Here is a 124,266-nt window from a genome sequence, read left to right as displayed (position 1 = left end):
TCTTTATTCAAACTTAAGCGTAAAGTGTCGAATTTAAGCATGAATGACAGTTCAGAGGATTCTCTTTCAAGTGTAGTCTTAAAAGGCCTTTGAAGCAGGATGCAGGCAATCAAGTCATTGAGACAATGTCCTTTCTCGTTGAAATGGCAAGAAACTGTTTTTTCTTTGTGATCCTGTCTAATATCTGTTTGGTGGGCATTGGTCCTTTGGCAAAATGTCAGAGACGTTATGAAGGAGATTTAAGACTGCACTGGCTGGCAGAGGGAGGAGGGGTTGGGATTCCCAGAGCACGGGAATGGGTTCAATGGTCAGAAAGTCTTTGGATTATACAATCTGCACTTGAACTGGGCCCCATACTCTGCCCTGCTCTGTCTGCCCCTTTCTGTAACACAGAGTCCACTGTTCTGCTCTCTCCCGAGAAGGATTCCCCCAGGATAAGGCAGGAAGGAGATCCCAGCAGATATAGAGCTGGTCATCAGCTCTTCTGCTACCCCCTCCTTTTGCTTCCAACATAGCGGTGGAGCTCTGGCTACAACTGTGCTTCCCAGCTGGAGGCGGGTTGTGGTGCAGGCTGAATGCATTTAGAGCAGCCCCTACACTGTTCCACATTTTGCGGAGGCTAGTGCAGAAGCAGCCAGAATGTCAAACAGCTGTAAGTGGCTCACGCTCCCCCCAGACCCAACAGAGAATCTGGGCCTTTAGTACATGTGATGCAGCTGCCCTTCCTGCGGGGAGCATCATTCCCTGCATGACTCTGCACTCCCAAACCCTGCCTCCCCATTAGCAGCAGAGCATCTGGCTGCCTCCCCATTGCCACAGCCTTGCCTCGTGACAGCCAAAGGAACTGCCAAGCCCCTCCCCAGTGCTGGAACCTTGCCCGACTGGGGGGTCACTGCTGCTTATTCATTTTATTTGCTGACCGGTAGGTTCTGGGATTAGGAGAAGGACTAAATCATTTTCCTTATTTACTTTTCCCATCCCAATCATGGGTTTGAAGACCTCTGTCAAATCCCCACTCCTTAGTCATCTCTTTTCCAAGCTGAAACGTCCCAATCTTGTTGATCGCTCCTCATATGGCAGATGTTCCATACCCCTACTTCAGGGTGGCCAACCCATTCTGGGCAAACAGGCAAGATAGCAATGGATCCAGTGCGAAGAGCCAGGACAAAGGTGTCGAGCAAGGGAAAAAAAAAAAAAAAAAAAAAAAAAAAAGCAGCTCTGCCCCTTTAAGAAAACAAGTTTAAACGCGTTTTAAGGCTCTTTAGCCACATCAGGCTCTTGCCGGACGACACCATCTTTAATTCTACATCTTTCATGGCTGCAAGAGACGGCTCCCCTGCCCAGGTCAGCACAGGGAGCCGGGAGGAGAGGGCCGTTTTTGGGGGCGTGGGGATGGCTTACGAGCCATGGGGGGGAAGGGGGCTTCGGAAGCCGCATCTGGGGGGCGGGGAGCGTGGAAGAGCCGCATGCAGCTCACGAGTCTCGGGTTGTCCACAGCTGCCTTGCTCGTTTTTGTTGCCCTTTCCTGAACCTTTTCCCTTTTTTTTTTTAAGATAGGGTGACCACATCTGCACTCAGTTTTCAAGATGCAGGTATATCATGGATTTATCGAGAGGCAATATGATATTTACTGTCTTATGTTTCCCTTTCTTAATGATTCCCAACATTCAGTTTGCTTTTTTGACTACCACTACATAGTGAGTGGATGTTTTCAGAAACCTGTACATAATGACTCGGAGATCTCTCTCTTGAACAGTACGAGTTTTGAACTGTGAGGGGTATTAACTGTAAGAACAATTTTCCAAAGATGACTAGAGATTCTCCATCATGGGCAAGTTTTAGAAAAGAGTAGATTTTTTTTTTTAATCTGCACTTGTTCACATAGAATAGTGATAGAAATGTAGCCGTGTTAGTCTGGGGTAGCTGAAGCAAAATGCAGGACAATGTAGCACTTTAAAGACTAACAAGATGGTTTATTAGATGATGAGCTTTCGTGGGCCAGACCCACTTCCTCAGATCAAATAGTGGAAGAAAATAGTCACAACCATATATACCAAAGGATACAATTAAAAAAAAATGAACACATTTGAAAAGGACAAATCACATTTCAGAACAGGAGGGGGTTGTGGGGGGGGGGGGAGAGGAAGGAAGGTAGGAATTTTTCACACAGGAATTCATGAACTTCAGTGATTCTATAGGTCATCCTAGATCACAGTGGTTGCTTCTGGCCTTATAATGGGTGAAGTTGGACGCAATCTCCTGCAAGTGACTGCTTATTTCAGAGAGGGCCTTTACGAACACATGGCAGGGTGTCAAAGAGTGCTCTTGATCTCAGCTTCCTGAAGGGCAGCTCAGCTTTTGGGAATTTGGGCCATATCATTCTAGACAGAGGCCCCTTTCGTACCTGCCGGCCACGCGTGGGACCACATGAAAGCACTCACACCTGGTTATGGGATGAACGCAGGACGGGATTAACGTGTTAATTTTGTAACATGTTAATTGCAGGCGTTAATGCTGCACTGCCCCTTTGAAATGCTGCTCTGGCGCTTCCAAGGGGCAGCAGAAGCAGAGCCACGGATTAGCTAGAGTCCCCGGCTGATCCCCGGCAATGCCCCTTGCCAGCTCCAGAGCACCTAATGGGCTACCCCTTGGAAATGCCACCACGGCGCTTCCAAGAGGCAGCCCTGCATGGAGCCTGGGGTCAGCTGGGGACTCCAGCTGATCCCAGGCTCCTTGCAGCACTGTCCCATTGAAATGCCGCGGTGGCGTTTCAAAGGCGAGGCGCACGCAACTACATTTTTTAATCATTTGACAGCCCTAGCTTGGAGACAACAGATCCAATTCTTTGTCTTTCAAAGAAAGACAATTCTGTTCTTTCAATACAAGAACTAGGGGTCACCAGATGAAATGAATAGGCAGCAGGTTTAAAACAAACAGAAGAAAGTTTTTCTTCACTCAGCCCACAGTCAACCTGTGGAACTCCTTGCCAGAGGATATTGTGAAGACTAGGACTTTAATAGGGTTCAAAAAAGAGCTAGATGGATTCATGGAGGTTAGGTCCATCAATGGCTATTAGCCAGTGTCGAAGCAAAAACACGCTCCTCTGTGTTTAGGCAGCTAACAAGCAGCTTTATTAATTAATAAAGCACAGCATGAGCCAAACGTGGTCACAGCAGAGCCAGACCCAGTAAGGCTACTAATACAATCAATCCTAGTATCTTTATACCCTTAACCAAACAGTCTGACGTCAGGGCATCCAATTACAGAAATCCTCAATTAAATTTGGAAAAACAAAGCCTTATCAACAAGATGGCGGACAGGTGCGAGGGAGTACATCTCCTGTCCCAACCAGCCCAATTAACACATACCAATAGCCCATCCTGTAGGCCTCTTCTCACGGGGTGACAGAAAGTTCACTCTGGTCTACGTGCTTGAGAGAAAAGCTGAAATGGTTTCTGATATACAAGATGGCTTCTAGCTAAATATGAAAATGGTTTCTACAGCTTCTACACCAGGCTAGATAGCAATGGTGTCCCTAACCTCTGTCTGGAAATGGACGACAGGAGAGGAATCACATGAAGATTACCTGTTGTGTTTCCTCCCTCCGGGGCATCTGGTATTGGCCACTGTCGGCAGACAGGCTACTGGGCTAGATGGACCTTTGTTCTGACCCAGTCTGGCCGTTCTTATGTTCTTTTGCCTGTTTGCAGGGAGCTGCTCCTGCCCTGTTTGGCTTGTGGCTTGCAACATTAGCAGATTTTGAACACTGCAGAACAACAGAGCTTTGTGGGACACGCCTGCTTCCTAGAAAGAAGACATGTCTCTTGTGGGTGTCCACACGCCACATGTCCAATCCCCTTTGTTTTTGGCCCTCCACCCCCCTCTAGCTCCCTTTGTTTAAACAGGTCCTTGATGCTGCTTTTCATGGAGCCTTTCCAAAGCGGCTTAATCCATCAAAATCTTTCAGTGGCATCCACTGTTACATCTCAGTGAGGAGACCAGGACCAGTTTAGCAGCCTCTTGGGAATGCAGGAAAGCACGTTAAGTGCTCAAAAATTGCCGACGCGTGCAAAAAGAGAGAGGTACTTCCTGCATGAAAGCAGCTAATTGGAACCATTCAGTCTGGAGCCAAATCGGTCGGTGTGTCACGGTTGCTATTTACATAGGAATCTTGGACTTACCAGCCCAGGTCAGGTTGTCTAGCGGGTGCTCCTGCCTCTGGCAGCTTCCAGTATCGGTTTCAGAGGATTGCAAAACCAGCACCAACCCGCACTGCAGCCACAGCGTGTGGAAACAGCTTCCTGAGCCTCAGCTCCCGCCCTCCTAGCCAAATCCAAACGATAGCCAGTGGCCAAGGGGCTCTGCTGAGCCCTTGCTGGTGTAGCTTGCAGGGAATGCCTGGTCAGGGGTGCTTGCCCATCTCCTTGGCCCCATGGTTTGGTCCTAATGTTCCTGGCTCTGCTGTTTCCAAACAGAGCTTCAACCACAACTCTAACTACCAAATCGCAAGCCACAGATGCCAAGGAACGGCACGATAAAACAACAAGGCTATGTCTAGACTGCAAGCCTCTTTCGAAAGAGAGCGTCTAGACTGCACGTTGAACTTTCGAAAAAGCGGCTTGCTTTTTCGAAAGAAAGCATCCAGTGAGTCTGGATGCTCTCTTTCGAAGAAGCCCTATTTACATTGAAGAACGCCTTCTTTCGAAAGACGAACTTTCGAAAGAAGGCGTTTTTCCTCGTGAAATGAGGTTTACCGCCATCGAAAGAAAAGCCGCGTTCTTTCGATTTAATTTCGAAAGAATGCGGCTTGAGTCTGGACGCAGGTGAAGTTTTTTCGAAAAAACCCCTGAGTCTGGACACAGCCCAAATTACATCCAAGCCCTCGGACAATAATGGTATTGTCCATTAAAAGCCAAACGAGCTACACGGTAACAGAAGGCAAAAACTTTCACTCCACCCACGGGCACCTCACACGTCAGTTATTTACACTTGTCAAAGGACTAACTTCCTGTCAATCCGCTGCCACTTTAACGTATCAATAAGGAATCTAAGTGCCTCCTGAATTATGGACGGAGTTGCCCAAATGCAGTGTCTCCAGCTTCCCTTGCAGGGTCCCAGGAGAACAATTGGTCAGGTATCTGAGTAAACGGGGGCTAGCCAGTCAAAGGCAAAGTGCTTGAGTCTCAGCTACACTGGGGCCTTCAAGCCTGCCACTGTGACGCAAAGGGGCCTGGGTGTCAACGCAGAGCTTTAAATAGTCTCATGACAAAGCCAGTCTTCGCTCTGAGGTTTAATTGCATAGCAACTCGGCTGACACGCCAGAGTCTTGCCTACAAGGAACAGCTCATCAAAGTTCTACTGCAAATACAGACGCTCCCGCCAGCACTTCCTAGTCGTACCCGAGCCCCCATGAGGTGCTCCTGTGTGTCGAGAGGCCGTGCTGGTCCCTCGGCGGGCAGGAGAACAGAATGGATTGAGGATGCCAAGGCCGCTTGTAGGGAAGAGATGGGCTTTAGACCCAGAGGAGGCTTTAGCAACAGAAAGGATACAACTCGCCTTTCCCTTTTCCCCACGTTCCCAGGAGGCATTAGAGAGCTGGCCAGCCAGGTTATTGCTACTACCCGTTGCTTTGCTTAGCATGAACAAGGTCAGGTGCCGGTTCACTCAGATGCTCCAAGATCACTTCAAAACCAAAAAGGGCCAGACTGGGTCGGACCAAAGGTCCATCCAGCCCAGAGTCCTGTCTGCCGACAGCGGCCAATGCCAGGTACCCCAGAGGGAATGAACAGAACCCGGAATCAAGTGATCTCTTCCCTGTCTCCCTTTTCCAGCTTCTGACAAACAGGCTAGGAACACCCTCCCTGCCCCTCCTGGCTAATAGCCACTGATGGATTTGTCCTCAATGCATCTACCTAGCTCTTTTATGAACCCTCTTAAAGACCTGGTCTTCACCACATCCTCCGGCAAGAAGTTCCACAGGTTGATTGAGCGTTGCGTGACGAAAAACTTCCTTTTGTTATTTTTAAACCTGAGACCTATTAATTCCATTTGGTGACCCCTAGTTAGTGTATTATGGGAGCAAGAAAACATTTCACCGGCTCATTTTGCCACCTCACTGTTTACCTCTTTCTTCAGATAATTTATGAATATACTGAATAGGACTGGTCCCAGTACAGACCCCTTGGGATACCACTATTTATCTCTGCCCCTTCGGAAAACTGACCACTTATTCCTACCCTTTGTTTCCTATATTTTAACCCATTACTAACCCATGAAAGGACCTTCCCTCTCCACCCACGACAGCTTACATTGCTTCTGAGGAGGGACCTTATCAAAAGCTTTCTGGAAATCTAAGTATGCTATAGCCACTGGATCCCCCTTGTCCACATGCTTGACTACTCCCTCAAAGAATCTTCATAGAGCGAGGAGGCATGCTTTCCCTTTACAGAAACCATCTTGATTTTTCCCCCAGCAAATTATGTTCATATCCGGGTCTGACAATGCTGTTCTTAACTACAGTTTCAACCAATTTGCCCGGTACTGAAGACAGACTTATGGGCCTGTAATTGTCAGGATCACCCCTAGAGCCCTTTTTAAAAATAGGCATCACATTAGCTATCCTCCAGTCATTAGGTACAGAAGCTGATTTGACAGGTTACAAACTACAGAACTCTCAGGTGACTGTCAGCTGGCCCTTGGTAACTTGTTACGGTTAGTTTATCAATTTGTTTCCAAAACCTCCTCTAATCTCACCTCAGTCTGGGACAATTCCTCAGATTTGCTATCTAAACTGCTTCAGAGCAAACCTAATAAATTGCCAAGGGAGGTGGTGGAATCTCCCTCTCTGGAGATATTTAAGAACAGGTTAGATAGACATCTGTCAGGGATGGTGTAGACGGAGCGTGGTTCTGCCTTGAGGGCGGGGGGCTGGACTCGATGACCTCTTGAGGTCCCTTTTCCAGTCCTATTATTCTATGATTCTAATCCCAAGCTCGTCTGTGAGCTGGGGGCATGGAAAAGGGAGGCTGCCTGCAGGAGGAATCAGTTTAACAGGAACACTGGCAAGGAGAAAAGCACGTAGACCCGTGGGCTGCGTCTAGACTGGCATGATTTTCCGGAAATGCTTTTAACGGAAACGTTTTTTGTTAAAAGCATTTTTGGAACCGAGCGTCTAGACTGGCACAGACGCTTTTCCGCAAAAGCACTTTTTGCAGAAAAGCGTCCATGCCAATCTAGACACGCTTTTCCGCAAAAAAGCCCCGATCGCCATTTTTGCAATCGGGGCTTTTTTTCAGAAAACAAATCTGAGCTGTCTACGCTGGCCCTTCTTTTGCTTGACCGGGAGCAGCATAGTATTTCTGCAAGAAGCACTGATTTCAGACAGTAGGAAGTCAGTGCTTTTGCAGAAATTCAAGCGGCCAGTGTAGACAGCCGGCAAGTTTTTCTGGAAAAGTGGCTGATTTTCCGGAAAAACTGGCCAGTCTAGACACAGCCGTGGTGCCCAGCGTGGTAGCCACTAGCCATGTGTGGCTATTTGGCTGGGTGAGGGTGTTGTACTGCTTCGGAACTCATTGGACACCACAGCTAGACATAAGTATCAGGCGTTGTCACGTCTTCTTCCAATGAATTGCGGGGAACATTTTACCTCTGCCTCATACAAGTGCTCTGGTGCCCTGCAGGATATTCCTAGCCATCTCCCGTGACCAAAGCATGCTGGCAGTTGTGCAGAATGCTTGCATTCCAGGGATCGCCTAGTAACTTACAACAGAAATGCACAGGCAACCATGAGAGCTAACATGGCAATCCAGGAACAGACTAATAAAGAGCAGATTGATTTGATCAAGGGCAACCGTGAAGACCACATTTCTGTCTGGGTTTGTATTGCAAAACAGGGACCCCGGATTAGTGCTGCAGCTCAAGTATTTCCTGCTGCTAAGGTATTGAATTGTCATCCAGAGCCGCTGCTTTCTTGGGTGCACACAAGTCCCCATCCCACTGAGCAGAGCACTACAGCCGCTGGGAGGACCCCACCATGCTTTCAAGGGGCAGCACAAATTCATTCTCATTCAAGGGGACTGAATCAAGCGAGGGGAAGGGATTCCTCCAAAAGGCAGAGAGATGCCACATTAAGCCGTGTTGGGGGCAAGTGAAGCCGGAAACTCGTGTCCCCCACATGCTGCTGGCTCCCAGGGTATCCAGCGCAAAGACCTTTGCTTCAGGATTAGGCTGGGGGAAAGGAGAGCACGCTCCATACCCAGCGGTCCACATCAGGCCCAGGAGGGGGGGCAACACCCCTTCTCGACAACATTTGGCTTTGCTGTCAATGCCCCTCACAGTAGCCCAGGATCGTGCAGACTCAGACCTAGGTCTCCCCCACCCCGGCTGGCTGCACCTCGGAGACTATACGGAGGGAGAGCAACTCAGGCCAGATCCTCCCAGCTTGGCTTTGTTGACTGGGCATGGGAAGGGGGGAATCAGTCCAGACATGACGCGGTTTGATACCCAGCTAGCTGGGCCTTAGAAAAACAGCCTCTCCCCTCTCTCCCTGCAGTTGTGGGCCCCTAATCACTCCATGGCCCCTGCTGGGACACGGTGGCGTTTCTGTGGTATCCACCCACAGGAACCTGAGGCCACGGGCTTTTCTGTGCAAGTGGCACTTGGGAACTGGGGGTTTACGGAGCGGTCATCCGTGTCCAACAGGATTGGTGCAGGGAAGGCTGGAGACTTTCGGTGCCATCTCCATCCTCACTCCACCGGGCAAACCAGCAGCAGGGTGTCCCCAAGGGCTGGGATGAGCCAGGGGCTGGAGGACGGCTTCTGCATGCAGCCAGGAAGCCATTAGCAAAGGAGTGGACCGCAGCTGGCATCCGTCTATACAGCATCCTGAGGGGCTAACACTGAGGCTGGCGCTTTCCAGCTGCCAGAAAGCTGGGTGGGTGCCCACAGACGCCACCTGGATGACTCCCGGGAATCCCCCTCTGCTCAGCTCGCAGGTCTCAGCTAACCGGGTAGCTTTGCCCTACCTGCCTACTCAGTGTTTTGAGAACACACTGAAGCTGGCTGCATCCAGGCTGGCCCCTGGCTGGCAGGCAGCACTGGAGACTTGCCCTTGGACGGGGATGAGGAATGTCTACGGGAGTTTGCTGTACAGCAGCTCCGCGTACCCCAGCAGGGGACAACGCAAGGAGGGCTGGGACTGGAGATGGAAGAACAGGGCCTTGAAGGAGGCCTGCCAGCTGGGTCTGCTGCAACGGCATTTCCCTGCTTCCCGTCTCACCTATGCTCCCAGCTGCCTCTCCTCAGGGCTGATCACCCCGCCTCTGCTGCTTTCCCCCTAAGATCCCAAAGAAATGGGCTGTGCCCACGAAAGCTCATGATGCCAGCTACCTTTTCGGTTCATCTCTACGGAGCAGCAGGACTGTCCTTGGGCTTAAGTCTTTACGCCCCAATCGGTCTGCTAGGCTAAGTGGCCGCAGGACTCCTATCCTCCCCTGGGACAAAGAGGAGTTTCAGAGGTGGATTCATCTGCCCATCAGCCGAGCAGCTGGTCCGACTCAAAGCTTTGACCCTGCTGTCTCCCTCTGAGTGTTCCCAGTTTCTTTTCCAGCAGCTGTTCTCAGAGGGCAAGAGACCACCAGGAAAGCCCTTGGGAATGAAATAAAGCCCGTGAAGAGCAGCATCGCACCAGGAGGGTTACTTGTGGCCCCCAGGCCTGCTCCGGCACAGGGCTGCGTATGAAAACCCTCCTATGTGGGGTTCCAAAGCAGCCTGCAACTGGCTGCATTCAGAATCTGCGCACAGCTACAGAATCAGAGGCTGGGTCTTCACCCATCCTTGGCTGCCCACCAGCACCGCAGAGCAAGCGCGCCGCAGTCCGGAGGCGCAGACCCACTCCAGTTGCCATCTAGGCAGCCACAGTCACCCAGCCCATACCCACCTCTTGGGCAGGAACCATCCTGGGCCGTCAGGAGCCACGGACGTGCTCTGCCCTCAGGCGGCCCTGGCCCCGCTGCGGCTGGGCACTGTAGCAAGTGAAACATAGGAAGGTGCATGTTCTACCAACACGCTACGCGACCCGAGCGGGGACAAAGTGAGCCCACAGCAGCTGTGCGACTCGGCTGTAGGACTCCATGGATCTTGCGTGGCTGTGGGGAAGCCAGCAGGGAAGCAGCCTAATTCTTGATAAGCGCCCTCCAGGGAAAGCCTTACAGGTACATACCAGCCAATAGGAGAAGCTATTTCTTGTGCAGCCTTTATACCCACAGGAAGGGCAAACTCTGCTTTGCCCCGAGGGGGAAGAGAAACGCTGTGTCAGGGGAACGAATGGCAGCCAGACTTCTGGAACCCTGCAGGGTGGGGGTCGGCTGGAGGCTCCAGGCAGCCTACACTTCTCAGGACCCACTTCTGCAAAGCTGAAATGCCTGCCTGAGACCATGGGGGCTGTTAGCCCCGAACAGCATCTGAATACAATGAAATATTGGCAGCCCAAACCTCCAACACGGCATCTCAGAAATGCAACTCCCCCCACATACACATACCCCTCCCCCCACCCGACACCCTAAAATCCCTCATTTTTATCTCTTCTGCTCCAAACGTTACCCCCCTACCTCAAGGGACCCTCTGCTTCCCTCCACGCCAGCCCTTAATGGAGGCTTCTCTAGCGATTCCCTCAGCAGTCCAACCCCTCTTTCTTCTCCCCTTTGGGGTGCAGTTCAATGCCCTTCTCGCACCCCCCCAGCCAATTCCAATACAAAGGTGAAAAGTGTTCGTGCTACAGAGGACGTGGATTCAGCAGAAGAGCCGTTTAGTAAGGTAGCTACTCGCGCTGGTGCAGTTGGACAAGAAGTTGACATGCGGGGCATTTTCAAGTGAAGGGTTTCCAGTAGGACGGTGACGCAGCCCATTTATGAACCTCTTTCCTGGCAAGTTCACATGTTTGAATAGGCTCAAGCAAAAAGCCTGACCGTTTCTCATCTAATGCCCAGTTAAACATTCACAGAAGGGAGCCAGTGTACAAGTGTTGCAGATCGCTAGTTTACCTTAACACTACTATGGACAGGGAACTCACCCTTACTAACCAATTCTGTAAAGGCACCAGTACCCAATGGCTGATGACAAGGTACATGCTCAGAGGTACTGAACAATTGAAGCCGCTTTCAAATTTTAGCTACTGAATTATCAGGATGTCTTCCCAGCTATGCACAAAATTAGTTCTTGCATACTAAGGGATCCCAAGCAGAAGCAACATATGCTCAAGAAGACTCTCTGGGCTATTTGAAGGTCAGATGGAAGATCTGAGCCAACGATTGAGTTACTTCTCCAAATCTCTGCATCTCAACAGGGTAATCCATGCCATATCAAGCTGAAAGGAACAGGATTCTGGATCCCAGCCTGGTGCCACTGCCTTCACAGCTGATTAAAATGCTCTCTGGATGCTCTGCAAGAAGTTCCTAACACATCAAGAAGTAAATTGCTCTGGAAGTTATTTGGGACAGAGTGGTGGGTTCTCCACTTCCTTTTTGGAAGATGTGCTCCAGCCAAATACAAAACTTATGCATTTGTCAGAAATGTGGGCGAATTTTAGTGTCATGAGATACACAAGCAGGTCTAATGATCCCTTATGCCTGAAGGCTTAAGGAATCGAACTCCCTAAACAGCTTTGTCCGGAAGCGTGCAGACTCTGCTGCCTTCCATCAGGCTCTCGTCTGGACCTCTCTCCAAGGTGTCACCAGCTTTGCAGGTTAAATAAAGCAGCGATCACAAGTCTGAGGACAGTCAACTCTCCAGCCGAGTAGACTCGCAGCCAGATATTAATAAATAGAGATATACCTCTTTCAAAGAACTGGAAGGGACCTTGAAAGGTTATTGAGTCCAGTCTCTTACCCTCACAGCAGGACCAAATACCATCCCTGACAGATTTGCCCTAGATCCCTAAATGGCTCCCTCAAGGATTGAACTTGCAACCCTAGGTTTAACAGGTCAGTGTTCAAACCACTGAGCTATCCCTCCCCCACAAATTGAGAGGGATCGAGGATAGCTCAGTGGTTTGAGCATTGGCCTGCAGCTTGGGAGGGATTGGAGCAGTAGGGTGGCATGGGAGCTATAGCACGTCTGCGCTAAGCTCTCCTGTTTCGGGCCAGACCAATTGCTGCATCAATTTTCTGTCCCAACCTATGGAAGACCAGCAAATCCGCCTTTGGTTGGGACCATCACTAAGTCATGACCTCGTATCAGCACAGTGGTGCGCTCACACGAATCAAGCAGCTTTGAGGTGGGATGGAAGCTTGTTTTCTTCTGGTTCGTTAATTCCAGAGCGTTTGTATCAAGGGGCCCGGGCCTTCCAACTGCTACTCGGCTGGAGAGCTGGGAGGGGCGTGTCCAGAAGGGATCTTGACCCAGGACCAGACAGCTGCATTCTTACTTTTTCTCTGAAGTGCTAAGGTAGAGTATCTCGCCCCTGACAATTGAATTAGTGCTGGGGAGAAGCAACTGAAACAGCAGCTGAAGTTAGAGCCCTCCGAAGAAACCTGGCATTCTTCGTTTGTAACCCTCCGCCAACCTAGGTAAGATACCTGGCAATTCTATTTTTCTCTGTATCCAGGCCGTCTCACACTGCATTGCCCAGCTCAGTCAGTAAAAAGTGACACAGACAACAAATTTGGCCATTTTCCAAACATGCCACTGTCAGGAGCCATGACAGAGGAGATGAAATATACCGGCATCTAGACTATGACTGCAGTGGAGTACAAACACCACAGCCGCCCTCTGGAGAGCAATAGGCCGGCCACTGCATTTTCTAGGATTTGATGGAATTAGTGATCTCGTCTTGATTCTTCCACACTACTGTGAAGTCAAATGTTACTCAGGGTTTGTGGCAGAGACCAGCATAGCCAGGTGTCCTTGTGCAACAGCCTCTCGTGTGTTTCTCAGACAGTTGCCACGTCTCCCTAGACCCACATACCTGCACGAGACAAGGGCTTGAAAGGCTGTTTGTGCTGTTTCGGCTCATGCTGCTTTCCCGTCCTTGAAGGTATATTGGTTTTGAATCATCTCCAAGAATCGTCCCATTTTCCACCCCTGCAATGTACCATTTCAGTTACTGCTATCTGTTCCTTAAACCCTCGCTGTGCTAGGAAAACAACCCCCACTCCCTCAGATCTGTAGCAGGTGATGGATGTGTCACCCAACAGCTGTCCTGGTTAAACCCCAGCCCGCCTGCTCCTCTTCAGTAGGGAAAGCTCACTTCAGTACAATAGCAAAACGACGACACCAGCAATACTCAAGAGTTCCAGGACAGCCTAACATCAAAACAAAGCCGGCCAATGCCAGCCGACTTCAAATGCAGTTAGCTAACGGAGATTGTGCTGTGCTCTGTGTTAACTCCCTGCCCTCCTCCCCTTTCTCCTCTCCCCCCACAGTTCAGCATAAAAACAGAAGCATAAAATGGTAACAACTTCAACCCAAAGTGCTTATGCTACTTTGCAATCACTCCACCCCCAGCTGAAAGTGTGGTCAGTTACTGGGGAGGTCCCATTTAATGTAACAATTTAGGATAGGAAGTGAAACACTGCTGATCACTGAAACAGAATGGCCCACAATCACTAGGCACTATCCTGGACTGAATTTACTTTAACAGAGGAAGAGGCTGTTTTTAAAAAAAAAAAGCACTGATAGTTCACTTGATCTGAGGCTATTAGGAGCATGGTTTCTGCATCTCTTCCAATGAGACAACTACCAACCAGGTTGCAATCGTTCCAGGCACTGCCCAAAACAAACGGTGCTTGGTTCAGCAAACAAGCACCTAACCTTTAAGAACATTTCCGCATTTTGAGGGCTTGAATTCGATTTGTTTTTTCCCCCCGTCATGCTTCTCAAAGTCTACATTGGCTTCCCTATTGTTGGGCTGAAAACAAAGACCTGTGCATTCTGGGCTGCCAGTCGGGAAAGCTAGTGTGTTAAGTGGAAACAAGAGGCTCTATTATCTAGGCGGCTGCCGCCGAGAGTTCACGAGGCCCGTCAAGCAACATTGCCCACATAAAAGTAATTACTGCACTAAAAGAAAATCAAGAGTCCATGCTATATTCTTAAATATGGTTTAATACTCTTCTCCATTTCTGTACATCACAACACCAAGATATTACTGCTTGGGATCTCTCTGCAGAGGCTATATAGTATGCGAAGGCTAGGATTTCTCACCCACCTTGTAATGTGTTTGCATGTGTAAGTGTAATACATATCAGTATATATTGATATACACCATCAATATATAATGCAATATATATCACTGAAGAGAACACATTGATTAAAGAAATACAAAAAAATTTGGCATCATTTCCAAACTTAAATAGTAAAAATAAAAACTACAAAAAGGAGCTGCATACCCTAAATGTATCATGTGAAACAACAAGCAGTATATTCAAAAATGTAAATTTACATCCAATTTTTTCTGGTCTTGTCATGTCACATTAGACCCATTTACAATGGCAAAATCCAAACACACTGCTTCAAAGACCGCACACTCACTGGCGCTTGGGTTTCGTGCAAGTTTCCAGCAGACCCAACCGCACCACTTCCCTAGGAGACTCCGGCTTTGATGGGAACCTCCTTTGTAGACAATGGCCAACATTGACTGCTTGCTGAGGTCTAGAACTGCGGTACAGGTTATATTGCTCACATTGACAAAGTCATTTTGGACCTCTAGGAGTACAGCGTGAGAGTCAGAAGCTTTGTTTTAAGACAAGCACCCCCCCTCCATTCAAGTGAAACAGGATTATTGGAACGATATGCAAGTACGCCACTTGGGAGCAAGAAGCTGCTTCCAACCCGCACGCCATGAGTGCAGAGGAAGAATCAGAGAAGGACAGCAGTTAGGCACTAAAACGTCAGCGTACTCAGAAAACCCACCCTCCCGAGAGACCAGAAAGCTCAGCTGGGTGCTCCGTGTCACATGCCAATGCTGACTCTGGCTCTAGGGACATGGAACCATTTCTAGCGTTTCGAAATGCGGTCTCTGAACAGGCGTCACCAAGACACTGCTTGAGAGTCTGGGGAAAATCGGAAGTGTGAACCCACTTCTAAGGCTAGACTAGAGCTCCGTCTCAGATGTACAGGACCCCCTGCTAATCTATTCTCAAGCCCTTGGTGCTGGGGAGCTGGATTTTCCCAATGGGGCACATTAGTGTTCAACAGCAGCATCAAGTTGTCCAAATCCACCAGTGCCAAGGGTTTAAATCACAGTCACAGCTTGTTAGTTGCCCCTGTGAAATACCTGCTTCATGTAAAGCATTGATGGGTTCAACAATCAAATTGACATAATCAAGGAATTGCAGTCCTAAAGCAAAAACCCCTTCGGAACAGACCCCGACAGACAGAAGGGTCCCCCCCCTTCCCTTGCATCGTGTGTTCATTTCGGTCAAGACTGAAAACCGCACCACTCCATTCCCAAATGAAACCTGCTAAGACTGGCAGCATTACCACTGAAACCAATGATGGGTGCTCCCTAATTTGGGCAAGTCGTGTTTTTGCAAAATGGATCTAGGTAAGAGTTTGGCTTGTCAAAGCAGCTCCCCAAGCTATCTGAAAGTGCCAGCCACACCTTGCCGGCCGGCTGGCACAGAATGCCTCTTCTCTTACGCTTTGGGACCCAGCAGCCCCGATATCTTACTACACTTCTGCAGTCTAAGCTGAGAATGCCATGTAAATGGGTCATGTCACTGCAAAATGCAGCAATGGATTTTCTCCAATCAAAATAAAAGAAACAAACCAGGATGATCGTACTTCTATTAATTTTGGAAGGAAGGTTTACAGCAGTTAATGTATCATGACGGTTAAAAAAATCATTTTCATAAAATACAGAGCAACCAATTTCACCATCGAGTAAGAGTAAAAACTGGGATTCTTTTAAATTAGTCCAAAGTGGCATATAGGAACTTAGTAGTTTGCTGCTGTACTGACACTATGACAAAATCAAAGTGTAGGGTTTTGTTTTTTTAAATCCAATGCTTATGGATCAAGTTCTGGAAATGTTCCAATTCTAAGGCAGGGATCTGTTGTGTTTTCCACCATTTGCTCCTTGGGTTGGATGCTGGAGGGGTGAGGCACGTTTTGCCGGACCCAGGTCGACTACCTAGTAGTCATCAAGGTCAAAAAATTCATCGTCTCCTCCTTGGTATTCCATTCCCTGGAAATCCACTCGGTACCGCAAGATACCTAGTAAAAACAAGACACCTTTTAGCTTCACAGTTCAGCGTGTCAGCAAGGGCTTAGTACAAAACAGATCTTAGAATATACTGTGGACCTACTGCACGTGTGCCGAAGTCAGCGATTTCTACATCACCTTATTTCAAACCTCAACTCGCAGGATGGAGACCATGATTTTTTCCATCTGCCTGGAATGTCCCATGGAAGGTGGCTCTGCAGAATTAAAATGCTACAGACCACGGGTAGTCAACAGGCTGACCACAGATCAAATCTGGACTGCCAGGTGGTTTTGAAGGCAGTTGTGAAAGCTTTATTTACTGATTATTACTGCCATGTGAAAAATGTCTCTCTGGAGTCTGCCATGTGAAAAATGTCTCTCTGGCTCTGCTCCCCGTGTCCCTGGTCTGCTGGGGGGGGGGGGGGGGGGGGGGGAACGCAGCTAGTGTGCCCCCCCCAGCAGACCAGGTTTTTGTTTTGGACCCTGGGGCAGAGCAGCTGGGGCACTGCCGATTGGTCCTGCAGCGCCGCTCTGGGCACTACTGGACCAACCCGGCAGCACCCCAGCTGCTCTGCCCCAGGTCCTGATTCAGCCGCTGCTGGTCAGTTTCAGCAGTGGCTGAATCAGGACGCCTGGGGCAGAGCAGCTGGGGTGCTGCTGGGTTGGTCCAGTAGCGCCGAGGAGCGGTGCTACTGGAGCAACCCAGCAGCACCCCAGCTGCTCTGCCCCAGGCGTCCCCAAGTCAGCCGCTGCTGAAACTGACCAGCGCTGACTACAGGAAGCCAGAGGCAGAGTTGCTCTGCCCCAGGCTTCCTGGAATCAGCCGCTGATCAGTTTCAGCAGCAGCTGATTTGGGGATGCTTGGGGTTCTTAAGTTGATTCTGTATGTAAGTCAGAACTGGCGGTCAGTTTCAGCAGCGGCTGAATCTGGACGCCAGTTCCGACTTACATACAGATTCAACTTAAGAACAATCCTACAGTCCCTATCTTGTACGTAACCCGGGGACTGCCTGTACCTCCGTACTGGCATATGGGTCCAAGAGGCGGGATGCACAGGTGTAACTAGCAATGTCACCCTGACCGTTATCACAGTATGAAATCGGTTCGATTAGGCCTTCGCTGAGAGTCACCCATCGGCTCCGACTCCATTCCCGCCAGCGAGGGCCTAGCTAAAACAGCTGACGCCAGGGAACATGAGCAGAGTTCTATTCCACACTGAATAGTTCCCTCCCCTCAGGGCTCCGAAGGCCCTGGCCCCCAGCAATGCTGGCTTAAATGAACAATCATCGGGACATCCATCCTTCTAGGACCCTACCAAATTTATGACCACGAAAAACATGTCACGGCCCATGAAGTCTGGCCTGCCTCCGTGACATCTGGTCGTTTGCGCACTGTTACCCTGCACTATCCAGACCTCACAGGGAAGACGAGCTCCTCTCAAAGTGGGAGTTCTGAACGGAAAGGACATCAGATTAAAGATTTTAGAGGGGTAGCTGTACTGCCCCCCTTACAGCTGTGCTGCTATCAGAGCTGAGCAATCGCTGCTGGCTGCGTGACCAGCGCTGATGGCAGTGCCCTGCCAGCAGTGCAGCAGCATGCATCCTTGCAGGAGGTTTACAGGATCTGTCGAAAAAGGCTTTCTTTCTTTCTTTCTCGACAGATCCCCCTGCAGACTGCTGCTTTTTGCCGACAACGTGCCGAGTCGGCAAAACGTAATGGCCATTTTTATGCAAATTAGGCACGGGGTATTTAAATCCCTGCCTCATTTGCAATGTTGGCCTGCCTAATCTGAGACACACCCTGAGGGTCCAGCTCTGTAGCAACAGTGCAGACGTCAGGGGACGAGTCCCACAATACCCCCTCCGCCCCCAATAACCTCGCAACCGCCCAACCTGGTCAGGACCCCCAGAACACCGGGACATGTCCAATTCCAACGTGAATCATGAAACTTACAATTTTTTAATTCCTATACCATGACATTGGCGAAATGGACTCGATCCGGGAGGGCCCTAACTATGGGCACTGGAGCATGAGAGTCAGTGGACAATCGAGTCCCACCAGGGAGCTAAGTCTTTAGGCCCACCAGACTTTTAAGAGCGCCTGAACTTCAATGGCACTTCCCATGTACCGAGAGAGTTCGCACAGCAGTGGAGGACTGGGAAGATGGACAGGGAACAGATTTTCAAAGGATCAAGTGGCAGATACCCAAATGTAGGTGGGGCCTTGAAAAATCTCTCCATTGTCTCGGACACTTCCCTTTCCAGTCACAAGGGCATAACCTTCCCCCACAACACCAGCAGCTGCTAAGAATGGCAGGGCAGTCATGTATTTTTAGTGAGCTTACTGACACTTGGCAGCTGAATACAAGAGGAGCCAGCATCACGTGCCCACCCACCTCCCCACTGAACCAAAACGTGCTCTGTGGACCACCAGTTGTTCCAGGGCCATAGCTTGAGCACCACGACGATATACTGTAGCATACACAACACTGTTTTACCGAATGGGGGCCTTCGTACACAGTGAGCTGAAGACACATGACCCCATGGGAACATCTCTTCTGGTGGGAGAACCAAGTTCCAGAGGCTCAGTGGTTTTGCCTTAGACTACTTGTTCTCTTGCAATTTACCTCCAATTCCTCCAAATCCTTTCACAAATTGGGATCCTTCCTGTGACTTGTCTGTAACAATTTCCAACGTGGCTCCAAATTTCTTGTAGTTGTTAGCAAACCACTCCAGAAGGGGCATGCTTTCTATCAGCTCGTGCTCCTGGCCGGTCTGCAGACGAAGAGAGGAGAGAGGAAAAAAAAAAAAAGAGACGTCTGGTCTACACGGTGCTAAGTCAACAGCCAATGCTAGGTTCACACCCTCAAGCTGGGAAGAATCCTTCCGCCAACCTAACCGCCACCACGTGAGGAGGTGGAGTTCCTCCCGCGACAGAAAGCCCTATGGGCACGACCGTAGCTGTGCCACTGCAGCAGGCATGGCCCAAGGGACGTTTCTTTAGCTTCAGGCATCACATCATCAACGGGAGTCACCTCTTTGGCCATCCCCAGCACTGCTGGTGCTATCAGAGTCCTACCCGCCCCCACCCTCCGGTTTCTAGCTCTGCAGGTGCACCGCTGGCTACGCATGCGGCTCCAAGCCTGCTCAGGACACAGGGCCGGGGCCAAAGAGATGCTTGGTGCTGGGCACGTGAGGGAGAGCTCAGAAAGTTCTGGAAGGTCTTGTCTACGTTCAGTCTCCACACTCGGGGGCGAGTGCAGGGGAGGGAATCGGCAGCATCGGGATGAACGTGGCCATCTCCAGCCACGGCCTCTTGGACAATCAGACAGATCCCTTGAACCCTCTTCATTGGGTGTCCTAGGAGAGCACTGAGGCAGAGGGGCCGGGGCTTACAGGGAGGAAGGTGCAATTTGTCTGGCCTTGTGCCACCATTACCCTCAGGGCCCTCATGCTACACGGCAAGCTGACAGCAAAGCCAAGTGAGACTGACGTGGCTACACTAGCCGCACAGTCAAACCGCAGCAGGGCAGCATCTTTTCAGTGCTGCCTTTTCCACGGGGCCAGGGCCCCGCCTGCCTGTCCCAGCAAGCAGAGAGGGGAAAGTCGCAAGGGAGAGCACTGATGTTCCTCCAATTTGGGATGGACAGCCCCTCTATGCCCACACGATGGTGGATAATCGACCATCAACTCCCAGCATGTCTAGGAGCACAATCTCCATTGCCTTGCGCATGCAATCCCATCTGCTTCACGCCCCCACCCCCACCTCCGTTGCTGGGGTACTGCAGCACAGGGCAGTGAGGGATGGACCAAAAGAGGAAATGTTCAAGTAGAAGAGCTAGGTTCAGCTGTGCTCGCCTAGTCCCTTTTAATTCATCTTCCAAGCTCCTCTGCCCAGAGAGACCCCAAGCAAGGAACTCAATTAGGAAACGCCAACCAGGTCAGACCCTGGAGTCACGTTCAAGGCAAAAGGGAAAGACAGAGCCGCCCATCACATCGAGACTGTGTCAAGAAGCCCGAGAGCACAATTCAGTGAGAAATGTTGGCGCATTAGCGAGCTGTGTAGGAGTCCAAGTCCCTACAGCACAATCATCCCTGTGTACAAGGCCAGGCGTGGGAATACCTCTTTATCTGTGAAGTGGGATTTGTCTTTCTCTTGTTCTGGTGTCAAATAGAGAATCTTCTCCTCTGAGAGAGAGAAACAAGGTTAGACACTCGACAGAACTAGACAGTCTGCAGCAGACACCGCAACAGGCGGCTCAAAGGTTTCTGAATCCCGTCCTTTCCCGTTGGGCATGCACAGAGCACAAGGCTGCGCACGGAGGCACTGAGCACAACGCTGGCTGGGGCAGGCACGAAATGTTGCTTCTGGCCAAAAGAACCGAGGAATTTGAGTGGTGTTTTGGGGAGGGGCAGAATGGCCTAGTGGCTGCAGCCACGTCAATCTCACACTGTCTTATGGAAGTGTGAAGTCGCATGGCGAGGAGGAACACTTCTGCAAAGCTGCATCTTCAAGGTCTGTGTCGCCCCCTCCCAGCTCTGCACCCCACCTCCCGCTCTCTCCCAAGCTAGTAACTAGGGACGTGAAAGCCTAACCGATACCCGGTGCGAGGCTGGAGCAGCTCCCTGCCTGCTGTGGGCAGGGGGCTGGCTCTCAGCCAGAGCGGGGGGCTGGAAGCCAGCCCCAACATGGGGCTGGGAGTAGGAGTCCTGGGGGTGCTCCAGCTGGGCTGGATCTGTCCCCTCCCACCTGGATCCCACTGAATCAGGTTAACCCAACGTTTAACCAATTAACTGACTGACCAGGATGTTACATCCCCCCCGAGGATTTCTATAAAACCTCCCCTTATGGAGTCCTGCAAAGCAGACCGCAGAGATTTTCCAAGGAACACAGGCCAGCTAACCCCCTCCAGCCCGGACGCACAACGTACCTTCTGTGCCTTGGCAATGGAGAACGTATCTCATTATATCCAGATTTTCATAAACTATCAGTATCTCTACTGCTCCCATTTCCAAAGCTTTCAGCGTGTCCTCCACCCCAAAGCAGTACTTCCCCGTGTCCTGGCTGATCTCATCGAAGTATCGGCCTGCATGGGGAGACACCAGAGAACCCTCGTGAACGGAGACCATGTCCCGGGACGTTTCACTAAACCTAGCCAGCTCTGTCAGGAGCACGGCAAAGTGCGACAGAGGCTAACCTAGCGCCCAGCCATCAACCACAAGCAGGCCCTGAACTTGACTCCCCTTCCGTGCAAGGCAGCTGCTGTTCCGGCCCCAAACAGTGGGTCTTACCAAGCGTTGTCTGCTCACCAGCGTGAGGAGCAGATCATTTCTGGTAACAGTATTAAAAAAAGCAAAACTTAATCCCCATTTTCTTGGAGACAGTAGAGATCAGAGGCAGGGTTCCCCAGACTGCATGGGAGGCCTGAAACTCAAGCTGGCCTGCATGAAAGCATCAGGCATAGGGTGGAGAGAGGACAGCAGGAGCAGTCTGGCAGGAAAGGGGAAGTAGCCCCCACTATCAGCACAACCAATGCATTTCAACAGGCAATTAAGCATCTGGTCATTCCCTGGCCACACGGCAGGTCAGGCAGTGATACTGTTATCCAGGCAGGTAACAGCCAATGGGCTGTCTCATCTGTACCGATGAAACTCCTCAGACACAATGCCCGACACGTTGCAGTCAGACGGGACCTTTTTGCTGCTGAGGCCCACAGGCAGGGACTTGCCCCAAGTCATACAGCAAACTGGTAGCAGTGCTGGGAACTGAACTTAGATCACTCAAGTTGAAGTTCTGTGCCCCAACCACAAACCCAACAGTCCCCTCCAGGACACCATGGGGGTGACACACTTGGGGTCTTCAACGAAAGCAGCAACTGACGGCACTTCAGCATGTCTGGGTGGAACAGGCCAGAAGCGGGTGTAAGTGACCGATGCAAGGCCAGCAACTGCCAGGTCTCCATTGGCACCACCTGAATTCGAAGGTCAGCACACAGGGCACTTGTGGCCAGAGAAGCGGAAGGTTTATTCTACACTGAAGGCAGCATTTGACGTGCTTGGAGAAGGCAGGTCGCTGGCATCCCCTTCTGCCCAACTTTCACATTAGGACTGAGCTAGCGCACCGAAGCCACAGCCGCACTGGTGTGAGGAGCGAAGCAGGGCAAGGAGGGGACTAGCTATAGAGATGTATTCATACCTATTAGTTTCTTCTCTTGGATGAATTTCACGTTGGAGAGGACCTCAGTGGACAACTCAATTGCTTGATTGAATCCATTTTCTCCACCATACGAGATATCAACTAGTTTCAGCACTTTGGATTGCAACCGCTACACAAAAACAATGTTCATGTTAGCCAACCTGTTGAGCAGCACGGCTGGGCACTCACTTCAGAAACCCATTCAAATAAAAAAAAAAGCGCCTGAAAATTGCTACACTGGTCATCTGACTTCAGAATCTCTGCATGCGAGTTCTAAACATAATGGGCAACTGCAACTTTCAGAGAGCAGGACCAGAGAGATCCAGTTAAGAGGAGTTTAATTCTAGTGAAACTTCTGCTTTTCGCTTGGGAATAAAAGGAGAGAATATGAATTCCACTTTTAGCATCCCACCAGCTACTCGCCATTACTAAGCAAAACCCTAGCTCCCTGCAGGTCTCAGGGATACAAATGCCTCCCCACAGAACACAACCCTTCTGTTGTGCGCTCTCAGTTGGGTTTCTCCTGAAGAACACGTGCCAGCCATGAGCCACAGCAACCGCTAGCATCATGAGGACGTTGGTCAGTCCTTAAGCAGGCAGGCTGTCGGTTTCACTTCACACAGGAAGTCCACTCGCGCTTACCTGATCAAACATGTCCGACTGACTCAGTTCAGTTTTGAAGTCAGCGGATCCAGCTAAGACGAGACCAGCCACGTTCACCTTGTCCCCGGAGATGAAGAGCTGCACAGCCGTCTCCGCTACCTTTCTTACATAGTTGTGTCGCTTTTCCATCCTCAAACGAGCAAAACGCAAGGCAGACTGACCTCCTCTACCTATAAGAGAACGGACGGGATGTAGCCATCGTGAGGCCCACTTCCACAGAAACCCCAGCCAGGTCAATTAGAGCAAATGAACCCAAGAAAGGATGTAATTTTATCTGCTCTGAGTAGAGATAAGGGAATTCAATTAAAACAGCAGAGAACAACCAGGCAGGGCCCAATCATCAGGTGACTTCCTCCATGTGAGGACGTCACAATGAAGCTCGAAGAACAACCAACCGGTGAGTCTGCATGAAAGCAGTTTGCAGTAATGTATGTCAGATACTTCTCCATACACAAGCTCTCCCTGGAAATGTGAGGCTTACACCAATGCAGTTCACTATGGTAAAAATCACCAGACTATGCTGCACTAACTGAAGCCTCTATGCACTGGTATGGGACCTCTGGCCTAGAGTTCTCCACGGCTACGTCTACATTGGCCCCTATTCCGTAATAGGGATGCAAATGTAGCACTTTGGAATAGGCAAATCCGCGGGGGATTTAAATATCCCCCGCGGGATTTGCATTAACATGGCTGCCGCTTTTTTCCGGCTTGTAGATAAGCCGGAGAAAAGCGCCAGTCTGGACGTGATCCTCCGGAAAATAAGCTCTTCAAGTAGGAATAAGAGATCCTCCGGAAAAGAGCTTATTTTCCGGAGGATCGCGTCCAGACTGGCGCTCTTCTCCGGCTTATCTACAAGCCGGAAAAAAGCGGCAGCCATGTTAATGCAAATCCCGTGGGGGATATTTAAATCCCCCGCGGATTTGCCTATTCCAAAGTGCTACATTTGCATCCCTATTACGGAATAGGGGCCAACATAGACAGCCCACAAGTTTAGCTACACTGGGCAAACTTAGGTGAAAAAGACAGTTAACCAAGACTGGGCAACTGCTAGGTAAGTACTATCCCCTCCCACTTAAGATATCAGAGGAAGTTATTTAATAGCCTTGCTTGCACCACAAACGCCACATTGAACTGAACATTTCAAAGTCCACTGAACTCTGTGTCGTTAACCTGCTGGCACTTCTGTTTGCCCTCTGGTGCTGTCAAAGCCACAAGTTCCACTGAGATCTTCTTGCAAGAGGTCAGTGTCTGAGACGCACACACCCTCAAGGAAAGATTCAAAGGCGCTTTCCGGTGTAATTTAAGCATCTTTGTTTTACACAACCTATTTGTGAGCACCCAAGTTTGGGGTCAAATTCGACTGGAAAGTGTCCTTGTATATGGGTTAGCTGTAGAGATGTAAAATCCCCTGTAAATTGTTAAATGGCTAAACCATAGGGCTGGGCACCGGTTAACCAGTTACGCCAGTAAGGTAATGCTTACCAGTTAACCGGTTAAACCAGTACACCCCTAGCTAGCAGTGCATCATGCTGACTTGCTAAGAGTTTAAGACTAATAGAAGATGGCAGAGAAATGAATTGCAGGATTTGGATGTTACTGGTTTCATTCTTTCACATGTATCTGTGTCTCTTAATATTTCATTGTCTAAGTCAGCTAGATATTTCTCCAAGGTGTAGAATTACACACACACTGCATCGTTAACTGTACTTTCCACTCTTCTCTGCGCCTCCACGTTCCCTTTCCGTGGGAGGCATTTAAGGTTTGTTACATTGCATTACCATGCTTCTTTGGGAGATCCACAGTGAACTTGTGCAGGACTTCTCTTGTGTTTCCTTGAAGAGTTCCAAAGAGCGCGCCACTACCATCTATTACGATAAAACCAAACTTGCTATCATCAGACAGTAGTGCTGTCAGAGCCTGAAACGGGAACACAACACAATTAGCAATAAATGCCATCAGCCAACCAACCAGCTGATCGGTGTGATGACTAAGCAGAGCAGCAGTTCGTTAAGGGAGACCACCACGCACAACACAGATCATTACAACAATAGTTTGGCGGCCATGGACATTTTTGAGGCAGCCACGGTGAAATTGACACAAATACCCAAGAAAACGCTTGATTCTTGGTTACTGTCTTGTGCCCTGTACTACTGAGTGCTAGAGCAAGGTGCTGATGCTGTGTGTTAGATGCAAGTTCTCCCTTATTTGCAGTGGTCTTGGTCAGCACCTTGGGTAACCCTCAGAAAAAACTGGAGGGTTATCTCTGTGTACCCAAATTAGCTTTCCACGTTAAATTCCTATTCTGCTTAGCTGTGTGGAAAGGAAGCTGTACTCCTTTTCCTCATGTTCCTGTCTAGGGGCTTATGTTTCACTGGGTCCTCCAAGTCGGCTCTATCAGTGTAATGCTGCTGGGTTTTACTGTATCAGTCCCCAGAGCCTTAGCGCTGAAGCTACCAAGTAGAGTCAACATGATCACATCTGTCTACCAGACAGTCTCTCAATGTTGACAATCATGAAATCCAGGCCAACTATGATAAAACCACAGTGTTGCAGATTACAGGATCATTTGTAACAGGATTTGATGTATTAGCGATGGGTTGAAGGAGGACAGAGCCATGACATCTTCCTCCTGCAGTGAAGGTTTAGCAGGGGATTCCTCCGAGTTGGCTGCTCCCTTCGGAGCCAGCAAGTCTTATAATCATTGCTCACTGACTAGGACTTGTCAGTTGCCTCCTTCCAAAAACTGCTTCCGCTGTTTGTTCCTGGATCACAGGGAGGAACGTTTCAAGCAGCCAGGGAGCAAAGATTCACATTTGAAGTTCGACTATTTCTTGCCCTATTGCAGGAATTTCAGAATCTGTAACCGGTACCCGAAGTTTCATATTAATGTGACAGGTTCTCAGCAATCTGGAAGTGATGCTGTTCACTTGCTACCAAGTGGCTTCAACTCTCTGCACGTCCTCCAGAGAAATTATTAGAATGAACAGCTGGAACAAAACGCATCAGTTACCTTTATCCAAAAGAACAATCAAGCCTGTGGATTTTGAGTTAAGCACCAGGGAAATAAATGGTATTAATGGGAGGACCGTGGCAAACAAATATTTTTTTATTAATTTATGAGTAGTGGTAGTAGAAACGGCATGTTACACTGCAATCTATTTAACGGGGCAGTGCCAAGTGAGTTGGGAGATCAGGAGTAGCATTCCAGCCCAGGTATCAAAGAGTCATTGTAAATCCATTAGAGACAGATTTCAGAGTTCAAACTCCTCTTGGGAAGTGACTTCAATTTCTCAGGTGCAATAAAATAGCGGGAGTAAATCTTATCAGATCTCATGACTGCCAAAAGGCAAGGGACTAGAATCTGGGGACTAGAATTGTGTGTTCTTGATTTATTCTGGTTTAAAAATAAGTATCCAATAGTCAGTCATTTCCCTTTCATTGATGCTCTGCCATGCATTCTATTGCCTGCTTAGAGAGCCCAACGAAAGGGCGTGTTGCTCTTCTGTAAGGCTGTTCTTGCAGCCTGGGTTTCATCCCTTTTTAGCCATCATTTTAAAAAGGCTCTTGTTGCTCCATGATCGCCATCCACTCGTTTGCCAAGATAAAGGTTCCACCTCCTGTATCCCAGGAGCAAGGAAGGATTGCACCTTCCACTTTACGCATCAAAATGAACAGCAATTGTGGCATGTGGATCTCACTGGCCCGGCAGAACTGACTGCAGCCCTCTTTCCACATGCACCACTGTGCGACAAACCAAGCTAGGCAAACTGGAACTAAGCATCTACTCAGTGAGGACAGGGAAAGCAGACCGGCCAAGGAACAAGGCACCATGACTGTGTCAATGACTGCAGCTATTACAGTTTGAAAGCAAACGATGCAATGCCCGCTCCAGTTATTTGCTGGGCTGCAGCGACGGTTTTCAGAAGGGTTCAGCCCACTGACGCCGACGGTTCTACCCCTAATGCTGGTGACAGACTGCGGACTACTGTTCCCCTCTCAAGACTCAGGGTCCCCGCACTACTTGCTGGAGGAGTTGCTATGGCTCAGGCCTTTGTATCCCTGGTCTTTCCCACATCCCTAGGTTTGCTTTTTTTGGGATGTTTTCCCTCCCCTTTTTCCATACGGTCTCTTTCCCCAGCTGTGAGTTGGAGCTTTGAGCAGCCCTGTCTCTCCTGGACAGCAGGCTGGTGTCCCATCAACTCCTGGCAGGCTAAAGGCGTGTTTGGGAGCTCTCCCACCAGTATAACCCCAAAGGGAAGGTACATACAGACCGACAGACAGAGACAACGCCTACCCCAGAGCACTTACAATCCCTAGGAGGCTGGTAATGGACCTTTTCATTTGGATGGGACAATCCATGTGTGATCAGACTCCAGCCACAGGTATGTACATGGTCAGAATACGGACTTCCTGCTTCAGGCGCATGCTCTCATATTAGAGGCCAGCAAAGTATTTGCGGAATGAGGCAGTACAGTTCACAAGCGCATGGTGCAACCTGACAGACGGCCCGTGCAAAGTGAAGACTGAGCCTGCAGGCCACGTTCCTTCCTGCCTCACTGTTCTCCACCAGCTGCCATCTGCCTCCCAAGTCACTGGTATGACTCAGTGAGGCAGTGGCCTGGGAAGGAAGGGACTCTCTGCTGCTGGAGGACAGAATAGGGCTTGCTAGAAGTGCCATGCGCATGGATCACACAGAAAAGGCCTCTAGACAGGCCAGGGTAATACCCCTGCTAAGCTACCTGGCTTCAGCCTAGTCTTTGCTTGACTTGAGTGTTGCTTGCTTAATGCATCTTTATGGACAGGTTTACAGCAGCTTTCAGTGACATGCAGGATAAAGGTGAGGCTTGTACTAGGTGAAAGGCCAGAGGTAAGAGGAAGTTAATCAGCACAGAACACACAAAGACACCGACGAAACAGGAAAGTCCCTGCCTCGGTATGACCAGAGTAAGTAAACCAATTGGGATAGAGATGAAAATAGCCTGGACAATAAAGGCAGGGGAAGTGAGGTTTCCTCAAACATGCAGGATAGGTTATGTAAAACAACGTTGACTGGATGGCCAGAATACGGAAAGGGAGAAATATGCTGATCCGTTAAGGGACGGTGGCACCGGAAGGAGACTCCATCGTGACGTGCTTATGCCCCAGGAGAAGGTAACGGATCAATACCTTTTTCTAGTTATCGGTCATTCAAACAGATACACAGATATATTATTACTAGGCTTATAGTACCCATCAATGCAAAGCCATGCTCTTGGGTTTGAATGAATAAACGTAAGCGGCATGGGCCCATGCGTGGCAATCCTCATCCAACATGCTGCTCCACTCCCTTTGGCAAGAGCAAGGCAAGTTTGGCAGCAAGACCTACACGAGAACTAGTGACACAAAACCAGAGGCATCTCGACCTTTTACTAAGCCCGGCTTCCAGCACAGCTGTCAGGGATGCTAGACAAGGCCTGCCACCAACTCCCCAGAGAAGACTGTGCATTAGACACACTTGATACCCGCTCGGGCTATTAAGTTCATCTGCAGCAGAGCTCCCGAGGCACCGGGAACTTGGGACCTCACCACACAAAACCCCTCCCAGCACACAGCATGCATTTCTAGCCCACACCAAATACACAGAGCTGGTTTCCTCTTAAGGTCTGCTTCTCTGGGACGTCTGGCCACACGTACGATAGGAATTACTCAGCAAGCCCAGCACAGCTGTTTGAAATGCATCATGATGCTTTGGCTACGGCAAGACCCGTGAGCAGTCCAGGATCTCTCCTACCTCCGTATGGAATTTGTTGTCGCACAAATACAACGATGTATTGATTGGTTTGAAAGGCTCAAAGTCAATGTTCACTTTCTTTTCTTTTCCTTCTTCTGTCACAATTGTTCCACAGTAAACAACCAGGCCATTTGGAGGTACTGTAAAGGACACACAAAGCACCACAATTTAGATCACCGGCTGTTATATTTCTCCCTCCTCCCTGTAACACCCTGTTAGGTACTTGAAAACCACTATCATGTCCCCTCTCAGTCTTCTCCTTTCCAAACTAAACAAACCCAATTACTTCCGCCTCCCCTCATAGGTACTATTTTCCAGACCTTTTATCATTTGTGTTGCTTTTCTCTAGACTCTCTCCAAATTCTCCATATCTTTCTTGAAATGTGGTGCCCAGAACGGGACACAATACTCCAACTGAGGCCTAATCAGCGCAGAGTAGAATAGAAAAATTCTGTAATGCTCATGCTCCTGTTAACACACCCCAGAATCAGGTTTGCCTTTTTTGCAACAGCATCACACTGCTGACTCCTATTTAGCTTGCGACCCACTGTGCCCCCTAGATTCCTTTCTGCAGGACTCCTTCCTACACAGTCACTTCCCATTCTGTCTGAAACCAGCTAGAAGTAGGGATGTAAAACCCCATGTAATTGGTTAACTGACCCGGTTAACCAATTAAGGGGGCTGCAGCAGCCCCCTGCCCGCGATGTGCCCGGGCCCACGGTGGACAGGAGCAGCCCCTGTCCACAACAGATGGGACGTTGCTCCAGCCCTCACTGGTTAAGTGGAACTGGCAAGCAGTGGCCGTTAAGGGTGATGCTTACTGGTGAACCTTTCACATCCCCGCTAGAAAGCAAGTATTTACACAACGGAAGACCTGGGAGAGGGTTGAACGGTATCACCCATAAAGACTATCGATTCCTACATGGCAGCTCTCCAAATCCGGTCCGATCTCGCAGCCCTTGTGTGCACACAGTCCTACTGGAATCACACCACTTGCTTGAAGAGAGGCTGCACAAGCAGACCCTTTTCCAGGGTACACCTTGACGGCAGGCTTTACCTTCTCCCCTGTTCGCCCATTTGTCATTTCATACAGAGGGGGCCACAGATCAACCAGGGCCAGGTTAAGCAGGCAAGTACGGATTTCACACTGAAGAACCCACAAAGCTGTCAACAATCAGAACTGGGCCTCCCCACCCAAGTCCGACTTGCTTAAAACCCCTTGAGCAATTCAACGCATCGATGGCGAGAGGCAGCAACAGACAACGTGCTTGAAGAACTTAGGGTCTGCCTTGGCCAGCCTGCTGTAAAAGCCCAAGCAAATGGCTAAGGAAGGACAGTTTGCCTTGGGAAAACGTGCAGCCATGGGGCCACGTGTTACCTTTGTTATAGAGTTTAAGTCTTTGCTGTACAGATGTAATGGCTCCCAGCACTGAAAGGCGATTCACTCGAGACTTGATGTTTGATGCGGTACCAAACTCATCTGCTAACATTTTTGCCACTCGTGAAATCTGGTCTTTGGGGGGAATGATCAACGAAATCATGCTGGTGCCATTGCTGAGGAAGAAAAATAAAATGGGGTTAATCCCAGGAATTAAGACAGCACATTTTACTTAGAATACACGAATGTCATTGGTATGAACAATGCTTGGACAAAAAGGGTGTGTCACCTCCCCATTCACACACTGCTCATTCTCCTTGTTTGGCTCCCTTACTGGGACGCTGCTACCAGACTGGTGAGGTACACAAACCAGCATCTGGGTCAGCATCTTGCACCCTGGGCCTGTTGCAGCTAAGGGCGTGAACACTGCAAGGCAAACGAGAACCGTCCAACCCCTTCTTCCCGCACGGTGGTTTTTTTAATCAGTTCTGTTCTTCCAGGACAAAGAGCAAGATCCAAAGCTGGTTTCGGAGCCTCCTTCCATGTCAGTTTTTAGACAAGTCCAAAGGGAAAGGGACTCCGGAAAGAACAGTTCACAGAGTAACTAGAAGCCCTGCCCCATCTCACACAACCATGGAAGCCATTTGAAAGCAACAAGTTTGAAACACGCATGCAAGTGGGATGCAGCTACTAGACTGGGGTGGACGATAATTTTTCATGGGGGCCACTCCAAGATTTTGGAAAGAGGTCAAGGGCTGCACTCTCCCATGGAGGGGGCGCAGGGTCTGGGGCAGAGGTTGGGTGCAGAAGGGAGCTCAGGGTAGGAGACTGGGGTGCAGGAGAGAGTGGGGTCTGAGAGGAAGTTTGGGTGAAGGAGGCGATTGGGGTGAAGAGTCTGGGAGGGGTATGGATGCAGGAGAGGAGTGTAAGAGGGGAATGCATCATCTGGGAGTTGTACCTGGGGGAGGAGAGGTGGCCTGGGTGGTGACCTGGGGGACAAGGAAGGGGTGGGATGCCAGAGGCAGGCTCTGGCTGGGAGGTGCCTACTTAAGCAGCTCCTGGCCAGCACCCCTGCAGCAGGCTTCTCTGCCTGCCAGCAGCCCCAGACCGCTCAAAGCGGCCGGCTGCTCCCTGTGGCGCTCTGCTTCACACATGGCCCCCAGCCCCAGCACAGTTTCTTAGCTCCTACTGGTTGGAGACTATAGCTCTCCCTACAGCACATTATCAGTTAAAGACAACTGATTTGTGGCTTGCATTAAAAAAAAATATTCCTCCAACAGGGAGAAAGGCTTTTTGCCATGTTCAGGTCCATACACGGTGTGCACTCCTCTCACAGCGGAGTCCCGGAGATTTCACACAAGACTTGCTCCCCCTCCTCCACTGATGGGAAGAGATCCTAGGGAGGAAGGTGGCCTAGTGTAGAACAAAATGTGGCAAGAGCACTAAGGAAGAGCCATACATGTGCCTACTGGCCTGGTTGGTGCTCAGGTCTGAGAGCATCCATCACAGCTGCAGCTTCTTCAACCAATGAAGAGTAAGAATGTTAAAATGTGATTCATTTGCTAATCGAGTAGCCGATAAAAAAAAATCTATCGACTCCTTGATTAGTCGATAAGGGGAGATAGTTCTAGCACAGTCTGGCTCACACCGGTTCACACCATAATCTCTCCATCTGCGCTCTGCATTTTACAACACAGGGAAGCCGGCTCAGACGCTGGATTATTCCCTGCTCCGTGGGTCTTTAATAAAAGGGAATAACCCAGTGTTTGAGCCGGCTTCCCTGTGCCGTAAAATACAGAGCGGCAGGCGGGGAGGGATGCTACTAGTCGATAGGGCTAACCAGTAAGTTGCTGCGTGCCTGATTACCCATCCAAGTTCACACTAGCGTGACACCGTTTGGGCCACACCCCGTGGCTATGGTTCTAGAGGAAACTACAGTACTGTGTCCAATTACCGTGCCACCTATAAAACCCACTGAAGATCGCAGTAAGAAATCCCGGTGTGATGAACCACTCTCAGCCTCCTCCAAAACAGACAAACGTGCAAGTCGGCAGGGGTCTTCCCACCATCCCTGGCCAGCATCACACAACTAGATTTGCAGAGGCTTAGGGGCTGCTAGGCAGTCAGCAAAGGCACCCGAAGAGGCCAGGAAATGCACATCGTGCTGCTTGGCTCACGCTCACATTTGAGTCCCCTCAATGCTCTGCTTTATACCCAGCACGTCAGCGAATTCTGCTCCCCTATTCACAGGGAAGCACGTTACGTGCTTCCCGACTGGACGCGTTTCCCCACTAGCCGTGCCATGATGCCCTGTTCCTGCAGACACGGGGGAGGCAGCAAGCTCGCGGTTTGGCATCAGAAAGGCAGCGCTCTGCTTGAGCTGGAAGGGGACTCGGCAGGGCAGCCAGTTCAGTTCTTGAAGCGTCATTTGCCAGTTTCCTGAGCCACCTCCGCCAGACACTACAAGGACTAGGCCGGTCCTCTTAGTTTGTCGAGCCCTCTGCTACCATCTGCTGGGTAAGGGAGTAAAAGCAAGCCAATGATTTTCATAAAGACAGCCGGGGAGGGCAATAGCCAGCCCAAATGCACAAAGTCCTGACATTCTGGGGGCAGAGTGACTTGCTTTGCTCCGAAAGAGTTTCACTTACTCCAGCCGGGTTTCATGAATGCTTCTGAGCGCCAGAACCCTTAGTATTAAGTTACAGAAGCGAACAACGTAAAACGATGAGGAATCCAGTAAGACTCCAATTCAAAGGAACATGTACACAGCCAGCGTGGGGTGACTCTGGCCAGCTGTGGCTGTCAGTAGTAATAAGATTGTGAGACAGAACTCACCTGCATCAGCAAGAGCTTACCACAGGAAAGCAGATTACACAGCTGAGACTCATGCACCCGCACAGCCAGGCCATTCCTGTACATCCAAAGTCCTGCCTGTGAGAAGCGCTGAAACCCGTGTGAGAGATACAGGGCCTATCACTGCAGTGAGAACCACCACGTTTACTAGCGACCCTACTGTCACCGCCGGACTGCCCCAGCACCAGAAGACACTTCTGCGTATCCTGTGACTTGCTGGGCTCTGACTGCAGTACCAATTGTGTGCTCTAGACAGACTTGCTCTTGAAATGAGGAGCAGGAAAGCACGCCAATTGTGAATCCAGGTAGGAACGCTGTTTTAACAGGGGCACGAAGTCCAACTACTTACATTGCCTATGCAGCTGTAGTTGCTGCCTGGATGGCACGTGGCAAGGCGCGAACCCCTTACCACAGCCGGGAACAGCTGTGCTCTACCATGAAGTGTTTGCCACAATCAAGGTTTACAATACAGCTCCTCTAAGCAGCAACGCCTTGGCACAGGACAGGAAATCTGTTAGGATTTAGGGGGTGTTCAGACTGGTTGCTAAGTATGCACCACAGTATTAAAGCTCCAGCTAGAACCGCCTCCCCATTACCTTCCCCCGAGAGCTGCCCATGAAAGGATGGAACTGAAGAGAGATTCCCTCCTACTCAGATACACATGGGACTTCATTTAGCTGAAGACTGCAGTGATTTTAAGAGGTCCCCTCTGAATTTAGTGAGCCACAATAACAGCTATAGTAGACCTGCTAGAAGCATGGTACTAAGGCCCTTTGCACCAGACGAAGTAAGGACCACAGGACGTGCTCCTGCCAAGCGGTGGAGGGCACGACCAGCCAAACATACAGTGTGGACAGGAGCCCTCTTGTACCTCCCAGTCGGAGTTCCCCCTCGGTGCCTCATCTCCTCATGGGGACTGTTGTGGAATCCATGGGGGGCAGAAAAAACGCCTTCTGGGCTCTCGTATGAAGCAACCGTGGAACTTCCAGAGCAGCCATTTTAGACCACTTGGTCTGGCTATGCCGGGACGCAAAGCTGGGCTCTGGCGGGTCTTTTCCGGTCACAGCCACCATGCGAACCTTCACTGGCCAGCAGCGTGTCACACTGGATCGAGCTGCCCTTTGGACTTCGAGACTGATACTTTCACTACCATTATCATTCGGGTTGTCTCCCAGAGGCGGCCATCTTGCCGAGGCGGGATTTGGATTCACCAACAAGCCATACCACATCAGTGGCTGATGAAGGCTCAGAAAAGGCAGGATAATGCCTATATGTGATACTGGAAACTCGGACTGGACACTGCCCCTGCGCTCCTCACGCCGTGCTGCTACAGCTGCAAGGAGACCCCCGCCTCCCACTCAGGAGCTGCTGGCAGTCCTCAGACTCCTTTGCCCAGCCAAGGGCTAAAATAGCCTCAATTTGCCGACCCTCCTGGCCGAAAGCAGAGACGGTGCGAGCTAGGGCTGGTGTTAGTGGGAATGTACAATACATCCTGGCTGTGTGGCTGGGCATCACAGGATTGGAGGAAGAGAAGCTTGACTTGACCGCTACATCCCTATGCTCAGAGTGCTGGATGGAGCCAGAGGCTGCGGGTTCAAGCCCCCCAGGGGACAGCCACCACCCTCCAGGAACCAACCAACCCTGGCACCTCGGACGGGTGCTCTTCAACGGGAACTCGCACAAATAAACTGCAAAGTCGCAGAGTCTTGGTTTTCTTGCTAAACCTACTTACACACGCACACACACACACACACACACACACACACACACACCCCCCACACCCCCACACACACACACTACTGTCCTGCCTACAGTCACCCTCCACGAGGCAATGCCCCGATTCTAGTCAGCAACAGCGCTCTGCCGCCCACGCCGCACTCCGGAAGCCACGTTTTGCAGCACATGCAAGGAGGGCTAGCAGCAGAACTGCCACACACAAGGGGAGGCCGTCTCCAGCAGCCACTCCCCAACCCCATACAGGTCTGGCTAGGCCAGTGTCACTGGGAAACATACCCAAGAACAGACAGCCCCGGCTCAGCCTCAGTACAATCAGCTGCCAGAGAGTAACAACCCTCAAGGAGGGAAGTGCAAATATTCTGTATGGAACTGACCCTTCCTGAGGTGGTCTCAGCCAATGAGAAACAGGCAAAATGTCATGTGATCCACCCTCCACCCTGTAACTCACACTCAGCCTATGTGCCAGATGAGGCACGCCAAGGACCACTGGTATCGGCCAATCTAACCTTCCTGTGTCCCGCCGAGGATTGTTGTGGGGAACGTGAGGGGGAGATCTGGCAGGTAGTCACCAGACACACTGAGTGGCAAGATCCTCATCCAGGAGGGATCCGCTCCAGCCTAGGGGAGACCTCAGCCCCCCAGGGTGGCGACAGGAGGGCGCTGAATGAAGAAGCAGAGGGGAGGCTGTGCAGCACCTCACTGAGCACCAGGCAACGCTTCCCCTGGGCAGCTGCTGGCCTGCTGCCCGGCCTGGCTCCTGCACTCAGCACTCCCAGCTCCTCTCCGGGGGCAGGAGGCGGTGACAGAAGAACCAGGTCGTGTACCTCTCATACTTCCACGGGTAGGGGGCTGAGGAGGATGCAGTTCTGCCACTGCGCGGCCACCTTTCAGCAGAGGCTTTCAGAGCATCGACGTATGGGCACGTTCGAGGGGAACCTCATGGGCCTGGAGCGCCAGAGCTCCCCGGAGCAGCGAGGCAGAGGTCTGCGACTAACCCGCATGGACGCTGCCGACCCACAAGCAGACTGAGTTCTGCCACCGGTTACTGTACTTCCCGACTTGAAAAGATTTTAGCTGCACTACGATCCTGGGCCAGTCAGCTTGGTGCAAGACGTGTCCAGAATGACTGAAGCAAAACAAGGCCGTATTTGCATATTCAGATGTGTGAGCCTCGGGGACATGAAGAAAAGCGAAGGGATTGCAAAGCACTCACCAGCAAGACAGCAAGGTGCCCCAGCTCAGCTTGCCACTCCCACCTCCTGCTGGGAGCTTATCCTTCAGAGAAGTCAGTTCCAGGCCTGAGCTAGTCGCGAATGAGGTGCTGGGCAGGAACCATGCTGCTTGGGAGGGATTCATGCCATTGTGAAGGAAGATTATAGGCCACCCAGCCACCAAAGGTCACGCCGAAGGTTTCTCCCCTTGACATCACATGGCACAGCCTTCCCAAAGCTAGACGCATTACAGCTTGGCAATTAGACGCTCCTCAGAGTTCTTTACACTGACTGCCAACGCATCAGCTGTGAAAGCCAGGCACACACCTAGACTGTCTGTAGGTATCAGCAAGGGAAGGAAAAAGCTGCACACGCTCTCATGGACTTGACAGGCAAGGAAGGTACAGGTTGGACCCCCCTGGTCTGCAACCTTGGGACCTAACCAGTCCTGGATAAGGGATTTTGCCCGACCCAGGGAGGTTCTCTCTGGACCCTGCCACTGGCCCCCCCGACATTGGGTGTTGTCAGACCAGCGAATCCCGGTTAGGAGAGTTTCCAATCACTGGTGGGCAAATCGCCGGCTCCCTTTACAGTTATCAGTTCCTCCTGGATTACCCCGGCAGACTGGCTACAGCAGGGGTGTCGGACACCCTGCCCATGATTCACAATTGTGTAATTCCGGGACACTGCAGAAGGCAAGCTCCCATTTGCAAAAGTGTACACGGCTGCCTTAGCACCCGCTCCCACGGTGACCAGCAGCCACTAAGCCTAAGGACAACACAAGGGCCAGAGTCCAAGTAACTTATGTGCACAGCTAGGCAACAACACACATTACTAAATACATTGGAGTCACTGCTGATAGGAAAACATCTGCAGTAGCAGCCAAAAAAGCTAAGGATGTTGGGAATCATTAGGGAAAGGATAGACAAACAGGCAATACTGCTGCCCCTACAAATCCATGGAAGGCCCAACTCTGAATACTGTGCAGATGTGGTCACCTCATCTTAGAAAAAAATATACTGGAATTTGAAAAGGTTTGTACCTGCACAAGAGGAAAACAAAAGTAACCGGGGTATGGAACAGCTTCCCTGTGAAGAGAGATCAGAAGACTGGGACTTTTCAGCTTGGCAAAGAGACGAGCGGATAGGATAGAGATCTGTAAACTTATGACTCATGGAGAAAATGCCATTTACTCCTCAGAGCCTAAGAATTAGGAGCCACCCAATGAAATTAATAGGTAGCAGGTTTAACACAAATGGAAGCGTTTCGACAGTCAACATGGACAACTCTTTGCCAAGACTGTAACAGGGTTCAAAAAAAGAACCCGAGATATTCACGAAAGCGAGAACGTTCAATGGCTATTAGCCAGGGTGGGCAGGGATGCAAATCCATGTTCTAATCCAAGTTGAAGTTTGGCTGCTTCAAAAGCACCATACCCTGCACAGTCTTTCTGCTAATACCCCTCTCTTCCGAAGAGAGGGCCAACTCAGACAACATACATGGCCCTCTCTCCAGCCTCTGTTCAACAACCCATCAGAATTCAGAGCACACGAGTAACCAGAAGGTAAGGAAGTCTGTGGCCATTGGGGCCTCTAAGCTTGAAGCACTATGGGATCTATTAGCAGGCCCAGTGTATTAGGAACAAGGGAAACGGACATGAGGCACGCATGCGGCCTGGCAGTTTTAGTCCCCTGCCTTTTCTTCAAGAAGAAACTTTCTTGCTAACCTGCAACATCTCACTGGGAGGACAATTGCTAATAGCCTCTGCCGAGCTCAGAGCAGCAGGATCTCACACGCCACGGCAGAGATTTACAGACTCCAAAAAGCTGAGGGATGCGACAGCAATTAGGCGATGACGACAGGAAACTTAAGTTATGGAGTCTAAAGCTCCTTCAAGTCAATAATTATCACCACCCGTCGTGTAACCTTTCCATGCACTGTTCTCGTCTCTCAGAGCAGGAAATAGCCAGACAACTCCTTGGAAGCCAAGCAACATCTCAATTCAAGAGCAGACTTAGGTGAGCCGTCGGGAGAAACAGCAACCACGGAACGCTTCTCACATGCTGCAGACTTCCCTTGGACCCTCAGCCCAAGACAAGCGGCTTATTTCCCCTTCGGTCAGGCAAATCCCCTCAAGTATTCCTGGCGGATAAGTGCCTAATATTTGGGGTCTGGCCTTGTTCACCTCCACACACGCTCAGGCTGAATTGGGGCACTCCTCCAGTGAATAGCTCCCTACTCAGATGCAAGAACAGGCAAAAGGGGTTTAAAGGCGATCCCCCCGTTTTACGATCCCAGACTGCTCTGATCAGTGTGGGAGAGGCTGCAGCGAGTGAGAACCAGGCCTAAAGCTGAATGCTTGGAGCCCAGGCAGACGGGAGCACTCTTACCCCATTGCTACACACCAGGTAACACTCCGCAAGCCTGACCTAGCCTCAAGAGCACTGTGAGAGACATGCAAACCCCTAGCCCAGGGAGGGAGGAACTGCAGGGCTTCGAAAGTAGCCACAGTCAATGTGCATATGGCCCCACTCCTCTCCCAAAGTCCTGATGCCAACTTTCTATCTCATCTTTTTAAAACGCAGCTCGTCTCCGTTTGCTTTCCCTTCCTGCCTTCCCATACTGGCACACTCTTTGCCTCTGCTATTTCCAGTGTCCATCCTCTCCTCCCTCCCCATCACCTTAGACCCCTTTGTTCCCAACCATATGTTCCCATCTACACCCTCAGCCCCTGCATTTGTAATCCTTCTCTTCTAACTTAACTTCGCTAATCACTCGGCCTCTATCTCCCACTCAGACCCACCCTTCACACAAAGCGTGTGCAGTTTCTCACCTAATGTCCAAAGGGTTACAAAGGAATAAGGGGCCGCCTCAGCTTATCAGTTAACATTAATGGTTACATGCAGGCTCCTGGGAGCTGCCTAGCACCCCCCGTTGCTGCCTCTGATACAGAGGCAGTAGCAGGGGGGCAGTAGACGGAAGCCGACGGGTAACCACTGAAACATTCAGTGGTTGCATGGTTACTTAATGACATGCATTTTCACAGCTCTACTACAAGCATGCACCAAAAGGCTGTGTGTTGATTTGACTCCCTCCCTCCCGGCTCTGACAGTGTCATTACCCAGAATGGATTTCAATTAGTGCCGCACAGGACTGGAAAGCAACGTCCGCCTGAGGCTACTCGGGTAACTGGGCCATTCTGCACGGGTCAGTAAGTCGCCTGATGAGCCACAGGAAAATGCAAGACACAGCAGCAACTCCCTGCAACACATCCTAGGTACCACCTCTGTTAAATTATAAGTCACCTCGCTAGTGTTCAAGTAAAACCAGTTTTGAAACCGTCACTAAAAAGGGTGCTATTTCACAGGCGTTCCTGCATGCACCTTGGAGTTTCAAGCTCTTTCCCTCACCTTGGATTCACCCAGTGTACTTTCCTACACATAAGATACAAAGAGACCTGGGACCAGAAACATCTCCTTACAAGAGCTTCACGTAGATCACGTGGAATAAAAATAATTGAGGATCCCATATGAAGAGAGATTAAAAAGCCTGAGACTTTTCAGCTTAGAAAAAGAGGAGACTAAGGGGAGGATATGACAGAGGTCCGTAACATCATGACTGGAGGGGAGAAAATAAGGAAAAGTTATTTACTTGTTCCTATAACAAGAGCTAGGGGGTCACTAAATGAAATTAATAGGTAGCAAATTTAAAACAAACGAAAGGACGTTTTTCTTCACACAGCGCAGTGTCAACCTGTGGAACTCCTTGCCAGAGAATGTTGTGAAGACCAGGACTTTAACAGGGTTAAAAAAAAGCTAGATAGATTCATGGAGGTGAGGTACATTAATACTTGTTAGCCAGGATTTGTAGGAATGGTGTCCTTAGCCTGTTTGGCAGAGGCTGGAAATGGGTGACAGGGGAGGGATCACTTGATTCCCTGTTCTGTTCACTCCCTCTAGGGCATCTGGCATTTAGGGATGCCATAGTGAGGTTGACTCATGTTAACCGATAAGCACCCACTTATTGGTTAATAATTTATCGACCACACACAAACACCTCCCGTCTGCTCTGCAAGTCAATTTTTTAGCAGGCTGGCTCAGTCCTGGCACGAACCCCCATGCCGGCTCTCAGTGCTTGTGGTACAGAGCCATCGGGGTGGGGGGCTGATGCTGGGACCCAGCGCAAGCCAGGACTGAGCCAGCCTGTGCACACACTGGCTCTTAGTGCTTGTGGTGCAAAACAGAGGAGACACCATCCCAGCTGCAGCAGCCAGGAGGCTCAGAGGAGAGCTCCTCTCCGGAGTGTCAGGAGTCAGTGAGACGAGGATGCAGTAGCCAAAGACTGGCAGAAAAGCAGAGCCCATTCCCAAGGACCAGGCACAGCTCAGTGGTCAGTACCTCAGCAGTCTCCCTTTCTCTAGCTGCGGCAGGGGACTCGGGGTTGGGCTTCTCTTAAACGTCGTCCTCGCTCATCTTCCTGGCCCCCAGCCCGTCTGCCACTGGCGAGAAGTTTAGCCACCACACTCACAAGTACCTAGGCTTTCAGGCCCTGCCTGTCCCCTCACACAATACGCAGTAGGTGACCTCTCTCCCTCCCTATCACTCCCCACAGAGACTGGCTCATTAACTTTTAAAAGATCCACCTGCAGCTCATCCCACTTGGAGAAAGGCAAGGAGCTACATGGCAAGGTAGGACAGTCTGCACTCACTAACCACAGCTGCTCCCTTCCAGCACCGAAGGGAAGAGACATTTCTGATTCACTGGCTACGTCCTAGCCGGATGCTGACGACAAAGCTAGAGCAGAGTCCTGGGACAGCACCTTGACAGGAATTCCACCACCTTCCCAGGATGTGGTATTCTCTGAAGTGTTGCCCCAGACCTCTGGTAGGATCCCTCTTTTGCACTGGCCTCTGCCTAGTTAGCATGTGCCAAACATGGAGTCCTGTTCCGGCCACGTCCCTGCTGCTTCCTTCCTCTATTCCACAGACACGATAAATGGATTCCCAGGCCATGCGCTCACTTGTGAACCCTTTCGGGAACCGCCTGAAGATTTCAAGTAGGTCAAAAAAGAGCCAGAACAGCTTTACCGCCACGAGTGTATGAATTACTGTGCGCTGCACAGACCTAGACCCACCTCAATAACACCAGCTCATGGAACTGGGGCATTGCTTTGGGTTACTATTCACTGTCTCTCCACCCTTCTTACTAATGTGCTTCTGAGTCCCTGCCCTCTGCATCACTGTTTCACCAGGACTATGCCTGCCACCAACCCAGCCTACAATTCTCAGAGCTGGTCCTCCAACTTCAGAAGGGAAGGAAATGACTCCCGAGGACGGGAAAAGCCGGTTCCACTGGCTCAGTCCTCTTGTGATGAGGAACTTTGTGCTACTAGGTTGAGAAGAGTTGCTGAATCAATCACCATCTGAGGGTCTCAGATGCAATGCGTTCAACAGGGATTGTGGCTTCCTGCAACCAACGCATTAGCGCGTAACTTGCCCTGTCTACACTAGGCTCTTTACAACACACTATTATTTAACATGTTTTTAAAAGCCCTATCACAGACTCAGACCCTTGCTGGTCATCATGTGGGAACTCACAAAGGATAGGTTGCCCCTATGGAGCCGATGCAAGTGTAGCTTTAGACATACCCCAAGTGCAGGTGCAACCTATACTCACAGGAGCGTTTACCGGTGAAGGAACAGCATTAGCTACATCGACAGAAGCCTCCTTCTGCCAACCACAACTGCGTCTGCACTTGAGCGTTTGTTGGCGTAGGTGTGTGGGTGAGGGTGTGCTCCCTCTCCTCCCCCGTGCCTGACCAATGTAGCTGTGAAAACAACTTTTCAGCGCAGCCAAACTAAAACCTTAATGAAAACGCAGCCGCTGCAGTTCTACCACGTGTGGCAGAGCTATGTGAATCCTAGGCTCCAGTGTTTCCCTGACCAGCTACTAGCACAACTTCAAGTTAAGGCTGCCTTGTCTGTGTGAGGATTTTACTATACATTAGCCAACATACAAGAGCCTCCTCCTCCAGCCACCGCTTCCCTTAGTGCTCTTAGCCTACCGGCCGGTACTTTACAATAACGCTTGATTTCGAGGCGGTTATCCTTTTCCTTGACCGCGTTCACTGTGCTAATTTCCAGGCTGCCTTTTTCCTGAGGCTTATGGTGGCCAAACTCCCCAGAGCAGAGTGGCTCACTTCTCAAGCGTTTAACAGGATGCTCCAGCACACACCTGTACCACCCATCTGCTGAGTTGCCTACTGCCTTTGAACTCAAAGAAACACGCTCTCTCTCATGAGCTGCCCAGTAGCTCCAACGCCCAGAGCTCTGGCAGCCATGCAGGTGTGCTAAAAACAACAGCGTGGCTGCTGCAACCGAGACTTGGGCTAGCCGCCTGAGTTCAGACCCAGGGGTTTGGGTGGCTTCAGCATCCAAGCTGCTGCTTGGGCTACAATAGTTACACCGCTATTTTTAGCAGTGTTAGCTTGAGCCCAGCTAGCATGCGTGTCTCCCATTGGGCTAGGAGGTTTGCTCCAGGCTGCAGTACAGACATAGCTCAGGCTCCTGGGGAAGACAGACTGGATATTCAGCAAAAATATAGTGACTGGTCACATGAACCCAGGATGATTAAAAAAAAAACACTCAGAAACATATGAGATTGGTACAGTTGTGAAGAGCTCTGTGTTGGGCCAATAAAAGGTATCACCTCCCCCATCTCATCTCCGTAAGATCGAGAGTCAAAAAGGGGGTGCCGGGCTCAATGTTGAGAAGCCAGAGTTCAAGAAGCTTCACACAATTTCCCTTTTTTTTTTTTTTGCACCTAACTTGCTGCAGAAACTACGGAGAAAGGCCTGGGGCAAAACAGATTCAGTAGCTTATAATAGCAAGTGACCCTACATTTTTTGAGAAGGGCTTGCTGACAGCTTTGGGGGACGTCAGGAGCTCTCGCTCTTTCCCAGGGAGTCATTCACTTTTTCAGCTATGACAGTAAAGAGGAAAGACCCTACCTGCGGTGTGACTGATGGGATAAGCATATAAAGCTGTACCTCGCTCACTGCAGATCTGAGCAAAAGTCAAGGCAGGAGCCGCCTTTACTCCAGCCTGCCCTTACATCCAAGGTAGTCCTAATGCTGGGTGAGGATCTATCTGAACAAGCCTAGAAATACTCCACAGACTAGATGCCGACATGACAAATGGGCCATGGGCAGTCCCCCGCTCCACCCCCACTGAAGAGCAGGGCTGCACCCCGGGAATGCTGAGCAAGGTGCTCTGAAGCCACCAGGAAAAGGCAGTGTTCAGATTATCCCCCACTTCCCTTAGCTGCACAGGGTTAGTCTTCAGTGCTGAAAAACAGAGCAGACCTGCGGTGATTCCATGGGCACACAGCTCTAGAGAGCTTTGGCTTAATGAACTAAGTCTCAGACCTACCAACTGCAACACAAACCCATTTCCTGGGCTCCCAGTAGTGCCTTAAGGGAGACACTGCACTTCTCTGTTAAAAAAAAAATCAATTCCATGCTTCGCTTTTGTAATTCGACTTATCGTTGTGCCTCTACAGGGAACACTTCACTCTCCCTCCCGGCCCCACTTGTTTGCATTTAAAATACTCCAGCCTTTACCACAAAGAGTTTTATTTTCAGCTGAAATCAACTGAAACACCCAAGGCACCTGCTTTGTTTCCACAGCCTGTTCAGACAGATTATCAGAGCCTGCTAAAGAAAGCCCAAGGCCCCCGCACTCTCTCCCCAGCTGGTGACACTGGAACAACTGCAAGGGGAAAGGGAAGTGTCTTCCAGCGCCCGGGGCTGGAACCCACGGTCAGTGATGGCGCGGCGCGTGGGTACGAATGGCAACTTCACTAGCAAACCTCACGGTCCCCCCGCGCTCGGCGGGGCGGAGAAGACGCCGGGTTTCAGGAGCTTCGTCTCCACCCAGGGCTGACCAAAACGCAGAGCACATGGCCACTGCCACTGTCCCCAGGGCCAGGGGCTTAGCGCCCCAGGGCCAGGGGCCCAGCTCACGTTCCAGGCGACGCCCGCTCGGGCAGCTCCAAGGGATCCAGGCGCTACCGGTGTGAGGTGAGCATCGCAGCCCCCGGCCCCGCCTTCCCCCCCGGTGTCACCGAGCTGGTGTCTGGGTGGAGCCGCGGGGCAGGTGCCGGCTCCGGGCAGGGCAGCGAGCCGCGTGCCCCAGCGGGAGCCGGGTGCCCGTGAGGCGCGGGGCCGGAGGGGGGGGGGGGAAGGGGCGAGCGGGGCCCGCCCGCCCGCAGCCCCGACACGCGAGGATCCCCCCCCCCGCGGCCCTGCCGCTCGGGGGCCCAGGGCCGGGCCGGGCCTCGCCCCCCCCTCCTCCCGGCCGCTGCTCACCCGCGCGCCGCCTCCAGGCTCTTGATGAGCTTCTTGATCTTCCAGATCTCCACGTTCCGGTCGGCAGCGCTGGGGTCGTCCGCCATCTTCTGCTGCTCCGCCTCCTCCCTGCGCGCCGGGGGACAGACAGCCGTTAGTCCCGGCCCGGCCCCCCGCGCGCCCCCCCGCGCGCCCGCCGCTCACCTCAGGCGCTGTCCCCCCGGCGGCGGCGGCTCCTCCCTGCGCGGCGGCGGGGGCGGCTCGCGGCGGCTCTGACGTCGGAAACCGGCTTCTCTCCCCCTCTCCGCGCTGCATGTGTTGCAATCCGCTCACATGGGGCCTGTGACATCACTTCCGAGGGACCCCGGAGAGGGCGGGGAGGAGAGGCGAGGGGGGCGGGACCCCCTCCGGCTCCGCCAATCGGCGCCTTTCCCTTCGCTCGCCGCCATTGGCTGGCGCCGCCGGGCCGCGCGCTCCCCGTCGCTATTGGCTGGACAGCTCAGGCCAGCCTCCGCCCCGCGCGCGGCGCCTGTCGGGGTGTGTAGTTCCCCCCCGCCGGGAGGGACGCAGACGGGAAGGCCTGGCTCTCGCGATGTCTCAGCAATGCCGCGTCAGGCCAAGCGCTGGCTCTTAAAGGGGAAGGCGCACGTGGGAGGGGGGGAGGCGTCAGCTGGCGCGGGAGGGACCTGTTGGCGGGCCAGGGCGGGGCGCTGCCCACGTGGCGGGCAGCAAAGCCAGGGCGCGGCAGCCGTGCCCCTCCCCCCGGGTTATGCCCCCCCCGCCCCTCCTGGGGGCAGCAGGGCCCGATCCTGCCCCACCCCGCTGGAGCCCCCCCGGCTGGGGCTGAGCAGGACCCGCTGCCTAGCAGGGCTCCCCGTGCGCCCAGCCTAGCGCAGGGACCCCGGGGGCCCAGTGGGAGCCAGCGGGCGTGAGGCGTCTCCGGAGCTTGGGGGAGCTGGGCCCCCCCGGCCCCCCTTGTACACGCCGCCCCCACCGCAGAACCGCGCTGGCGCGGGCACAGGCCTGCAGTGCCGCTCCCTGGCGCCTCCCGCGTACCCGCCCGGCGCAGCGCTCAGGGCTCCTTGTCTGCCTGCCTGGCACGACAGCCCCCCACAGCGGGAGCCACGTCCCCCCGGGGGGCAGGGAGGCAAGCAGAGGGGAAAGTCAGCGCTGGCGCCACTCCGGCAAGAACTGGCTGAGCTCTGGCAAAAACCAGCAGGGAGCTATTGAGAAAGCTGGCAGGGCTCCGGGTTGTACCTCTAAGAAATGTTAAGTTCCTTTCACCCCGGGATGTAACCCCATGCTCTGGGTGGGTCTCGCCTCTAGTTGCCAGAAGTTAGTAGTGGACGGTGGCATGGATCAGCGGTCACCTGTTCTGTTCATTCTCTCAGAAGCACCTGGCGTCAGCCACTGTCATAAGCAGGGGGGCCGACAGACAGCTCTGTGCTGCTGGAAAGGGTGAGGCATTGGGTGGAAGGGGCAGGCCTGGGGACCCTCAGAGTTGCCCAGAGCCTTCCAGGGCCCAATTTACAGGGCCCAAGGCCCTTTTGAATCACCAGACCTGGGGCAGTTGCCCCCTGTCCTCATACCACTCCCTCATAGGCGGGCCTGGTTGGAAGAGAGGATACTGGGGTCGATGGACCATTGCTCCCACCCAGTATGGCCGTTCTCATAAACATCCACCAGAGTGTGTCGCACAGCTACCCTCACCCTTTGGCACTCAGGGTGTGTCTAGACTACAGGGTTTGGTTGACAAAAGTGGACTTTGGTCGACAAAACTATCCCTGGGTCTACACTGCCACTGAGTTCTGTCAACATAACGTCAACAGAACTCAGCAGTTTTGTCGATGGCTGTAAAACTCATTCTACGAGGAATAACGCCTTCTGTTGACAGAGTTCTGTTGACAGAAGGCGTTATTGCATCTACACTGTCATATCTGTCAATAAAACTTCTGTCGACAAAAGCCTGTAGTCTAGACGTATCCTCAGTTACTGAGACTTGGCGACTAGCTAGAAAGGGGACGCTTGCCTGATAGTAGCTGTGACTTGACGGGGACGTAGTTTCCTATGTCAAAATGGCTACACGCTCACTAGAAAACCATTATCTGGCACCACAGCCTCATTAAGGCCAGGAGGAATTATTACGATACCAGTTAGACACTGTATCCCACTGGTCAAAGAACCCTATCCAGTATTTCATCTCCATTGCTAGAGTAAATGATATACAGAGCAAGGCCTATATTTTCCAGCTGCATATTCCAACCAAAGCACGCCCTGCGTGACCAGCAAAAGGCTGCTCTAGTCAAAGTGTCCCTGTCCAGGATGGGACCTCATGTTTAAGTGAATGAGCAGAGCAAAAGAAAACTTGGTCTTGCAGTTAAGACACTGAACTGGGAGTCAGGAAATGCGTCAGTCCCTTTACCTGAGATAAACTGCATAACCTGGCACGAATCAGGTTGTGTCTGCCTGGATAACTGCACCATTGCTAGCTGACCCAGTAAAGAGCGCTGGTGTGAGTCCCAACCCGGCACTACACAATCTGCTTTGTCCACATCCATTGTTACGCTACACTACACCATTGCAATCTCAGCGCTCAGTGAGTGTTTATTCCTCGCTTCCCGCTACGGCTCCCAGAAGCCCTGGATTTCAGTTAGCCTTGGAATCCCCAGGGAGAACTGAGTGAGAAACAGCCTAACTCTCAAAATTCCCTTGTAACTCCCATCCCGTTTTTCGTGGCAGCGGCTTAGAATCATAGAACACTATGGAAGGGACCTCGGGAGGTTATCAAGTCCAGTCCCCTGCCCCCCCCGGCAGGACCAAGCACCGTCTAGATCATCCTTGACAGGTGTCTGTCCAACCTGCTCTTAAATATCTCCAGAGATGGAGATTCCACAACCTCCCTAGGCAATTTATTCCAGTGTTTAACCACCCTGACAGGTAGGAAGTTTTTCCTAATGTCCAACCTAAACCTCCCTTGCTGCAGTTTAAGCCCCATTGCGTCTTGTCCTGTCCTCAGAGGCCAAGGAAAACCATTTTCACCCCCTCCTCCCTGTGACACCCTTTTAGGTAACTGGAAACTGCTATCATGTCCCTTCTCAGTCTTCTCCTTTCCAAACTAAACAAGCCCAATTCCTTCAGTCCTCCCTCAGAGCTCATGTTCTCTAGACTTTTCATCATTTTTGCTGCTCTTCTCTGGACCCTCTGCAATTTCTCCACATCTTGCCTGAAATATGGTGCCCAGACCTGGACACAAGACTCATTTCAAGCCATGCGCTTCAAATGGGAGCCAGGGGCAAGGTTCAGTGGCTCGGAAAAACAAGAGATTTCTGCTAACTTGTTCAAAGCCACCCTGAAGGGCCTGCGACAGCCGTCACCAGGGCCGGGTGGCGATTCCCCGGAATCGGGCCCCGCCCTGGGCACACAGCGCATGCGCGAATCAGGCCCCACGCTTGTTAAAGCCCGCCCTGGCTGTCACAAGGTGTGAGCAACTCGGAGACTGTCAGCTGCACGTCCCATTGCTCACTAGCAGGCTGCCTGCACCACTGCCCGAGCTGCGGGTGTGCCGGGCTTATGGTCAATGTCTGCCAGGTGGGCATGGAGCGCAGACAATGCCCGCAGATAGATGGGGCACATGCTTGAGATGTGAGATGTCAGCAGCTTGCCCGGGCATTACCCCTCTCCCCCAGAGATCTGCATATTTCCATGGGTGAGAGCCCCATGCAAAAGTGGTCCCTGGCCGGTCGCACACCCAGCACCAGGCCTCGAAGAGGGACGGAACTGGACGCTGCAGCCAAGCGTGTCTCAAGGGACCTTTTAGAGCCATGCAGGAGGCTCGCGAGCCGTCGCCAACATGCGGCTGAGCTCAGCCATTGCTACGAGCCCCTCTTGGGCATTCTGGGTGGAACTACAAGAACTTGGTGTTGCCTGTGAGCTGAGGATCTCAGAACTACGACACGCGGGTTACTCAGGGCTGCTCTAGTGACTGGGTGTGTGTTTCTTTAACGACGCAGAGTGAAATCAGTGCAACGTCCCCTCCCCCCCGTCCTGTCCACAAAACGATTGTTAGCTAGGTTACGACCCAACCAGCTCCAAGGATCTGAAAGGTGTTAAACAGCTGGGGCGGGAGGGGATCAATAGTATCCTGCTAACTCAATGGAAAAATTCACCTTTTTGTGTCAGTGCGGAGCAGCCCGCAGAGCTAGGCCCAAAGCCCGTGCTCACACATTGCTCTCCGGTACCCACAGGCGGGCGCAGAGGGGGTAAATGGCGTGAAGATTGACATTCATGAACTGGGCTTGTTTAGTTTGGAAAAAAGAAGATTAAGGGGGGACATGATAGCGGTTTTCAAATATCTAAAAGGGTGTCACAAGGAGGAAGGCGAAAATTTGTTCCTCTTGGTTTCTGAGGACAGGACAAGGAGTAATGGGCTTAAAGTGCAGCAGAGGAGGTTTAGATTGGACATTAGGAAAAAATTCCTAACTGTCAGGGTGGTCAAATATTGGAATAAATTGCCAAGGGAGGTGGTGGAATCTCCCTCTCTGGAGATATTTAAGAACAGGTTAGATAGACATCTGACAGGGATGGTGTAGACGGAGCTTGGTCCTGCCTTGAGGGCGGGGGGCTGGACTCGATGACCTCTCGAGGTCCCTTCCAGTCCTATGATTCTATGATTCCCGGCTCTGACGGGGTTTGCTTGCTCCTGCCCCTCTCAAAGAGCTGACATGATCAGTAAGGAAAGTCTCAGCAGCAGGGTTAGAGCTGCCGCCCTGCTGAGGTTCACAGGGTGGGGCCGTGCGATGCTGCCCAGAGACCTCCTGGCGGTGAATTGGGCTCCCGAGTCCCTTCTCAGCAGCTCTGAGCACTTCCAGAGCTGCGGGTCTCCGGTGCCTTTGCTGTTGCGGGGCCAGGTGGAATCACGCGAGTTCGCCGGGCCAAGGGGAAGCAGGACCAGCTTCTGGAATGGGAGGGGGGGGTCACGTCCTGGCCCCTTCACAAAGCCTGAGTGAAAGGAGGAATTACGCCAGGATGCTCCCGTCCAACCTGGAGGTGAGGTAAAGGGCACCTAAGCCCTGCCCACTCCTCCGGCCTATGGGCAGGCTGGCTCCCTGGGCCTGCTCCGTTCCCTGCTAGGTTTCTGACCTTAGCGGGCTGTGTGGAGTCTTAGCAGCCAGAGCAATTTCCTGGGCCATGCAACCCAGCTTTTGTAGAAGGCTCTGGAAGGGGAAGGAGAGCCTCGTGGTTGAAACATGGACCTCACGGAGATCTGGCTTCACTTTGTAGCTCTGTTACTTGGGCCCGGTTCCACGAAGCTATTTCGGTTCCCTGCTCCCCACAGACAGCTTTGTGGGTCTGGTCCTTACCTCTCTCTGGGCCTCACATCCCCGGCCTGTGTTCAGCTTGTCTGGTCAGGCCGTAATGGCTTTGGGGAGGGGACCATCTCTGTGGAAGAGCATCTAGAGCAGAGGGAGCCCACGCTCAAGTCCTCAGGATGGGGTCCCTCCAGAGCATCCTAGAGCTAGGTCAACTCCGATCCCACCTCCAGCGAGGGCCTCTGCTCTAGTCACCGAGGACGGCATTAGAAACCGAACGTGGACGTTAGCGCTGGTCCTGCAGCTCCGGCTCCGTGCCTCCAGAGTCATCTAGGCTGTTCTAGCGGGTCCACCTTGCCATTCCTCTGGTGGCGTGGGGACCAGCCTAGCGGGGAACAGTCTAGCGGAGAATAGCCAAGCAGAGAACAGACAAGCGGAGAACAGCCTAGCAGGAACAGCCTAGCGGAGAACAGACAAGCGGAGAACAGCCTAGCAGGAACAGCCAAGCAGAGAACAGACAAGCGGAGAACAGACAAGCGGAGAACAGCCTAGCAGGAACAGCCAAGCGGAGAACAGACAAGCGGAGAACAGCCTAGCGGAGAACAGACAAGCGGAGAACAGCCTAGTAGGAACAGCCTAGCAGGGAACAGTCTAGCGGAGAACAGCCAAGCGGGGAACAGTCTAGCGGGTTGGTTCCCTCTCATGCCTGGTTGAGGGTACTCCATGGTCTAAGAGATGGACGCGTAGGGAGGTGTCCTCTGCCGAGCTCCATTCCCCTCACGGCAATAGCCCCTGCACACGTGTCCTGCGACAGAAGCAGGCGTCTGGCCCCGACGGAAGCATTTGATCTTGTATCGGCTCCGGCCCGAGCTGGGTGCCTGCAAGTGACAGATAAACCACGGGACTTTCTGGCGCCCCGCCAAGCGGCTGTGTGCTCTGCCCGTGTGGCTCTGGGCCTCCAGGCAGCACTATCAGCAGGGCCTGTTCAGCTCACTCCTCCCACCCACTTGGAAAGCTGCCCTTCTACTTGCCGAGTTCTTTCATTCTCCTAGGGGCTTCCTCGGCCTGGCAGCGACGCGGGTACACTAGACCCAGAAAGGCGGGTTCAGGTTTACGTAGCTGGGTCGGCTTGCCTTCCGCCGACGGGCGCAGACATCGAGAGACGAGAAAGCTGAGACCCCGGCCTACCCAGCTGCCGTGCAGCCTGTTCTGGGGGGGCACACGTCCATTGCTTACCGGCGCACAGCAACACAAAGCAGCTGTGTAGCAAGAGGCGAAGAAGGCTGTACCCCAGCAAACCCCCTTGGGGAAGGGAGGGAGCCGGGTGTGATCACGCTGGAATGGATTGCTCTCCCTGCCAATTTTATAGAACGCAAAGCCCCTCATTCGCCCAGCTGGGTGCGGGCGGGACACAGCGCTCCGGTTACTATTTATAACTGTCCACTGCAAGGGCGGAGCTTCAGGAGCAGGGGGGTGGGAAGGGCGGGAGCAGCCGTGCACACCGGGACAGGGCCTGCTTTTCCTCCCATCCCTGGGCTGTCAGGGAGCGAGGGGAAAGTACTTGCATTCCATGCTTTACTCCTCTGCCCCCCCTCTTCACCAGCCAGGAGTGAGAGGCCTTCACGGAACGTGAGTACTTTCCCCTCGCTCCCTGACAGTCCGAGGAATGGGACGAAAAGCCAGTCGCCTGCCCCTGTGCACAACTGCTGGCCCTGCCCTCCGCTCCCAAAACTCCGCCCTTAAGGCTGGGGGGGAGGAGCTTTGGGGCACTTTTGCAACCTCAGTAGGTGCTTCACGGCAGCCCCGAGGCGGTCACATGGCTGCGCCCGGGCGAAGTCGTGTTCTCACGCTTCGCTGGACGGAAGCGCTCAGTTCACCAAGCGCCTAGGTCCTGACTGGCTGGGATAAACCAGGAGGGCTATGTCTACACTGGCGCCATCTTGCGCCAGAAATACGCAAATGAGGCTAAGCGTGGAATATCGCCGAGCCTCATTTGCATATATAATGAGCTGCCATTTTTGCAGAAAAGGCTCTTGCGCCAGAAGGAGCGTCTACACTGCCCCTTCTTGCGCAAGAAAACCCCCCTTGCGCAATGCCGTGTTTCCCCAAAATAATTAGCGTAGCAGCATTGCGCAAGGGGGGTTTTCTTGCGCAAGAAGGGGCAGTGTAGACGCGCCTTCTGGCGCAAGAGCCTCTTCCGCAAAATGGCGGCTCATTATATATGCCAATGAGGCTGAGCGATATTCCACGCTTAGCCTCATTTGCATATTTCTGGCACAAGATCGCGCCAGTGTAGACATAGCCGAGGGGTTCCGCCCGAGCCTGGGCAATTGCCGCCTTCACATGAAGCAGGTAGCACTAACTATCCCTTCCCCTGAGGAGAGTAAATTCCTCAGGGTAATTACATCCCCCCTCCCTCCTTTCCCCAGGTGGATTCATTCGGGCGCCATCTTCTCCACTTCTTGCACTGCCAAGTTGCTTTGTGTTGCTGGGCTCTGCTAAACCAGTGACATGTCCCCCTCCCCCGCCAGAGTTGACTGCATTTTAAAGGGGGAAGGGAGTGATGTCTCTACAGAGTTCGTCTATCAGCTTAAGAGCCCTATTCTGCTGTATGGAACCCCTATGGGTGTCAATGTGTAACCCCACACACCTAGGCAGTGTCTACACTGGCGCGATCTTGCGCCAAAGCGGCTGCTCTTGCACCAAAACTTGCTGCCTGTCTACACCGGCCGCGAGTTCTTGTGCACGTAAACTGACATCCTACTGTATGAAATCAGGGCTTCCCACGCAAGAACTCTGATGCTCCCGCTCAGAGATAAGCCCTTTTGCACACCTGTCCTTGCGCAAGAGGCCAGTGTAGACCGGCAACATGAATTTCTTGTGCAAGAAAGCCCAATGGTTAAAATGGCCATTAGAGCTTCCTTGCGCAAGAGAGCATCTACACTGGCACGGATGCTCTTGCGCAAAAGCAAATGCCAGTGTAGACGCTCTCTTGCACAACTATTTTAACACAAGAACTCTTGCGCTAAAGAGTTTTTGTGCAAGATCGCGCCAGTGTAGACGTAGGCCTAGTGTGGTTACAGAGCCACGCAAGTGGCACCTAGACCATAGCAACAGGTAAGATCAAGAGACCTCTACAGCATGGGCTAGGAGCCAGCTGGCTTTTAGCTCCGAGGGTAGAGGCTTCTATACTTAGCTCCAGAGGTCCCAGGTTCAAATCCACCCCGTGGCGATTACAAGTGGGATCTCGGAAGCTTGGGACACGCTTCCTCACCTAGGGGAAGCATATGGGTGGTGGTTACAAATGCATCCAGCAGGCTGTCCAGATCAGCTCCTTGCTTTGGGCACCTTCATGATGAAGGATGGACCTTAGTACATTAATTGCTTCCCTGTGAAAAATCTATATAGGCCCTACCCCAGCTCTGGGGGAAAAAAATTCACCTTCCAAGAGACAGGACCTCTAGGAGCTGAGGGTTAGGTGGATCCGGGATATTGGCTCACACCTATCCCTAATATTTAAGGGTCAATGTTGATCTGTCTCCAGAGCTATTTTACTGAATGAAACCTCTCCTTGCAGTCCAAACTCCAGCCGCGGGGCAGCTTTTTCTGCATTTTCCCTCCTGGGGTCCAAATGGTACATTCCTCAAGTTGAGGTGAGCTGAAAATGTAGGAATTGCCAGACTCCCTCAACTGTCTGGCCAGGGTGCTGATCCTCACAATACTGGGCTCTCTCTGCTCCACAGGAAGGTGCAAGAACCGCCCAGCAGGCAGATGGGGCTAATCCGCTCCTCACAATAAGTCTTTCCTAAAATCTAATCAGTAGCGAGATCACCTTAAGCCTGGCAGCAAGTGCTTTAATCGCCCAAATCTTTTACCACCACTCTTGCTTCAAACCACCTGATTTCCTGAGGTTCCCCCTGGAATTGGCCGCTTCCAGGGACGTGTTCCATTTCGCTTCAAGTTTCCAGACCCTAGACCCCACATCGCATGCATCACCCAACCCCAAGCTCTGGGCAAGGAGTTCTTTTGTGCATCCAAGAGGATGCATATGGCACAAATATTGGCCAGTAAACCACCTACCCCCTCCTCCGTCCCAAGTTGTGCAAAAGATGCTGAGCTATGATGCACGGAGCAGCACAAACAACTGGAGGACTTTAGCATTGCACAGGGTGGAAGCTTCCCCAGATGAATATCAGCTTATTTAAAAAGCAACAAGTAGTCCTGTGACACCTTCGAGACTAACAAAAATTCATAGTTTCATGAGCTTGCCTGGCTAAGACCCCCTCCAGGTCATCTGATGAAGTGAGTCTTACCCATGGAAAGCTCATAATCCGATATACTTGTGTTAGTCTCTATGGTGCCATAGGACTACATGTTTTTAAGGTAACAGCCACCCTTTTGAGAATTTTAAGCATCACACAACACCCTCTCTCTGCAGACCCGTCTTCACAAGAGTCTCTGAAGCAAGTCCTCTCTCTAGGACCAAAGCCCTAATGGCCATTTGTGGAGCTGCAAGGCTGTATCGCTTGCCAGCTCAGCAATTTTTTTGGCAGTAGCGAGCTGTCCACTCCATGAAAGAGAAAGCCTCTGATTCCACCAGTGTGTCTCAATTTAATTTTCTAAAGGAAAGGCAGCGCTAATGATCAGCTTTAAAAATAGCATCTTCCCAACCCCCAGACAAACAGCTGGGAGCTCCGGCAGTAAGCAAAAAGTTTCAATCAGTAAGTAAAGGTCAGCCTTGATCAATAATTCAAAGCCCTGGCAGCAACTCCATAGGAGGTAGGGATGGAATAGTGTAGGTGACTGATAAGCAAAAGCTCATAGGTTAATGCTACAGACCAGTGGTACCCTGAGGGCTACTCGAGAGAAGTCGGGGGGGGGGGGGGGGGGGGGGGGAGAGAGGAGAGAGAATACATCAACAACTGAAACTTGGAGAAAACTGAATTTTTGTTTTGAAGTTTTACAGCGCTTTATTTTTTTTGCACTTTTTACACCCAAAAATGTCATTGCCCAACCAGCTACAATTAAGTTGTTTAAATAAATGTGTTGCAACAGTAGAAAAAAATTGTGTCTGAAAACTAGGTACTGGGGGTACTTAAAGTTTTGTTTGGGGGGAAAAAAAGAGTACTTATTAAAAAAAAAGGCTGAGAAACACTGCTCTAGACTACATACATTTCTCTCCCTCCCCCGCCAGTAAATTTTCTAGTACACTGGCCAGCAGCCCAGCTCAGTCCTGGCGTGGGCCAGGTCCGGGACCTGTCCCTGCTGTGGCTCTGCCTTTAAAGCACATTAGGGGCCAGGCAGGCAGGCAGCTTGGCTCAGTTCCGACTGCCGCTGGGTCTGTGAGCTCAGCACCCCCCCACACCCCCCTCCCCACTGGACACAGGCTGCTGCCACCCTATGCTGCTGCCCCTGTATCAGAAGCAGCGGATGACCAGCTCCCACCAGGTACCCCATGCTGCTGCCTCTAATACAGAGGCAACAGTGCAGAGTGGCAGGAGGCTCCTCAGTTTGGGGCCGGAGTGGACCCCCGGGGACTGCAGAACTGTTGAGTAATGAGAAGAACCCCTGCGGTTAATGGACTGAATAAACCAATATTTAACATCCCTGACGCTTTTGTCCTCATGGTCTGACAGCTGCGGAGTAGATCCAAAAGCAGGAGCCTGGGCATATAGGACTCCACGTTTCCATTGCTGCCTCTGAGACCTTGTGTATCACGGTGCACGCTGCTTGCTTGTGGGTTAAGGCAGGAAGTAGCCAAAACCATCACAGATTCTATTTGAAGCATTTCCAGGAACCACTCAGGAAAGTCCCTCCCACTCCTCTTTTCCAGACAACCTGTCTCATTGAGGGGAGAATCCCTTTTGATGAGGCCAACAGCGCGTGGGGAAAATGAACTAAATGGTCACTTGGTGCAGTCTGGTTTGCTAAGGAGATGGCTCCCACGAGGAGATACAGGGCCTGCCATTAACAGACCTTGCAGAGCCACATTGTGGCAACAGTAAGCATACAGCTGCACATGCAAACTGCCTGCACAGCCGCCTGTCTACATTACACATGCAACTTCAGCAGCCACCCCTCCACCCTGGGTGATTTCAGGCACATTCCTCAGCCCAACATTTGTCCACACAGCTGTGCCATCAGCCTCTGAGACCATCCAACCTTCCTGGACAGGCCGCTCAGGCCATGCGACCGCGGATTCTAGAAAACCCGGAAAAGGTCCAGCGTGAGCCCTTGAACCTCAGTAACGTCAGAACCTTGCTTCATGGGGCAGAAGGGGGGCAGCAGCAAGGGACTGGAGGGTTTAGCAATTGGTGTGCGAGGAGATTTCCTGCGGAAGTGAGTCACTGCCAGGCACTGGAGGGGGAAGGAAGGGCAATCACTACTCCGGGGCAGTTAATGGGCACAGAACATGCTAGCCCAGAGGCAGTTGATCCACACCTGACAATTGTCCTGCCTGTCCACAGAAACCGGGCTCCTCCATGGCCTCACTCCGCTAGGTCTGACGTGTCCTCCATTGTTTGGACAATTCCAAAAGCTGCCCCAGACCAGACGTTTCTGTGAACAGTCAAATGCAATTACCGTCTGTTATCAATGTAGCATCGATGGGCATAAACCCTCAGGCTTCGTAACACCAGCCAACCGAGAGCTTGAAGGAACTTCTGTCATTGTGCATTAGGGGGCTTCTTCTGGAGCCCGGCTCCAAGCAGGATGTGGACTAGATAATTTCTTCTCTAAAGGGAGATACTTCTCTCCTAGAACTGGAAAGGACCTTGAAAGGTCATTGAGTCCAGTCCCCTGCCTTCACAGCAGGACCAAGTGCCATCCCCTGACAGATTTGCCCCAGATCCCTAAACAGCCCCCTCAAGGATTGAACTCACAACCCTGGATTTTGCAGGCCAATGCTCAAACCACGGAGCTAGCCCTCCTCCCATCTGCTGGCTCAGATGAAGCACAGGTCTGAGCCAGCAGGACACACCTACGCTCCAAGAAGAGCAGGAAGCACCAAGTATGAGAAAAGCAGCAGGAACCCTTCTGAATGTAACCAGAGCTGCGGCATCAAGGAAGCCAGCTTATTCTAAACCAGTGCTCAGGTTTCCAGTGTGCTCACATGCCTGTGTGCACATTCCGCCTCACTAGGGCTGCAACTCAAAGACTCACAAGCACTTGGACACGTTTCCATTTTTATTTAAAAAAAATCCAGAATTGATCTAAGAAGAACAATTTTATTACCAGGGAAATTGTTTTGTCATAGGCAGAGAACAGACACGGGATGGAGCAGAAAGCTTAGACAAGCAACACGTGTAACTTCAATGTGGCCTTATTCATAAGGAATCAAGGTACAGCCAAATTAAAGTAACCCATTCTCCATCAGTACAAGAATACTAAGCTAGCTGCAGATTGAATGTTCTCTAGCAATGTAGCTGGCCCTACCTCTGCTCAACCCGGGACCTGTGAAATCAGTTCACAGGCACTTGGGTCTGAAGAGGATGCATCAGGAGTTCCATTCTCACCCCAGAATGCGTGCCATGGTTTCAAACCTTTAAACAAACGTAGCATCCGAATGCGCCAGATGTTCAGAGTAAACACTGAGTGGATCTCCTGGCCACTCAGCTGAAAATGCCACGGGGCGGAATAGTTAGAACTTCGTCTTGCGTGAATTAACTTTCATGAAATGATTCATCTAGTGGACACATCACTAAGTTTATACATTAAAGAAATTATATATAGAATACTGCAAAAACACAGTAAGACTGAATTCTGCCCTTCTCTGCTCAGGAAGATCCCTTCGCTCCCAAGCGTCAGAATTTTCACCCTCTTCCTGCTGCAGTCTGTGCGCCCGAGTGACCTTCTACTGCTTCTCTTCCTTCTGATCTCCAGAACTGCCGCCAGACCCCTCTCTCTCCGATGCCATCTGGGAAAGACACTGTCCGTTAGTTACTGCATGCCACTCCCATGGAGACATCCTGCGCGCTCGCAAGCGGCTGCCCAGGTTTCTTCTAAACTCATCACAAGGGTCTCCTCACATTACAAGACAAAACTGAAGGCAAGACTGTTGAAGGTATTTAGGTGCCAAAAGCCCCTAACACCCACTGAAACCAATGCGAGTTAGGCACCTCACTGCTTCTGAAAAACCCACTAGTGCCTTAAAACTACTGACAAGCTGGCCCTGACCGTTTTAGATGGAGGAGACAAGCAGCCCGTGATGAGTCTCTAGCATCCAGTGATGCACAGAAGTTTCTGCTTGGAGGTTTGCCTGATACCCACTTATCTTGATGGATAGAAACAGTCTCAAGCAACGTTCCCACTAATGTTTTCCATGCAGATGCACGTGCGCACCACCAGAAGGAATAAAATCTAGCAGTGGGTGCCCTGCTAATCAGCTGGGCAGCATCTGAATCTCTCCCCCGCCCCTGAGGGGCTGCACAAGCACATGGCTTACAGGGAACCCTGGTCTCAAGAACTGCTTGGAACCAGTCCCGAGCTTTGCTACACAGTCGATTTACATTACAAGTAATACGTGCTCTGGGGTGCAGCCCAGCAGCCCATACATCATATGGTGGGTCTGACGTCAGAGCTTCCGCGATTGGCTGGACAGCTCGTGACCGTGTGCCAGGTGCTAGAGAGATGTCACCAGTGCCACAGCTGCCACGTCGGGGGAGCGGACCTGTGGCTTTGAGCTACCCGGGGCAGACAAGCCTCTAAGGCTTCATTTGAGCCAGCTCCCCCTCCCTGTGCACATACCGGTGAGACCCACAACCCACCTTCTTGTAGGCCATTTCAAAGAGCTTGAGGGACGCTTGCTGTAAGGTGGACGCTGCCTGTCTGATGTTCTCTCCAGTTTCAGAATCTTTCCGAGCCAGCAGCTCTCTCATTTTCGCAATCTCTTCTCTCAGTTTGTTGCACTGGAAACAAGTCACAAGGCAGTTACGTTCTTAGTCCATTAGAACGGGGCCTTCCAAGTCTACACCCCCCTCCGCTTGGGCCAGAAGGGGACTTGTCTCCAGTTAGAAGCCGGCAGTGCCTAGCAACTTCTCCCGTTCCCACTGGGCATGAATCCACATCATGGCGCACACCACCGTCAGCACGGACTAGTCACCTTGTTTGCAGTCTCAGCCAAGAAACCGGGGACTGAATTTCCCATTAGCGGAGAGCTGGCTTCACTGACCCCTGGCCTGAGACCCCGCAGCTTAGCTGGCCACCTACCTCCACCCCAGAGTTGAGGCATATCGAAAAAGCTGCTCTTCAACTATTTACAACTCCCCCAGAAAGTCGTGTTCAACGCACAAAGCCCCAAAGAGTTCCCTCCCTTTGTGGCGGGTCGGAGGAGCGGCGGCACAAACCCAGGCGGCATGGTCCCAGCCTAGCCCCTGCTGCCATCTGTCAAACCCTCCACACAATCTGGCCCTTCTGTCAGACTGGCACCGTAGGACTGGGGAGGGGCGGTTTCTCTGGGACAGCTGCACTGACAGAGCCGCGAGGGGGTGGGACAGCCACTCAGCCGTGTCTAGAGGCAGGACGTGGGTAGGTGCTGTCAGTCCTTTACTTTCAGACCCATCAGTTGAGCAGAATATTCCTGTCTTCAAGCCTCGTCACAGATTCCAGTGCTGTCTCATTGCCCATTAACACTGCCCCTCTGACCGCCGGTAAAGCAGAGAATGGGATTGGACATGTTTCCCATGCAACTTCCCATCAGAGGCTAAGTGCATCGTCCCTTTTCTTTCCAGCCGAGAAGTACTCCTCTCTCACTGGGCTACCCAAGCTCCTGGTGTAGGCACGTGCAGATTTTAAAAAAAGCCCAGCAGATACCGGGGTGGAGCTATTGCCTCTACCTCATCTCAGGGACTTGCCAAGAATCTCCAGACCAAACCCCAGCGTTAGTCTAGGTTCCAAGGGACACTAGTATTTTTACAACTTTTGAACTGAAGAATAGCAGACGAAGCAGCCACTAACAGTATTAAAACCCCGACATGAAGGATCTGACTCACTCCAGATGGAAACTAAGCAACTGCAACCATTTAAGCTGCTTCCCCGTTCTTGGGTGCTGGCCATGCATGTTCACCCACTGCTCTGGGACTTGACCTTCACTTAAGGCTTATCAACTCATAGGCCAAGGAAACGTTGTGTCCTATCTTCGGTGTCTTCAAAGAAAAAAGTTCTCCGTGAAATCAGCCATGGCAAAGGTTTACAGAGCCAGTACAAGAGCCGTTCAAGGGTACGGTTAGTTAAAAAGCCTTCCACAGTAACACGGACAGGCTGCCTACACTGTAAGGACACTCCGTTTAAAACCAGTTCTCTGCTACAACAGAATAAACTTGCAAGCAGCCCAGGCTGTGCCTGTCCTTTGTAATTAAAGATCTCCCCGGTATCCCGGAAGTCTGCTCTTTAGCAAGTCTCAGCCACATGCTACTTGAGTTAAGACTCCGAGAGGTGAGGTGCTAACCGATTCTGCTCTCGAGGGGGAAAATCTTGGGGGAAACTGTGGCCCAATTCAAGCCATCATAGGATACCCACCTCATCTGCTGGCAGTTGATCCTTGAACTCCTCCATCTTGGATTCTGTATCATGGACGATGCCTTCTGCCATGTTCACAGCTTCCACGCGTTCCTGGGGAAATTGAGAGTCGGTAAGGGTCTGTGCAATGCAACGCTCAGAGCTACGCAGCTCAGCTGCAGTGTGAACAGATGCGAGCGTGAAGAACCGGATGGCCCAGCGGCATGGGAATGGGTACAATCGACAAGACTTTGCAGACTTCCCTCCCCCACTCTAAGCTAACAAGTCACTTACAGGCCGTCAGCGTTCAGAAATCCAAGAGCTGCTCAACCCTCCCACCCCGAGAAATCCCCAGGTGCATTCCCAGAGGGCGAGGCCAAGCATGCGGCATGGCATTTCTGTGCACGGACTGTCCCGTGTGCTAGACAGTAGGCAACAGGGGTTTGTTTCAGTATTTTGGGCAAAACGCTCTGAGCCTCCCTTTTCAGAACCCGCTACAGAGTTTTTCTGCAGCCAAGAGCAGTGGGGTACAGTGTGTGAATTCAGGGAGGCCCTTCAGATTTTTGGTGTCCCAATTCAAGTTATTTTTGCACAACAGGCTTGCTAGCCAAGAAATGCAAGTCCCTACCAGCTTTCTCGGTGCAAAGATAACCACCGTGGGACTTCACAGAGCTGGGTGGTTCAGCCATTTGAAACAACGCCCCATAAGAGTAACGCCAACAGGTACAATGGAATTGTTAGCAAAATCTCTTCTGACTTTCCTCAGTGGTTCCAAGTCCATGGCACCTAATCTGAAACCTTCACCACCCTCCGCCCCAGAGCTGGTACACGCTGCAGGGAGGCCAAGAGTTGCAAGTGGGAGCTGGAGTGTGAACTGCCCTCATTTGTGAGTGGATCGCTCCAGGATACAGGCTAAGCATGTTGTCCCGCTGTCTGTGGTGCACCCTATCTGTGGAGGGGTGTCTCCCCCTCTCCCCCATCTCAGAGCTGTCATCTGGGCACTGGAACCCAACACCAGTAGCTCAGTGGGCTAGGAACACAACCAGCGACAAGACAAGGAGATCAGGTGGCTCTACAGATGCATGAAGTCAGTCAGACAAACAAAACATGAACGCGGTTATAGGAACTGGGACCTATCAAAAGTGTATTTTTCACTGGCAACTCCCAAACGCCAAGGAGTCAAGAATCTTAGGGCTTCAATAGATGTCTGAAGCAGAGGAAAAAAAGAGCTACAACTAAGAACAGCCATTTCCTTTTCCAGAACACTCCTCATCTATCCTTTGGTCTATAGCAGACTCTCACCCTTTGAAACAGAGATTTATACAAGTGTTGCCAAAACAAGCTCACTCGTTCTGCAGAGGAAGGCAGTGTAAAATATCTAGTGTCAATTTCTGCAGCCTCTAAGCATATGCTAGTGCCATATCCTACAGTATCATGTGCTTCAATCAATGTTCTATACTTAGTAAAGCAATTCATTCTAGTTTACCCTCATTACATCAATTAGCCCCCACCATTAACCTTATGAACAATGTAGCTGGGATCATTTGAGTGCGGGAAGCATCACTTCTTTTTGACAAAGTCAGGGTGGACTCTGGTCATACTCCCTGAGAGAATGACGACCTCACATGCATCCAAAGCATAAAAACCTGACTCGGATGAGACCTGGCACCCAAGATGTTGGAGATCAGGCTTTTCACATGGGCGCTGCACTTGCATGTTGAAAGAGGGGAGTCATGGGAATTGGGACCAAGCTGTTGGTTTTGTAAAATTTACAAAAAAAGTCATTTCAATGAGTTCAGGGAAAAAAGTTCCATAAACAAACAACAACATCCGTGGTGAAAAGTAGATTCAACCTGATTTTTAAAAATTCACTTCACTTTAGAAACAGGGGACTGGACTCGATGACCTCTTGAGATCCCTTCCACAGTTCTAGGATTTATGATTAGTAACAGGTAGGGGATTTTGTAAATTCACAACACAATCACGTCTCTCTAATTTTTTAGAAAATAATTGTAAAGCACTTTGCAGATAGCTATAGAACAAAGGCCAAGGAGCTGGGTATTTATGTGCTTATATGTTCTTGCCGTTAAAGCCAACAGCATGTAGAAATCTGGCTACCAGGGGACAAACGGTTATCTAGGCATCTAAATGCCCGTTTGCATAGGAGAATATAGTGACCTACAACCTGAATCCATCCCTTAAACAGCTAATCAGCAGTCCTCTGAGTAGAGAGCAGTTTCAATATATGGCATGGAGATTTGACTGACGGGTAAACTAGTAAGTAACCAATTAGAAGAGACTCCAACCTTCACCACCCAGTTACCTTTCTTCGCCTATCCTCCTCTGCATATTTCTCTGCGTTCTTCACCATATTCTCAATGTCATCTTTGCTGAGGCCACCAGAAGATTGGATCACAACTGCATTAGACAATAACGTACAGTGTTAAAGCTGCTTTGCATTTTCATCTCCTTCCGACAGCAGAGGCTGAAATACTCCTGTTCTTTTGGAGAGAAAGCTTCTCCATTAACGCTCCCGCTAGTTCATGGTGCCAGGGATTGTTTCTATATACTAAGTGGTTGCTAGCACAAAGCATGTATGTGAGCCAATGCAATGAGCACCCCTTAGAGTAGTGTTTCTTAACCTGGGCGTAATTACCCCTTGAGGGGTAAGGTACTTACCAATTGAAGGGTAATTTGGCATATTTCACGGGGTAATAAACACATTTAAAATACAATAAATAGGTGTTCAACACAACATAACCCCAAACCAAGAAAAACGATTAATGGTATTTTCTTTTTGTCTATTACCATTTTAAAAAGGAAGCGGGGTAATTTTGATTTCTCAGTTAAGCCCAAGGGTAACAGTGCCAAAGGGGCTAAGAACCACGGCCTTAGAGAATGCTCAGTATAAACAACCAAAGATCCGGTGAGAGCAAAGTGCCACCCCCCGGTGACGCTCACTCGTGGCGCTGTGTTTCACGATGTGTAGGTCACCGCCCCTCCGCTCTCACACAAAGCAGAGACTGGCTGCTGGGCTCAACAGTTCGTGCCTCTTCCCAGGAGCAGACCGGCTGCCGCTGTGCCCAACGTCGCCACCAGTCTATAGGAGTGCTTGGACAGGCTTGGTCTAGCCAAGACAATAGCCAAAGGCTCTGTTCCCAGTTGTGCCGGAAACTTCCTTTGTAACCATCTGCAAGTCACTTGGGACTGCTCTTCAGTTTCTCCGTGTGGAAAGTGAGCCTGTGCGTATGGCCCTCGGGCCACGGGGCATTCGGGCTCAGAATGCAGGAGGAGTCTACCAGGTCATGGAGTTTCCTTTCACTCTTGGAAAGCAGCCCAGAGCACTCCAGCCACAAGCTACAAGCCTCTCCAGCCAGGCTCCCCCGCGCTGCCTTCAGCGAGGAACTGGAGTTAGTTTTCAAACAAAAGCTTTTTCCTTCTGCTGCCCTGTGAAAACTGCCTTGTTTAAGCCAACCCTGCAATTTACACATTTCAAGCGGGGTGGCAGATTGCAAGTTCACTGGGAAGCAAGGGAGAGGCATCAATAACATTGTACACCACCTCAGGAAGGGAACCAATTGTAAGTCTTCGTCTCAGTAAGCACTTAATTTTTCAGAGTACTCGAGGCTAATCCCTGAAAACCTAACGGCACATGGTCCGTTTTGAATTTAGGAGATAAACGAATCAGATTTATAATAGGATCATGGTTGCAACCATAGTTATACCCTACACACAGCAAAAGGGTTGGGATAAGAACTTTGGTCCCCGATCTCCAGTGCCTGTTGGCTTTGGAACACCTGCAACCAGCTAACACAACAGTAGCTGTTTATATCAATGTGGAATTGATAAGGTCTTTTGTTGTCAAAAACAGCAGCAGGCCTGAGCCCAAAAATATTCACAAAGATCATTAAAGCACATGGCTAATTAGGTTTGCTTCAGCTAAAACTTGCAAATAATTCCTTACGGAATGGCATACCTCTAGAACCAAGAGGCAATAAGCCATTTTTGAATGCGACAAAAAATTAGAAGTCAACAAATAGTTGACACTTTGCTGTCAGGACAAATGACCATTGTTCTTTGCCCCTGGCAGAAATCCAGCAATCCAGGCTGAAGAAGTTCTCCAAGTGAAAGTTGAAGAGCCTCAAAGTAGCACTTCATGGATACGACAGTGATGGGAGGCAAAATTGCACCGAATATTTGACTGTGATTAAAACAGCCTCAGTTCCCCAACCTCCCTGCAGTTTAAACAGGTCGTTTCTAGGCTGCCAAGATCAGCTGGTTATCAAGGGACTCTGCCTCCAGCAGCTGGGTTTTTAAATCCTACTGGCAGAGTTGCTAAGAGCACAGCACAGCACAGCACGCTCCCAGTCTGATCAGACGCACTCTTCATGCCACAGGTACCAGGCACTGGCCAGGTGTCTCGCCCTTTAACACCCGGGCACTCTGAGGCCGGCTGCCCCACTAGACAATAAGCTGCGAGGACCATTAGCGCAGGGCACTAGCTCCTCGACGGACAGTGGGCCAAGGAGCGGAGCACCGCAACTTCGCCTGCAGAAGCGGGGCCCAGCTTTGAAGCTCCATTTCCCACCAGCGAGGAGCCTCGCCAGGAGCTGCTCCTGTACTGGGCAATGCTGCGGCGGCCAACGAGGCCACAACAGCCACTAACATCCTGCGGCGGGTGAGGCCACAAGGAAAGCTAAGGAACGAGGCAGGGGGTCGAAGGGTTCAGCTTTTACTGAAGCCACCGGCGCTGATTCCTACCACTCTGTTCCCTCAGCACCGCAGGCTACGGCTCTGCCCCCTGCCACCCGGGCGTGCCTGCCTCCCACGGGCTGGCTGCCGGCTGCAGCAGAGGCAAGACACGCCTCTGCCAGGAGGGAGGAAGCACCCAGAGCTGGGTGGCCTGGGGCTGAGGAGAGGGGAGTCTGGGGAAGGGGGCAGTCTGTGTCCATGAGGAGGCAGAGTGAGTGGAGAACCACTGCAGATCTCAAAGCCCCTCATGGCTCTAGCTCTCCCCCCACCCCAACTCAGGGGCTGACCACAACCAGGCTGGCTCGGGGAGCCAAGGTGAAGACAGCAAGCAGAGACTGGTGCCAAAGGGAGAAGCCCTGCCCCTGCTTCCATGATGGAGAGGTGGCTGCACCACTAGGTGGCATTGCATGTGTGGCCTTCTGCTCCCAAGCCTGGGACCCACTTGCCCTGCATCCCACGGCTCCCCTTGCTGTACGCCCACTGCCTGGTGCAGACGCTGCCAGCTAGCTGGATGGTGGTTCACCCAAGTCGACATCTCTGCTGCCTACTGGCAGGCCAAACAAAACGATCTGGAGGGCTGGACGCGGCCACCAGCCCATCCTTGTGCTCCAATTTAACACACTGGAGCAGATACCAGCTATCCAGGAGCCACGGTAACATACGTGTTCTACCTCTGCCCTTCCCCCGTCTGTCTGCTTATCACCCTCACCTGCTGTGCCATGTCCTGGTGGCAGGCAGGAATCCCATCTAGCTGGCACCATCTTGCACACTATCGGGGTTCCTACAGCGTACGGCTGCTCGGTCTAGCCCCTTCCCGCAGGGATCCCGTGAGGGCTGCACTTACTTTGCTGTTCACGTCCGGTCCCTTTATCCTTTGCGGAAACATGCACAATGCCGTTAGCGTCAATGTCGAACGTGACCTCGATCTGCGGCACTCCCCGGGGAGCCGGAGGAATTCCAACCTGGAAATGGGAAGTGCTTGGCCATTAGCTCCCCAACAGATGTGGGCTTGGTGGACAGGCCTCCAGTGCTGGGCACATCATCCCCGTGAACTGCCAGCCTCCACGCAGGTCCCAGGATGTGCCTGTCAAAACTCACGTGGCAACTTCACTCTGGCAGAATGAATGGGGCAGCCCTACCTGAACACAGCAGCACTCGTCTACCTAGAAGGGGAAGCAGCTATACATGCCACAAGACGACCTCACAAGTAGGCTTGGAGAGGAGCTTACAGCAGAAGTAAACGCTATTTCACAACTTAATGCCCAATAAGTCACTTCGCCCTCTAATGCACAGTAGGGATGTTAAATATCGGTTAATTGAATAGTCGATTAACCTCGTGAATTCTCATCTGTTACTCGACTATTCTATAGGCCCCGCTCCCGGGGACAGCAGCCACGCCCGGGGAGCCCCCTGTCACCCTGCGCTGCTCCCTCTGAGGCAGTAGCATGGGGTGCCAGGCAGGAGCTGGTCCACGAGAGGAACCAGGCCAGGGGAAGCTGAGCTGAGCTCCCGGACCCGGCACGAGTCAAAAATGACCTGGGCTGCCTGCCCACCTGGGTCCCAATACATTTTAAATGCAGAGCCACAGAGGGGGTAGGTCATGGACCCAGCACAAGCCACGACTGAGCCAGGCTGCTGGCTAGCCTGCTCAAAAATGTACTGGCCCATAAGCATGAACCATACATTTTTGCTTTATCTGATCATTGACTACACTATTACATCCCTAATGCATGGCACTACGTTCCATTTCCTTCAGTGAATTACTTGGATCTATTCTGGGCCCCAGCTTGCGCAATACACTCCTTGAAACTACCATGTTTAAATGGTGAGATTCACCGTTCAGGAGATACACAATACATGTCAGTACAGGCTGATTATGTATAAATGTCAACTAATCAGCCACACTGACCTCAGCAACTATGATCCTATACACAAGTCATCATCTGGAGTACGATAACTGATGTCTAACACAATCTTGGCTGCTCTAAGGGGACTTAGGGCTTGTCTACCTGGCACCTTTTGGCGCCAAAACAGTGAAAGCGCTTACTCGTCAATGCAGCTTTTGTTGGGAGAGACACCCAATTTTGGAGACAAAAAGCTTCCAGCCCTGCAAGAGACTTGTCTTTTCCCTTCCTTTTACAGTCAACTAAGAGTCAGCGTGGACTCTGCCGTTAGTTTTGTCCGGAGAACTGGCTTCCACCAGTATCCTACAATGCCTGCCTTGATGGCTCTGCTCAGTGATTTGTGATCTGTGCTGCACTGCAGGCCTGCACCCCTCCCCTTCCAAAGCTCCTGGGAGTACCTTACAGCTAAGTGAGCTTCTCCTTTTGGGGAACAAAGAACACATCATTGGAAGGCTTCTGTTCTGCCCTGCTAGCAACATCACAGCAAGCAGACTGCTGCTGTAGGGGGAAGGCTGGAGAGACAGCTGTGCTGCTTTGACGTTTCTCAGCACAGAGAGTCCACAGAGTTATGAGGAAATCCCAAGAAACTGATATCAGCTCTGCCATCCCACAACACTACACTGTAGGATGCTTACCCACAATGCTTTGTTTTATCAGTGGACAAGGAGCTAGCAATGTGGCCATGAAACATCGATGACGCGAGGCAGAAAAACTAGTGACACTGGTTTTCACGTTTGGCGACTCTTGGCACCAAACCTCCCCTGGATAGACACAGCCTCAGGGGGGGGAAATGGGTGATGGGCCAGCTATTGGATGCCTAAAGGACAACTGGAAAACAACATGGTTCTGAGTTATCTTGAACAGGATCTAACATCCCAGGTTCCATGGGTACAAAAATCAATGTCTCTCCTCAGAGCGTTTCGCTACTACCAGCAGGCTGACAGCGAGGCCTACGGATTTACAAACCAGATCACTCAATCAAATGGCTTCTGTTCAAGTCCCCACGTTCAAGGGAAGGGGGGGGGGGGGGGTCAAACCAAATGGGAGGAGGCTTGGAACTTCCTCCAGGCAGTTTAAGGCCAGGAACATTGAATGGAAACATACCAAAGTGAACTGGCCAAGAAGCTTGTTGTCAGAAGCCATCTCTCGCTCTCCCTGGCACACTTTGATTTCCACTTGAGTCTGTCCATCAGCTGCGGTAGAAAACACCTGTAGAAGGGTGGAGGGGAGCAGAACAGTTAACAGCTTACAACCCCTGAATGGAGGGAGTTACACCACACTCTAAAGCACAGAGCCGCATGAACACTAGGAAGTTTGGCTGGAGGAACAAAACCACTTTCCATGGTTTATCCCTCCACCACTCAAGCATTAATACAGTAAAGATTTTAAGGCAAAAAGAAAAAAATTAGCAGGCACCAGGGCAAAATGCCAACCCAGGCAGTCAAAGTGCTTGCAGGTGGGTCAGAGAAGAACAAGGAAACAAGCCCTGGAGCCCAATCTTTCAGTACCCTTGCAAGATGGGGAAGGATCCTCCTCTACGAGTCCAGACCAGCAAAGGCAGCTTGGGCTGGGTGTTGTGCTCAGTTGTATGAAGTTTCCGCACCAGTTCTCTTCAGAATGATGTGTTGATAAGTAACATCATTGCACACACCACAGCCCAGGTCTAACCCAAGATGAAAGCTCAAGGGATTTCCCACCACGTTCCGAAGAGGGAAGCCGAGTTTGATGGGTTGATAGCTACCTCCACCCCTAGCAAAGAACAGGTGCTCACTAATTGGCCTGTGTGGAATTCGACCTATGTTTTGGGGGTGGAAAGATTCCTGGGATCTCCTGCTCCCCCCACAAGGCCTCACATTGCAGGAGCCAGCATTCACCAGCTGAAGCCCTCAGCCTCAGATGGTTGCTAGAGAGAACAGTAGGCACAGCCTCTCTCTCTGCCGTGAGAACACATCTTAGACCTGAGCCTAGAAGTGATACCACATGACCACTACCAATACGGATCTTCGCTGGGTATTCCCTGTATGGGGTGACCCACTTTCTCCCTCCCTGGCCCAAAGGCCATGTCCATGGTGCTACCTCTGCACAGTGCTTGCTCCTCCAGCCATGCTGCCATGAGCAGCAGGGTGAAACCGTCCCACTGCGCAGTTTGTCTGCTGGGCCCTGGGGAACACACAGATGGCATGACCCCGACCCTCGTGGGCAGCATTGGCAAGGGGGAAAAACACCACACTGACCACAGTGTCTCCATAGGACTTAAATACAGCGACAGGGCAGCAAGAGAACATGGGGAGCTACGTCTGCAATTGTGCTGTCCCCATGACAACAGCCCAAGAAGTCCATTAACTGACTGTTACCGAGATGTTAGAGCCCCTCACCTGGCTTTTCTTGGTTGGAATTGTCGTGTTCCTGTTGATGAGCTTAGTGAATACACCTCCCAGAGTCTCAATTCCCAGGGACAAGGGAGTCACGTCCAGCAGCAGCACGTCGGTGACATCACCAGCTAACACGCCGCCTTGAATAGCAGCACCAATCGCAACAGCTTCATCGGGATTCACTGCTTTGCTAGGAGCGCGGCCAAACAGGTCCTGCACAGTCTGCTGCACCTGAACGAGGACAGAACACAGCCCAGGTCAGTCCCCCCCAGGTGTAGTGACAGTCTGTATGAGGGAGGAACCCCACCTTACCTGCCCTCCAACCAGCTCAGTCACTTTCAGCTTCCTTCCTCCACCCCTACTTCTTCCAGAAACAGATGCGACAGCTTCAGATCCATGACTGGCTCCTAAGCCCCCATCCCTCAACTTGATTCTCCTAATGCCCAGATGGACTCCGAAGCACCCGTATCTGCCCCATGCCTGTTATCACCCAGGATGCCATAAGACTGGCAGTACCTTCTCCTGGAGCACTGCTTCCAACCCAAGTGGCCAGCAGCGACTCGCCCGAGGGGGGACGAAGAACACTAGAGCGGTCCCACGCACAACAGTAATACAGCAACCTTCTGCGAGACCAGAACAGGGATCACTTATCCCAGCGGGGCACAAGGCCAGCACGCTCGCCTCTCCAGTGCTAGGCACGGCTACGCGGACTGAAATGCAATAGCAAGCGCAGACCTGTGGGACGGGTCAAAAAGTCCACAGACAGGAGGGGCTCCCCTCACCTTGTTTAATGTAGCCATACGGCGGGCAACAGTGATCACAGCCCCTTGTGTAACGTGTTTCCGCAGGTACTTTGCACTCTGCTTTTCAGAGCAATATGCTGACGAACACACCTGATCCACGCCAGAAGTATCCAGACAGGAACTCACTTGAGTGTTTGAAACACCCTACACAGCTCTATTCCACCCCAAGGGGCCCAGCTTCACTGCTGGCATTTGAGCTGATGCTCACAGTTCCCCTGCACCTGAGCGGGGTTAGTGGAACAGCTGTTGTCAGCAAAGGTGAGCACTGTGCCCCTGGGGAGCCATGCGCACACCCTGGAGATTAGGCCCACCTTGTTAAGGGTGAAACATGCAGAAGTAGGGATGCTAAATTTAGATTAAGCTGCTAATCGAGTTGTCGATGGAATTTCCATCCATTACTCGATTAATCGATAAGGAGGGCACTCGCTATCCCATTGCGCCTCTCCCTTTGACATGTATGAAAGCCACCTGTGGCTCTTGTACATTTCAAAGGAAGAGGTGCAGCGGGGAACCCAGGTGAGCAGGAACCCGATTGCTGTGCATCTCCCTCTGAAACGTACAAGAGCCGCCCCTGGGACAAGGGGGAACATTACTTCTGACCGCAGTTGCCCAGGGTTGTCAAATTCCACCCCAGCACTGGTGTGAAGGGCAGCTGGACAAGACAGCCCAAGAGGCAAAAAGCTACACTACTGCGTGCAATAGACAAGGCGCAGATCTCAGCGTGTCTGTGCTCAACTCAGCCTGCAGTTAAAGCCGAGCGCGCCTAGCCAGGGAAGCGTTATGTAACCCTCCGAGGTCACATGGTGCCCAAAGGTATAAATAGGATTCTGACATTTAAGTAGTGTCTTCCACCCCCCAAGGATTCACAGTGCTTCAGGAAGGGTTTCCCCCACCATGGAAATGAAGCCACTTCTGGGGCGGAGGGAGACAGCTGTTTAACCGCGTACGATAGGACATAACAGACTCAGAAGCCAAGGAAATCACAGCACCCAGTTCAAACTGCAGGGATTTGAGCCAGAGGGAATAATCACTGGACTTTGGCCAGGGCAGCAGCTTTTAGCAACTTCTGTCCTGCAGACCTTACAGAGACTGAAGCCTCAGAGGGCAAGTCCACGCACATTTAGGAGCCTACAGGAACCCTCAACAGGCAGATTAGCAGGGCTCATGCCAGCGCTCTGAAAGCTGCTGTGCAGACAGCCCTTTTAAGTAATCGCTCCCCAGCAAGTTACTCTGGATCCTGGATGACCGTCAGTTGCAGAGAGAGAATTAACATCCGAAGAGCACCACAGCCCGTACCGAGTACAGCTTCACTGTTCTCCGCTGACTGGGGCAGAATTATTGGGGGTACGTCCACACTGAAAACAAAGTCATGGTCGGGCTGTCTCAGAGCCAAGGTTAACTGACTCCGGGGCGTGGGGGGTGCTGCAGGGCTAAAACTGGCAGTGCAGATATTTGGGCATAGGTCAGAGCCTGGTCTCCGAGTCCCTCCCAGGCTGGAATTCAGGGCCCGGGCTCCACTGCTACTGTTAGCCCTGCAGCATGGACCCATGTCAGCTGATCTGAGCTCTGATACTGCCCTGGGTCTTTCTTTGCTGTGTAGACATCTTAAGAGACCTCACGCAAGCATGCCTCTCACTGACTTCAGGGGAGCTGAACGGTTCTTTCTGGAGCTCAGAATCCAAAAAACCCTACATCACCAGCAGGCAGCACCTAATCTTCAAGCCTTTGTGTGCCAGAAAAGCAGGTCTAAGTCACTTGCTGGTGCTTATCCCCATTGTATGCAAAAGGCAAGTGTCTAGGTACCCAGAGTGAAAAGCATACGGCCAGTAAACCTTGCTCATGCCAGGGAGCAAAGGCATAACCAATTATGCATTAGCAGCAGGTGATAGAATGACTTTGCTGACAGCCAGAAGAACAGCAAAGCTGCGAGATCCCTAGATGGCGAAGCTAAGTGACAAGAGGGGGTGAATTCCACAAAGGTCACAAGCCTGGCAGCGGCAGACTGACCACACAGTTGCTCTCCCAGGCTCAAGAAAAAGCCTTGCATTCTAAATCTCAACAGCTTGTGTTCAAATGCACAGCAGGAGCCAGGATCAGCAATTTGTAACTCCTGCCAACTCTCACTGGTCTTGGCAAGGTTAACCTGCCACCAGACAGCTCCCACCCCGGATCACACAACCACCCCAGCAGGGAGTGGCGGTCATTCTACCCACACAAGCAGGCATGTCTGAGCCTGGCTCCCCTCCCCACTCATCCTGCTGACTATGTAGGCAGCCCCTCACCTACAGCATCTCCCAAGTTTCTGGAATTGAGACTTCTCTTTGCAGGTCCCCTTTAAAATGCCTTTGTGCACCCCAGGTAAGTGATTCAGTCCTTGGACAAAGGTGTGACCTGGTGCCCGCCAGAGGGGAACATGCCCTACCTTAGGCATTCTGCTCATGCCACCAACCAGGATGACTTCACCAATGTCGCTCTTGCTGACTTCAGCGTCCTGCATGGCTTTTTGGCAAGGCGCCACCGTCCTCCTGATCAGATCTGCTACGATCCCCTCAAACTGGGAACGACTCAGCTTCAAGTTCAAGTGCTTTGGTCCAGAAGCATCCATAGTAAGGTAGGGCAAGTTAATGTCCGTCTGCAAAACAAGAATTCGCTGGGCATCAGAAACAGGAAATCAAGACAAGCAAGTGTAACGGCTGTCAGTATTGAAACGTCACAATTGATCAGTTACAAATGAGGCCAACAGGTTCTTGTAAGAATCCCTTTAGGAATCTTTTGAAAAAGATCCATCTTCATACATGCTGTAAGATTTCTGTACATCTTTACCCCATGCCCTATAGCCTCTGTTTAAGGAGGCAGATCACACTTTGTATTAAGGTTGCACTTACAAATGGCTTATAAGGATAAATTAATATTATAAGCAGGTTACATTAGGCTGTTTATAACTCTGACCTGTTAAAATGATGTTTTAAAGTCTAACTTATTATAAACGACATCGACATGGAAACAATGTTAAGTGCAACCGCAGATCCTTCGTGGCAAAGACAAATCCCAAGTGTTCTTCCGAGTTTCCCCAGTTGTGGAACTCTTCTGCAGATTTAATCTTTTAAAAATTTTACAAATACTTTACCAGGCTCTGCTCACAGTAACACTGCAGAGCTATGCATTTTTTTTTTTTTTTTTTGCTGTAACCAAGTTCGGTAACCACACAGGACTACAAAAAAATAATCCATTAGCCCCTTACTGCATACAATGTGTTTGACCAAGATCTCTCTGAGGTGTTAAAGAAAAAAAATCCAAGTAGAAGAAAATGACAGGACCGCATAAAGGGCAGTGCACACAGCAGAAAATTGTATTTGCTATTAAGAAAAATCTAGAAAATTTCACCAAATACCTCTATTTTTAATTTGTATGCAAGACAGCCTACTTCACTGTGGTTAAAGGTATTCAAAAACAAACCATTTACCCACAAACCAAATAACACCTCTATTTTATAACATGTAAAGATGAGACCAAATCAACGGAATATTTTAAGCAACCATTTCCATTTACAATTAAGCACCGGGCATTATAATTTCAAATTCTCATTTTCTCCGATGAGTTATGCAAGAGTTAAAACCCAGTGTCCTACTGCACTAATTTTAAGGCACACGGAAAGAACAACCAAAGTGCTGAGTCATGCTGACACCACAAATCACTGCAAAACATTAATGCCTCAAGTCACTCACTCAGTGGAACAAGTCTGTATTGTCTAAACTGATCCCTTGTTAAGCTGGATAAAAACCTGAGGATTTAAAAAAAAAATCTGAATTTTCAATTTAAAGTGGATTTTTAATTTAAAAAAATTAAAATATCAAAATTTCTCATTTAAAAGTTAGTTACAATTAAGCCCCATGACAAACATGCCACACCTCCACTTACAGTCTGATAAAAGTGAATTAATGGCTCTAGTCTGTCCAGCCTGCTAGCTCTGATTCTCGAAAGCTCTGGGCTTTTCATTTCTGTTTCTCAGCAGACTAAGGCCACGTCTATACTTACTGGTGGATCAAAACTCTGGAAGTTGATCTTCTAGCGTCCCACTTAACGGAACTAGTAAGGACCTGCTAAATCCAATGCTGAGGGCGCCCCCGTCAATGCTGGAACTCCCACTCCTCGCAAGCAACAAGGGAAATTGGCAGGAGCATTTCTCCCATTGACCTCCCACTGTGGGGACAGCACCGAAGTTTGAATCGAGGTATGTCAACTCCAGCTACGCAGTGAACAAAGCTGGAGTTGAGTATCTCAATTAGAACTTATCCCATGGTGTAGACCTGACAAGTAACATGTGCAAGCAAAGACAAGGTGGACAAGATTGGTTTTGTTCTGTGTTTATGTGGTAGAGGACCTGGGCCAATCACAGCAGAAGAGTTAGTTAAAAAAAACATTGTCTTAAGACAGGCAATATATAGGAAAGGACAGAGGCAGCACAGAAAGGAACAGTAGAGGGGACTGAAAAGAAAAAGGGGAGACACTGAGCACACACACAGCTTTCTATATTCACTCTTGCCACAGAAAAACTCTGTCATGGTTTCTGGGTGTAAGAGACCCTAGCTGGGAATATTTTCAAGAAATGTATTCTCTGCGTAAGAGAGAAAAATGAGTCATATGTAAGCAGTAGAAGATAATGATGCAAGGCCAAGCTGCAAGAATGAAACACCGTAAGGAAAACTGCTTATTTGGGGAAAACTATGTGGATGAAGATGTGGGTATGGCTGAGTGATCAACTGGTTAGTAACTTAATTCATTTACTTTGCAAGGCATCATTCTTCAAGACTCTTTATGCCTTTTACTAGAAATGTGACATGACAAGTAAATTCCCAAGCTATTTGCTGTGTTGGATGTTAGGAAAATAGTTTAGTTTAGCTAATCCTTATGGCTTGTTTAACTCGGTTTAGAATATATCACTCAAGTACACAATACAAAAAAGCTGCAGTAAGAGAACTCTAGCGTTGCCAGTTGCCACTTAATGTCTATTTCTTATTTTAAATTACATTATACATGCCCCTTAGATTGGAACAGCATGGCCACAGACCATAATGGTGATGCCTTAAATCTACTCCCTATGGGTATGTCTACACTACCCCGCTAGTTCGAACTAGCGGGGTAACGTATGCATACCGAACGTGCAAATGAAGCCCGGGATTTGAATTTCCCGGGCTTTATTTGCATAAGCCGGCCAGCGCCATTTTTAAATGCCGGCTTGTTCGAACCCCGTGACGCGCAGCTACACGCGGCCGGCTTATGCAAATAAAGCCCGGGAAATTCAAATCCCGGGCTTCATTTGCACGTTCGGTATGCATACATTACCCCGCTAGTTCGAACTAGTGGGGTAGTGTAGACATACCCTATTTTACTTCATCATAACTCAGCTTTTCCGAGGGAACTCCATTCTATACTTGTTTTCTCAAAAAACAGAAGTGACAATGAGTTCAATGGGACTTAATTTTGGAGAGTAAGTGCACTCTAAACAGTCCGTTTTAGCATTTTTGGCACCCTGTCCCTTGTTACTGCCTAAAACCAAACTCTCAAATAGCAAAATCAACAAACTTCAAAAGACTTGTCCGAAAGCTCTTGCTTATTTAACTGTTACTGGTGCAATACACAAGGATTTCCTGGTAGAATGGAGAGTATTTTCTAAGATCGTCTATAATCTAGCAAATCTGAACATGTTATCCATACAACTGGCCTAAGGACCAGGCTTCCTGTCATCTCCCCACTTTGCCAACCAAAGAAAACTCCCACCCAGAAATAGCAGTATTCAACCCTATAACAAATACTACACCAATTCTGGAAATTGGCAACAGAACAAAGACTCGAACCCAGACTCTGTCTAGTTGACTCCAACACCACCTAAGTGAGGCTGCTTCCAACGCTGACACATAGTTCCTTGTTAGCATGGGATACAGAGGGGGATTGGATGAAGCAGAGGGTGGGGAGCTGACTGCAGGAACCTGCTCTCAGGGTCTGGTGCGCAGGTGGGAAGCCTCCAACCCGTGGTTTGGATCAGGCTACAGCCCCCCTGCTTAATTTTATCTGGCCCACAGCATGCTAGATTGCTCCACTATGTGGGAAGCTAGAGTGCCAGGCAGGGCAGCTGTCCTCGCAACCACTAGGCAGCAGGGACAGACTATCAGGGAAGCTGAGTCCACATGCACCTGTCCCTGCAGCTCCCAATGGCCAGGAACCACAGCCAATGGTGCTTCAGGTATAATTCACATGCAAAGCTGCTTGGCCACATCATGGCAGCTTCCAGGAGAGGCACGGGGCTAGGACAAGGAGCAGCTTTCTCTGACGCTGCTTACCTCAGGCATATCCCGTCATCTGGCCAGACCCCACCTCCCTCACCCTCCCATACCCCAGCCCTAAGCCTTCTCCCACACTGCAGTGCCCCCGTGGTGCACCCCGGACCCCTCATTTCTGTCCCACTCCTGAGCATAGGAAAAGCCCATAACCTGGCCTCCTCCTTCCCCGCACCCATCCTCCCCGAGCTGTGCGCACTCCATGACTTTTTTCTGTGGGTCAATGGCCCCAACAGAAGAACAGTTCCCCACCCCAGTCTAGTGACTAACTTTTGTGTGAAGCTTTTAAAAGACAGCGGGTCTTGAAATGGATTATTTTCTTGTCTTTATGCAAATAAGTCATTCAGTCAGTGGTTCCAAATAAATGGCTAGAAATAAAGCCACAATGTATCAGAAGCAGGATTATCATTGCCTGCATGCCTGCCACTGTTCTGGAATAAGTAGCACGCAAAGTTGATAACAAGGTCTGATATTCCTAGAGGAGAAAGAGGACATCTTTTGGGGTCACAGCTAACAGGATTAATATTCCTACCCAGGAGGCAGAAACAGACGCAGTTGTTCTCAGCTTCAAGCAATTAGCTTGCATCACCTAACAGATGTTCTCATTGTTAATACTAGTATTAGCCTGTCAAAACAGTTCCCTACAGAATGGTGTCCTTCACACAGATTCAAGTTTGTTTTACCAAGCGACACTGCCAGTTTTATTTGTATAACCGGTAAAGACCAGCCAAATGGGAACACAGCAAAGTGACATGTTAAACTGGCCCACGAATGCACTCTATTAACCCAGCCATCTCACCTGCACAGAGGAAGAGAGCTCACACTTGGCCTTTTCCGATGCTTCTCTCACTCTCTGAAGCGCCATGTTGTCTTTAGTCAGGTCAATACCCGTCTAACCAATAAGAAACTTGTGTTAACAGAATACCTGAGTCTCAAAGCCCCCCGGCCAGGAGCTGACATTTGGCATAGGTCACCCCGCCCCACTGTCAAAGCATTGCAAAAATTAAACATGGAGTCCTAGTGATTTGTCTGCTTACTCCCCCCTTGGATAAATAATACATTCATTTAGCATTTTACATACCACCTGGTGAAGTAGTTTTGTAATGATATACCCATCAATGATTAGAAGACTGGGGCAGACGCTAAAGGTAACAGGATCAATGATGGAGTTAAAATTAGACTGCACAATTTCCTGGCTGCCACCCTTGTGTCTCATCTCTGAGGCAGTAGCACCATGCAAGCACTTGTGCATTTATCTGGCCAACTGCCTTATAATATAAAAGGCAGGTGGATTATCCATGGGACAATCCCACAGAAAAAGTGTCAAAGAAACACAAGAGTAGAAGTCTTGCCATTCTGTTAGACTTCGACACCTCTGAGCTGTTGACTCTAGTTTGTCATTTGTCTATAGCCAAATAGGAGGCATATTAGAAAGCAGCCTAATGAGTCATTTTAACAGCCTACACTTTCAGTATTTAGGTTCATAGTCAACTCAACACACCAATACAGAAGAGGATCCTCATCCTTGTAAAGTAATTTGAGACTCCCTAGCCTAGAGAGCTGGTTTTCGAAGCACTCTTAGCAGCATTACCCAAATTTCACAAGGCATGTTATCCGTGCCAACAGATGACATTTACCTCTCTCTTGAATTCCTTAACAATATGTTGGAGCAAGGCCTGGTCAAAATCCTCACCACCCAAGAAAGTGTCACCGTTGGTAGATTTCACCTCAAAAACTCCCTTCTGAATTTCCAGAATAGAAATATCGAAAGTGCCACCACCTAAATCATAGACTGCAATACTAAGACAGAAAACAGAGAATACATGTCAGCACTCTTGAATGAAAAGGTCTTCAGGTGTGAACATTTTCAAACTCACGAGACAGATGCAGTCATGGGAACATTTACATCACACTCATAGGCTATACACTGTCTACAAAGATGAAGGCCAATAGCGGGTCTGATCCTTTATTCCTTACACATCCAAGCGCCCATTTGAAGACATCCAATTCCCAGTTCGACCGGGAGTGGGGATGCACAAGGAATGAAGAATTGTGCCCATTATGTCAGTTCAGCACCTGGTTTACAGCAATATTCCATTCTTTCATCTCCTCAAAAACTGCTGAATAGTAAAACTGCTGAAGGTAACTTCTCTAAGGGTGTGTCTAGACTATAGGGTTTTGTCGACAAAAATGGATTTGTCAACAAAACTATACCTGCATCTACACTGGCACTGAGTTTTGTCAACATAATGTCGACAGAACTCAGCAGTTTTGTCAACGGCTGTAAACCTCATTCTATGAGAAACAACACCTTTTGTCAACACCTTATTGCATTTACACTGTCCTTTGCATCTACACTGTCATGTCGACAAAATGGCTTGCTTTGTCGACAGAACTGGATGCAGTCTAGACGCTCTATGTCAACAGAAGCTTTGTTGACAGTATCTGTCAACAAAACTTCTGTTGACAAAAGCCTGTAGTCCAGACATACCCTAAGAAGAGAGTTACCAAGCTGATGTAATAAGCCCAATTCCTTGCACACTTGGAATTTTTGACTTCAAATGAAGTCTGGGTGCACACGGACTGTATGATTGTGCCACTATGTAACTCTGGTCATTGTTATTGCCTGCCCTGCTAGGGAAGGCTTCTTCAGGGGAACTCCATATTCCCCAATGCACTGCGCCTCCCATGAAACAAAACTAATAGAACTGGAAACTGCAGTGAAGCCAGCCTTATCATTCCTATTAAAAGGGAAGGGAATTTGTGGTTTGCCCCACAAACTCATAAGGCAAATGAAGGTATGAAGCAAAAGCCCCAGCACATCAGTCATGAAGGCCAGGAGGAGCAGAGAGCTTACACAGCACTGCAGGCTATAAAAAACTCTCTTCAGTAACATGCATTTAGTTTGCAAGATCAGTCACCACAGCAAAATTAAGGTGACACAGAAGAGAATACAAATAAATGCCTTAACAAGTATACAGGGGAGAACTTCTTTCCAGAGGCCAGTAAGCCTAAACCTGGATAGAATTTTGCACCACATTTATGCTTAAATAAATGGAACCACTTAACCATTTGGAAGAGCCATGATAAAACTATTGCTACTAACCACAGCTGAGTTTCCTTAAATGAGTGGCGTGCAGTCATGCTGCTGCTAATTAATCCGAGACGATGTTTTCAAATGAATATCCAAGATTGAGGGAAGGCATGTTAAACTGGCAAGAATGGAATAAAGCTCACAGGAACTGGGGTTATCTAAGCAATACGGTATCAACCGGCATTGTAAATAAAACAAAAAGTCTTAAATTATTACAAAAAAACCCTAAAGTGCTCTAAGAGGGGTGGCAATTACTAGCAAACATTTACACTTTGTCTTCAGATTTGTCTAGCCCGTAAGCCAGGGCAGCAGCAGTTGGTTCATTAATCACCCTCAGAACATTGAGTCCAGAAATCTGCCCAGCATCTTTAGTAGCCTGAAAAAGAGAAGAAAGTTGATATGAGAGAGAGAAGTTAAATCCTCTGATCAGACACAGGAAACCCAGGGGCTCAAGACCCTACCTGCCTCTGAGAATCATTGAAGTAAGCAGGGACAGTGATGACCGCATTCTTTGCTGAGTGTCCCAGGTAGTTTTCTGGAAAAGAAAATCAGCAAGTTGTCATTGTTTGTCATACCTTCTGTAAGATGTTGGCACTTGATTTGGTTTATAGCTGAAGGAGTAGAAACAGAACACCTCAATCTGGGCTTTGTAACTACCCTCACTTTCCAGACAGATGGGAGAGGGACCCAAAGCTTTTTTCATTTTTAACATGGGAGTCTCAGCAAAGAAGAGCTTAAGACCCCCTAAAATAGAGGGTCATCAAGACATTTCTATGCTTCCCACTAGTGATCAGAAAACAATCTTGAGGGTACACCTTTAGTTAGGAATAGATTATATTATAGTCAACAGACTTCTTGCCCCTTTGGTATCATTTGTATGATTAGTTTGTCCAGGATAAGTACGTTTCACAGAAGGCTTATATCCTGCAGATTCATATTTGCAAATAAAAATATATTTTATGGTTCAAAGAAAAGCTCCTAGTCCTCTGTCACATCCCTATTTAGTAACTTGCTGTTCTCCTTCAATCAATATCGAAAGTAGAAAAATTCATTTTAAACACAAACCTATGCAAGCATTTGGAGGCCTGCTACCCCTCCTAGAGATTTTACAGCACTTCCTTTTGTTTGCTTTCATAGTCTTCGAGCATTCTATCCAATTTCCAGCCTTGGAGTGACTGGCCTGTCTGGGATGTGGGTTGGCCTGCTGCACAAAGCTGAAACATGCCATTTCCAGAATCCAGAGGCATTCTCTGACCTCCCTCTTAAGCCTGTCCCTCCATCCCTGCTAGCTACTGCAAAGGCTGAATAATCTGTGTATAGTCAACTCCCATTTGCAGTCTTACTTAATCATGTAAGAGAGGTGCACAAATGCTCTCCAACCCAGACTGCAGGTGAGGGACAGTGAGGGTTCTAGAACTAGATGTCAAACTACCTCAACCCATCAAAGTTGAGGAACTTCCTTGAGATCACAGTACAGATCCAAGGGGAAAGAAACCACAGCTCCTACAGCCACTGCTAGCCAGGGAGAAGTCCTTCACATGAGGTCTCTCTTGCATTTCTTCTAGGACATCAACTAGTCATGTAAGAACCAACTCCACATCGTTCCCGTCAGCGAGTGCCGCAAAACCCAACTAGCCAGAGCTTAACTCACCATGTAGAAAAGCAGCAGGCATAGGAATCTGAGATGTTACAGCTTGCTAGGCAGCAGACCTAACCCTGTTTGAATAAGTCAAACCACCGTTGTATGGATCAAAAGTAAGTGGCCATTTGTGGCCAGCAGCTGCTATGCCAAGAGACAAGTACCAGGAGTCGATAAATATAAAGTTTCTCAATAGGTTTTCCTCTGCACTGTTACCTGGATGAGATGAATAAGCACACAGAGGAACTTGGGAGGAGAAAGCATTTGTATGGTACTTCTCAGCCAGCGGACATGACTGGCATTTTCAAGGCTTTGCAGATAGAGACTTTAAATGAGAGTAATCAGAATAATTTTTGCCTGAAACTGTCCAATATCCCAATGGGCAGTACAAAATTAAGGGGCCTTCGTTCTCCAGGAAGGTAATGCATAACCTACCACCTTACCTTATCCATACACAAGCTGATGTAATTCAGGCCATGGTTTAGAATAGGGATATAAAATCCTAATTGGTTAACCAATTAAAGGAAGTCGGCGTGGGGGGGGGGGGGGGGGGAGGGAAGGGCTGAAGCAGTCCCCCTACCCCTGGGCAGGAGCTGCTCCAGACAGCCTGAGCAGCCCCTGCCTGGGATGGAGCACCATTGTCTATGGAGGGCAAAGCGCTGCTCCAGCCCCCAGCTGTTCACAGGTGGTGCTTACAGCTTCTGGTTAAGAGTGATGCTTACCAGTGAAACTTTCACATCCCTAATTTAGAAGAGACCTAGTTTTAATAGTAGGCCCAATAGACTTATCAGACACCTAGCGCCAACTTGGGCTCCAATAAGTCAAAGATAGTAAACACCTGTACCAACCTGCAGTCTCCTTCATCTTCATCAATACAAAGGCACCGATTTGGCTTGGAGAATACATCTTCCCATGTGCCTCTACCCAAGCATCACCGTTGGAGGCACGGACAATTTTAAAAGGAACATTTTTACTGAAACAAGAATTTCACATGAGTCAAGTTTGTCTAGGTAACACTTAATGCATGATGTGAGTACTTCAGTATCTCAGCCAGAGGTCAATTACAGAATGCGATAGGCAAGTCAGACTGGATAATCATGACTGGCTCCTTCTGGCCTCCAAGTCTAGGAGGCTATTGTGAATATACAGCTTGTATTGCTGGTTCATCTGACACCACTCAGACATAACTTGGTTTCAAAGAGAGACCTTGAGTAACCGTTCCCCTAGCTGCATCTGGTGTAACCGGAGCACCCGGAAAGACCATTTACAAGGACCCCAGATGCAAATCACTGTGTTTCTTGAAAAAGGCTAGTATGAATCTGTTGGACTCAGCTCTGACATATTATGGCACCGGCTACAGCCAAGGTCCCTGGGTAACCTCAGCATTACCCAATCTGCTTCCTCCCAAAGGGGCCTTTACAGACCTTGAACTTCCTGACATCACTTCACTCAGCTGCCAGGGACTCCCAAGCCCTCACTTGCAGCACTGCAGTTGGTGCTTACTCCCATCACTGCACTCCTCTTCTAGCACTGCAGTCATTCAGCTCCCCAGCCCAATCTCGCTGCCCGTTAAGTGCCTTGCTGCTGCCCTCTTCACCTTACATTTACAGCCACCCTTCACATGACTTCTCTCCAAAGAGGACCTACCAGAACACCCACTTTTTATCACATACGTAGTTAAAAATGTGCTATTGCTACAGAAATCACAACTGGAACCCAGTGTGTGCACATGACTCTTCTCTGCAACCCGGCCTTTCACATCTCCCAGCTCTCATTTTTTTCTTGTATCCATTCGTTATGGCAACTCTTTCTTTAGAATAGGCTGTAAGTAGAGCTCTGCACATTTTTGCAGATACAGATGTGGGTATAAATTCTGCATAGACTATTTGACTAGTCGATAGGGCGTCTCCACCTTTGAAGTGTAGCAACAGCCCTACGGCTCTTGCTACACTTTAAAGGTGAAAGCACCATGTGGAGCCTGGGGTCAGCTGGGGACTCCCCAGCTCACTCCAAGATCCCGTGGCAGCGTTTTGAAGCAGCAGTGCCACATGGAGTCCGGGGTCTGGCCCCAGGCAGCACTGCCACTTTGAAGTACCCTCTTCTTCCCTCTTTCTGATAGAGCAGCAAAGGCAGGGGAGTGACTAGTCGACAAGCTTGTCAACTATCCAATCAGCATTTGCTGATCAGATAGTGGACTTGTCCTTCACATCCCTATTCCTGAGCACCCTGAACCAAGAATCTTTTCAGAAAAGGGGAGTAGTTGTAATCAGTTTTACTTACATATCTTTCTGTACTTCGGAATCGTCATAGCGCCGTCCAATGAGGCGCTTGGTAGCGTAGAATGTATTGTGGGGGTTAGTTACTGCCTGTCGCTTAGCCGGCATCCCAACCAATCGTTCACCATCAGCTGTAAATGCGACAACAGAAGGAGTAGTTCTGGCACCTTCGGCGTTTTCCAGCACCTACATAAAAAGGGTGAAAGGCTATAACCTAGGCTAGGAAAACGACCTGTGAAAACAGCAGCATCCATTCCTGCTTAGAAACAGGGCATTATATGTTATCACTCACTCACCTTTGCTTGTTTTCCTTCCATAACTGCCACACAAGAATTAGTGGTGCCCAGATCAATACCAATAACAGCACCTTTGACTGCTTCTGAGCTGCAAAATACATTTAAAACAAACTTTAGAGTTACTGCTAACAGAGGATGCAACTGGTGAAAGCCAGAAAGCCTTCTCCCCCAGGAAGATAGGGAGATGGAAAAAATACCTTTTAACCACAGTCTATCTACAGTTGGGGAAGCAAATCTATTTTCCACTCAAGGAAACTGGAGAACCCAGCTTATGTTGAAAATCAATGTTGTATTAGGAAATTGTGGCTCTGTATTACATTTTGTCTTTGTGTCGTCTAAATTCTCACTTTGTTTTCTATGTTCTGCTATGAAATCCCCTGAACTTTCTATTGGCTAACATCATACTTTAAAGACTGAAGAGTCTGTATGTTATTTGTGAGTGTGGTCCTTCAAAGACTGATGTCAAGTCAGTTCCAAAGTAAGCAAGCATCAAGTCTCTCACATGGAAGGCTTTATTCCTTCTACCCAAGTAGAATTAAGCTAAAATAAGTTAAACTGATGAGAATTACTACCTGTAGCTTACTATTTAACGTTTACAATAGTTTACTCTAAACATAGTTTTGATTACAAATCCCCACGTAAAAGGTTAGCCCCTGCTTTCTAACCTGAACAATCCTTTACTGATTTATTCATTTATAGGGCAAACTCACGAAGAGTTAATACAGAAGTTCACGGCTTTTTTTTGCAGTCAGAGTCCCCATCTGAATGTAATAATTCAGATGCTAGTAATCACACCTGTTGCAAAGCAGCTGGTTGGAGGAAAAAGGCAAAGAAAGATGATTGATCAGTTTATTAGGCAATTCTCATTGTGGAAAAGTACACATCTATAGTAAGCAGGATTTCCTAAGGCCTTGTTGAGGTCCTCAGAGTCTTGGAATATGAACCCACAGCTAGCTCCCCCTCACCAAGATAGAATGCTGACATTTTTAAACCTTGATTTCAGGATAACAATGGGTAGTATATCTTAATGAAATTATTTACAGGGGGCCACTGGTTTAGGGGGTCACTGAATATCCTATTTCCTTAGAGTTTACTTGAGAAGACTTGCCTTCAGGCACAATTATACCAATTCTGCTGACATGCAATGAGTCAGAAAGGTAGCTGCAGTTATGAGCTTTTCCTCTTTGATCTCGCCCTATTCCCCGCCCACTCAACACCTCAATTTCATAACTTTATTTGGTTCCAATGCTTAACGGATTACATCAACTATGTTGTTTTGATCAAGTTACAGAACAGAATCCCTCATGTTTGTTTTTACCCTTGAAGAAATACATTATGAGGGAGCACAAACTACAGGTTGCACCTCCCTGAACCTCTGTGGTCTGGTAGGACAATGGATGTTCCTGGACAAGAGAGCCACGGGACAGAAGGGCAAGCAGCTGGGAGCCCTGCGCAGGGAGAGGCTGGTGGTAGTGGACCTCCCCATATCCAGCAAATTCCCTCATCCAGGACCGGTCAGGTCCCAAGGGAGCCAGACCAGGGAGGTCCAAACTGTACTTCAAACAAACAAATGAAAATAAACTGATCTGTAGAGCTGTGGATCCTTCTCCAACTTAACAGAAGAAACTAATGATAATGCCACCATGGTTGTCTGGTAGTGATTTGTCATACCCATTTAATGTTTTGATTTCATAAGAGATGGGGATTCCTTAAAATAAACCTTCTCCGGGAAACAGAGTTCTAGTGTTTTCTGAGAAGTTCAGGGAACAAATTAGGAGAGTCAGTCAGTCTTGGAAGAATTTGCAAAAGGCAGTGCTAATACAGGAGTCTTCCATCACTGAATATAAAGTAACAGGAGTATTTTGATTGTACCCACAAAACAAATGTTTTTGCTTCAAAAGGACTATCACAGGCAACTATAGAAAAATGGATGGATTAGATTAAATAAAACCCTTGTTCTTATTTTGGTTCAAATAAATAGGCGTGTTTGGAATTGTATTAGGTCCAAGAACGTAACATACAGCAGGAGATTTGTTGCCACAGTTAGACTACATGTATACTACAGACCTTACGGTGGCACAGTTGTAGTGGTACAGCAGTGCCACTGTAGAATCTCCTGTGTAGCTGCTCTCCGTCAGCAGGAGAGAGCTCTCCTCCTAGCATTAGACCACCAGCACTTTTTTCTTAGTGCAACGTACATCTGTCAGTGCTGTGTTTTTCTTCCACACCCCTCACGCACAGAAGTTTAATCAACAGAAGCAATAGTGCAGCCAAAACCTATGTATCTGATCTGTGCAATGCTAGTTGTTTTGTTTCCTTTTATTTACCTCTACATACATCTGAGCAAGGATTTCAGATTATGAAGTTGAGTCAATTTAAGTAATAAGATTGTATTAAAGAATTTTTGCTTTTCTTAACAGTTCAATTTCTGTCTCAAAAAAAGAAAGGGGAGGGGGAGGAGAGATACTTACGCATACTTTCTGCTTGACACAGTTCTGAGAACATCTTGACTTAGAGTATTCCAGACTGCCTATAAAATAAAATCAGGATATTACATGAAGATTTCTTGCATCTTATTTTGTTAGGATTACCTCTGATCCACTATTTTAAAAGGACCTGTACCTATGCTAATAATAATAATAAGTGATACCCTCTAACACCATACTAGCTGTGTATTTAATCCTCAAAATTCCTTTAACTGAAAACTAACCAAGGACTCAAGAACATATTTCAGTATATTCTACAGCCACACAATATTCACCTTAGAAGCTCTATTTCTTGTTGAATATTTTATATGATGTGTGAACACAGTAGAACAAGAAGCAATGGCCTTAAGGTGCAGCAAGGGAGGTTTAGGTTGGACATCAGGAAAAACTTCCTGTCAGGGTGGTTACACACTGGAATAAGTTACCTAGAGAAGTTGTGGAATCTCCATCTCCATCTCTGGAGACATTTAAGAGCAGGTTAGACAGACATCTATTAGGTATAGTCTACAGGGTACTTGGTCCTGCCATGAGGGCAGAGGACTGGACTTGATGACCTCTCAAGGTCCCTTCCAGTTCTAGTGTTCTATTATTCTATGACCCATATTATCCTAGCTGAGCAAGTTTCCTGGCATAGAAGATCATTGCTATGAACACACACTAGTTAAGCTTGTTGCAAATAGTGCAGCATGTGAAGCTGGACCTTTAGCATGAAATACACAGCAGCAGATAAACATTAACATATTTCTTGCTTCAAAGAGTAGACGACGGGACAGAGTTTCAGTCTTTGAACAAGGTTTAGGAGATGAAGAATGCACTATATACTTCAGTATTTGTGTGTGTTCGTGTAACATCTCAATACAAACTGAGCCCAAGCAGGAGAACAGAATGCTGCTTTGTTATTGCTTCAGAGAATACAAGCCCTACTTGCAGACCTGAGGACAAGCCATTAGAGCAGAACTGAGGCCAAAAGGAAGAGTAATGGCTAAGGCCTGGTCTACACTTGAAAATTAGATCAAACTAGATACATCCTGTAGAGCATCCTGAGATCTTGACAGTTTAAGTATATAGGCCAGGGAGTTTGAAAACCGAGCTGCTGATCAGTATTGAAAGGGACCTGCAATGTGATTCCATATTGAACAGCTTAACCATTTGCAGGTCAGTTGCCTCATCTGTAAGAGCAGGCATCACATTTAACTTACAGCAGGAACCTTTTTTGGGTTGGAGGCCACGGACCCACAGAAAAACCAGCTGGAGGTCACACACACGAGAGAAGCAAAAAAGAAAAACCAAACCCTCACTGATGTAGCCCCCAACTGAGGAAAAGTCCCTCCCCCCATCCCCCTCGCACACCACCCAGGCTAGTAGCCTTGGGGGCAGGGTGGGGGGGCTGGAGCGCCAGCGCAGTCTCGCCAATGCTGGAGGCGGGGAGGGAGCCCCAAGGGCCGGATCCAGACAAGCCAGGGCCCCCATCCTGGCCGAGATGCGGACTCCCGGCAGGGCTCGCAGGGCGGGGCTGGCGGCAACGGTCAGACCCGCCTCTGCCCGGCCTGCGAGCGCCCTGAGCGGAGCCGCACGGGACCGGGAAAGCCCCGCACCCCGAGCGCCGCCTCCGCCGGGGGGGGGGGGGCGGCGCCAACCAGCGCGCCCCGCGCTGACCGTTACGGCCCCGTTCAACGCCCCGGGGCGCCCCTCCCCCCCCAGCGCTGCGGCCCCCGGGGCGCCCCTCCCCCCCAGCGGCAGACCCCCCCCCCCCCCCCCGGGGAAGGAGGCGGCGATTCCAGGCTTGTTACACAACCCGGCACGATGCGGGTCCCGCGCCCCCCCCGGCCCTGCGCTTCCCGCCTGCCCCCGGGGCCCCGCACCTGCGCGAGGCCGGGGCTGGCGGCGGCCCGGCGGGCGGCGGTGCGGCTGGCGCTCAGCATGGTGCGGCGGCGGTGGGGCCAGAGGCTGTCACGCGGGGAGGGCAGGCGGGCTGCGTAGCGGCTCTTCTGGAAACCTCCACCCACGTGGGCAGGGGGCGGCGCCGCCCGGCAGGGCTGGCGGCGGCAAAGGCCTGGCCCCGCACCAACGCCTCAGCGCTCTGCACCGCAAGGCAGGCCGCTCCGGGGCTCCGCGCCACGCCTCCCCGCGCCCGCTGCTCGACCCCGCGCGGCGGCCGAGACGCTGCCCTGCACAGCTGGGCCCTCTGAGGGAATTCCACTCAGGCATCGCGATGGGCAGCTGGGGTCCTGACGGCGCGCTGCGTGCTCAAGGTCGGACGGGATGAAGCTCTGGGAAATTGCAGCGGCCTTGCGTCAGGACCCCCGCACACTACGCGTGCGCCGGTTGGAGGGGAGCGCGCATGCGCCACCGGTGCTTGCGCCGGGTGGGGGAGAGAAAGCATGGCACATGCGCAGAGGAGCTAAAAGGGAGGCGTCCATTTCTTACGCAAGCGCAGAGGGCAGGCTGGCAGTGCCGGGGAGGGGGAACCACGTGTGCGCTGCTCCCAGGGCTTTGCTACTGAGCGCACAGGGGTGTGCTGAGCCAAGCCATGTGGCAGGGCAGGGCAGGGCAGGGCAGGGGATGGCGGCGGCCAGGTGTCCTGATATTCGGGGCTTTGTGTCATGTAGCTGGAACAAAAACCAGGACTGTGCAGCACTTTAATGACTAACAAGATGGTTTATTAGGTGATGAGCTTTCGTGGGCCAGACCCACTTCCTCAGATCAAATAGTGGAAGAAAATGGTCACAACCATATATACCAAAGGATACAACTTTAAAAAATGAACACATATGAAAAGGCCAAATCAAATTTCAGAACAGAAGGGGGATGGGGGAGGAAGGTAAATGTGTGTGAGCTAATGATATTAGAGGTGATAATTGGGGAAGCTATCTTTGTAATGGGTAAGATAATTAATGTCTTTGTTTAAACCTAAGTGTAAAGTGTCGAATTTAAGCATGAATGACAGTTCAGAGGATTCTCTTTCAAGTCTGGTGTTAAAAGGTCTTTGTCTCACTGACTTGATTACCTGTATCCTGTTTCAATGTCCTTTCTTGCCATTTCAACCAGAAAGTGCCATTGTGATCCTGTCTCATATCTGTTTTGTGGGCATTGATCCTTTGGCAAAGTGTCTGAGATGTCTGTCCAACTCATGTATCACTATTGTGTCATATAGGTAACTATTACCTGTCCCGCCCTGCCAGACTGGTCACATGTGCTGGCTGAGGAGCCCTAGGAGACTCCCCACTCTGGGCTGGCGGTACAGGGTGTGACACATGGCCACACCTGCCCTGCTTCTGTTCTGATGGGCCACTGGGCCGCACTGCTCTGAAGAGGGGTCTTTCCTTGTGCTGCACTGATCCTGTTAACTCACTGCACCCCCAAACACTTTGTGCACATGCAGCCTTGCCTTGAGGGTGGGGATCTCTGCCACAGTTCTGCTTAACATCAGCATTTTCAAAAGTGGCCCCTGCTAACCTCACACAGGTGAGGCCTGTTTTTCTGAGCTGCTGAGCCCAGCTGCAGTCAACATTGACTCTGATTGCTGGATATTCCTGGAAATTGGGCCCAAGCTCTCATGGTGGTCACTCAAAAGTGAAGCACACAAAATCACCTGCTACTTTTCAATATTTTGGCCCATGTGATTGCCCTGAGTGAAGTAATGAGTCCCAGGGAACCTTAGCTACTAGCTCCCTGAGTTTACTAAAGTCTACCTTTTTGAAATCCATTGTCTTTGTTTTTCTGTTCTCCGTTCTACCATTCCTTAGAATCACAAACTCCACCATTTCATGACTACTTTTACCCAAACTGCCTTCCACTTTCAAATTCTCAACCAGTCCCTCCTGATTTGTGAAAATCAAATCTAGAGCAGCTTCCCTTCCTAGTAGTTTTCTCCATATCCTGAAGTTAAAAAAAGTCTCCAGTATATTCCGGGGACTTGTCAGATAATTATGCCCTGCTGTGTTGGTTTTCCAATGGATGTCTGGATGGTTGAAGTCTTCCATCACCACCTAGTCCTGTGCATTGGATGCTTTTGTTAGTTGTTTAAAACAAGCCTCATGTCCATTTATTCTTCCTGATCTGTAATAGATCCCTCCCATCCATGACATCACCCTTGTTTTTTACCCCTTTTAACCTTACCCAGAGACTCTCAACGAGTCCGTCTCCCATGTCCATATCAACCTCAGTCCAAGTATACACATTTTTACTACGTAAGGCAACACCTCCTCCTCCTTTCCCTGCCTGTCCTTCCTGAGCAAGCTGTGCCCTTCTATGCCGATATTCCAATTGTGTATTAGTCCATCAAGTCTCTGTGATAACTATCATAGTTGTGTTTGTTTACTAGCATTTCTAGTTCTTCCTGCTTCTTCCCCATACTTGCATTTGTATACAGACAACTAAGATACTGATTTGATTTTGCCTCTCAGTTCTCCCAGTATCCCTGTTATTATGACCCATGCTCCTCCTCCAATTTCTGGCCCATCTCCATGTTTTTCACTTACCTGTGGACTTTGGTCACCTGCCCCGGTTGAACCTAGTTTAAAGCCTTCCTGACTAGGTTAGCAAATCTGCATCCAAATCCTCTCTTCCCCTAAGACAACAAATACTACCTTGGGCCATGTTTGGAAGCTGCTTGTCCCAGCCACAAAGGCTGAGAACAATTTTCTGATAGATAATTGAGCTGGGTGTAGCTGCAATGAACCCATGTGTGTTGCTCTCACATTACCACACAGGGGCAGCAGACGGCCACGCTACAGTTGCGTCTCTTGCAGGCTGGTCCTGTGAATTATGAGCCACATGAGAAAGACAACTTAATTCAAATGCCTGACAAATAACTTGCAAGCATTGGCAAGGCTGCAATTAAAGCAAAAGTGCTCTCCGAGGGAGCGGTCCTGAAGCACTGTCTGCCACAGTCCCACCCCCATTTTCTTTTCAGCTACGGAGTCAATGAAAGACAGAATGGCTCTGCAATCCGGCAGCAAATGAGCCTCTAATTCTTGGCTCAGTTGCATGCACTGTGCAGACTGCTCACAACAAAGCAGTGGGCAATTCAATTCAGCAGCCCGCGGATGATGGCATACACAAATAACCGGCTCGCTTGAGTGGCTGATCTCAACGCCTAAACACATCTTCTTTGTCACTGCGGGGTGAGAGGCTGAAGTGCCCTCCAGCAGCTGTGGGGACAGCGGGCGGGGGGGTTAATAGTTCAGAATCCAGTTGATTTTAGCCAGGGAGTGGACTCCGGAAAAGTCAGTGCCCACATGTGCGATTTCCAGACGTGGCCTCCGACTGTGCGGGGGGAGGGGGTTATGACATACTGCTGGATCCAAGGCCCAATGGGCAATCTACAAAACCGCTGCTGGAATGTCACGTCTGTCCTTTCTCCATGCTAAGAGGAAGATCTTTTGTTTCAAAATATGCTGAATTAGCTGGCTAGCGTCCCCACGTCTTCCCGTCTCTGCTTGAGATGTGAATGGCAGGGGGCCCTATCAGCTGGCCAGAGCAGCCTCTGTCCTTGGTGTGGGGAGCGGGGTACTCCAGTCTACCCACTTACCTCTCCTTTAATTGCTTAACAGGTTAACATAATATTTAACCTATGAAACAGGATTTTACATCCCTATTCTTTGCACCACTGCTGCACCTCCACCTGCCTCTTGTCTTTCCTTGCCCCATTCTCGTTCCCAACCGTTCTCCCGTGCAGTCCCTACTCAGAGCCTGTCCATTGTCCGGCCAAACCTTTGTCACTGCGATTCCCTCCCTGGATCCTACCCGCCTCTCCTCCTCCTCCAAACTAGGGATGTTAAATATCGGTTAATTGAATAGTCGAGTAACCTCATGACATTTTATCGGTTAGTCGACTATTCTATAGTCCCCAGGGGCAGGGCCAGCAGCCAGTGTATCAGAGGCAGCCGTGTGGGGTGCCAGGTGGGGGCTGGTCTGCGAGGGGAGCCAGTTTAAAAAAACAGTTTCCCTTGCGGCCTAACTGCCCCCACCTCTTCCGAGAAAGAGGCAGCAGCGCGGGGTGGCAGCAGTCCTTGTCTAGGTGGGGTCTGAGCTCCCAGACCTGGGGCAAGCCGGAACTGAGCTGGGCTGCCTACCCGCCTGGCTGGCTCTTAATATACTTGAAGGGCAGAGCTGAAACGGGAAAAGGTCCTGGACCCAGCGTGAGCCAGGACTGAGCCGGGATTCCTGCCCGCTTTGCTCCTAATACACTTGAAATGCAGAGTCGCAGCAGGGGTGGATCCCAGACCTGTTGCAAGCCAGGATTGAGCCGGGAGAGGGTGACAAGGAAATGCGTGTAGTCCATAGCATTAACGTCTAAGCTTCTAATCGGTTAATCGACTACATCCCGACTTCAAACACACTTGTGCTGCGAAGCCTGTGAACCTTCGTCCTCCCCAGCAGGGCACGAAATAGAGGCAGCAGACACATCCAGGCAGTGTGGCATTCCCCCCCCCCCCCACACACACACTCAGTCACGCTGACCCCATGCTGCAAGGCTGCAAGCAACTCTCACAAGATGCCTGTGCTCCCATCTCCCCATGACCTTGCAGGGCATGGAGGCTGCTTGGCACCTTGCAGGATTGGGCCCCAGAGTGTCAGTTTCCCAGATCTGGGCCTTTCGAGAGGTGTGAGGAGGGGCCACAAGGCTGAGAAGGAGACCCACATTAGGTTCTCTCACAAGCCCCTCTGCGCTGGGAGCTGCGGGATGGGTACTCACGATGCAGTGCCATTGAAATGATCAGAGGGAGGAATGTGAGCTGATACTCTGACCCAGTTTTATGGTAATGGGTGCGGTAAGTGACGACATGCTGCAACACTTCAGGACCAAATTGTTCCAGACTCACTTGGCTTTCTAGCCTTGAAATGATCTGATAGGCTCGGGAAACATAGCTACACAATATTCTGCCATAAGGCCTTGTGCAACTCTCTCTGAAGTTAATATCAAAACTTTCACTGACGTCGGAGGGGACAGCATCGGGTCCTAACCAGTGTTCCCTGTAAGCTGAGCGCTTGGGCGGCTAACCAGGAGAGATGGAAATAAGGACCCCTGGTTTTTATGGGAACAAGTAAGCGGATTAGCCTCCCAGCAGATTATCAGCTCGCCCACATCTGGCAGCGCGTGTTTCTACAGGCGGTGCCCATCCACTTGCACCTTGGTGCACAGAACATTTATTCTACACATGGATGGAAAAAATTAGCGGGAACTTGGGTCCTAACTGATTTGTGATATGGTTAAAGTCAGTTTCCGTTTGTTGTGGGAAATGTCTTGTTCATTCTACCCACAGCTGTCGTATGCAACCTTCCTCCGTGCAAGAAGGTTACCTGCCATCGTCAGTGAAATGAGTCTGTTAGAAAACATCTGTTATTGCCAAGGCAACTTAAATCCAAAGACAAATGTGACAGGTTCTGCAGGGAGCAGTGTGCTAGCATCTCCCCAGTAATTAGTTCCCGTCTGCAGGGACTGCTCTCCGGCTCCTAGGTGTGTGTTACACACGCATTGCTGATGAGTCCTACAAAAAAGGGTCTTGAAGAGGAGCTTTGGAGTCAACTGCACTCCAGTTGCTGTCCTACTTGCTGAAACGCACGCCAGCCGAGAAAGCACTGACTCATCAAACAATACGGAGTCCAGCTTAGGGTTGCCAGATGGTTTAACCAAAAATACCGACCCCCCCCCCCCGACTCTCCCCCCTCAAAAAAACACTGGGGAAAAAATTCTGTTGAGGGGAAAAAAAGGGGGGGGGGGAGACTAAAGTTGTTGAGCAAAAACAAACCAAAAAAAAAAAAAAAAACCAAGGACCCCAAGAGCTGTCAAGCAAAAAAAATAAAATAAAATAAATAAAACAGCATTAAAACAGCATGGCCCCTTTAAGTGCGTGCAGAGTCAGAATAGGGATAGGAAGAGGGGAGAGGTTGAGCACTAAGACCCAGGGAAGACATTGCTCCCCCTTGCTTCAGGTCTTTAGGCTTTTTGCCGGTGGCCATCTTATTTTCTTGGTTGAGCCAGAAGGCAGCTTCTCTGCAGAACCAGGTAAGCAGGGGGTCTGGGGGCACAGGGGTGTGGGGGGTTGGGTCCAGTTGCTGAGTGTGTGTAGGGTTGCCAGGTGTTCGGTATTTTTGCCTCCTGGAAGGGAAAAAACCCAGAAAATACCAAACATTTTAGGTGTCCGGTATTTTCTGAATTTTTTTTACCGGACAGGAGGCGAAAATACCAGACTGTCCGGGTCAATACCAGACACCTGGCACCCCTAGTCCAGCTATATCTGGATTCAAGGGCCCAAATGGAGAAAAAGGAGTTAAATGGTGCTCTGTGTTGTTATTACCACGTACAGGCCCGTAGTAAGCCACAGACATTCAAGTAAATGGGAATATTCCTGTGTTGAAGGACAAGCATGAGTTTGAGTAGTTTGCTTGGATCGGGGCCTGAATAGGGACGAGAGAGAAAGGTGGGAGCAGTAAACAATAGAGAAGTGGCGGGGAGGAGAGCTGGGAAGATCAAGGTGACGTGCAAGGGTAGGGCTGCCAGGTGTCCGGTATTGACCCGGACAATCCGGTAAAAAAAATTCAGAAAATACCGGACACCTAAAATGTCCTAAAATGTCTGGTATTTTCTGATTTTTTCCCGGCCAGGAGGCGAAAATACTGGATACCTGGCAACCCTACGACACACTTAGCAACTGGGCCCAGCTCCCGGACACCCCCCAGCTTCCCTGGTTCCGCAGGGAACCCCCCTTCTTGCAAAAAAGATGGCTGCCGGGAAAAAAGACCTCAAGACCTGAGCAAGGGGAAGCAATGCCTTCCCTGGGTCTCAGTGCTCAGCCTCTCCTCTTCCTATCCCTATTCTGACTCTGCACACAATTAAAGGGGCCATGCTGGGTTTTATTTATTTATTTATTTATTTTCCCTTAATAATTCTTGGGGTCCTTTTTTTTCCCTCAACAACTTTGGTCTCCCCTTCTTCCTCCCCAACAGATTTTTTCTCCGGTGTTTTTTTTTGGAGGGGGGAGGGGGATTCGGTATTTTTGTTGAAACCATCTGGCAACCCTATGTAAGAGGAGGTTCATAGCTGGGACATCTGTCTTTTTAAGGGATTAAGAAAGGTTAAGGAATCACTCATAGCGCACTTACCTAGTCATTGTCATTAGGCACTTTACTGTGGACATCACAGGGGATGAGAGTCTTCAGAAGTTATTTGCCGGAAGACGATAGTGGCTACATACATCGACTTGGGACGGGTGTTCAGCACATAGACGGGAGACATTTGTACCATGTTCACCGCATGGACTTCAAGACCTTAAAGAACAACAATGGTCTTGTAGCCCCTTAGAGACTAACAACACCACATAAATAGTGTCATGAGCTTTCGTGGGCACAACCCACTTCTTCAGATGATCGTTGTTGTTTTTGAAGGTTTTTTTAGTTACAGTTCACACAGCTACCCCCTTAGAGACTTTTGACTTCAAGAGTTACTCCACATTTTCCCCAGCAGAACTGATAACAGGGTCTAACCCATCGAGTGCAGTCTGGGTCCTCATGGACACTCACGATGATACATTTTATCAGATAAGCGGGTGTGAATTTTATTACTCGATCCAGACCCAGAGGCAAACTAGAAAGACATATGGAAACAACAGAAAAAGTAGACAAAAAGCCACAGCCGCTTGAGAGTCTGCGAGTAGCTCACAATAAAAAAAACAACAAAAACCACGCTTCCCGCTGTTCAAGTGTCAGTGACTTGTCACTTGTGCTAAAGATGCAGGCCACAGTGGGGAGCAGCAAACCCCATTTCATCCTTGCACAATTGCAGCTGTTGTGATAGGTAGGTGAGGCACCCCACAGGAACCAGAATAATGAAGGCAATTAGCATGTTACAAATGAAAACCTCTCCAATATGCATTGTGTAGATTGCTTCCCTGCTCAGAAGCTTTTCACAGGTAAAAAAGAAAACCACAGAGAGAGGGAAAACCTAGTACCACTCGGTGAAGATGGGGTCTGTGTACATTACAAGGGGCCGTGTTCAATGAACGCTAGCTGTTTACGTGGTCAGATAAAGAAGATGCAGGTAAAAAATGGTGCCAAACTAGCCTGAGTCCATCCATCCACAGGTGGGACCCCTGAATGGGTCAGATCTACAATTAAGCCACAATTTGTTGCTCATTTAAAGTGGAACGAGCTAACCTAAGAACATAACAACAGCTGTACTGGGTCAGACCAAAGGTCCAGCTAGCCCAGTGTCCTGTCTGCCCACAGTGGCCAATGCCAGATGCCCCAGATGGAGTGAACAGAACAGGGAATCTTCAAGTGACCCCTCCCCTGACATTCATTTCCAGTCTCTGACAAACAGAGCCAGGGACAACATCCCTGTCTACCCTGGATCATAGCCATTGATGGACCTATTTTCCATGAATGTACCTAATTCTTTTTTGAACCCCGTTAAAGTCCTGGTCTTCCCAGCATTCCCCGGCAAGGAGTTCTACCAGTTGATTGCGCTGCATAAACCTGCTACCCGTTAATTTCATTTGATGACCCCTAGTTCTTATGGGAACAAGTAAGTAACTTTTCCTTATTCGCTTTCTCCATACCTGTTCTGATTTTATAGACCTCTATCCTATCCCCGCTTAGCCTCCTCTTTTCTACGCTGAAAAATCCTAGCCTTTTTAATCTCTCTTATAAGGCACCCGTTCCAAACCCCTAATCATTTGTGTTGTCCCTTTCTGACCCTTTCCCAATGCCAAAATATCTTTTTGGAGAGGAAGCAACCATATCTGTACGGAGTATTCCAGATGTGGGTGCCCCATGGATTTATACAGAGGCAAGAAGAGATTCTCTATCTTATTCTCTGTTCTTTTTTAAACGATTCCCAACATTCTGTTGGCTTTTTTGGCTGTTGCCGCTGGGGAAAGTCTTCTCTTTCACTGGCTGCCCCAGCCCCACATAACCCAAATTCCCTCCATGTCCTCTTCTCATCCCACTATTCCCCCACTACTTCCTATTTCCCCCATCTCACCCCACTGCCCCCTCCCACCTACCTCACCTTACATGTGAGGGTCCAGGCACCTAATCAGTGGAGCGACGCCTACAAGCCACTAATTAGGTGGGCAGTTCTTTATTCTCACCTGCGCAGCTGCCCAGGTGTGCGCTATTGAGGGAACTATCTGCAGACCACCTGGATGAAGATCATGGGCCACTGGTGGTCCATGCACCACGGTTTGAGAACCTCGGATTTATGGAATTGTTTTACCTCTTCTAAGAAACTAGGCTTCTTCTGGAAATGTATCTGTCTTGAGCCTCTAGTGAGCACTTGAGTGGGTCGATACCCACACAATGGCAAGGTAGAATGTTATTACTGTATTGATTTCACCAAATGCTCAGCAAATATTATCAGGGATTCTGGAAAGGAGGAATTTAACTGCAATCGGGAAAAAGTTTTGTGACCTAATAAAGAATCAATATCCTGTGCGAGTCATAAGTGACTACAACTAAAAATAATGCACAGAACTACAGTGGAGGTAGAAATAAAACAGAATTACAAGCCCATCTAGATCCTGGAAGGGGACTTTTTTGTTACTCGAGGAACTGAAGAAATCCACGTGGACTATGGGGTCTCCCTCCAATGAGAAGATACATCAGCAATTTAAATGATTTGCAGTTTTGGGGCTCTATAAATCCTTAGAGGGGCAATGCAGAGGTTGGAGCATCACCCTGGTGTACATTAACTTGAGTGCCATTTTCTGCTCTGCCACAGACTTCTTGAGTGTCCTTGGACAAGTCTTCAACCTACCCTCTTTGTGCCTCAGTTTCCCATCTGTACAACGGGGTGGGGTGAGGAGAAGTACATTAGTTTCTGAGCACTTCACAATCTTTACAGTAATAGGGGACAGATAAATATCTAATGTGAATCCATCCATGGATGGATTCCTGCAATGGCCTATGTTCAGGGCACACATGGAAACTTCTGCCATGTGCCTTTTTAAGGTGTGGAGGCTGGCATGAGTACATGAGCATAAAACACAAGTGCTCTTCTTTGGATCAGTCTGCTGGCAGGTGCCAGGCTCAGTTAGCATCCAGAAAGCTCTGAGTAGCTGCGGACTTGGCTGGCATTATGTTTTTGAAGCAGAAGAGTAAGACAACAGTTCTGTTAGGCCTCCATTAGGCCTCAGTCGGAGTATTGGGTCCAGTTCCGGTCACTATATTTCAAGAAAGATATGGAGAAATTTCAGAGAAGAGCAACAAAAATGAGTAAAGGTCTAGAAAACATGAATTACGAGGGAAGGCTGAAAGAATTGGGTTTGTTTAGTATGGAAAAGAGAAGACCAAGAGGGAACATGATAGCGGTTTTTAAGTACCTAAAACTGCAGCAAGGGAGGAGTAGAATGGACATTAGGAAAAGCCTTTTAACTGTCAGGATGGTTAAACACTGGAATAAATTGCCCAGGGAGGTTGTGGAATCCCCATCTCTGGAGATATGCAAGAGTAGGTTAGACAGACACCTCTCAGGGATGGTCTAGATCAGTGGTCCCCAACGCGGTGCCCGCGGGCGCCATGGCGCCCGCCGGGGCATTTGTGTGCGCCCACCAACAACCTGGGCTGGCCCCACCCCCAGCGCATGGCACACTGGAGGCGCCGGCCCCAGGCGCGCGACACGCAGCGGCGCCTGGTGCGCGGCGCTCGGGTGGCCCCAGCCCCGGGGCACATGCGGGCGCGCGGCACCAGTGCCGGCCCCCGGCATGCGGCTCGGGCAGCGGCCCCGGCCCCGGGCCCACGGCACAAGGCGCTCAGGCGGCCCCGGCCCTGGGGCACATGCCAGCGCCGGGTGCAAGGGCATCTCCGCCCCTGGCGTGCCCCAGGACGCGCGGCCCCGCCCCCGGGCACCCGGCGCATGAGTGGCGCCACCCCCCGGGCACCCGGGAGCCTCTAAAGGTTGGGGACCACTGGTCTAGATGGTGCTTGGTCCTGCGCTGAGGGCAGGGGACTGGACTTGATGTCCTCTCGAGGTCCCTTCCAGTTCTAGTGGGCTATGATTTTATGAACCCCTCTGCACTGTAACCTGTGGGAGTTCTCCTGCTGACTTCCATGAGGGAAGGGTTAAGCCCATGGTGCTCAGCTGGTGCTATCATTGCTGGTGGCATTGCTGTAGTACAGGCTCTGTGGCCATCTCACTGACACTTCCCGCTTGGGCTTTCTCAGAGTGAATTTACACTTGTCAGGAGATCTGTGCCGCTGTACACGGCCTGCTCCGCTGTGTGAAAAGCTGACAGTAGCCAAGGAAGATGATGCTGATAAATCAATATTAAAGCTCCATAAAAACCCTTGAAATGCGTCTGCCGCCAGGAAACCCAAGGCTGTGCTGCGCTCAGCACCTCGTCAGACAGAGCCCTCACGGAGCAGGAATATCGGCTCCCAGCTCGGTAACTAGAGGCCTCCATGTATGCCAAAATCACATTCGCTTTTCCAATGGCCCTATCCAATTCCCAGCCCAGATCTAATCTGCTGTCCTGGACAATCCTTGGCTCTCCTTTGGTGTTGTTGCTCTGCACGTTTTGCTCTCGCATTAAACGTGGTTTGAATGGTTATCCCCCAGGGTGGACTAGCCTGCATTTTTCTGTGTTGCAGCTCATGCTCTTCTAACCTGTTGGGCCTCACTGTTCTCAGGGTAAAACCCACTTCATCAGATGAGTGGAGTTTACAGAGGCATAGGTATATATATATATATATATATATATATATATATATATATATATATATATATATATATATATGTGTGTGTGTGTATATACAGGGCTCGACAAATAATGTAATCTACTCACCTGTCGCGAGTAGATTACAACCTGGAAGAGCCGGTGCAGAGCGATCTGCGCATGCACAGAACGCAGAACCGCGCGAAACCGCGCGGCTGGCGAGCGGGGCTTGCCGCTGCTCAGCAAGCCCTGAATATATATATATATATATATATATATATATATATATATATATATATATATACAGGGCTTGCCGAGTGGCGGCGAGCCCCACTCTCCAGCTGCGCAGTTCTGCTCTCTGCACACGCACAGATTCTTCTGCGCATGCTCTGGGGTGTAATCTACTCGCCATGGGCAAGTAGATTACATTGTTAGTCAAGGCCTGTATATATATATATATATATAGAGAGAGAGAGAGAGAGAGAGAGAGTACTTGTATAAATAAGGCTAATCTAGTCAGGATGGGAATGGTTCATTCACATCAGTTGACGTGGAAATGTGGATATCAAAAGAAGGGAAGTTGCCTTTGTAATGGGTTAACCAGTTGAGATCCTTATTCAGTCTTAAGTTGATAGTGTTGGATTTGCAAATGAACTCCAGCTCAGATGTCTCCCTTTGTAATCGGGCTGTGAAATTCTTCTGGAGAAGGACGGTTGCTGCAAAATCCATTCCTGAATGTCCAGGCAGGTTCTCACTGGTGTTTGAAACATGTCTCAGTGTCCCATCACGAACCTAGCGGATTGTTTACTCCTTCCAAATGAGTCTTAACCTAATACCAACCCCTGCTATTATCCCTGGGGCATTTCTCCCACCATCTCACTCCCATGTTCTTGATCAGCATCCTTGGATTGCACCTTTGGCTGTTTTCAGTCCATATAACATCCGAATTGGACCGGTCCCTTTGCTTCCATTTCCTCGTGTCAAAGGGGGAAATGATTCTGAGCTCTTTGGTAAAGTGCTTTGAGATCTGCTGTTGTTATTTATTAGTCTTTCCAGGTTCTGATGCTGTGCCCATTGCCGGGTGCTGAACACCCTCCCCCAGCCAACTTGAATTTCTCCTTCCAGTTGGCTGCAATGATCTGCTGGAGGCTGCGTGTCATGCACGCCAGGACAGCTGCTGCTGGATACACCGGGAGTGACACACTGAGTCAGCCTGCGGATGACACACCGAGTCCTGATATCAAACTGCTTGTTTTTGCAACTGAGGCAACCGCTGATGGCAGTTTCTAGCGAGCTCAACCCGGTGACAGATGCACGTACATTGAAATGGAAAGTTTAAATTTAGAGTGGAAAAAAACCCCACCCCTGATTTCAGCATAAAAAGAACAACCCCTCTTTTTCAGCCATCCCGGTGCGGGGAGGAGCGAGGCGAGAAAAAAGAGCAGACTCTCAGATCCTCCCTCTGCAATTCTGTCACAGAAAAATCAATAGTTTTGTCACAAACACCCGGCCACCCCCACCACCCGCACCCTTGTCAGCGATGACACTCAGCCCCTCCTGCCTGTGGGCCTGTCATGCCCACCAAGAGCAGTGCTCTGCACTCTCTCCTCACGCAGAACTCCCACTGAGGCGGGGGGAATTTGGGGCCCGAGTCTATCGCCTGGATCTGAGCCAGTCCTGCCAGTGACAACCCTCAGCTCTCCCTGGTTCTAGGGGCGCTGAGGACGCTCACAGCCTGATCCTCTGACCCCTTCGATCCCCATTTATATCCAGGGAAGTGGCGGAAGTCCAGCTCCTCGCTGGTGGCACGCAGCACCTCACAGGATTGGGCCCGACATTGCTTTTTATGGGGGCAGGGTATTCAAGGATGGGTCGGGGAAACTGCATTGGCTCACACTCCGTGGGCATCTGCTATGGGCTAAGTCAGGGGTGCGCAACCCATGGGTCGTGACCCTGAAGGCAGTCGTGGATGTCTTCCCGGGGCTCGTAGTGCTTAGATCCAGCTGGCCAAGGGCTAGGCCCAGCAGTTGGCAGCCACGTGGCACAGCGCTTAGATCCAGCTGGCCAAGGGCTAGGCCCAGCAGTTGGCAGCCACGTGGCACAGCGCTTAGATCCAACTGGCCAGGGGCTGGACCCGGCAGTTGGCGGCCACGTGGCACAGCGCTTAGATCCGGCTGGCCGGGGGCTGGACCCGGCAGTTGGCGGCCACGTGGCACAGCGCTTAGATCCGGCTGGCCGGGGGCTGGACCCAGCAGTTGGCGGCCACGTGGCACAGCGCTTAGATCCGGCTGGCTGGGGGCTGGACCCGGCAGTTGGCAGCCACGTGGCACAGCGCTTAGATCCGGCTGGCCGGGGCTGGACCCAGCAGTTGGCGGCCACGTGGCACAGCGCTTAGATCCGGCTGGCCGGGGGCTGGACCCGGCAGTTGGCGGCCACGTGGCACAGCGCTTAGATCCGGCTGGCCGGGGCTGGACCCAGCAGTTGGCAGCCACGTGGCACAGCGCTTAGATCCAGCTGGCCGGGGGCTGAGCCCGGCAGTTGGCGGCCACGTGGCACAGCGCTTAGATCCGGCTGGCCGGGGGCTGAGCCCGGCAGTTGGCGGCCACGTGGCACAGCGCTTAGATCCAGCTGGCCGGGGGCTGAGCCCGGCAGTTGGCGGCCACGTGGCACAGCGCTTAGATCCGGCTGGCCGGGGCTGGACCCAGCAGTTGGCGGCCACGTGGCACAGCGCTTAGATCCGGCTGGCCGGGGGCTGGACCCGGCAGTTGGCGGCCACGTGGCACAGCGCTTAGATCCGGCTGGCCGGGGCTGGACCCGGCAGTTGGCAGCAACGTGGCACAGCGCTTAGATCCGGCTGACCGGGGGCTGGGTCCGGCAGTTGGTGGCCACGTGGCACAGTGCTTAGATCCAACTGGCCAGAGGCTACACCCGGCAGTTGGCGGCCACATGGCACAGCGCTTAGATCCGGCTGGCTGAGGGCTGGGCCCAGCAGTTGGTGGCCACGTGGCACAGCGCTTAGATCCAGCTGGCCGGGGGCTGAGCCCGGCAGTTGGCGGCCACGTGGCACAGCGCTTAGATCCAGCTGGCCGGGGGCTGGGCCCGGCAGTTGGCGGCCACGTGGCACAGCGCTTAGATCCAGCTGGCCGGGGGCTGAGCCCGGCAGTTGGCGGCCACGTGGCACAGCGCTTAGATCCAGCTGGCCGGGGGCTGAGCCCGGCAGTTGGCAGCCACGTGGCACTGCGCTTAGATCCGGCTGGCTGAGGGCTGGGCCGAGCAGTTGGTGGCCACGTGGCACAGCGCTTAGATCCAGCTGGCCGGGGGCTGAGCCCGGCAGTTGGCGGCCACGTGGCACAGCGCTTAGATCCAGCTGGCCGGGGGCTGGGCCCGGCAGTTGGCGGCCACGTGGCACAGCGCTTAGATCCAGCTGGCCGGGGGCTGAGCCCGGCAGTTGGCGGCCACGTGGCACAGCGCTTAGATCCAGCTGGCCGGGGGCTGGGCCCGGCAGTTGGCAGCCACGTGGCACAGCGCTTAGATCCAGCTGGCCGGGGGCTGAGTCCGGCAGTTGGCGGCCACGTGGCACAGCGCTTAGATCCAGCTGGCCGGGAGCTGGGCCCGGCAGTTGGCAGCCCCCTCAGCATGGGGGTCGCAGATCAAAAAAGGTTGCCCACCACTGGGCTAAGTGATGCTCTGCGCCTATGCGGATCCCGGAGAGAGGAGGGAACAAAAGATTCCCGTGTCTTGCTGAGACAAAGTGAGGATTGTATTCACTCTGGCTCTCCTCATTGTCTCTTGCTGCCACTTTGGAAACTGGCTGAATTTTCAGCCTTGTCAATATCATTATCCTGGCCAGTCTTGCCCAGGACAAGCAAAATCCATTTTTAAAGCAAGCGTAGCTTATTTGCTTCAGCAACAACCTGTGGAGGTGAGATCCCTGGAGCCAAGTCTACCCTACAGAGAAGATCAAAGCTGCCACCGTCGATCTTCCGGGGTTTGAATTAGTGGGTCTGGTGAACACACACTCCTTCGAACTGAGAGAGCACTCCTGTCGGCGCTGAGAGTCTTGCTTTTCCAGGGAGCAAGGGAGGTCGAAGGAACAGTGTGCTCCTTTCGACTCCCCGCCGTGTGGACGGTGCCAAAATTCGATTTAAGAACCTTCGACTCAAGCTATGAAATTAACGAAGCTGGAGTTGCGTATCTTAATTTGAATGTATCCCCTATTGTAGACCTCGCCTGGCTTAATTACATGATGCTTTGAATACAGCATTTTCTTTTATGTCCACTTGGCATTAGTGGCATGAGAGGTTCCCTGCACACAGTTATCATCTCCGAAGATCATGTCACTGACTCTGGAATCCGGCTGACTTTGCAGATGAAAAGTAGCACAAGGCACACAAACGTGGGCAGAAAATAAAGAGAATTAGATTGACAAAGCTCTTGTTATTTCCAAAGAGTCACCTGTGACGCTCTCCATTACCGAGCCTTTCAAAATGTGGCCATAGTTGAGTACCATGATTCAAGTGACCTTAGCCATTAACCTGTGTGGTTCTGCTCCCCCGGGACACTGTACAATTTTAGCCATTTAATCATTTTGGGTTGAAATATGTAGTTTCGAGATATTCTTCTGAGAACGAGTGATTTTGTCTGGGTTTCCCTCCCCCCCCAAACTTCAGCAGCGAGAATACATAAATTGTCTGACATAGCTGCCTTTTCATCTGTCTGGGAAGTTATAGACTGCACACATAAGACAATTCATGTACCTCCGCATAATGAGGTGAGTTTTATAAATCATAAATCTTCACTTAATATGCAGGCGGTGTTTGCTGCCAGGTTTAGGAAAACTGATGTAGTCGCCAAGTTCATGAATGTCATAAATCATTCATGCTAAGGTAGCCTGCAATTGCTTAGCCCTCTGAGGCAGACCAATTTCAAGGTGGTTGTTTAACACACAAACGCGATCCTTGTTGATTGTTTATACAAATATCTATTTTCATTATTTTTTTAATGCACCTCAATTTTTTCCCTCTCTGTCGGCAAAAGGAGAAGTGTCCCGAAGTATCCATGGCTAAGGGCGTCGTTCTTTTTAGTCTCAAAATTCCATCAGAAATAAATTACCCAGCGCATAAAAATCTGGAGATCGGTGATAGAGAGAGTCTCTCCGTGCACCAGTAATTCTGCTTGGATGTCTCAATAAATCGTGAGGCAGGTGAGAAGAAGAAGAAATAATAATAATCCTCAAGGTGGTTTTTGATAGCAGGATGAAATGAAGCAGGGGGCCAATCTGGACCGTAGGTCATAGGTTCCACACTCCTGACCACAGGGACCCGATGGGAGGAACTTCCAAGCCCCTGCTTGGGCCGGGTCCACTAATTAAGCCAGACAGAGATGTAGGAAGTTGTCTGCAACAAGGTGGATCCCAGCTTGCTGCTGCCACAGCTCCTGCCATCAGTTGCCTGACTCCTGTCCTTGCTCCTTGTTCCTGAGTCCCATTGCCCTAGTTTCTGACTCAACCTTCAACCCTGGGCTTTGGCTCCTCTGTCCAGTCTGATGCTGGTCCCATTAGCCTGCACCTCCTGAATACCACGCCGGCCATCAGCCTGGCCTGCCCATGGCCCAGTTGGTGGTATCCGTCTTTCACACTCCCCAAGGCGTGGCTTTCTTTAGCTGCATCATCTTCTTCCCGAAGCTCCCACGAGCTACTCTGTGGGATCCCTTCAGCATTCCCCAAACCAACGGCCGGGTGCTCTGATGTCCATGAAGCACCGGCACAACCTGGACGTGCGTCCAAAAAGGGACACCCCGACCTCTCTAGAGTCGTTCGTCCATAGACGCTTGGAACCTTTTATTTCCCTTCTTCAGACTCAGCGAGCCTCTTAACTTGGCAATACTTACATATTCCTCAGTGGCTCTGATGAAGGCTCAGCCCTTAAATGCGATGTCAGATTGCGTTGTGACCTCAGGAGTAGATTTTGGAGTAGTTGGAAAGTTTGACACATGCTCAGACGTCTTTAAAAGTGCTTGTTTGTGGAAGCCAATCTATAAAGTAATAAATTAGGCAGTTTTTAAGGGCAGAGAAGAGAGAAGGGAAGATGAAGGGAGCAGAACAGAAGGATTGTTAAAAGCCCATGAAGCTCTTATCAGAGACTTGCAGATGGGCAAACAGATGCTCGTACAAAGGACAGAACGAAACAAGTTCTTGGCGGAGAGGAAATTGACAAAAGGATGACAGGAGGTCTTGTGGTGCAAACATTGGCGTGACAGCCAGGAGAGAAGGGGTCTGCTTTGACCCCTTTATGCCCTTCCTGTGGCTAGAAGCAATAAACCAGACTGGACTCACCATGGGAAATGAACTGCCATGTCCAAGGCATCCCCAGAGGGCCAAATGGAGTCGTGAAGCCAGCTCTGCCCCACTCCCAGGGAGTCTCCCATGACGAGGACGTGCCAGGAGCCATGTTGCATTCCGGCTGTTGGAAGCCGCTGAAATGGTCACCCGTGGGGCTGATTGTGGCCAAGACAGGCACTTTCCCGCTCGTCGCCTCAGTTTCTTCATCAGCACAGTCAGGATAGAATTGCTCCCAGGAGGCTGTACAAATGCCTGCAAAGCAGGCCCATCCACAGGGCAGGAGGGCGGGGAAGGGTACTCGTGATTAGTAGCAGCAGTGGTGGCTGGAGTCTTGTCTCCCTTTGAATTGTCTCCGGAGTGCTGTGCCTCTGAGGGCTGGTTGCCCCACCCTGCCTCTTCCAGGGGTGCGGAGACCCCCCCACCTTGCCCTGGTAGCAGTCGGCCCTGCTGCTACAAAGTTTTCTAGCATCCTCACAAGGGGCTGTAGAAGGGCAAAGTATCCTTTTTATCTGACACTGGTCAGATATTAATCTACCACAAAGCTGAGGCAACCTCAGCTCTGGTTCTCCTGTGACAGGGAAGCAGCAGGAAGGATGCTGATTGGCATGAGGCGGGTGCCGTCCGGGCAGAGAAGCAGCTGCCCCTCACAGCCTCTGAGATCTGCCTGGGAGAATCACAAGTGGGCCTTTCAGCTTCTGCTCGGTTCCTCAGATCGTCTGCCAGTTCCTCGCAGCTGGTGGGGCTGGAGGCAGAAGACAGGCCTGTCCGGCGAGTGGGGATGTCTTCGTGCCACAAGATTGCCTGTCATCACACCCAGTGCTATCGCCATAGAATCCCATGAGATTGCCCATTGGCTGAGCTTGTGAGTTGTCCGCCATTTTGAACCCATCCCGCGAGAGATCCTCACGCCTTGGACCCTGAGCAAAACCAAACCCAGCCCAGATGCAAACACGCTCACCGACCACGCAGAGTTCTGTTGTGAGACAACACACAATCCCCCCAACAGAGCTGGCCAATTCAAAACAGACCCGAGTCTCAGGCAAGGGAGGTCAATGGCTCATGCTCAGTTGCTTTGTGTCCTTGACTCATCTGAAAATGGGCAGAAATAAAGGAAAGGGATACGGCTATTTTATAGACAACGGTTTTGATAATTGGACAGAAAGAGAGTATTGCAGGAGTTCTAAGCAGAACACTCTCTGAGGTGAATAAACAATGAGTGTTCTGTACGTGGATGTAAAGTCGGTATGGAAATGAGCTCGAAGAACCAGAATGAGGCCAGACCGGCATTGTTTGTTCTCAGCTCTGTGCAGGGCGCCTCTCCTCTGCTCAGTAATGGATTGAAGATTGGCCCTTGATCTTGGCGCTATCGACACTGACAAATGAGTTTTGATGTTTACCCTTTACAGATCATTTAAACATTAGGCCATTCCTTAAAAATATGAATGAGCTGCCTGCTCGGGCAAGATGAAAGTCTATATCCATACCAGTGATTTTCATGAAGATGCTTTTCATCTTTGGCTGCTGGAAGCTTTGACAGAAAATTTATTGCCTTTTCCCCTCTAATAAAATGTGATTTTTTTAATATAAATGTACATTTATTTTTGAATTATATTGTGCGACAGGTCCTAGCTGCGATCCGGTTTGCGACATGGAGGATAAATCTCATTTCTCTCTTTATCTCTCAAGCTTCTGGGGCCCAATTCTTCTGCTGCGGGGTATGAGTCACTTCTGTTGACTTCTGTGAAAGTTACTTGTATCCTGCGGCAAGAGAACAGGGCCGCAGGGATTAATTTGCTGTTGATTAAAAGTGAGAGACTATTAGCGCTAGGCATACTGTTGTGTGGCCAAGCATTCCCACACGTCGCTTTGTCAATGCGTTGACTTGCAAAAGCACATGGACTGCAGTCCCAAGGGTTCCCCGGGCTCTATTAATGCACCTTGCTCCTGACCCACAAAATCTCCTGTTTCAATTCTCATCCTCACCAAACAGTTTAGCCTCCTTGATAGGGATAGACAGCCGCCTGTTGTAGCTCTGCTCCTCCACAGAACTCTACTAGAGTGTTGTTGGCAACATTTCCAGCTCTTCCAAACCATCTACAAGCATAGCACAATCTTGACCCACAACACCCCACACCTGGGAAACACCTCTCTAATGCTGGTGCACCTTCGTCTTTGGCAACAGCCTCCCAGTTGATTCTCAGCCGGACCCTCTTCTGAACAGACTTTTGCTCTGCCACCTTTGGTGGTGATTTGTGAGAAGGTGACGGGTTGCAATCAGCAGACTTACAGAGGAAATGTCTCGCTCTGTTTAATGAGAGACCTGGCACGATTTGAAACATGGCCTTCAGAAATGAAAGAGGAACGCTGTGGCTGATTTTGCTGCTGACTTGTCTCCAGACTGGCACCTAATTTTGTTCCTGGGTGAATCACCCGTGTGTGGAGAAACTGAAGGAAACAGCATGAAAAGAAGGAAGTTGGCAACACCAGCGAGATCCAGATGATTGTATTTCAGTGATGCCTAGAGGCATCACTGTGCAAAGCCGGCCTGAATACCCCTGTGATGGGGTGGTGTGACAGGGCAAGGCAGCCCCACACTGGCCTGTAGGGCCCAGCCAGGGTTCCTGGCTGCAGAGGCCCCTCCCCCGCCACCCTACCGAGCATGCCCGGGCTGTAGCTCCATTATAAAAGCCTGGGGAAGGACTCAGTCAGGGGTGGCAGCCAGAAGAGAAGGACCTGGGAAGGGAGCTCCCACCCAGCTGTCACCAGAGACTCCAGAAGGGGCCGGTGGGGATGCGGAGGCGAGCTGGTGCATCCCAGAGACTGCCCGCCGAGGAGACCCTGGCCTGGAGGCCACAGCAAGCTGGACGAGTACATGGGAAGGAACCCCAGTGCACCAGGTAGGAAGTGGCCCAGGGCAGGAGCGGGAACCGCCTCTCTCGCCCCGAGAACCTCGGCGTGTTTTGGCTGGATTGCCCCGCCAAGGGAGTGACCTACTATCCAGTCACTCACAGGGCCCTGGGCCAGGACCCGGTGGAGTAGAGTGGGCCCAGGTCCCCCTACCTGGGTGCATCCCTGCTACAACCCTGAACAGTGTTTTGGACTCAGGCCGGAGGGCCTTGGATTTAAGAGGTCCTGCGGGAAGGCCAGGCGGGAGTGGCCCACCACAGGTGGACTAAGCCCTGATGCCCCCTCCAGGAGGCCAGAGGCTCTGCCACACCATATCCCAGCAAAAAGAGCAGAGAAGAGGTCCTCCAGGCAGGATAGAGTGTCTGCTGCACAGACAGCCAATCAAGACCCAGCAGACCGGTATAAAAGAAGCTGCTGGGTGAGAGCCTGGCAGTTCCATCCTGGAGCTTGACCCAGGCAGATCTAAGGGCTGACTGGGAGAACAGTAGCACTACGGACAGCTCAGAGTAGGAGCTGGACTTGAGACCTGGTCAGAACCAGGACCAGCAGCTGAAGACTAGCTGATAACCCAACGGCAACCCTTGCAGAATCCTGGACAGGGAGGACTTGACCACAAAGCCCAAGAGAAAGGGCTGGATAGAGCAGCTTCCCAGGGAAGTAAGTAGCCCAGGGACTGTGACTGCAATCAATCTGAGACTCAGCAGGTAACTGTTACTTATAGGGTCCCTGGTCTGGGACCCAGAGGAGTGGGCAGGCCTGGGTCCCTGTGTGATGGGGTGGAGAACCCCGCACTTGCAGCTCTTCCCCCATCCCCAGTCGGGGGATGAGCCGCAGGACACAGCGGGGCGCCGGCCATCACCTTGCGTGGCGGTGCCAGAGTGTCCGGACGGCGCATGCACCAGCAGTGCCACGCCACGGACCAGTTGGTGCTGGGTTGCTGGGCAACCAGACGCCGCCCCAGCGGACAGGGCCGCTGCGCATAAGGCCAGCCGGGGAGATGGCGGCGGTGGCGGCGCGCCAGGGGCCACCTCATCCGGGGTTGCTGGACAACTACCCGCTGGCCGCGGGTCAGGTGACGTCAATGGAGGCGTCACAGGGCATCTTGGGGTGGATAAAAGGAGGAAGGGAGGAGATAGGAGAGGGGGTGAAAGACGTGATGGGAGAGGAAGAGAATAGAGAAAGGGGGGAAGGAGGACTTAGAAAGGGAGCGGGACCAGAAGCGTCTGGGGAGAGAGCGAGCCCGGATAAGAAGGGGCATGACAAGCCTCAGATGCCGGAGGGAGAACGCCCAGCGGAGGTGGAACTGGGTGAGCCAAGAGGGGGAGGAAGCGGCCCAGGGCAGAGCTAGGGAGGTAAGCCTCCGGACTGGTGAGTTAAGGGGAAACGCCCCACCAGTCAGGTCACACATGGGAGCCAGGACACTCCCTCAACCTTAGGGCCCTGGGTCAGGACTAGGAGAGAGGGCGGGCCCAAGTCCCCCTTCCCCTCCTCCAAGGCGCCTTATCCGAGGTGATGGGAGCAGTATTTGCAGCAGCCGATAGGGGAATAGCCCTGTAGGGGCCAGTGACTAGAGGCCCGGACTGGAGGGACTTTTTCACATGCCCCAAGCAGCCACCACAGGGGTAAGAAGAAGCCTGGTCTCAGGTTACATACTGGACACTTCCTCTCCCGCAGACAGCCGCGTAGAAAGACTACGAGACTCCCCTCGGCCACTGAGGGGTGCTCACAATCCCCTTCTGGCGATGGGCTCTGAGGCACAAAGCAGAGATTTTCAAAGCAATGTGGGGGGAATCTGACACCCGACACGCACTGACTTGTGGCACCACTGACCTGTGAAATCACCAGCCACAGCTTCTTTACCCACGGGCCCCCAGGAAGCACAGGGCCAAATCCAAAGCTAGGAAACAGATTTCCCGAGTCCCAGGCTCGCTCATTAGCCACCCGCCCATCCACCTGCTTTGAGCTGATTGCACATAAACTACGCAAGAACGAGAGACAACTTCCAGGAGGCCTGGGGAAACACACCCTCCGCACGCACAGAGCGGCTCTCCTGGGAACCAGGCCCGACAAGGAGATGGGCAGATGAGTGGTGAGGGACCAGGAACAGATGGTCTTTCTCAAGGATAATGCGAGGACGGTAATTACAAGAGACAAGAAGAGAGTTCCTGGCATCCGGACAAGAATTTGTCTAAACAATCATAGAAAGCATTAACCTTCCAGGAGAGCAAGGAAGAGAGTGCGCCGGAGGAAATCTGCCTGAATAAGGGGGAGATACAATTTTCCAGTCTGTCCCACACCAGGGGCAGCCTGTAGCTGCCTTGCCAAAGGAGCAGACTGGAGTCCAAATGGCACTGTGGAGTGTCGCGAGAATCACGGGTCCGATGATGAATACCCAAGGGGGAAGGCCAGAACCAGGTGGACCGTTTTATCAAATAAAAATTATTTATCTATGACAGTGGTGAATTTATAGTATTTATTCTAAGATTTTTAATAGACCGTGTTAATAATGAATTTACAGTATTTATTGTATTTATTCTATGGCTTCTAGTAAAACGTGTCAGAGATATAAGGATGGGAATGGCAAGGGGAATAGTCTCTAATCTGAAAATATCCAGCTACACTAATTAAATAACAGTGATAACTACAAACTTTGAGGGTATGTCTACACTACCCTGCTAGTTCGAACTAGCGGGGTAATGTAGGCATACCGCACTTGCAAATGAAGCCCGGGATTTGAATTTCCCGGGCTTCATTTGCATAAGCGGGGAGCCGCCATTTTTAAAACCCCGCTGGTTCGAACCCCGTGCAGCGCGGCTACACGGGGCACGAACTAGGTAGTTCGAATGGCGGCTCCCCGCTTATGCAAATGAAGCCCGGGAAATTCAAATCCCGGGCTTCATTTGCAAGTGCGGTATGCCTACATTACCCTCCTAGTTCGAAGTAGGAGGGTAGTGTAGACATACTCTTATGTACTACCCAAAAACAACTACAACACTAAGCTTATACAACAGGAAAAAATCAAATCATACCTACCAACTTATACAGCACATGGAACATTTCACAGATATGGGTTCGGTTGCGAAGGCCTTGGTTATGCCCGAGAGTCGGGGGAGGTGGCTGGTCGGTTGATCAGGCCGGCAGCACTTGGAAGTATACGGGAAGGCACATGCACAGTGGTACGTGTGTTGTGAAGACCTCCTAGAGCGAACTGTGCCGTGGGTATTTATCCCCAAATCTGCACATCGCTTTCCCGCACTTGCATATTACCATATATGGCCCAATGGTCACCAAGTGGGGGGGGTCTGTGTCCCAGGGGTTGGGCCGAAACTGTGCAGGTTTCATGCGACCAGGTAAGCCCCGCAGTTCTCACGCCAAGGTGACGGGTGGGAGAGTCTGAGGCTATTTTCCCCTTTTCACACCTTCCCCTTTTCTAAAGGCAATGGTGTGCAGGAAGGGTGCGGCCGGTTTCTCTCAAGGAGTCAAGAGCGGCCTGGCCAAACTTTTTTACTGGGGGGCAGTTTCTTTTCTCTAACATGGAGCACACAGTTCTTGGCCTGCTCCTGCTGGGTGGGGTCCGATCACTGTCCCTCTTTCCCACAGAGAGTCTTAGCCTGCCCCGGTCTACCAGGCTACCGACTGCGGCTGGTGAGCAGGGAACCTGGCGCTAGGGCTCCTAACTCTCCAAACACTCCCCCCCCCCCCCCGCTTGTAGGGCAGGTATCCAGTGAGGCCCAAGCAGATGGATTGGGGGCTTCCACGACACGCAACATAAACATCTCTCGCAGCCGACTTCTCAAAGCCCCACCCGCTGGGTGTCGCCTGAAGTGCACCCCCTCAGCTGGAGCAGCGCTTTAAACAGCGGGAGGGACCACCCTGTGCCAGCGATTGCCCAGCCTGGACTTGGCACTGGTCTTTGGAGCCGCTGCCAAAAGCTCCCTCAGGCTCAGAGTCAAATCAAATTAAGAGTCCAGGGGCGAATTAACAAACTAAATCCCGGGTTGAATGAGGCTGATTCATCTGAAAGCCAGGGGACGTCTGCACTGCAGTCAGACCCCCGCGGCTGGTCCGGGCCAGCTGACTCGGGCTCGCCGACCTCAGGCGAGGGGGCTGTTTCCTCGGGGTGTAGATATTTGGGCTGGAGCCCCAGGCCAAACTCTGGGAACTTCCCAGCTTGCAGAGTCTCGCGCGCGTGATTCTGCCCATCCTCACCCCAATGAAACAGCCCCTGGGCCTGAGACTGGCAGGCCCGGGCCATAGCAGGTTTGTCATTGCTAGGTGGACACCCTAGAGCACAACCCAGCAAAATGGGGCCCCAGCTCCTAGTGCCCCCGATTTAACACAGATAAAATGTGCAAAAGTCAGAAGAGCTGGTAACGGAGATTATAACCCCCCCAGCTTCAGCCTCCAACCAGCTCCAACTGGTTCGTTATGTGCACTTTTCACATACGTGAACAAGCTACATGGGGGTGGGCATGGCAAATGGGGCGAGGCCGGTGAATCAGAGCGAGAGGGCAATGCAGAGAGGGTCTTTCTATGGTGAGGTAGCAAATGAAGTCCGAGCCGAGTGGAGACAAGGCACACTAGGCCCAGCTCTCTAAGGCAGGGGGCTGACAGACTTGCTGGAAACATGGGCAAAGGGGGCCCAGGTGTGCACTCCTGGAAGGAGAGGGCCTTTGGGAGGAAGGGGCAGCTTGCCTTCCGGGCCTCCCGGAGCGTGCTGTGCTGCCTCCCCCAGCCAGCCCTGAGAGCCCCCTGGAGCACGCCAGGCACGGTAGCCATGTCCGGGAGCCCTGGGCCCTCTGGAATCGTCAGGCCCTGGGCCAGCTGCCCCTCTCTTCCCCACCCCCTCCCTGTCGATGGGCCTGCCCAGAGATTTTCAGTTGCTTAACTCCCATCCATTTCAACAGGAGTTAATTGCCCAAATACTTCTGAGCCCCTGGGCCTGTTAGATTTCCCTCAGGGCAGCCGCTCCATAGCCGACATGGGGGAGGGCTTGAGAGAGAGTAGTAAGACTGGTGCCTTCTCCCCAGTCGGCTGGTCCAGCTCCTTCCAGAGCCCTGGCGCTGTATAAGCACAGGGCCTAACCTCCACGCGGGTCATCTCTAGACTCTCTCAGCGTTGGGGGTTTCGAAACGGCATCACGTTTTGAACCGAACGCAGGGCTGGCCCTACCATGAAGTGAACTGAGGCGGCCATCTCAGTGGCCACCCCTTTCCATCTCCTCCCCGGTCTGGCACCTAGGACCCAGAGAATTGAGACCTTTCAAAGTTTTGGCCCAAGCGAGGAGGCATGGGGGCGTCATTTGAGCTCCCCGCCTCAGGTGCCAAAATGTTGTGGGCCGGCCCTGACCAAACGCGGCATTTGGGGGAATTTTAAACCTTAACTCTTCAACAACTCGTTACATTGTACTTACCACTATTTAGAATTAAGGCGGGGAGCAGCTCTCTCTATCTAACGGCTGCTTTAAACCAGCAAGTTGCCCATTAGAGAGAGAGTCTATTCCCTCATCTGGTGAGGGGGTCATCATGGCAAAGGGCTCTGTATTATATTTCTGTTTAAGATTTCTGCCCAACGTCTCTTGGTCACTTGAGCTGGCCACCTTATGGAGTCACTCAACACATTTCCCCAATAACAGCCAAGATGGAGGGGAGACAACTGGATGCCAGATATCCGGAAGGACCTGTCCAGCTAGAATCACTCCTGTATTCAGTTCTGCCTGGAGTCCATCCCAGAATGCATGACGAGTCTGCTCCCAATGAAGTTAATTGGGGTTGCACTCAAGGAGATCTGTGATCATTCTCCAGAATGAAGCAGAACTGCCTGCTCTGAGCCAATGGAGAACAGGCAACGCAATTCCTAAGCCCTTTGAGGTAGTGAGGAGATACCGACCTTCCCCATCTGGTTTCCGTAGGATGTATTTGTTGGGATTCGTGCGTCCATTGGTTCTGCAGCAGGTCTCCTTTGGAACGAGCGGAAAGCCAGCGTCAGAGGTCAGACTGTTGCCCACACGGTACTGTGTGTCTCAGGTGGGGAAGGAAAAGGCCTTGTTGAAGAAATGAGTTGCCCTTGACGATAAAAGGAAACAGCTGGAGCTGGTGCCTACAGGGCCCCCGGCTGCTCCAGCTGCCTCCTGTGAACTCCTCAACAAAAAGTTGTAAATGAATTCATTTAAAACAAATCTGGAGGAAAGAGCTGTTTTGCCGAGCAAGCATAATTACTCCCACCAAGGAGAGCGAGAGGGCAGGAAAGTGAGTGGCTTTCTGGGAAATTAAGAAGATTGAGGCTCCCGGGGGAGATTATGTTCCGGATCTTATTAAGATGATTAAGAAGTCTCAAGAATTTGCATTCTGAGGAATCTGAGACAGATTGGCAGAAGCAGGAAAGGGGCAGATGCTTGTGAAATCCATGCCCCAGCGTCGGCCGCACGAGGCGGGAGAGAAGTCAGCCAGGTCCAGGAGGCTGGTTACAGCCATTCGTCACGTGAAGGCAGCACGGCCTGTGTTTCTGTTTTCAGACTTTCCTCTGCCAACCTCCCACCCATCTAGTCGAGACTCAGCTCATGCCACTCTCCCATGTAGCAAGACGGGAAGGGCGAGCCGTAGGCAGCGGTTTTAAAAAGCCCATTTGCAACCAGTGGCCTCTGGAAATGGATTATGACTCATATTACACCGATTGCATGACAGCTCCCTTTCCAGACCAGCTGCAGCAAGGGACGGTGGGTTCTGTTTGCCCAACCCTGCGGTCCCGCTTTGGCTCTGACGCTAACTTACGCGGTGAGGTCGGGGCAAGTCTTTTCGTCGTGGCACGGTGGCTTGGCCGGATGTAAGACAAGTGCAGTAACCAAGCTGACCGGGTGTGACATGGGGGAGGGGAGCTACCTTTTCTGGCTCCCATTCGTCACACAGGGCATGGAGGAGCTGATTGACTGTCTGATTTCACATCCAGCTCACACCAGATGCTAGCTCCGTGCAAAGGGAGGACGGCCCCGCCTCTGTCCCAGAGAGCGTATACGTCTGGGGAGATCTCACTGTGTTAAGTTTATGTATCAGTGAGGGCCAGGGACTATGTGGCATTTCCTGGGGGCCTTCAGTACCTCCAGAACTAAGAACCATGGGGGGCTGGAGGGAATTAGGCAAATGCACTCAGCTGTAACGCCTCCCGGGAGGTACCGCCACTTGGAGTCACTCATGTACACATAGGAGCAGCCCGAGGCCGGCTGCGGCAGCTGGAGCCCTAGACAGAAGGTGTGATCAGCGCCCCCGCCTGCTCGGCCGTCAATGGCCGTGACATAATCACAGGGCGCCTGAGCCGGCGGCAACCTAGGCAACTGCCTAGTCTGCCTAGGCTCATGGACTGCTCCTGTGTACACAGAGACTGAGACACAAAGCCAGGCTGTTCCTCCCGCCCCCAGATCTTGAGTTCAAAGTAACTCAGGGTCTTCTTTCTAATCCAGCAAATGGACCGCTCCCACTCCTTCCTGGGAAGGGTCGGAAGGACTTTGGCCAGGAGGCCCCCTAAGGCTGCCGGGTGACCTCTCTTAGCGTGAGTATAGAACATCAGATCAGCCAGACTGGGTCAGACCAAAGGTCCATCTCGCCCAGTGTCCCGTCTTCCAGCACAGGCCAGCGCCAGGTGCCCCGGAGGGAGTGAACAGAACAGGGAATCATCAAGTGATCCCTCTCCTGTCACCCATTCCCAGCTTCTGACAAACAGAGGCTAGGGACACCACTCCTACCCATCCTGGCTAATAGTCATCCATGGACCTAACCTCCATGAATGTATCTAGCTCTCTTTTGAACCCTGTTAAAGTCCTGGTCTTCACAACATCCTCTGGCAAGGAGTTCCACAGGTTGACTGTGTGACGAAATACTTCCTTTCGTTTGTTTGAAACCTGCTACCTCTTGAATTCATTTGGTAATCCCTAGTTCTTGTGTTATAGGAAGCAGTAAATAACTTTTATTATTTACTTTCTCCTCATACAAACTTTGATTGCATCCACTCTGATTAGAGGTCTAGAAAACTTGAGCTCTGAGGCAAGGCTGAAGGAATTGGGCTTGTTTAGTTTGGAAAACAGAAGATTGAGAGGGGACATGATAAGAGGTTTTCAGGTATCTAAAAGGGTTTCAGAAGGAGGAGGGAGAAAACTTGTTCTTCCTGGCCTCTGAGGATAGAACAAGACGCAATGGGCTTAAACTGCAGCAAGGGAGGTTTAGGTTGGACATTAGGAAAAAGTTCCTAACTGTCAGGGTGGTCAAACACTGGAATAAGTTGCCCAGGGAGGTTGTGGAATCTCCATCTCTGGAGATATTGAAGAGCAGGTTAGATAAATGTCTGTCAGGGATGGTCTAGACAGTGCTGGGTCCTGCCATGAGGGCAGGGGACTGGACTCGATGACCTCTCGAGGTCCCTTCCAGTCCTAGTGTTCTATGACAGTGTGCAACCCATGAGCGCCTCCTTGTGGCACAAGGTGGTCCTGCAACCATACTGTTTTAGTGTGTCTACCCCACTGTGCTGTAGCCCCTCTAGCTGTCGCACCAGCCTAGTCCTCCAGCCATGGGATCTAAAAGCCTGCCAGGACAAAGGAGTCTTTCAAAGCAAAGTCCCAAATGATCCAAACCAAAGAACTCCTCCTCCCTGCTAGCTTCTACCTCCAGCCTCTTTTTCAGCACTGAACTGCCCGTCATTCCCCCGGCTCCCTGCTCTCAGCCGGTTTGGGTTCAGCTGCTGCCTTGCTGGCGTAGCCGTCCGTGCGGCAATGAACCCTGGCCAGCCGCGCTCTCCAGACTATCCCGCACTTCCAGCAAGCGGCTCGTCCCTGGCAGAAGCAGCGTGTCTGCACTTTGCTCCCCGAGCCTCGGGAGGCTGAGTCGGCTCACTCAGCCAGCCGCAGCTGTGCTGGGGACTTGGATCGGCCTTTAGACCTGCTCTAATTCTGTCTCGCCCAGGGCGGGGTCACCCCCTCCCAGGGACAGCAAGCAAGGCCTGGGAGCCATATTGTAGATGAAGAGACTTTTCAATGCCACCGACCCATGTCATTTAGCAAGGGGCACCTTCACTTGCAGCTACGTTCTGCCCGTCGGCAAGACAAGTGGAAACTTTTCTTTTTCCCCCCTTTTGGAATGACTAAAACTGAGTCAGAGTCAGAAACATATGGAAGTGGGAAAAGAAGTGGCCGTCAAAGCACATCACTTACATAATTGCCTTTGAAAGGCAGAGGCCTTGTCAACCTGAAGAATTAAAAAAGATTTTTTATTTAGACTTTGCAGCAATCAAGCCGTGGCAAGGAAAGAAAAAAAAATCATCATTCTTCCCTTTCAAATAACCGAGAAGGGGGGCGACTTCCGTCAGCGCTGCTGCTATCTGATCGTTATCATTAGAATATGGCCCACTCATTTAACTACCGGGCCATCTAGATCTGCTTCAAGGCAGGCTGGAGGACATGGTGGTTAGCACACCTGGGACAGAGCCGTAGCTGGTGTCTTGAAGTTGTGTCAACTGACACCACTATGGAGCCGCTTTACGGAAAGGCACATTGCCTCCAGAGCGCTCTCTTGTGGATGAGGACAGCTTTGACGTGGCCTGCCTTGGTTTCTCCCTCAGTGAGGTCCACCGTCTGCCTGAGGAGAAGCCAAGCCCTACTTTACAGCACTGTATCTTCTGCTACTCAAGCCTTTTAGGCTATGTCTACACCTCACACTTATTTCAGAATAAGGTATTCCGGAAGAAATACTCTGAAATAGCTTATTTCGAAATAGCGTGTCTACACTACAGGGAAGCCTCACAATTGGTCCGAGGCAGCAGGGGCGGATGAGAGTGCCACGGGGCCCAGGCCAGCGCCGCGGAGCCCTGGGCAGCGAAATTTTGCGGCCCCCCCCCTTTGACATGGCGCATGCCCCGTGGTGCCACGGCGCACGCGCGGGGCCTCAGGAAGCGCGGGGCCCGGGGCAGCCGCCCTGCTCGCCCTGCCCTAAATCCACCGCTGCAAGGCAGGCTCCCAGAATATAGATGTGCCACCTCGATTTAGAGCCTCAGGAAGCACTGGGGAGTAATTACTTCGCATGGCCCGGGGGAGGAGCTATTTCAAAATAGCAGCAGTAGAATGGACGCACTACGGCTATTGCGAAATAGCTATTTTGGAAGAGATGTTATTCCTCGTGGAATGAGGTTTTCAGAATCTGGAATAAGCAGCCCGTCATTTCAAAATCATTTCGAAAAAACGGAATTGCTGTGTAGACGCTCACAAAGTTATTTTGGAATAACGTCTGTTATTCCGAAATAACATTGCTGTGTAGATGCACCCCTCATGAGCTCAAACCTCTTCAGAAAGAACAATGGTGAGCATCTCATCACAGCAGTAATGGGAGGAAGAGGAAGAAGAGGAAGGAAAGATTGATTCCCTCATGTCCAATCCGGTAGCTCTGCGTCCCTTTATCCATTTGGCTGCCTGCTCATCGCTAGTTGGAGGTCGCCTTTTGTTTCACACGACACTGCAAGTTCCTACTGCATCTTTCACATTTATTGCTACTAGGCTTGGGAGCAAGAAGGGCTCCATAATCCGGGGCAGTGTGCAGGGAAACGTGTGTAATAGTATCAAAGGCCTTGACACAAAGCTGCTTCCATTGTCGAGTGGAAGAGATTTATTCTGAGCACAAGCCACAGAGCAAACGATTCATTCTAGCCCTCTGGTACCTCAGTGGGAACTTCACTGAGCAAAGGAAGCATCTGAAAAGTTCTTGGCCATGACAAACGGAGGAATACTTCCAATGCTACGCAGAGAAAGATTTCATCCCCTTTCCCCTTAAGGAGATCCCTGGCGCTCCAGCATAACCTTGTCCACCTGGGTGAAATTGCAGCCTCATCATATGGAACGGGCCGTGGGTACCTCATAAAGGCCAACGTTTTCAGATTGCATACAGCCACCCGCTTGCTTTCTTCCCCAGTTCGACTTTACAGCCCTTCCAGCGCGGCCCTGGAGAACGCAAGCAAGATCAATAAGCAATCAGGTTGTCTTTCATACACATCACCTGTGTCACATTTTATGGTGTGAATTAATGCCACACTCTTTGGCATTCTAGAGTCATTTCCTCTCAGACGGATTTTGGGTCAGTCGGAGGGAGAAGGGATACTGCCGATGAATCCCTAGAGCTGCTGACAGACCAGCAGATGGAGCAACGGCTACATTCAGAGTTACTTTCCTACTTGCTGTACTTCTGTGCCCCATCCATTTGCAAGTGAGCTAAAACATGGAGACACAGTTTTCTGCAGAGAGACCAAAAACAGGCGGAGAGGAGTCAGGATTTTTGGCGGCCTGTGTTGTGGGTTTTGTTGTTACATCTACAGCGGTCAACGGTGCAGCCCAGGGAGTGTGCAAAGTGAGGCATGTTTCTCTTTCAAGAACCCAAGGACAGGGCTGGGGGGGGAACATGAGCTCAAATGGCATATTTCTGAGGCAGTTTATATAATTCTATCGACAGTTGTGTCCTTGCTGCAGCATTCTATGAAATTATTGAAACCACAGAATCCTTTGGAAAAGATTTAATGCGTTAGTCAATTCTATGGGGATCTGGAGCAATTCCTTTAGTCCCCCCGAGCCACCGTTACAGAGATATCATTGTTATTAACCTCTGCAGGAGGGCTACTCCATACAAAGCATGAGTGATCATGAGTGTGTTGTGTGTGTGTGTGTGTGTGTGTGTGTGTGTGTGTGTGTGTGTGTGCATGCATGGATCTGTGCACGGAGTGGGTGTGTACAACCCTGAATGTACACATATATGTGGGTACATGCATGAGGCATACATGCCTGAGTGTATATGCGCATGCCCCCGCACACAGAAAAGTGCAGCCCCCGCACACAGAAAAGTGCAGGAGTGTGGGGATATGCGCCCATGGAGGTGAGGAGGTCTACATGTGTGCGCATGTATGTGAGGCTGTGCATCCGTCTGAAAGGGGGCAGGTGTTTGTATGGGGAGTGGGAGTGTGTTGGGGGAAGGGGAATGAGAGGCTAATAGAAAAGATGACGCCTATTTAATGCAAAAAAGCTGCTTTCGGGTAATGCTAGGAGTGAGCCTTCCGACAAAGACAGGAGATGCCAACGTCACAGGTCCCTCGGCCACTATAATTTGCTTCCCCTCCCCCGGTGTATGGCTAGTATTTTATATTAAAATATAGGCTGTTACGTGTGTGTGTGTGTGTGTGTGTGTGTGTGTGTGTGTGTGTGTGTGTCCGGGGGAACTGGAACTTTCTTCTTCCAAGAGGCTGTTATTGGTCTGATTAGGCTGCATCATCTGGAGTTGGAGGGGAAGCTGCTGTGAATCCTTCAACAGGGAATGAGCCCAAACTTCGTTCTTCTTCTCTCTCTCTCTGATGCTTTGTCCCCCAGCATCATCGTATCGAGTTATAGCCACCTTGTCTGGGTCAGGTCCAGACATGAAAAATATCAAATGCACTAAAATAGCCATTACACATCTTACTTCCTGTTTGTTTAGTGCTACATTTGGAACTTGTGGGATTTTTTGGAATGGAATCCCGCCTAGTAGCCAGGGCAGTGTGAGAACAGCCTTAATAACAACATGTAACATTTAGAGGAGTTCTAGCCACCGATCTTAAAAGCCCCAGGCAAAAGGAGCAGGGTCATTATTATCCCCATTCTGCATGGGAAACTGAGGCACAGAATTGCCTGGAGTCACGAAGCGTTAGAAGTAGAACTCAGTGTCCTGTTCATCACAAGGCCTCTCAATGCCAATGCAGCCAGGAGGCCAGGCCAGATTTTCAGCCGATGTAGATGAGCAATGATACTTTGTGTTACTCTAGTGTCCAGATCCCCAGGCCTATGTCTCCACAGCCCTGGTAAGTTATGTGTCCCAGGGCACAATGGCTGTAAAATGCTGCCAGGGTGAACTGCACTCGGTGTGCGGCCAAAAGGGACAGAGCACTGGAGAATCCAGCCAATGTTCCTCCTAATCTTTTAAATCGACGTGTGGACTTTTTCTACCTATGTGTGGAATAATTTTATGTGCACCGAGGCATAGGTGAATGTGGACCATCACTAGCAACACACAACTTACCTTTGATCACTCTCCAAATCAGCTGGGCAGCATCTGAATCTCTCCTGCACGGCTGCACAAGCACACAGCTTACAGGAAACAATGAATCCCACTTCTAATCAGGTGTTCTGTTTGCTGCCTTCGCTCCAGCTCCATTCTGGCTTCCTACGCCCAGAGGCACCTTTAACGGCTCTGGTTAAATCTCTGCAGCATGTTTCCCAGGCGCCTGATAGGATCCCGCATTTTGTTACACGAGACGCTTCTTACCACTGGGCTTGTCTGGTTTGCACCTGGTTTCCCGCATGTCCACTCGAGCGCGCGAGCCGTCAGAACGAGGCCTGGCCGTCTGGGCTCTGTTCCCGGTGCCGCAGCCATGTTCAGGGGAGGAAAACAGGTCATGTTTGAAAACATGCGAGCAACCATGCTTCACTAATACTCACAATCCTCTAGCAGAGTGTGCACTAGGTGCAGGGTCTAAAGAGCGTCTTAGCGAGCCAGCTTTAGAACGTGGCCTGTTTTCCTAGTCGAGAAGGGCCCCAGCTGGGCTAGATACTGAACAGACACAAGACAATCCTCACCCTTCGGAGCTTACAGCCCGGACATGCCCTGCATGATGCTGGGTGAGTCACTGGGTCTCTCTTTTTCTCGGCTGCTACATCTTTAGTGTGAGGTGGCCAACTTGGTAGGGCGCTTTGCGATCCCGATCCTGGCTGGGCAGTGTCAACGTGTGTACTGGCGGAGCATCATGTTTTGTGCAGGTGCAAGGCAAGTTAGTGGAGAAGAACATGTCTCTAGTCTACCTCCAATTCTTCCCCCACCTCATCATGGGCGTAGCCGAGCGCCTTCTACCGGTGCACGAAGTGACCTGCTAGCGTCTGTCACGAGTGTTTCCCCCACTGCCCCCCAGCCCCGCCCTCACGCTCTGACGGCCTGGAGTCGCGTCCGCAGCTCCATTCTGGCTTCCTACCCAAAGGCACCTTTAACGGCTCCGGTTTAATCTCTGCAGCATGTTTCCCAGGCGCCTGATGGGATCCCGCATTTTGTTACATGAGGAACTTCTTACCACTGGGCTTGTCTGGTTTGCACCTGGTTTCCCGCATGTCCACTCGAGCGTGTGAGCTGTTAGAACGAGGCCTGGTCGTCTGGGGACTCCTGGGCTCTGGTCCCAGCGCCTAGGATGCATCCTCCCTCCTTACCTCCGGCGGGACTTGGTCCCCTCCCTCCACAGGCAGCTTCCCGGAGTGGGAGGGTGCCTCTGATGGATGACGAGGCTGTCAGAGTCCAGACGCGAGGAGGAGGCACAGAGGGAGCTGGCTGCAGGCGAGAGGCAAGGAGGCTTGCAGTATATGGCACACCGTGGGACTGGGTGAGAAAAGAAAGACACTGCCGTCTGGGGGTGGTGAAACACCTCCCCCGGCTTTGTGCAACCACCACCCACAGGCAGACTACTCCCGTTCCTATCAGGTATGCTGGGGGGGGTGCTCCATGAGGCGTTTTCTGATCTCACTGCGCCGTAATAGGAGCTCCCGTTTGAAGACACAAGGAGAAGAGAGATATGGCTGTAGCTGTGGATCTTAATTTGTAATGCTGTCGCCTCACCAGCCAGGATGGTCTGACCCTCGCTGGCAGCAGCCTGGGAAGAGGAGTCCCGCCCATCTTAGATCCCGTGCTCAGGTCGTGGTGCTGCTACGGAAGCTGGCCCGTACCTCTGTTTTCCCCTCTAGCGTCCGCCTGCCTCTTCGAGCCTGCTGCCACTGATGAGTAAGAACCCAAGAACAGCCACACTTAGTCCTCCTCCGAGCCCAGTGTCCTGTCATGTGACAGTATCAGAGCAAGGCACCCCAGAGGGAATGAACAGTACACGGCAGTGACTGAGTGACCTGAACTCTGTCTTCCAGGTCCAGCTCCTGGCAGTCAGAGGTTCAGAGACACTCCTGCCTTGAGGGTGGGGGGCTGGACTCGATGACCTCTTGAGGTCCCTTCCAGTCCTATTATTCTATGATTCTATGATAGGGACCCATCCTCTATTAATGTATCCCATTCTTTTGGGAACCCAGTTATAATTTTCGGCCTTCCCAACAGCCCCTGGCAAGGAGTTCCACAGGTTGACTGGGCACTGTGTGAAGACAAACTTCCTTTCGTTTGTTTTAAACCTGCTTCCTGTTAATTTCATTGAGCAAACCCTGTTTTTTGTGCTTTGCAAGGG

General features: G+C 50.9%; 2 protein-coding genes and 1 non-coding gene across 3 annotated transcripts; all 3 read right to left on the bottom strand.

Moving 5' to 3' along the window:
* Nucleotides 1-14,079: 14,079 nt before the first annotated feature.
* ETF1 (eukaryotic translation termination factor 1) lies at nucleotides 14,080-44,711 on the bottom strand. The gene is made up of 11 exons (XM_075900139.1): nucleotides 44,557-44,711; nucleotides 44,374-44,481; nucleotides 30,205-30,380; nucleotides 28,827-28,966; nucleotides 24,835-24,973; nucleotides 23,036-23,226; nucleotides 22,394-22,523; nucleotides 21,129-21,284; nucleotides 20,321-20,385; nucleotides 18,825-18,972; nucleotides 14,080-16,209 (listed from the first exon to the last, which is right to left on the bottom strand). The coding sequence occupies exons 2-11, from the start codon at nucleotides 44,457-44,459 to the stop codon at nucleotides 16,127-16,129; spliced, it is 1,314 nt and encodes a 437-aa protein (XP_075756254.1). The 5' UTR covers nucleotides 44,460-44,481; nucleotides 44,557-44,711; the 3' UTR covers nucleotides 14,080-16,126.
* A 12,122-nt stretch (nucleotides 44,712-56,833) lies between these two features.
* On the bottom strand, nucleotides 56,834-88,194 carry HSPA9 (heat shock protein family A (Hsp70) member 9). The gene is made up of 17 exons (XM_075900138.1): nucleotides 87,975-88,194; nucleotides 86,098-86,156; nucleotides 83,627-83,714; nucleotides 83,335-83,516; nucleotides 81,903-82,027; nucleotides 79,877-79,950; nucleotides 79,685-79,791; nucleotides 77,959-78,121; nucleotides 77,121-77,213; nucleotides 72,409-72,618; nucleotides 69,187-69,414; nucleotides 67,916-68,020; nucleotides 65,752-65,869; nucleotides 62,479-62,573; nucleotides 60,177-60,269; nucleotides 58,427-58,567; nucleotides 56,834-57,576 (listed from the first exon to the last, which is right to left on the bottom strand). Exons 1-17 carry the CDS (start codon nucleotides 88,032-88,034, stop codon nucleotides 57,514-57,516), a joined length of 2,004 nt encoding a protein of 667 aa, XP_075756253.1. The 5' UTR covers nucleotides 88,035-88,194; the 3' UTR covers nucleotides 56,834-57,513.
* Nucleotides 68,387-68,458, bottom strand: LOC112544600 (small nucleolar RNA SNORD63). Its single transcript, XR_003087943.1, has one exon. It is a non-coding gene; the product is annotated as a small nucleolar RNA SNORD63 (small nucleolar RNA).
* Nucleotides 88,195-124,266: the final 36,072 nt, after the last annotated feature.

The sequence above is a fragment of the Pelodiscus sinensis genome, chromosome 17, assembly GCF_049634645.1.
Source record: "Pelodiscus sinensis isolate JC-2024 chromosome 17, ASM4963464v1, whole genome shotgun sequence".
NCBI classification, from domain to species: Eukaryota; Metazoa; Chordata; order Testudines; family Trionychidae; genus Pelodiscus; species Pelodiscus sinensis.
This window is presented reverse-complemented; position numbering and strand designations above follow the sequence as displayed.

Bases quoted from the DNA above. Each gene is read 5' to 3' on its own strand.
- ETF1 (XM_075900139.1), bottom strand. From the start codon at position 44,459: ATGGCGGACGACCCCAGCGCTGCCGACCGGAACGTGGAGATCTGGAAG. The intron at 24,974-28,826 runs GTAGGAGAGATC...TTCCCGTTTCAG, and splicing joins ACAACAAATTCCATACGGAG to GCTCTGACAGCACTACTGTC. The intron at 16,210-18,824 runs GTAAATTGCAAG...TGTTTTTACTAG, and splicing joins AGGATTTGGAGGAATTGGAG to GTATCTTGCGGTACCGAGTG.
- HSPA9 (XM_075900138.1), bottom strand. From the start codon at position 88,034: ATGCTGAGCGCCAGCCGCACCGCCGCCCGCCGGGCCGCCGCCAGCCCC. The intron at 86,157-87,974 runs GTGCGGGGCCCC...TTTATTTTATAG, and splicing joins CCAGCCCCGGCCTCGCGCAG to GCAGTCTGGAATACTCTAAG. The intron at 78,122-79,684 runs GTAAATGTTTGC...TTTCTGTCTTAG, and splicing joins GACAAATCTGAAGACAAAGT to TATTGCAGTCTATGATTTAG.